General features: G+C 40.8%; 5 protein-coding genes, 4 non-coding genes and 1 pseudogene across 14 annotated transcripts; 5 read left to right on the top strand and 5 right to left on the bottom strand.

Moving 5' to 3' along the window:
- Positions 1-6,812: 6,812 nt before the first annotated feature.
- Positions 6,813-10,440, bottom strand: LOC133225654 (trace amine-associated receptor 2-like). The gene is given in 4 exon segments (XM_061378267.1): positions 6,813-7,125; positions 7,127-8,982; positions 9,550-9,642; positions 10,356-10,440. Coding segments are annotated over 2 exon segments (897 nt in total). The 5' UTR covers positions 7,882-8,982; positions 9,550-9,642; positions 10,356-10,440; the 3' UTR covers positions 6,813-6,983.
- Positions 10,441-22,385: 11,945 nt separating this feature from the next.
- On the bottom strand, positions 22,386-29,382 carry LOC133225611 (pantetheine hydrolase VNN2-like). The gene is made up of 7 exons (XM_061378168.1): positions 28,381-29,382; positions 28,158-28,288; positions 26,865-27,057; positions 25,976-26,267; positions 24,743-25,113; positions 24,405-24,575; positions 22,386-22,763 (listed from the first exon to the last, which is right to left on the bottom strand). The coding sequence occupies exons 1-7, from the start codon at positions 28,621-28,623 to the stop codon at positions 22,614-22,616; spliced, it is 1,551 nt and encodes a 516-aa protein (XP_061234152.1). The 5' UTR covers positions 28,624-29,382; the 3' UTR covers positions 22,386-22,613.
- Positions 29,383-33,416: 4,034 nt separating this feature from the next.
- On the bottom strand, positions 33,417-43,216 carry LOC133225612 (pantetheinase-like). Of its 4 annotated transcripts, none has more exons than XM_061378169.1 (8): positions 43,193-43,216; positions 41,112-41,351; positions 40,889-41,019; positions 38,845-39,037; positions 37,125-37,416; positions 36,072-36,445; positions 34,176-34,346; positions 33,417-33,927 (listed from the first exon to the last, which is right to left on the bottom strand). In XM_061378169.1, exons 2-8 carry the CDS (start codon positions 41,322-41,324, stop codon positions 33,799-33,801), a joined length of 1,503 nt encoding a protein of 500 aa, XP_061234153.1. In that variant the 5' UTR covers positions 41,325-41,351; positions 43,193-43,216; the 3' UTR covers positions 33,417-33,798. The 4 variants fall into 4 exon arrangements, 3 of the variants coding, with proteins under 3 accessions (XP_061234153.1, XP_061234154.1, XP_061234155.1); XM_061378170.1 differs by having other exon boundaries at positions 43,182-43,200; XM_061378171.1 differs by having other exon boundaries at positions 43,189-43,200.
- A 378-nt stretch (positions 43,217-43,594) lies between these two features.
- LOC133225728 (pantetheinase-like) lies at positions 43,595-52,299 on the bottom strand (annotated as a pseudogene).
- Positions 52,300-53,154: 855 nt separating this feature from the next.
- On the bottom strand, positions 53,155-69,550 carry SLC18B1 (solute carrier family 18 member B1). Of its 3 annotated transcripts, none has more exons than XM_061378173.1 (14): positions 69,433-69,550; positions 69,026-69,165; positions 67,760-67,855; positions 66,056-66,129; positions 65,161-65,308; positions 63,095-63,251; positions 61,725-61,861; positions 59,922-60,023; positions 58,870-58,961; positions 57,636-57,731; positions 56,742-56,816; positions 55,212-55,305; positions 55,058-55,104; positions 53,155-53,981 (listed from the first exon to the last, which is right to left on the bottom strand). In XM_061378173.1, exons 1-14 carry the CDS (start codon positions 69,476-69,478, stop codon positions 53,909-53,911), a joined length of 1,377 nt encoding a protein of 458 aa, XP_061234157.1. In that variant the 5' UTR covers positions 69,479-69,550; the 3' UTR covers positions 53,155-53,908. The 3 variants fall into 3 exon arrangements, 2 of the variants coding, with proteins under 2 accessions (XP_061234157.1, XP_061234158.1); XM_061378174.1 differs by having other exon boundaries at positions 69,026-69,162; XR_009729209.1 differs by having other exon boundaries at positions 53,891-53,981; positions 55,212-55,294.
- Positions 69,551-77,894: 8,344 nt separating this feature from the next.
- Positions 77,895-81,741, top strand: RPS12 (ribosomal protein S12). The gene is made up of 5 exons (XM_061378175.1): positions 77,895-78,053; positions 78,460-78,576; positions 80,232-80,334; positions 80,800-80,901; positions 81,654-81,741. Exons 1-5 carry the CDS (start codon positions 78,040-78,042, stop codon positions 81,714-81,716), a joined length of 399 nt encoding a protein of 132 aa, XP_061234159.1. The 5' UTR covers positions 77,895-78,039; the 3' UTR covers positions 81,717-81,741.
- LOC133225739 (small nucleolar RNA SNORD101) lies at positions 79,280-79,354 on the top strand. The gene has a single exon (XR_009729258.1). It is a non-coding gene; the product is annotated as a small nucleolar RNA SNORD101 (small nucleolar RNA).
- Positions 80,650-80,734, top strand: LOC133225741 (small nucleolar RNA SNORD100). The gene has a single exon (XR_009729260.1). It is a non-coding gene; the product is annotated as a small nucleolar RNA SNORD100 (small nucleolar RNA).
- On the top strand, positions 81,211-81,344 carry LOC133225740 (small nucleolar RNA SNORA33). Its single transcript, XR_009729259.1, has one exon. It is a non-coding gene; the product is annotated as a small nucleolar RNA SNORA33 (small nucleolar RNA).
- Positions 81,742-82,060: 319 nt separating the features above from the next.
- On the top strand, positions 82,061-82,145 carry LOC133225742 (small nucleolar RNA SNORD100). The gene has a single exon (XR_009729261.1). It is a non-coding gene; the product is annotated as a small nucleolar RNA SNORD100 (small nucleolar RNA).
- The last annotated feature ends 47,899 nt before the right edge of the window (positions 82,146-130,044 follow it).

The raw sequence follows: 130,044 nt of genomic DNA, 5'->3' as shown, positions 1-130,044 counted from the left end.
ATAGTGCAGCCTTTTTTTTCTCCCTTCTAGTAGTGAACAGTCATCACCTCTGGAGAAGCTGCATTCCGTATGAGTGTTTTATCATTACTGCAGAGTGGCAGAAATGTTTGTAGAATAAATACTCACTCTGCCCTCATTCTGTTAGGTGTAGTGCACCCAACCTCTGTGCAGACAGAGAGTCTCCAAAGGGTGCGGTATATGTATTTTCTTCATATTTCTTACACAAATAGCAACATTTGCCCCAGTTTTGAAACTATCAAAAATTCTTATTCACAGTACTCATAATAAATTGTTCCACCTGCTGCATCCCATTTTTTATGTGCTTTTATGTTTTCCTGCTCTTTGTTAAACTGGTCTGTGTTCTGTCCATTGAAGTGCTTTATAGGACACACCTATTTGAGCAGTTTTAGAAGCAGTACCTCTGTAAGTTAACTGTGGCATCTTAAAAGTGTTAAAAGTGGAAGTGAAGACAGAAAGAGAACTCCTCACTGGTGTTCTCCATATTGGTCCAAATTAGTCAACTCAAGGATTAAAATCAAGGAGATTATGGATTAAAAAAGAGTTTTAAAAAATGATATTTTAGTTCAGGAAGTTAATAAAAAGAATTACTAAATTCAAATATTTTATCTGCTATCTGAAATTAATGACTCACATATTTGTTTCAGTCTAAGATTCTTTCAACCAAACTTAAAATGTTTTTCTTTTGATTTATTGATGTTATTATCAATTTATTGTCTCCTCTTTTTTTTTAAATCATTTATCTGAAATTTGAAATTAGTAATATCATCCTAAAGTGAAATATGTCAATAATTTACCACTTTCAAAACATAATCTTTTTCTGTCCAGACTTTTTTTCTGAATGTGGCCACAGAGTGCATTTTATAGTGAAGTTGGTGTTTAGCGATGCAGCAGAGAAACTGGGAAAGATATGACAAAAGAAGTCAAAATACACACAGAAAAAAGTTTAATGTGACATGATCTGATTCAAGAGTTCTCTGAAGAAGAATTCATTAATAATAGGTGTTGAAGGTCATCCCAAGGCTGCAAAAGAGGTCTGCATGTACAACCTATTTAGCCCTTTGCCAGAGATCCCAATTCTTTTTGCTGTTGTTTGCAGTGAGCAAAACACATCTCAACTGGGACTAACCTAATCAAAACAAGCCATATGTCAATAGTGTCTGTTAATTCACATTAAAAAAAAAAAAAAATTGAAGCTTAAGATATTTTAAGCTGGTAAAAAAGAAAAGGAGGAGGAGAAGTGTTGCTCTGCACAGCACTGGCAGAACAAAATGAATAAAGAGTTAATGATGAAATACCAGCCAGCAAGTAGCCCAGCCTGTGAAAAACATCAAATGGCCTTCAACCATCTGAATGTGGTCCATGCAAAGCTGCCTTTTTTGCACGGGGCAACTTTCTAGTGTCACAAAGTGGACAGCAGTGGCTGAACTCTCCAGGGCAAGGAGCAGGAGAGCACATGGCAGGTATTAGTTTAAAGATCCTTTTGCATGTTAAAATCCAAAGCTGCTTTGAGCACTGTTTTTCTCCATCCTACATTTTGGTGTAAATGTGTAATTAGAATACAAGTGAAAGTACTTCTCCTTTCTTAAGAGGAAAAAAAAAATAATTCTTGGGGTTTAGCTAAAAAGTCATGGGTATCTCTTGAAGTGCTTTACATCCTTTTCTATATCAGTTTTCTCTGCAATGCTTCATTGATGCTTTGTTGCTGCTGCAGCCATGTAGAATGACACACAATTGATCCAGCAGAAAGATTATTTGAATAGGTTACCTACATGGAAGAATAAGTAAATTATTTTAATATATTAGTTACAGTTGTATATGCCTTTTCGTCAGGAGTTTCTTGGAACAGTTACTTTTATTACTTAATTATAACTAAAACTGATTAAAATGTGGGTTTTTTTTGTAAAATAAAACCCCAATCTATACCTGAAAATTTGATGCTGACCAGTTAGCATTAATTTACCTGAACTTATCAGACTTCTTTAGTGCATTTTAATTTTGAATGGAAAAATAATGTCTGTAAATTAAAACCTAAAGATCTAAATTAAAGTTTAGATCTTGAAAAAATTATTTTGGAAATGCTACTGCAGTGTCTCTAGAGAATTACATTTGGATGTTTTATGCTATTGCTTACTTAACCTGCCTGCCTTCAGAACCGTAGTTATATCAAGTGACTTCATGCTAAATATTTGTTACATGCTCTGCAGTATTAAGGTATAAACTAGAAATCAACACAGAGCTTGCAAAAATAAGTGAACCTGTTTCTCAAAAAGTTTTCAGCTGGTGTTTTTGCAACCCAAGGATTTTACTTTCTTTTTTTTTCCTTTTTTTTTTTTTTTTTTTTTTTTTTAACTCCCACCTGTAAAGCCAACTGTATCCTGGGCTGCATCAAGAGAAGTGTGACGAGCAGGTAAAATGAGGTGATCCTGCCCCTCTACTCTGCTCTCATGAGACCTCACTTGGAGTATTGTGTACAGTTCTGGTGTCTTCAACGTAAAAAGGACATGGAGCTGTTGGAACAAGTCCAGAGGAGGGCCACGAGGATGGTCAGGGGACTGGAGCACCTTGGGGGTTGTTGGGGCTGTTCAGCCTGGAGAATTGAAGGCTGCATGGAAACCTCGTAACAGCCTTCCAGTATCTGAAGGTGGCCTACAAGGATGCTGGGGAGCAACTCTTTTATTAGGAAATGTAGTGACAGGACAAGGGGTAATGGGTTCAAACTTAAACAGGGGAAATTCAGACTGGATATAAGGAAGTTCTTTACTGTAAGGGTGGTGAGGCACTGGAATGGGTTGCCCAGGGAAGTTGTGAATGCTCCGTCCCTGGCAGTGTTCAAGGCCAGGCTGGACAGAGCCTGGGGCAACATGGTCTAGGGTGAAGTATCCCTGCCCATGGCAGGGGGCTTGGAACTAGATGATCTTAAGGTCCCCTCCAGCCCTAACCATTCAATGGTTCTATGTCAGTATGGTTCTCCTTAAAGCTGCTTTTGCCTGTAGACTCCACAAGGGGGTAGAAAATCCTTTCCCACAGTTTATGCTGTGACAGAAAAGATCGGGGAAATAAAAAAACCGTGAGTTTAACTATTCTGACTGCAAGCAGGCACTACAGATAATACTGCGAGATGCTGAGCTGCATACCATTTAAAAATAAAAATATAGCACTTTTTTGAATAAAGTTGACTGGCTTTGAGGACAGCTCTAAGTATTATACTTAGAGGCATTGCAAAAGGGAGGCTGTGGGTAGATTACCTGCTGGGATGCTTTTAAGCAGGTCTTGCTGTCCTGCATGTCGAAACTAGGATGTACCAGAGAGGAAAAGGATCATGGGGGTCTTCTCAGACTGAAGAGCCTACCTGGATGTGGGAACTTGAACTCCCTCCTGAATCCAGGACTGGAAATATATTCTTCAAGGGCAATATTAGCTCTTGATGGAATCATTCACAGTAAAAAATGTACAAGAAGTCCTAACACTTCTGACTGCTTCCCTGAGGAGTAGAACATGGTCGAGGTTTAATATAGACCAGAATTCATGCTAAAACAGTCTACCATGCAGGGTGGAAAATAGATTAAATGGTGAGCATGTGTTTCAGAAAAACGAAATAAACCAAAACAAAACAACTTGCCATATTGATATTTAAGCAGAGGAATAAATAAAAATATCTACAGTGCTTGCATCTGAACATAAATAGTACACCCTATTGAACTAGATGTAACAAATGTTGTAGTAAAAACCACAGAAACTCAACTCAGGTTCTCCTGTGCACCAGCAGAAAAAAATCCCTGTTACTCTGCCCCAGGTTTTGTGCAAAGCAGTGCTTTGTTTAGCACCAAGTTTAGCACCAGCATCAAGTTTAACAGCAGGTGAAAAAGCATGGCATGCCAGAAAGTCGTTCAGGGACCGAATCCCACCATCTGACAGATCTGACAGTCCCCTTGGCCAGAAGAACTACCAAAGAAGATCTAGCTGCAAGCTGCAAGTTGGGTGCCAGGACTGACTAAGTAGATACTCCTTTAACATCCAAGGGCATACACTGGACGCACACAAGGACATAACACACTGTAGCCTCACAGATAGCTCAAAAGTGTTCCTTGGAGATTTCTGGGAGAAATGTTGTCTTTGTAAGAGATGTAATGTATTGGGCTGAATCTGAATGATTTATGCTATATATTAAAGAAGTAATTAAATTCTTAAAATGTCTGACTGCATCATATGTCACCAGCTAGACATGTAATACGTAGAATTTTCAGAAATTCCTAAATGTGGACTTAGAGCCTTAATTAGATATCTAACATTAACTTAACAGAATCATAGAATCATAGAATCAATTAGGTTGAAAAAGACCTTTAAGATCATCAAGCCAACTGTTACCCCAGGACTGCCAAGCCCACCATTAAACCATGTCACTAAGGGCAAACGGATGTCCCATCAAGATCTCCCCTTATGGCTGCCCCTCATTATCTCCAGTTGTCGCCACCCCTCATCTGTCTTGTAGCAGCCAAAGATGTACAGCTGCTGTCCCTAACCCCCATGCCAACCCTCACACCCAATGGCTGATGCAGCTATCCTCTCATGACTGCCCCTCACACCTCATGGCCATCCCTCACAACCTATGGCTGCCCTTCTTTCCACTCACAATCATCCCTCATGATCTCCCCTTGGGACTGCCCCTCCATTCCCCTCATGATCTCTCCTTGGGGCTGCCCCTTCATTCCCCTCATGATCTCCACTCAAGACTGTCCCTCATCTACCCTCATGATCTCCCCTCATGGCTGCCCCTCTTCTCCCCTCACATTCTCCCCTAATGGCTATCCCTTCTTTCCCCTCACGATCTCTCCACAAGGCTGTCCCTCCTTTCCCCTCACTATCTTCTCACAAGACTGTCCCTTCTTTCCCCTCACGATCTCCCCTCATGGCTGCCCCTTCTCTCCCCTCATGATCTCCCCTCATGGCTGACCCTACTCTCCCCTCAGTATCTCCCCTCATAGCTGGCCCACCTTTCCCCTCACAATCTTCCCTCATGACAGCCTCATAACCCTCATGGCAGCCCCTTCTTTTCCCTCACAGTCTTTCCTCATGGACACCCCTCCTCTCTCCTCATGATCTCCCCTCATGTCTGCCCCTCCTCTCCCTTCATGATGTCCCTTCATGGCCAGTCCTTCTTCCACCTCACTATCTCCCCTCATGGCTACCCCTCCTTTCTCCTCACAATCTTCCCTCACTGCTGACCCTCCTTTCCCCTCACAATCTTCCCTCATGACCACTCTTCCTCTCCCCTCACAATATCCCCTCGTGACGGCCTCACACCCCTCATGGCCCTCCCTTCTTTCCCCTCATGATTTCCCCTCATGGCTGCCCCTCCTTTCCCCTCGCAATGGCCCCTCATGGCTGACCCTCCACTCCCCTCATGATCTACACTCATCACCACCCCTCTTTTCCCCTCACAATCACCCCTCATGGCTGACACACCTTTCCTCTCACAATCTTCCCTCATGGCAGCCCTACATCCTTCATGGCCACCCCTTCTCTCTCCTCACGATTGCTCCTCATAGCTGCCTCTTCATTCCCCTCATGACCTACCCTCATCGCCACCCCTCTTTTCCCCTCATGATCTCCCATCATGGCTGCCCCTCCTCTCCCTTCATGATGTCCCCTCAAACCACCACTCCTTTTGCCCACAATCCCGCCTCATAGCCAGACCTTCTTTCACCTCACGATCTCCCCTCAAGACTGTCCCTCCTTTTCCTTCACAATCTCCCCTCATGGCAGCCCCTTCTCTCTCCTCATGATCTTCCCTCATGGCCACCCCTTTTTTCCTCTCACAATCTCCCCTCATGGCTGCCCCTTCATAGAATCATAGAATAGTTAGTGTTGGAAAGGACCTTAAGATCATTAAGTTCCATCCCCAAGTTCCAAAGTAGAATGAATGTCTTCATGCTATCACATACCCAGTAAAAAGTTTTCAGAAAGGAAATGACCAGCCATAAGCCAAGAAGAGAATAAACATGTGAGTGGCTTTTTGGTAGTCACACTTAAGTAAGGGTGTACACCGTATGCACACTGTGAATGGTAAGTCAGAGGTACAACTCTGAATCAAAAGACTGCAGCAGCTGCATGACAACTCAGCCAACCTGATTTTAAGCATGTAACTCGTGTGAACTCTGACAGTGACTCTTACTGTCTTAAGAGGAACATCAGCATGGCAAGGACCTCAATTAGAGGCTCCAGTTCAGTATGAAAGTATGGTGGGCTAAATAGGGTGGGCTGTGAGCAAGCAAATTTTATAACATCTTGAGGCTGACATCTAAACAAAGGACAGACAAGCACATACCTGAGTGTAAGCAGTACTCTCATTCCCAAGTATTCCTTCCCAGGTACAAAGCACATAGAGGATAGGGGCTGAAAACCCAGTTTCGCTGTTTTCAGGGAAAAGATCAACTTCAAGCCAAAATTACGTCCAAATCCTATTTGCTTGGGAATAACAGCAGACTCTATACATCTGCTAATGTCCGAGTCACAAAAGGGTAACAGAGTCTCACCATATAAGCCTAGGATGTACTCAGTTTAGGAGATTGATGGTGAACCTCAAGAAAGATTAGATGCATATATACAAGGTGAGGTGAAATACTGAGTTTATGGACTGCATTTTGGTACTTTCTGAAGTTAGAAAACCAAATGTATTAAATATTCTAGAAAGACTTAAACTTCTGAAATGCTCTCAGGGTGTTAAAAAGAAAACACAACTGGTAAACAAATATATCAAACAAGTCTGATTTTATTAAAGAAACAATCAGATGATTTTACAGGACTGAATTAAAATTCATATTGTGTGTTTCAGGATTTTACTAATATGGATAATTCATATTATTGAATTTTGAATATTCAGCAATTTTATATATATACATATAACGAATATTTAGTAACCCACAGTTCTTCATTTCTAGAGCTGCTGTCTGTAGTAGAATCTATTACTGTGACTGATCTTCATCTAGAAGTTCTATTGTACAAAAATATGGGTTAAATATCTTGCTTTTTAAGATATATTTAAATGTTTTCTGAAACCATGGATAGAAAAAGCCATATATTAATGGATTTCTGTATATTAATGGATTTCCTATCTTTATTCCCAGAAAGATCATTTGTCTTATTTTTTGTTTGTCTTTGTGCCTGGCTCAACTCACATATGTGCCTTTGGGATACTGTAAGAATTTTAACATAAATCCCTATCATTATACAAGAAGGAGCAAGTAAACCAACTGTGAATAAAATAGTCCCCCATAGTTTGTTGAACATAACAGGACATGAGCTCGAGCATTTAACCAGCATTTCATAGCTCTTAATTCCAGAAGCGTAAGCTTCTGAGAAAACCACACCAAAAACAAAAGCCACAGGCACTGACCAGCACACTACTAGGACTTGTTTTATGGTGATGACAGTTATGGTGCTGGTGTAATGCAGAAGATGGCAGATTGCATAAAACTGATCCACAGCAATGGAACTAAGATGGAAAATGGAAACTAAGCAGAGCATGAGGTTGAAACTGTAATGAACTTTCCAGAATGTCATCCCAAAATACCAGTAGTTCTCCACAGACCTCACCATGCTATAAGGCATAATGGCAAAGCCCAGCAGGAAATCAGTGACAGCCATGGACAGGATGAGGAAATTGGTCAGAGAATGGAGCTGCTTGAAATATAAGATAGAGAAGACTATGGCCAGATTCCCTAAGATGGTGAGAATGAAGGCTGCTGTTATGTATAGGTACATTACCCCTTGTACTCCAGGTGACCTAAGGGTCTGAGAACAGGATCTATTTCCAAAGTCAGAGCAATGAGTCAAATCACTTGAGTTATTTGAAGAAAGCATAATCAATCCTTTATCAGACTTTTCTATTGGAGATGCTGTTCCATAGGCAGATTTATTTTCACAAGTTTCTGTAAGATTCCAAATCCTAACATGAGAATATAAAGTAAGTCAAGAGCATGAATTCAATTACTAAGTGAAATGCAGTAATTCAAATGCAGGTTTTTTCTTGGCTTAAACAGTGACCAACAGCAACCAATTATTTTTCTGAAATGGTACATAAAATCTGATAACTGAAAACTATTATAAAATTATTGCAAATAATATTTAAAACAAAGCAGATAAAAGTAAACTTAATTGAATCTTAAAATAACTAAATTGTATGATAACATGCATTTTATATTGTGCATTCTATTGTATCTGGAACATTTTGTAAAATATGGTTCTTGTATTTTACATACATCATAACATTAGTAATTTTAAACCATTAGAAGAAAAAGATGCATAAACAAGAAAACTTTCAAGTCACTTCAGTCTGTAAATACTGTATAGGAATTATTTGCCTCTTAAATCTTAGAATATTGATACTTTTTTCTATAGAAAAAAATATTATACAGGCTGACATACCTCAGCTTTCTTGGAGATTTCAGTTAATGAACTATTCAACTAAAATGCTCATCTTAGGAGTCAAAAATCAGTTGACAAAAACTTCCTTTCCCAAATTATCTATGATATTAAACTCACCTACTGTGGATTATGAAGTACTAGTAATGAACGCATCTAATGGAAATTGGTTGTAAAATTGATATGATAAGAAATATTATTTTATTTACCTACATATACACTTGTTTTCTATCATTACAATTCCACTAACTAAAAGGGAATGGAAATAGGATGAGTTTTGTCTCCTGTAGTAGACTGTGGTCCAGCTGCAGCAGTTATAAATGAATAAACTAATGAGTATTTTCAAGGGGCAGTATATTTCCTTCATTTATCTGGGGAGAGCCAGACCCATTTCTTCCACCTCTTTTCCTGATAGCTTGTTTTAGACTAAGAGCAAATTTAGAAACAGAATCAGAAAAAGATACTCCGCAGCAATTTAGCCTACTTAAAAGGAACTTGGGAAGCAGCTTGGTCCACGGAATTTTTCCAATAGGTATCACCCTGGAATTAAGAAAATACAGAAACAGAGCATCGAAAGATTGAAAAGAGTGCTTGGCAGTCAGTTTTATAGGACAATTCTACCTGCATCTCTTTTAATAATACCGTCAATAAATTCTTTAAATAGACATTTTCTTGTTTTGTTGTTCTCCTGTAAAACTGCAATGTCAGTAAAAGGCAGACCATCTCTGTAACTTGGCTCAGATCAATGAAAGGTGGGAATTTATTTTTTTTTTATGACATTACAGTTAATTTCCAGGAGATTTTGAGTTAAAAATATGTATATAATTTAGGGGTTTACATCAACAGGAGATAAACAAAGACAAGTGTCTGATTCCCAAGACCACTGTTTTTGCCTGCTCTACTAACTCATTTACCCAATGTATAGAGGAGCTATATTGATGAATTAAGGTAGATACAAAGTTATACTGAAATGAATGTTTGAAAGGAGAGACTAAAGGTGAAGGAAAGATATTCTGGCTTCTATTTATCTTAGTAGGCATTACATTCTTTCACGTTTTTTGGTAATTACAATTTCTAGTGAAACTTAGAAATGAAATATTTACTAACCTTGAAGATTACCATCTTGTAATTTAACAGGCTGCAATGGCACTTTCTCTCATGCTGACTGCATCTGTAGCTTTCATGTGATGTACGGAAAGTCTTCCCCCTCCGTTGCAGAAACAGATAAAATGAAATGTTAATTCAGGTCAGTCTATTATATGTTATTGGACAATCCATTATTTATAAAGAAATAAAAAATAGTACAGGTAGTATTTATTTGTTACAAGAAAAGACAAAATTAATTCATAGTTAATGTGAATAAATGGAGTCCTCTGAGGTTAGAGGTGGATGTTCAGATTTAATGCTGAGGCTTTTGCAGGTAGATTGAAGATGCATTACAAATCCAAAGGTAAATGACTGCTGTTCAGCACAGACGGGATTTTTATCTGTGATAGATAATGTGTAATGAGAACAGGGCAGAAAATAATAATGTCTTTTAAAATTAATTAAGGGAAAAATAAGAACGCTTAAAGGAGTCTACCTTTATGGTAGCTGCTTTGAAGACAAAAAAGAAAAATTTCGAAATAAAATACAGATCTCTGGGATTATCTACAACAGAATCATTTGCAGACTCCTAAAATAGTAAAATTTTATCAGAGTGTACAGCAGAACTGCTTTATCTTTGAGATCTGACGGTATTTTTGAGACAGGCATGTGTAGTAACTTTATTTTTAAGTAATCAAATGGGAGATATGCAAGTTTTACACAAATGATCCTTTACTGAAAGAAGTAACTAAACCATTAATCTTTGCAGAAAAATAAGAATAAAAAAAATAATCTGTGGAAAGAGGCTATAGTTGGAAAAACATTACCTTCAGAAAGCAGTGTTCCATGTGCCTCACCATTGATCCTTTTTTCAGGATGGGACAGAAGACAATGATGGGAGAACAATTTGACACCTCACCTTTCCAAAATGAAATGTCCAAAACCTGCTAAGAAATGTACAGGAACTGAAACCTTTTCAAAAGAAACTGTTTAACTGGGTTAAAACAAGACCACAGAAAGGTGGTCTTTGAGAACTAGTTATGTGAGGCACTGCTGTACTGTAAAGGCAGCATGGAGGGAAAATTTTTGTAGCCATCATTTTCTCTGGTAAAGCAGTTGAGTTTTATTATGAATGAGTTAAGCCTATGAGCTTCCTGCATGTTGTACCTCATAATTTCCATGCTGTTCTTAATTACTGATTGATTGGTGAGAAATATTTGGTTAGTTACTAACTGCTCTTATTCCTCTGGGCTGCCTTCAGCAAAGCAGAAATCACAGCAATAGAGAACAAAATGCAAGCTCAAATTTTCTCAATAGATGTTTTCTCCTGATGGCAACTGAGAAAGTATGAAGGGGTTAGGATGCACTTTGTTTTCAGTGATCTCTCTTTAACCGACAGGTATCTTCTAGTCAATATGTGGTGAGTACTCAGTGTTAAAGGAGATTGGCTTTTCCTATACCTATGGGAAATGAGAAGTTGAGACATCTAGGAGTGGGTGGTAGAGCTCCCACTGCCTAAGTTACCCGTGGATCTGGTCTCTTGGGAAATGATTTGCTTTACAAAGGCTTTTGCACAGTTATCACACAGAAATATTTTCAATTTCCCATGCAATTGGCTGGATTTAAAATGGCAGCATGAAGGTGAAAAGATCTTATTAAAACCCCTACAAAGTAGGAAATCAAACTTAATTGGAAAAATCTGTTATGCAAAACTATGTAACATTATGCAAGACTCAGCAATTCAATTTCACAGAATCACAGAATCGCAGAGTGGTTGAGGTTGGAAAAGTGCACTCTGCCCCATCATCCAGATCATTAATGAAGATTTTGAACAGGATTGAACCCACTATTAACCCCTGGGGTACACCACTAGCTGCTGGCTTCCAGCTAGTCTTTGTGTTGATGATCGCTATACTCTCGGCTTGCCTGTTCAGCCAGTTTTCAATCCACTTCACTGCTAATGCAGCCTACACTTCATTACCTTTTATATGAGGATCTAATGGGGGCCAGTGTGAAAAGCCCTACTGAAGTTTAGGTAGACAGTATACACTGCTCTTTTCTCATCTACAAGGCCAGTCATTTCATCGTAGGAGTTTATAAAATTAGGCTGCGTTTAACGGAAACAGACTAGTAAAAAAAGTGCTTACATATGCTGTAGGCATAATCTTTTTCTGAATTAGATGCAGTAGTGTGAAAGTAGTGTTATAGATAACTAAGAGGATCAGAAAAACAGAAGTAAAAGACTTGTAGAACACTAAGTATCTTATGTTTGACTGTATTTAATATTTTCTTCCTTGTTGAATGAGTATGAATGCATTGCAGATGACAGAGATGGTACAGTGTGGACAACCAACAGAAGTTAATGATTTAAGGAAAGCCATATACTTCACAGTATTTACAGTTTGACAGCCCATTCTTTTCTGTTTGAACACTGCACTGATGTATTTTTTTTATCGAGCAGTTTAAATCACCCCATTTTAGAGCAAGGGTTTCCTTGTGAGGCATCTAGAAGGGTACTGCTTGGAGGGGTGGTGCTCCTTCTCTTCCCCCATGCTACTGCATCTGAGACCATGAGAGAGACTCAGCTGCAGGTAGGACCACCGTGCATAAGGCCATAGCAGGTGGCAGCCTACAGACTGCAGTACTGTGTTATAATCACAAAAATACAAGCTACAGGCACTGAGGCAGAGGAACAGGCGCCAGACCATGACTCTGAAGTTTACTGTCACTTTTGAGCAAAGTATGAGAGGAAGGTGACATTGCAAATTGTGCTTACCAGTGGCAAAATGAACAGACATAGGTTTACTGGTGAAACAGAGCCTTTCATCATGCTGGAGTAATTGCTTTACACAAGTTTTCAGGGAAGTTAAAACATATGAAATCACCCACTGGAGACTCATTTGTTTTGCAAAAGGTGGCCATCTGGGAAGTGTTTAATAAGGTCACTAATCAAATGTGTTGATAAGGAATTTAACAATACCCTTTGCACTTCATTTCATGATGACAGTTTGAGATTGCACTAAGGTACATCCTGATTCACCAGACCTAACTCAGAGTATGATCAGACAACAGCATGAGGCATGTTTTCTTGTGCTCTCCTAATTTATCAAAGTCTTGGGTTCAAATAGAGTCCCTGCAGCCTCATTAACACATCTCATTTGTACTGTCCCCTCAGCAAAAAATAGCTTTGCCCTGCCTGCACTTACAGCTAATGAGAGAAAGTAACCTGAGACTTCATTAAAGTTGCTCTGCTAGAGAAGGCACTCTCTAAACAGAAGGCAAGGAGGGTGGGGAAGTGCCACTTTTAGTTAATAAGACACTAGAGGAAAAAGTTATGTCTGAAACTTTCTGAGTTGTGCCATGCACGTAGCTGACTTATAATGTAGGTTATTAAGATTAAGGAAAACTGTCTTCTGTGTGTAAATGAAGGTCACCAGCAGTCTGTGTGTGGAAGCCTCTTGTTATTTCTGCAGAGAATAAGTGTTGGTGACATCTTGGCTAGACTTTCCTGGGGGACATTTGTTGGTCTATACACTGAAAATTTCTTCTTCCACAAGAATTTGTCTTGTAGAATTCTACAATTTCTTCTTTTCCTTTACACTACATTGACAAAAAAAATTTCTGCCCTTTTGCTGCCAAGATATAATGGAAGAGCCTGACTAATCTGAAGCTTTACGTGCTGTATAAACAAATTTCTTTTCTAGCTGTGTCTAGATTATTTCAGTGCTAGTAATTTAGCATTGTTATGTGTATTTATTACTGGTTTTAGCCAAAGCACAAACATGGAGAGAAACATTTTCTGAACACTGGTTTAGTCTGCATGCCAGGAAACAAATATTGCTGTCCTCTTGTGTATATAATAGCATGTCCCTTTTGCAAGTCTGTCCTCTTACAAAAGTTTTTAATGAAAGTTATTTCAGCATTTGGCAGCAATATTCATCGTTGAAAATCTGCTTTTCCTTTAATTACAGAAAAGTAGTATTATTGTGAAAAATAAAGAATATTAGCATAGTAATAGTAAAATGATTGTTATGGTTTAAAATGGTTGTTTAAGTCAGAAAAATACTGACACTGCAATTCAGCCAGTACTAATGTATCCTATTTGCTTCAGGTCTTTGTGGCCTCTGATTATTCTGGACAGAACACAACAGCATAATTAATTTTTTGCTATATTGAAACAAATGTTATTACAATCACACCATGCCATTAGAAGCTAAATGGAAGCTGAATGTAGAAGATCAACTGTATCTTGCAAAACCCTGACAACTACCTCTTAATAGCCTGTGATATACAGAGGGATTTTCAAGTAGTGTCAGGCAGTGGAACCTGAGTGCGAGGGACAGGGTTCATCTAGAGGCACTCTCAGGAGTACAGGACACATGGAATCCGAGTATATTTACTTACTGTTCGAGTTGCCTTTTGCTTCCCCTTTTTTTCTGTACACTAATGTTTAACACCATCTCTGCTCTTTTTTACCTCACTTTATCACTTCATATACCTTTTCCTTCACTTTTGGTTAGTCTCTTCATGTTTCTTTTCCTGACTGTCATTCCTTCTTTCAATATGATTAAACAGTCTATGAAGCCAACCAGGAAAAAATTAAGGTGCTATCTCTAGTTTTCTTTTAGATTTAAAATATTAGTAACTTTTTCTCTATTTTTCTTTGACAGAGAAAATGTTTAGCCTAAAGAAATAGTCTCCTATGGAAACTTTTTTATGAAAAAAATCTTGCTTTCAGGGGATATTTTTGTTGTAGAGCACAAAGAAGACTTACCAAAAGACTGAGCAAACTGAGATCAAGTACACAATTTTGCTTGAAATGGAAACAAAATAAATCAAAACTCAAGTGGCAAACCCTTCAAATGAGATGAACACTGAAGAATTTTTCAGCAAAAAACAGAACACTTCCCTTCCATATTTAATTACAAAGTTTAAAATTTAATAAAATGGAAATATGAAGAAGCATATTTTAAAACCTTTTTCTCCTATCTTTCTCCCTTCATGCTGGATAGAAGTTGACATTTGTCACTCATTTGTTTTCAGCTGATTAAGTGGGGTTCCTTCCTTTTAAAAACCTTCTCAAAAGACAGCTTTGCATCTTCACCATCTTAGCAATTCTGGGTAACACAAATTTTGTGAGAACAGGCACATAATCCACAGCTGGAGTGGCTTCCAGAAACCCAAGGCTCATTGCTGGAGGATGCTGGGTGCAATGAATAGTGTTCTTGGCCCCTTGTCTCAGGAGCAGCTGTTAAAGTTGCTCAAACTGTTCATTTTGTTACCTACTTCAGAACAATATCATGGCTGTGATACTCATATTTGTTTATAGGTTTATAGGCCTTGTTTATAGGTAAATTACACTCATTTGAAGTATGTTTACTTTCTTGATTAAATGTTGTGGTCACATTGCGAGCAGCCCAAGTTTATCTAGGTGCAAAACAAAACCTGACATGTAGCCTCCCTTCTAAAGGGAGTCTTCTAAAGTAAGCTTCTAAAATACAGCAAAATATATATGTAGGTTACAGCAGCATATAACACTTCCTTGAAAAGGTATATTGTGTATAGAGTAACATGATGTGTATTTACCAGTCTAGTTCTGATTACTGAGGAAACAGGTTTAATCTAACAGTCTAATCAGTTAACAGCCATTTTCAAGATACAGCTGCTAAAAATGCATTTCAGGCGCATCAATATTTTTGCTCTACAAAGGACCATGCAGTCTTTCAAAACAGTGATACTACTGAACATAAAACGCTAGACTGTTTATATGGTGACCATCAGCTAAAGTCCAGTTATGTGGAGTACAACAGGGACATATGCAACCAAGTAGAGTAAGATACTACTTCTTGCGAATTTGTTTTTTAAACATAAAATAATTAAAATGGAAAACAGCACAAAAGGGAATGGAAATAGCACTTTTGCCAGACACCAAACTCGCTTGAACTATGTGTTAAGTAATGATTCTGTCCTTTGGAAAGTGACAAAATAGGGTTTGGAAATGAAAACTGTTACTATGAAAAAAAAAGAAATGGCAGGACAGCATTGATTTCTACTGTGATCCTTTTGGCTTGCATTTGTAATTGGGTCATTTGTTAGAAAATATCATTTTACAGTGTCCATTAGACAGAGAAAGTTTCTCATTTTGATATGGTTCATTTTAAAAACTGGATCTCTGTGAGTGGAACTGTGGTTTCAAAACTACTGGAGGCTGTAAGGTGGCCTCATGGTTGGAGAGTAATTTTGAAAGCATATAACTCCACTCAACATGATGCAGTCATCAGGAAAAAAAAGCATAGCATTACAACAAGTTAACTTCTCAAGTGTCCATTCATACGTTTGAAATCTGAGGGAAAATGCACGGATTCCAAATGAGGGACTAATTAAAAATAAGTATCGCATTATATGGGTTAAATGAGAAGGTGGAAGGAGAGATTCCAAGAAAATGGTTTTGCAGCAAGCAAAACCCATCCATCCAAAGACAAGAAACAGCCTCTGCATGGGGCAGGGAGGTAGAGTGTATGTGGGGTGAGTTACATATGTGGTAGCCCTTGTAAGTAATGTAGTCCATTACTTCTTCTCAATAGCAAAGGCTGCTCCAGCAGGGAGCTGTGCCAGGGTTCCCTGGAGGGCAGGAGCAGCCCCTTGCATCTTTCCCTGGCAGGGTAAGCAAATCCCCAGCATAGCAGAGGCACCCATTCAGTGAGGCATGTCCCCTGTAAACTCTTCAGTGCTCCTGTGCACTCACTAATCCCACAGGAAGGAATTTAGGACTGTGGCTGGTTTGTAGATATTTGGTGCCCTCCAATCATCACCTCCAATGCAAAGGAGAACATGGAGAAGGGAGGCAGTGAGCAGTAAGCAGATATAATCTCAGCTTGTTATTCTATATCCTCATGGCCCTGAAATAACTTCACAAAAAGTAAAGAGGCTTACTCTGAATTCATAGGTGTGCCTGAAAAGTTTTGTTCCCTAGCTATGTTTCTCTTTCAGCTATCAGGAATGAATGGATTTTTAAATTATCTTCTCAGTGACCAAGACCTCATTGCTGCTGATGCTATTGATGTTCATTACAGAAAGAACACAGTGATATGTGTAGAATAACAACTATTATCTTCAGCACTAACCATAGAAGATTCATCTGTGAAACAAAATAATTTACCAGGTTAGCATGGACTGCATATCATGGAGATGGTGCCTGCTTGGGCGTTATTTCTTCATCATTAAGAGGTGCTGATTGCCTATTTATATATCTTTTACCACACCAGAGGAACTATAAGCAAATATGGCCAAATAACAAATCAGCAGTGGCCAAACTGCAACTTGTTGCCTTTTAAAGCACAGCTCACTCACGAGCATTCACCCCTTCAAACAGTAAGAGGTTTAATGTTGCTGTGGAGCCCAAGAAGGAGAGTCCTTCCAGGAAGAAGTAAGCCCAGCGAGAAGAACTGAACCTCTTTGGATCAGTTTGTGTGCATCAGCTGGTGGGCTGTGCTGGTGGAGAACTGTACCTTCCAGCTCCTCCTCCCATGAGGTTTCTTTGAGCCCTGAGCAAGACCTGTGGAGCTCATGTTACAACTTCTCCCTAGGAATCTGGGATTGGGGTGGGCTTTGGGATGTAAGAAAGTATGGCCTTGGGAAGTTGGCACAAGGGACATGAGGCTGAACAAGAAGGACAACTCTTGCAGAAATTAAGGTCTTGAAATGCTGCATTCTGGTTTGGAAGCCACTGAAACCTAAAATTATCAATGAAGGCTTATGGGTCAACAAGAAAACTTCAAGAGCCTCCATTCTTATAGAGTACTCCTTATTGCATTTCACAAACACTGGATTTGACTACAACAAACACATGCTGTATTCCTAGCAGTATTGAACAAGTCTGTTTCTAATTGTCCATTTGCAAGCCCAACAAACTACAGATGCCAGTGCGGCTGCACTGTGGAACATTTTAAAGGAGGTACCTGCAGGTGCCATCCTTTGCTCCCACAGTTGTTTCCTGCTGCAGAAAGCAGCAACACTGTGCATGAAAACAGCTGGTATCCTGGCACTGAAGGAACAGCAATTTAACTACTGCAGAAACAACAAGTGTTAGAGGTTGTGCTAATTCACACTCACCTTCCGCTGCTCACTCTCAGTAAGGCATGCATGGGCAGCTTGAGTTTTCACCAGAAAAGCTTCATTTATCTCCTCAGTAGCTGGTGTATGTCATCTGAATATTGGACCACTGAAGAAGAGGTAAGGGTTTTATTTCACTTACAACTTTATAGTAATGAACAGCTACAAGAAACATTTTAATACTTTCACAGATGGAGGCTACAAGTGCTTCTGCTAATTCTTATTTTCTAAACTGAAAAATAAATTAACATATTGTTGCCAATATGCTACGTTTCTGTTTCACCAAGACTGGTCATTTCTAGTTGTGTCTGATACACGTCAGAAACCCCTGGTAATGCTGTTATGCTCATCCATACCTTCACTAGGAGGTGCTGAGGTGCTGTTTGTGGTGTTGAGAGGTTAAGTTTTATAAGGTATACTGGAATTATTTCTCTGTTGGTCTCCATGACATCTCATAGACCATCACAAGCCACTGAGAAGCATTTCAATATTAGCTGTGATAAGCCTGACAATAATTGCTGTTGTCTTTATTGACCTGTGCAACTTCTCTTCGCTTTCCTATCCTGGTAGTGGATGGTGACATTGCAAACACTGTTTGCATGAGGTGGCGTTACAATATGGCTCTGAGTTAATTAGAAATGTATTCTAAGTATGAATTCTATTCAAATTCAGGTCATGGTCATTCTGTCTGTCACTTACTATATTTGCACTGATTCTGTGTATCTGTGAGCAGCATCCCATACTGCCAGTAATTAACCTATGATAAAACAAGTTGTTCAGAAACATTTAGTATTGTGTTACTGGGTCTAATAGTTGCACAATCTCTGACTGCACCTCACTGTTCCATGTTATTTAATGGATAACTTGAGGTTATGATGGCTAAAATATATGTACAAAGACATGGCTGTAGTGTTCTGCTCTCTTTAAAGAAGCCCTTCAGATTATTAAGATTCTGTCACTCTAGTTTTGCTCAAGGTCTGCTTGCTTTAATTCAACATGCATAAGAAAGTACATTTGATTTTATTCAGAATTAAAGTTTCCCTGAAGTTGTTACCAATCTTACTTAAGTGGGCCTTAAAATTTGGATTACACTCATTTTAATGCAGTATTTTTCTACTGTTGTCTGAAGCCTTTCATCAATAGAATCTATTAAGCACCTGTTTTTCTCTGTGTCATCAGAAGTACCTGAAACAGGTGGGTCCTGTTTGCTTCCACCAACATCAAGGTATAAGGAAGAAATATTATTGTGTGAAGAACAGGCTTTTCCAGCTCAGAAAAGTATGGAGCTCTCTAGGATGCAATCTTGGAGCAGCTTTAGAGGTGGAGTCACTGACGTAAACAACATAAAATTTAATTTGATTCCTCCTCTCTGGCATACCTTCCCCAGAGTCCGTAAACACTCCTGTTCTTTCAAAAGCTCAAATTCTGTCCCATAAGGAGCATGTAGAGAGGACTTTCATTTTTTTTCCCTGAAGTTGAGCTAACATTCTCTAACTCCCACTTAGCAAGTAGGAATGTAATGGCACATCTGGTTAAATTCCCATGAATTCAACAGAAACTGTTCTAAGTTAATGTGATTTGTGGCATCAGCCATCTGTTATCTCTCTGCTTCTGTACTCTGCAATTTTCATCGTTTGAAATTAGCCTTTATTACAAAATCTCACATTTCCTAAAACAGAACTTCATCTAGTCATTGTGACCACCAGATTCCTCAGATGAAGAACTGGTTGGATTTTGCACCCTTCCAGGGAGCCCCTACCAGCCCCTATCCAAAAGCAGGGTTCATGGTTCTTGTGCATAAAACTGATGGAGCTATTCTGAGACTTCTGTAATGGTCCATATAACTTTATCTTCTGCTTGGTTAAATTCTTGCTTTATCATCAGAAATAAGAAAGGTATTAATAAACTCCTCAGTGTCCATTGTATGGTACCCTTCTTACCCTCTCAGTGAGAGGAAAGTTGTGCAGCAAATATTCAAAACCATTCAACTATTCTTCAGATTTGTTTTTCATGTCATTTTCAAAGAATCCTGGAATGCTGCATCCCTAATGCATGAGGTTCAAGAGTCATTTCCTGATGTTACCTAGCAGTATCAATTGTATTCCCCCCATTTTCGGCTCTAACAACCTAGGACGGTCAGCTCTGGATGTGTCTGGGAAGTAACTCCATACTTAAGAAATGCCAGCAAGCAATATGTGAGAATTTCTTATGTTCAGTTATCATAGCCTCAATAGTAACAAGGAAGAAAAATGTGGTAGAAAATCTACCCTTGAATAAAAGAAAGAATATTTTGTTGAAATGCATTTATCTCCCCAAGCGCCCAATTCCAGTAGCTCTAATACTGACTCCACTGCTACAGATATTTTAGGGAAGTTTTACCTGATAAGACCTAGTAATAGTAAACTGAATGTCTACAGTTCTGCTCAATCCAGGTCTCCCAACTGTATTCCTCTTCAGTTTCAGAAAGATTTTTATAAATTCCACATCCACTTGGAGTACATTAAATACTCAGGATTTAGAGTACCAGCAACCTGCAAAGTATTTGTTTCAAGAGTGCCACTGATGTGTTTGTAAGGCGTTTCTCTCTAAAATGTCTTTTTGTGGATTAGCACATAAAGCTGTTGATGCCGACCAGAGATTTTAATAAAGTGATTTGACGCGACAGAAAAAAAACAACCAGAATTGTGTTCACATGTCACTCCAGTAGTGGCTTCTCTTTTTTCTTCTTTTTTTTTTTCTTTTCCACATGAGCAATTCTATGCCAGGTAATAAAAACATGTTTCACCAGAAGGGCAGCCAAGGGTGAGATTGGAGGCAAGTGGCAGGGGGCATGAGGAGGAGGTGCAGTGCTGGCTCCTCATCTGATTGTGCAGCTCTTGCAGCACCTGCGAGATGAGAGGGGAGGTAGAGACCTTCTCCTCCAGTGGGGCTCCCTCCTTCTTCCATCCCTACCTGACCAGCGCCAAGGCCTGAGCTGTCGCAAGGAGCAACCAAGACTAGAACAGAAAGGTATCAGACATACCTCTACATCTAGGGTAGAGAGGGAAAAAGCAGGGTTCAGAGTCCACAGAGAGAATTATGTGTTCCAGTTAAAAACCTTTTTAGGATCCTTTTCAGCACCAGATTTTGCAAGTCAGGGTAGCTCTTGCCTTTCTCAGAGTGCTTCCTTGAGCTCTCCCAGGGCAGTCAAGTGGGTGAGCAGCACTGAGGATGAATGGGGAAGCACTACCATGGGGACCACCCCTCAGGGCAAAGCTCCTGGGTGCTCTGCTGCAGACACAATTTCCACTGTATGTGCCTGACTGTGTTGATCCCAGTGTAAACCAATGGACCTCCGTGGTCAACAGGATGACACTGCAGACCTTCATAATCAGCACAGAATCATAGAACCATGGAGTGATTTGGGTTGGAAGAAACCTCAAAGATCATCTAGTTCCAACCCCTCTACCATGGGCAGGGATAGTCTCAGCATGCCCTTCCCAAACTGTTGCCTGTTATGAAGGAGACAAAGGGCTCCTGGAGTGTACCCAACTGGCTTGGGGAGCAGGGTCAGCTCCCATCCCATAGTGTAGCCATCTGCACCCTGTATGCACTATGGTGACATGGGATTAGTACTGACAGGTTGGTCATAACTTTCCTTGACCAAAACTTCCTTGTCTGATGAAGGACTTGTCTGGGTTACAACTACAAGTCAGGTGAGAAAAGGGTGAGGTGCTAGAGCACTAGCAAGCACGACCTGGAGGCCCTATCTATCTTGAATAACTGCCCCAAGCACTACAGTCCCTCTCCTGAGTACGATCTCAGTAGTTTTGATTCCAGGATGAAGCAAATCCTGGAAGAAACCAATAAAGTTGTGTGCTGAGAAGGAGCAGCACATGGCAAAACAGAAATCATGTGATTTCAGCAACTTCTGGATAACATACATTGGTGCGTATGGGGTGGGAAGCTACAGAGTGTTTCTTATGTGACACACTTCACGCAGCTCAGTGCTAAGCATGGTGTGGGCTTTTAGTGATGTGAAGGCCAGTAGACGTGAAAGACTATAGGATAAGCATTGAGTCAGGGACCACTCAAAGGTTTATGTGGTGTGAATGAGGCCTGTTTGCTGCAGAACACAATAGAAATCAGGCCCAGGATTATCATATCATTGCTAGAAGTCCCAAATAATGCCTTTTTCTCACACTATATGGTAAAATAAGTTTCAGGTACTAAAACACTGCCTACTTGCCTATGTTTTCACAGTTTTGAAGAATTTTTCCAAATACCCAGGAGAAGGTGTTAGTATACTATGCATATATGGTAAGTCTGATCTGAAATGCACTGGACCCAGTATGCATCTGTCATGCACAAAACAATGCAAGCTCAGAGGAACTGAAGAACTGAGGATGCTTTACAAACCTCAGCCAGACTCAGTGCCTGTGGGAGTTATGGAGGACCACTCTCTCCCTAAGGTTGCACCTAAAACTATTTTGCATGTGTTTTTCTTTCCAGTGTGGTGTCCCCTGGTGAAAATGAGGCAAAGGCCCATTGGGTATTAAGGAGGCCCTATTGACTGGTGTGTAAGGCTGAGAAACACAGACATTTAATGCTTATACAGTGTAAAAAACAGGAAGGGGCAGAAAGTTCTTCTTAGGAAAGATTTGTTCTGTGGCAAACTGACAAACTTCACATTTCACACATTTCAGTATCAGTCTTCTTTCTAATGCTATCCTGGCAATCTACATGATATCTTAAAAAAAAAAATCATCTAATTAAAGATTTAATGTGACAGAGCATTCATACTGGAAATAATCGGAGTGGCTCAAGCGTTATTAACAAGGTGTACACAACAGAGTGATCACATCATTTTCTCCTAAATAAACACAACTAACACAGCTGCTGAGAGGAAGTGCAAGATTGCAGAACAGGAATGATACAGGATAACTGCCATGACTCATGAGAAGGTGGATCAGCGTAAGAAATTCTCCTCCTGTCTATGGTGACTGTGTAACAGCTGAGTTATGGGATGGAGTCATTCGCAGAGGATGGGGCAGGTCCTTTTCATAAAGCCTTCCAAAAAGCGTCGCTGTTATTAGTGGTTTTGATGTGCCATGCTTACTTTTCAAACGTCCATCACGTAGCACCTAGTTGAAAATTGAAAGAATGATACTAATAGTCCACTAACAGAGTAGCAATATTGCACAGTACAAAAAGGATAGGCCTTATATGTTGAATATTTTGATGCAGCACTTTTGAAATATGCTCATAAGAATGAAAGAAACCAGAATTCTCTCTGGCTCTGCAATAGCTATGCCACATTCCTTTGGACCTGAAGATCTTTACAATTTTCTCCAGCCTCATCTTTGGGGAAGAAAAGATCATTTTCTCCACCTCATAAGAAGGTGAGGGTGAGAGTGAGAATAACTGATTTGTTGCATTCTGTTTAGTTATTCATACACGGTGATGAAAGTTATACACACATCTAAGACAGTAATTTGAAATCTTTCTCAATTTGTAGATGCCAAAATAATTTTAAGATGGAAGATGGGTATTTCAAGCTATTGACCATATGTTGCTTTTCTTACTTTTTACGGATCAATTTGAAATCACTGTGATTCATAGATGGTGAACACGTGCAACTTTTTGAGAGGCTCTGTAATAAATAGTAAGCATATATTAATTAAGAAAATATCCTAGAATGGTTTGGTTTGGAAGGGACCTGAAAGGTCATCCAGTTCCAAAGCCCCTGCCATGAGCAGGGACACCTTTCACTAGACCAGGTTGCTCAAAGCCCCATCCAACCTGGCCTTGAACAGTTCCAGGGATGAAGCAGACACAACTTCTCTGGGCAATCTCTGGCAGTGCTTCATCACCCTCATAGTGAAAATCTTTTCCTAATAGATAACCTAAATCTCTCTTTTGTCAGTTTAAAGCCATTTTTCCTTGTCCTGTCACTACATACACTTGTAAAAAGTCTCTCTCCAGATCTCTTTAGGTAGTGGAAGCTGCTCTAAGGTCTCCCCAGAGCCTCACCTTCTCCAGGCTGAACAACCCCAATTCTCTCTATTATTTTAAAATAGTCCATAGCCATATTTTAACATACCAATAAATGTATGCTTTTACATAAATCCCATACAAAACAAATATGCAGGATGACCTACCTTGTAAAAAAATCGTCCTTGTTTCTCCTAAAACTTTTGAAGTCTTTTGCACTGTCTTCATTGTCTCTTATATTCTATTAAATACCTCTTCCAAACCAATTAGGATTTCATCTAGCCACTTATAAAAATGTAATCTAAGGTTTATGAATGAAAACTTATTTTGATGAGAACATAAGATGAAGTTTCAAATAAAAAAAATGCACCTTACAAAACCCTCAAAACCCCCTTTAACATTTTTTAGCTGCATTGGGTCTCTGCTCTTTATGCATGATACTCAGTAATTGTTCTTGCTTGGACAATTTATCAAAGCATTTGATTTCTTTATTTCCTGAAATTTCCATTAGCAGAAACCTGTAGAAAATAGCTCCTTGAAAGCTACTATTTATAGATTTGGGACCTAAAATTGGAAGGCATATTTGCAAAAGAATACACTGAAGAGATTCTCGACATTTATATGTACTCATCAGTGAAGATTAGCTCAATCTATCCTTTTAAATGTTCCCTTGAATTATGATCTGCTGAACCAAAGAAAATGGTTCTTAGATGGGACTTTGCTGCCCTACTGGTTTCCATCATTACAGCTTGGAAAACCTTGTATCAAACAGTTCCAGGGTGTTTCATTACCTCGAACTCCCCGGGGGCCAGCTGCACCCCACTGTACAAGACTTCTGGAAAAACATAGCTGGTGCCAAATGTGCCACTGAGGGAGAACATCTCAAACTTGGTCTGAGCTGTCTCCACTGGCTGCCCACATGTTTCTGGATCTGTGCTCTTGCACTTGAGCAGCGTGCATATCTGTGGGGAGGAAGACACAGAAAGGCAAAATACTGCTAAACTTTCAACAGTCAAAAGCTGGATTTGATAACAAGAAATGTTCTCACAATACAGTAATGAACATGTATTTTAGGGTGGTTGGGATGTAGGCATACACAGCCTACACTCCCCCCTACAAAAATAATTACCTGCCAGTGGTATTTTATGAGAGAACCATGAAGCCCATCAAATGCACCCAGGACATAAACTTCGTCTTTGCTCTTGTTTGACATTTGATAGATCAAATGACAGCAGAGGTCTCCTTGGCAAACTGTATAATTTCCAGCTTTGTGTCTGAGTTCGCTGAAAGTGAATATATCCTTCCGGACAGCTCCCAGAAATGTGTCTTCTTCTGGAAATTTCTTGATGCTTGTGGCATACAAGCTCCAGTTGATGGCTGGGGGGTAGTTGGGGGAAAGACGGGGTTGTGCACTCAGCTCTGCTACCAGGAGACGTCCCTCATCAGTATCACTGTCGTAATGGTAGGCGGCGGGTCCCTCCGGCATGAACAGTCCACTGCCTGTCAAGGATACCAACCAGTCAATCAGCACCCCTAGCATGGCTCATCAGGGGGGACAGCTTTCCCCCATGACACACTGTTGGGCTTGCTCATTGATGCTATTTTCAGTCAACATCTTACAGAGAATTTTGGAAGAATTTTAAAGCACAGAACAGCTAATATATCCACCACTGTGTAAAATGTGACCTAAGCTTCACCGGTTTTGTGGTTTGCTGGATTTTGAAGCTTAGCCTCATATGGCAATTTGACATATGACCATTGCTTTTTTTTAAAGAACTTAGGTTAATTTTAATATAAATCAGAGCTCAAAGAGTGGCATATTTGCTAAAGAAAGAAACCACAAGAGGTAATTACATAGAAGGAAACCCAGGGCAGTGGCTTAAACTAAGCTCAGTCTATTTAGAGCATAAATGTACCTTTATGCCTTTCACTTTGGCTTCAGGGAAGAGTTACAGATGCAGCTACAGCAACATTTTCTTAGTTGACAGTTTTAGTTTTAAGTTATTAAGTTTTGCTTAACACTTTTTTCATTTTTTAATTCATTTAACTGTTTTTTGAATTTTAATCTCAAAATGCTGGTCTAAATGAAAGGCTGATAATTTAAGTAAAATTTTGTCCTATTTTTTAAATAAAATTTCACTTTTAAATAATCAAATTTTCATGCCATGGACTTTCTAATTTAAACCCTTCCAGAACAGCCAACATTTTCTTGCCTGAAGTTGTTTAATACATTCAAAACAATATCAAGAAGATTTTTATTCTGATTGAAAGATTATTTTTCAGAGACTTCATTATTTCATTTCTGCCTAGTTCTGAATCCACTATGCTGAAGACAATTTCCTTTTTCCCAAATGTAACTCACCTGTCATTGCAAAGCTGATGTTGTGAGTATTTGCTGAAAGTAAATTGATACCCATACCCATAGCCCAGGCAGAGTGAAACTCAACCGCAGTCAGAAATGGCAGGACGTTCATCCAAGCTGTTGGGAAGAGCACGGTGTCCACCTGCAACTTGCTCACCAGGACCACAGCAGGCTCACGGAAAAGGATGTCAAAGCAAGTGAAAATGCCAAACTTCCCAAAGGGGGTCTCAAAGGTGATGGCTTCTGGCTCTTTTGGGTAATTAAACTGAGTTTCTCCTCTGAACAGGTTGTACTGCAGGTGAAAAGGATGCCATATTAGAAACTGAAAATAAGGCAAAATTAAGAACAGCTACTTTCATGTCTGAGATAGGCTTTAAGTGAAAGCTGGGGGTTGAGATATCTGAGCTGGCTGGTCACTGGGTTTGCATTCATCCAGTTAACACTCTCCCCCTGCAAAATGGAGTGGCTGTGCCCTGTCTGCCTCCTGGGAGCAAAACCCAGCCAATATAAACTGCTAAACCCTGCCAAGACGTCATCTGCTGAAGCGCTATCTGGCTTGCCTAAAAGTGTACCGAGGACCAGCTAACATTTACTGAGTATGAAAGACTGTTACTGCTCTTTTCCCATTTACTGTCATAAATGTAGTCTTTAGGTGTTTGGTATCTGGCATACACTCTGCTACTGCAGTGCTCCTGGGAATAATGACTGACTGAGCAAGCACTTGCCTGCTTTTCCTTCTGTTCATAAGATTCTTGCACCAGATCATCCTGGATTGGTTGTCATTCAACAATAATGTAAAATTATTGTGTAAACTTGCTGAAATTTGTACTGGAGAGATGAAGAATATACTGATAATCAATGACAGGGTGATGCTGAAGTGCCCCTTTACCTTGTGGTAACGAGCCACCAGTTTTCCCTCTGTGTCATAGACGACATCAGTGTTGTACTGATAGCGACCATCCCTGGGGCAGCTGGGATCACTGGAGTTGCACGGCTTCTTGTCCCCAATGTTTGCAACCACATAGATGGAGTTATTCCTGGCCATGCAGCTGAGTCGTTCCTGTACTGGAGCAGGAGCAAATCTGATGTTTTTTAGGGGTAAAAAAAAAAAAAAAGAAATAAAAAAAAAAAAGAAATAAAAAAAAAAAAAAGGAAAAGGAACAAATTTTATAAGTTTAAGTTAAGATATGGAAGAAATGCATTCAAAATTACTATTCCACTAAGTGCACATCCCCAGGTGCTAAAAAGGGATAGATCAAATCATAGCTTCTGTTCATTTCTTCTGTTCATAGCATCATTTTAACTTGCCAATCACTTTTACCTTTAAAAGATGTTCTCCCTGTGTTCTTCTTTTCTGTTCCCTTAACAGTATTGTTTTCTGTGCAGATATAATTCCCAGCTAACACACATACAAAGATTTGGACAGCTTCAGAAAACAAGTGAGAGAATAAACCAGTATGCGGGCATGAACTTAAAATAACTTCAATAAATTTTCAGGCAGCTCTAAGCCTTGCTTCCAAAAGGTGAGTTTAGCCTTCTTTTAAGACTCTTACTCTGTTTAAGATAGTGGCCCACTAGTAAAAAGTGACCACAGCATTTAGAGCCAAGGGCTCCTAAAATCTGATTTCATAAGGCCTCACAAGAGAAGAATACAAAAGCTTAGCCTGGACACAAACTCAGTCCTCTTGATGTCCGCTGCTGACACCACTCAGAGCAGCCATGCATAATGCAGCAGACTGTGCAGGCAGCTGGATTTCTAAAGGGCACTTCTTTCAGCTCTAGATAAATACTTTGTACAATGTGATTTAGAAATCACCCAGTCACATGTAATGAGGACTGAATCACCTTGTCTTATCCATGCATCTGATAGGATACTTATAGAAGATTTTCACAATTGATCTGAAGAGATAGTTTTGCATGTTTTAATAATTGATTTTGCCTAAAATCCCCTAAATATTCTCCTTTTGCAATTTTTAAAAGTGAAACTGTTTCAATGATTTTTACTTGCATAATCCCATTACCATCTAATTAAGAGTCCTTTTTGAATGCACCTCATTTCTACAGTGTTTTGGATTTTTAATAGAATAAAAGAATTAGCAGTTTTGGGGCATTTACTGGGAGCAGTACCTGACCCCATGAGACACTAGTATAACATCACATAAATCAATGCAGAAGAAATCACCTTGTGGGGTCAGTGCAGGGAATCCAATTCACCGCTGGATCTGGGATATCCTCCAGGTACGGGTAGATGGTTTCTCTTGTGAACTGCCAGCCATAAATGCTATCTTCAGGAGTCACAATGATGTGAGCACCCTGGCACAACAGGTTCCGTTAAGAATTCACCCATCAACAGACAACCAGGAGCAGAAACCACTAATTGACAGCACTCACAATACACCTAGTACCTGCTGGGCAGCTTCCTTGATGGCCCCTTCCAAGACATCCATGTTTCTGTTCATCAGGGCCAAAGCATCGTCAGGAGAGACAGGCTCATCAGCAGGATTTGGCAGGATGATGGCATGCTCATAGACAGCTGCAATGAAGGTGTTGGAGGCAAGGGCCTGAAGGGCTGTGAGTGCCAACAGCACAGCGTGCAGGAGAGGCTGGGACAGGAGCATGGCTGGTGCCTCGCAGCTCCTAGATTGCATTTTTGGAAAATAAACCAGATAGAAAGAGGAGGAGTAAAGACTAATAAGGAAATAATCTTTTATTGAGTAATCTGGGAAGGTTCTGCCAACAATCAGAATATCTATTTACAGTAAAAAGTCTAAGAAACATTTGTAGAAATTGAATCTTGTTTCTAATTTGAAATGCTGTAATAAAAGATGAACAAAAGGCTAAGAGAGCATGTCAGAAGCAATGCTGATCTACAAGGGGCTCTGTGGAAAGAACACACGCACACTCCATTTGTACATCCTTATCCATGCTTCCAAAGCCATCTTGGAGTAAGCCTAGACCCCCTTGATTATGACACATTACCCCAGATAACCTTACTGTATGTGGGTGCTATTGGTTAAAAATTCAGCCCTTGCTGAAGGCAGACCACTTGCCTAAACTACAGCCCTCGTGTTTCAGAGCATAGCTGATTCATCTGCACTTATAAGACACATGGTGCTGCTATGCTTCTTGCCTTTCATCAATCATAGAATAATCATAGAATACTCATGGAATCAGAGAATAGTTTGGGTTGGAAGGGACCTTCAAAGGTCCAGCAGGCAAGAGCCCTACGCAGGTGTTGGCTCACTCTCCCCAGGTGTGATGGGGGAAAGAGAATCAGGAAATTCATCCTTGAGATAGACAGTAAGGCAAAGCAAAACAAGGAATTCATTCACCACTGATAATCATAGAATAGCTTGGGCTGGAAAGGAATTTCAAAGGTCATCTAGTCCAACACCCCTGCAATGAGCAGAGCCCCATCCAACCTGATTTTAAACATTTACGGGGATGGGGCACCATCTCTGGGCAAACTGTTCCAGTGTTTTACCACCCTTATTGTAGCGAATTTCTTCCTCACATCCAGCCTGAATCTCCCCTCTTTTAGTTTAAAACCATTATCCTTCATCCTGTTGCGACAGGCTCTGTTAAAAAGTCTTTCCCCCATATTTCTTATAGGCCCCTTTTAAGAACTGAAAGTCCACAATAAAGTCTCCCTGGAGTTTTCTCTTCTCCAGGCTGAGCAACCCCAGCTCTCTCAGCCTTCCCTCATAGGAAAGGTGTTCCAGCCCTCTGATCATATCTGCAGCCCGACTCTGGACCCTCTCCAACAGGTCCATGTCTTTCCTGTACTGAGGACTCCAGAGGTGAATGCAGTATTCCAGGTAAGGTCTCATGAGAGCAAAGTAGAGAGCCAGAATCACCTCCCTCGACCGGCTGTCCATGCTTCTTTTGATGCAGCCCAAGATACGATTGGCCTGTCATAAGTCAATGGTTTATTACAGTTGTAGGAGGTACCCTGAGTGTTCCTTCCCTCCCAGGCTCAAACTGCAATATAAACTAACCCTTGAACTGTGCTCATCTCTCTGCCTAGAGCTAACATACTAGCTTGTTTCCTGAGAGCGAATTAAACAATACAGGGTGGTTTTTTGCTATTTTTTGTCACAAAAGGCATTTTTTGCACAATAAACAATTTGAAATTGCTCATACAAAGTGGTGTGTCTGAACCAGGACTAATGGAAACAATTATTGCATAGTATTTTAGAAATAAAATACCTATATATATAAGTAAATAAAAAATACCTATATATACCACTAAAATACAAATACCTAAAGGGGCCCACAAGAAATCTGCACAGGGACTTTTTACAAGTGCATGTAGTGACAGAACAAGGGGGAATGGCTTTAAACTGAAAGAAGGTAGAATTAGGTTAGATGTTAGGAAGAAATTCTTTACTATGAGGGTGGTGAGGCAGTGGCACAGGTTGCCCAGAGAAGCTGTGGCTGCCCCATCCCTGGCAGCATTCAAGGCCAGGTTGGATGGGGCTTTGAGCAACCTGGGCTTGTGGAAGGTGACCCTGCCCATGACAGGCGGTTGAAACTGGATTATTGTCATTGTCCCTTCCAATCCAAACTAGTGTATGAGTCTATGAAATAGAATATTACTATTGTAGTTTCAGGTGCTTCATAAAAATACATTTGTTAGAACCTGTGGTATGTGAGGGTAAAGAAACATAAACTGGCTAATCATTTAGCAGTAAGACACCAAGGAAAACATTTTTCACCCTGGCAGTATCTTCCTCTTCACTATGCAGACCAAGAAATCTTATTTTTTGTCCAGCATCACTAAGGCCTCCTCAGGAGAAGCTGGCACTTCAGGGTTTCTATGATTCTAAGACCTGTGATGTAGCTGTCCAGGCAAAGGTCTCCAGAGCAGACAGCACCAAAAGCAGAGCAGAGGCAGGAGCCCCATGAGGGAGCCCCAAGTTGGGAACATGGAAGTCACCCAGGAGCACAGGGACAAGAAAAGCCAGGGGACTTAAAAGGAAATTCTTGCAGAAAACCTGGGAATTCCACAGAGCAGCAGAAAGTCAGCACAAGGAGATGCCTTCCCTCTACCCGAAAAGTCTCACACATCAAAGGCAAGAGAGCCACAGCATTGAGCAATCATGCCTTTCTCCACCAGCAGAGAAGTCACCACTGTGCTGCAGCTGAAGAAACTCATCGCCTGCCAGGTTTACAAACAATTCAGGTGTGGCATTGCTGTAGTAATGCAGTGCAAGGCAAGCCCAGGTCACAATGGGAATATAAGCCAGAGTTTGGGAAATCTCAGTGAAGACCAGCATGGGCACATTCCTGGCCAAACCGGAGGGCGCGGGGGGGGGGGGGGGGGGCAGGCAGGAGTGCAGGAGTCAGGCTCCTGGCCCCGAGCTCAGTGCTGCCGAACTGACGCTACCTGTGTTGCCTTAGCTCACCACAGCACTGGCTGAGGGTTCTGCGGCCTCTGGGGGCAGCTCCACATTGCAGGGGGGCTGCCGGGCAGACCGTCTAAGCAGATTCATAAGCACACTACTCTGAGCTGACTGGTGTGAGCACACCACTCTGAGCTCTGAAAAACTCTGGTCCCAAAGGTCTCTGTTGGAAGAGCATCATGAACGGGAGCTAGTTTCTAAATTTTGCCTATTGCAACCCGCTTTCTTATGTTTATAGATCACTCCAGCAGAAATCTTGAAGCTATACATGCACAAAAATAACTTGTGTCTGGTTGCCAATTTCTTACCTTCTTTGGCTCTGACTCAGCTGTCAGGCAGCAAAATGCTTTTCTGCTGCACTTCCCTCAGTGTTTGTTGCTGTCGGTGGTTACACACAGCCTTGTCTTATACAGACTGTTACGTGGATAATGGGTAGATTTTATTGGATTACTTTCTGTATGCTTGACTCACTTCACACAGTAACACATTTCACAATAATAAATGTTATGCAATCTTTCTAACAAAAAGAACTTAGTGCCAGTCTTCTATAGGAAAATACCTAACATACAAACACACCTAAACCAAACCACAATGGCCATCAACCAAATTCCAAATTCAATATACTCACCAGATTCAGGGTTGGGGTCATACTACTTGCACACACTTTCCTTTAGCAGAGTACTGGTATCAGCAGTGAATGAATCAGAAGAAGCTGCCTCTCATCTGAGCCTGGGCATACACCCCCACCAAATCCTTTCTGCATTGCAAGTTGAGACTTTTTTGGGGTGCTGTATCTTCCTTTAGATCCAGATCCTTCTCCTGGCAGAGAGTTGTGGTATCATGCACTGGCTCCTGGGGGACAAATACACTGAGTTTTTACTCATGGGAAGACGGTCACATTGGATAATCCCTTGCTGGACTGAGATCTGTGGTCACACAGTAACTGACTTGGATGGTGAACAAGGTTTTAAGAGAGCATGGCTCTAACGGTGGTTATTTTAAGCTTCCATGAGTCAGAGTACATTGTCTGGGGTTTTCAATAAACATATAATTATGCTAGATATGACACTATGTTATGCCACATGTAAGCATCTATTACATTTGAAAACATAAAAGGTCATATGGTGCACAGCAGTGATACTCAGTGCTGGACTTTGGACACTATTTGCACTCCAAGTTTCTCACCAGTTCCATAACAGAGGTATATGGGTCTGAGGACCTTGAGAGTGCCATGCTGAGACCAGGAATTGTGCCAGTGTAGGGAAAAAGAGAGAGAAATTAGACTAATAGGGGTCTCTGACCTCTCTTAACAGCCACAGAACATGCACATCTTTAAACACCAATATGCTGAAGGAAGGTCACCAGCGTCCAGCAACAACAACATAGCTGGGGGAGAAGAGGAAGCAAAGATGTGAACAGTGACTTCTCACCAGGATTAGCTGGTCTTAAATGTAAGTCTAAACCCTCTAACCCCTACAGCAAATTTATCTGCAGGGCAACACTACCCAACGTTACCATGAAGAAGCAAAGGACAAGGCTTATTTCACATGTTGCTGTTACATGTCCAGAAATGGAGGAGATGGAGAAGCTGCTATATGATACCAGCTCACTCAGTGACCTCTTCATTGGGTACAAACAGTTCCAGCTCTGAATAGCATCTAGTGCAGACAGCAGCTGTCGGCGAGCTGTGTTCAGAACTGTCAAGTAGAATACTTTGTGGTTTCAATTCCAAGTTTTGGTTAACAGAGGTCTCAAAGAAATGAAAATTCATGTTGGGTTCTGATCATGAAGTGGTGCCAGGCTTTGTTTCAGGGTTGCCTCTTTGACTAGAGTCCTTGCTCAGGCTCCGTGTTGCAGTATTCTATGCTGCCATGTGCCACATGATGTGCACCAACGGCGTAAGTGCAATAAACCCAAAGAAATACAAATAGGAAAAAAGATGTATAAGTGGGGTAGGAGCAGACTTACATAGCTCAGCATAAATGGTTCTATATCAGAGAACATTGTCAAACATTTCTGTATAGACATGTCACAAATCACATCTTTAATTGTTTTATTTACTGGTCTTATAATAATCTGCAATTATAAAAGATGCAATGCTATTTTTAATAAGAATGTATCCTCTGGCCCACAGTACAGGATTTCTGAGGGCTAGAAAAAAAATCCATTCAACAGAGAGAGAAACAAAAAACTGCTGTTTTGCACTATAAAAGACTGATAATTTTATGATATAGAAATAGATACTTCTCAATAAATGGTATCAGGAAAATAATATTGCTGCATTATTACTAAACAAAGGACATAGATAAGAGTTTGTGCAACTGGAAAGAAGAAATATAATTGGGATTGTTATAGTAGAGGATGCTGTATCTTATTTGGACATAGGGTTAATAGCATACAGCTTCAGTTTTGGTAATATCATGAGAAGGCTGGCAGTTGTGGGTCTTGCTTCAGATGATCCTTTTCATACCACCGTCCAAAAAGTGTCACAGTGACGACTGGTTTTGTTGTTCTTGTCTTACTTATCAAGCGCCCATCACTTAATACCTGATTGACAAAGGTAAGAGAAGAACATGGTTAGATATGAACATACTAAGAGCTCAGAAAAATGTGACAAAACAGGAAGAGGTACGTCAGACCATATCTGTTACACAAACTAGTGACTTCATTAAAAGCTATTTAATGGATGTGATGATTCGCTATGAGGAAGTTCATTTTGCCTGCTTTGAGACAGTTTATTCCACTACTATTGCACAGAGAACCTAGCATGACACAGCTCCAGGGTGTCCCATTACCTGGAACTCCCCAGGGGCCAGCTGTACCCCACTGTACAAGACTTCTGGAAAGACATAGTTGGTACCAAACGTGCCACTGAGGGAGAACATCCCAAACTTGGTCTGAGCTGTCTCCACCGGCTGGCCACACGTGTTCAGGTCTGTGCTCTTGCACTTGAGCAGGGTGCATATCTGCAGGGAGGAAGATGTAACAACGTATTTAGCAAGACGGAAACACTCTGGTAGGAAAGCCTTGTGTCATTAAAACCAGTGTGTGTTGGGGCAGGTGACTGTCACAGGATGTCTTTCATAATCTTTAAGCAACTCCTTTTAGTTGTAGCATATTTTTTCACTCTTTGATCTGATTGGGGTTTTTCCAGAGCTTCATTGCCTTAGTAATCAGAAATAACCTGTTTCGGATGTAAGTGCTGTCAGAGTACCTTATTTCATTCCTGAAGCCTAATCCTGCCACTTCCACTGATTTTTCCAATGGCCAGTTCTCTTGTTTGAATGATCCTTTCCTACATGTCTTTTGGAGATGAGTTTGTGAATGGAAATAGTAGACAAATGAAACAAAGTCCTCATCATGAGTACATTGTGCAACTGTACACACAGGTCCTCCTACTGATATTTGTATATGTTGCTAATGAAAATTCATTAGATGGCCTGGCAATCCATGGGAAATCTGAATCTGATGTTCTTCATCTAAACTCTGGTCAGTATACGTCAGGGAGATACAGTTTTGTCTTAGTAGTTGCAGCATACAGAGGGATGTAAGAATGACAGTGTTTTCCTTTTGCCCTTACAGTTAATTATCCAGCTGATAAATGTTTATGGAAATCATGAAGAAATATGAAATAAAGCTAGTACTACTGTGAAGAGTCAAAAGATGTTAGCTGGTTTTGTAGACAGGTGATAAGAGCTTTTCTATTTGTGTCAGATATTGGGAGACAGAAGAAACATTTGCACACATCAGAAGTATTATTCATCAGCAGATATGGTTTGGGGTTAAAATGTAAATAAGCAGCGAAAAAAAAAAGATTAAAATTCTATCAGTATGTTTTGAGGAAATGAAAAAATACTGAGGGGTAAAGGGAAGTGTAGGAATTCCTGTTTTCTCTAGAAAATTCAGTACTGGTAGAGACTATCTGGCAGCTTCCACAATCACTGCAATAGGTTTTCTAAGTGAGCTCATTAAGAAATGAATTCATTCAAGGTACCTTCTTAAATGCATTAGATGAGCTGTTTGCTGGCTAAGACTTCCTCCTATATCCTGGAGTCTGTCCCAGCTGCTATGCAAAGACCATGTGGACAAATAGAAGTAATTAACTAAAAAACGAATAATCTGCTGGCACAGTAACTTAATTATGAAGGCAAAGAAGATTTTCTAACATGGCTTTAAACAAACTCAACCAGGATGAAACTAAGTCTTCCCTAATATTTGATTAAAAGAGGAGTTGACATTTCCAGTAAATGTCATATGCCATTTCAGTAAACTTCATTGCTGTAATTTGAGAAATGACAAAAAATTAACATTTCTGTGACTCTAAATTATCAAATTATCTCATAAAAGGAGATTTTTTTTTTTTAACAGCAACCCTGATGAAGATTACAGAGGAGATTCAGACACTTGCTGCAGACAGTCAAAAAAGAAGACCTAAATTTATCAAATATTGCACACCTAAATAACTGGTGAGTGCACTCTCGGAACCTAAAAGAGGTTTAGAGACCTCTCCACTGCATCTGTTGGATATAAAAGTAATCAGGCTTGGATGTTTTTAACAACTACTTCCTCCTGCTAACAAACAGGACACCAGGACTCAAGAAAGTAATTGTCTTTTCCCCCCACAGAGTTGAAGGTTTCTCCCTGTAAAGATGATTCCTGAAATAAGTAACCCTCTTCCAAAGAATCATTACCTGCAAATAGTACTGTCCTTCAACAACATGAAGCCCATCAAAAGCACCCAGCACATAAACTTCATCTTCTCGTTTCTCTGCCATCCTGTAGCTCAAGTGACAGCAGAGGTCTTTCTGGCAAACGGTGCGATTCCCCTCAGGCTTAGTGAGCTCTGTGAAAGTGAACCAGTCATGAAAGACAAGTCCTCCAAAATCATTGTCATTCGATGAGACTCTTTCAACACTCAAAGCATATGAGCTCCAGTTGACAGCCGGTGGAAAGGCAGCAGAAAGGCGAGGGTGTGAATCTAATTCAGCAACAAGGAGGCGACCATCCTCAGTTTTCATATTGTAGTAGTATGTTCTGGCTCCATCTGGTGCATAAATACCACTCCCTGAGGAAAGCACAAAGGTCGGTACAAAAAGAATTTAAAAAATTCATTTTGTCCTTTTAATTGTCACTACTGTTATTTTATCCACTATTTTATAAATAGTACAGAAATTTTAGTCTCACCAAAGCTGACTGCTAGCAACTCAGTATACACAGTTCATGCTTCAGCAAAGAACAGCATTTATTTCCCTAGGTGCAGACTTCTTAGCAGTGTTACTGCAGTAGGTCTGAAAATTTGTTTTTAACACTTTTCCACCTAACTGTGTTAAATACAACTATAAATAAGTCTTTCATTTGGCCATAATAAATGAAGCCATGTATGCGGTTTACAAGTATACTTGCAGTTTGACATGCAATCAGAGGTGGAGAGGAAAAGAGCCTAAGTTTCAGTAGTATCTACTCATGTGGAAAGGGCAGTAACTAAGTACTTGTTTAGAGGCATTAAAAGAAAGGAAGGAAAATCCTAAGACCCTAAGGCGAAGAAAATAAAATACTCACGTTTGGTTGTGCACTGTATGGCACCAGGATTTTAAACATGACAGGATTTATCAGGTTTAAAATTTGGTGACTAAACTGTTCACCTTCATATAAATACTCTACATTCTTCTGCAAATCACCTTGCAGTGCACGGAATAGAGATTTATGGTTATAAAGATCTTTCAGACAGAGTAAGAATTAATTACCTGTCATAGATATGCTGGTACAGTGTGTATTGGCAGCTAGGAAGTTGACACCCATGCCCATAGCCCAGGCAGAGTGAAACTCAACTGCAGTCAGAAAGGGCAGGACGTTCATCCAAGCTGTTGGGAAAAGCACGGTGTCCACCTGCAACTTGCTTACTAGGACCACAGCAGGTTCATGGAAGAGGATATCAAAGCAAGTGAAAATGCCAAATTTCCCAAAGGGGGTCTCAAAGGTGATGGCTTCTGGCTCTTTTGGGTAATTAAACTGAGTTTCTGGAATAAAGAGATTGTACTGTAGGTGAAGGAAAAAAAGGAGGAATTGGTTAAAGACACTGCAATCCTGGAATCATCCCCTAAATGACCAGAGAAGTTTTTTGAAACAGAAGAGCTTCTGTTTTAAGCCTTCACATGTAGGAAGTCAGGGTAAAGTTACATGATCACCGTAGTGCCCAAAAGGTGAATATGAGGAGACACAAATTGCCCTGGCATCTAGCTAGGAAAGCAACTGCAGGTCTGTCAGTGTCAGCCACCTGCAACTGCCATAAAAGTAATCTTTCCACCCTCCCCAGCTAGTTTGCAATTCTGGTGACCCAAAAGAAACACAGAAGAGAAAGAATAATGGAAGAGGAGCATGTAAGATCTGGTGCCAAGAGACACAATTGGTGACTTTGGTGTGGAGACACAAGAAGGACTGGGAGCACACAGCACCAGCAGAAAGTGTAAGACAGTACTGGAAGACTACAGAGCAGAGAAGAAAATAAAGACTGTGGTGATGGGGAGAGGCAGATGATCTCAACCAACAGAAAAATGCAAGTTTTGACATTCTCAGCTTTCCAACATTTACCTTCTTCCTTCACATTCACGTTTACTAAGACAGTCCTTTAATCTCGAGGTGGCCTGGACAATAAACATGTTCACCGAGCCAGAAGAGAGGTCCAAGTTTACTGAACTTCTAATTCAGTGGCACATGGGGGATCAGACTTGCATTATCAGTGTCCCCTTCACCCAGTCTGCTCACAGAGAAATACCTTGACATTGTCTCTGAAGAACCAGGTGAATACTGTGCCTAAAGTGCATTAAATAAATGACTTCAGTTTAGCCACGTCAGCATGCAATTTGGCACACGGCCTCCAAACAACCCTGATGAACCTTGCAGGTAGGCACATAAAACTGAAAGAAGATACTTTCATTGGGTGCAATGTTTTAATGCCATCATCTCTTTTGCACCTAGCTTAGGTCTACGGCTTTGTCCAGATAGTTCTGTGCTAGAACTGTGCTGAAACATTATGAAAAAATAAATATATAGCAAAGGGCCTCTCTTCTTTAAATCAGACTACTCATGTAAGACAAGATGCAGATGAACTTCTTAAAATCTGGAACATGAAGGGGTAGGCCAGTGGAAACCTGGCACTGAAAACTAAAGCTGCTTAAGGAGCAGGTTTTCCAGTAACAGGGAGTTAATGAACTGAGGAAGTTGACCAAAACCATATGCCACTAAACCAGACCTGAGCAATCATTTTTCATTTGAGTATATTTTGAGAAACATGACAGTAAATGCAAATTTGGAGTCAACAATTCACAGCAAGAGAGATATTCTTTTAAATTACTATTACCAGAAGCAAAAATCTGCCACAGACAATGACTGGCATTTAATTCTGCTAAATTGAGAAATTTTGTAAGTAGTTGAAAAACAGCTCCTGATTTTCCAGGGCCACTTCACCTTCTGATAACGAGCCACCAGTTTTCCCTCTGGGTCAAAGACGACATCAGTGTTGTACTGATAGCGACCATCCTTGGGGCAGCTGGGATCGCTGGAGCTGCACGGCTTCTTGTCCCCAATGTTTGCAACCACATAGATGGAGTTATTCCTGGCCATGCAGCTGAGTCGTTCCTGCACTGGAGCAGGAGCAAATCTGATGTATTTTAGGGAACAGAAATAAAAAAACAAAAAGGCTGACAAAATCTGTGCTATCAGTGGTGTCCATCGCTGGAGTGCTGAGGGCTCACAGGCAGCTCCTCCAACCCAGCAGTCATGGCAGGTCAGGAAGATACTTATGGTTGCTGCAGCACTTCCACAGGTTGTTTCCTGCACCTTGGTGTCAGTTCTGGAGCTCTCCCAGTGGCATCCAGAGGAACATGCCACCCTGGTGTGGCCTGCCAGAACCCCTCAGTACCCAGAACATGCACTGCAGCAAGCAGATAATTCTAGGGCTGGGAACAGGCAGGAGAGGAACCACTGAGCAGAGGAAGATAGTAAGTTGGTATCACACACGAGAATATCTTTGTGCCTGGCAAGGTGGCATCTGAGAACAGTAACTCTGGGCCCTCAACACATGGAGCAGAGTTGAGCTGTGGAATGAAGTGCCCATAACAGGCCAGAAAGAAAGTAGTCATCTGCCTCTGTAAGGTGGCAATGTATATCGCTTTGCAAGGCGTGCATGGGCCACACAGGAGGACCAGAATGTAGGATACATATATAGCACCAAGGAATAGGACATGCCAGACTGTAATGGCAGGCATCACATTCCCATAAGCTGCTAATGAAAACCCTGATTTAGAACAGTGAAGAGACACATAGACCACCTTCACAAAAAATAACTGTGTGAAGAAAAGACTGGCACAGATTGCCCGAAGAAGTCATGGAAGTCCATCCCTGGCAGTGTTCAAGGTTGGACAGGGCTTTGAGAAACCTGATCTCATGGAAGGTGTGCCTGCCCATGGCAGGGGGATTGGAACTGGATGTGCTTTAAGGTCCCTTCCAACCCAAACCATTCCATGATTCTATGAATAACTAGAATAACACCTGGTTAGACACGCTGCCACCCCACATCCACTGAAGACTATGCATATTTTAGCTACTTATGTCTCAGTAAAAAATTGCACATCCTGCATTTCTCCCCATTGCAAATCTTCCTCCTGGGCCACTGAGGAATTACATCCTCAGATGTAATAACATGCTCTAAGTAGTTCACCATTGAGCAGGTGCAGAAAGCCATGGTTAAAAGGCAGACCACAGCTCTAGTTCCATGGCTGCGCAACTATTGCATGCTGTATGGATCTGAAGTTCAGCGCTCAACTATAAGTTAGCTTGTCCCTGCTGAAACTTGATGCTTAAATGACAGATCATATTCTGCAGTACTGAGACTCTAGCAATTCAGACTGTATCTTATCTTAATTGTGAAATAGTAACATTGGAAATGTATGGGTTAGTATTGATCGGAGGTTTGGACTTTGACTACTAACCTCACTAACCTCAGCACCTCTGCTATTAGCTGCTCAAAAACTAGTTCTTGGCTGTCCACAAAAATGGTATGTGTGCTTCTGGCTTAATATGGCATTTGCAAAAAAAACCAAACAAACTAACAAAACAAATAAAAAGTAGCGCTAAGAATTTACAATCATCAGTTCTATTCAAAATAGTGTGAAAAAAAAGAAAGCAAATGAGAAGCAGAATATTTTAGCATCAAAACTTTTCAAAGTGAAAAAAAAAAGACATTTCCTCTACATTCAGTAACCCAAATTCTCTATATTGTTTGAATTTCTCTTTAAAGTTTATAATTAAAAAAATAATAATACGGTTCTTTCATCAATTAGTCATGGACATGTTATATATTTTATCATGTAACTTACCTTCATATGCAACTTTAATAGAAACTTACTATCACGTCAAAAGTGCTAGTTCTTAGGCACTTCCTAGGAGCAGCTCATGTGCAACTCCATAAAACACTAGCATAAAAGCACTAAATCAATGCAGAAGAAATCACCTTGTGGGGTCAGTGCAGGGAATCCAGTTCACCGCTGGATCTGGGATATCCTCCAGGTATGGGTAGATGGTTTCTCTTGTGAACTGCCAGCCGTAAATGCCATCTTCAGGAGTCACAATGATGTGGGCACCCTGGCACAACAGGTTCCATTAAGAATTCACCCATCAACAGACAACCAGGAGCAGAAAACACTAATTGACAGCACTCACAATACACCTGGTACCTGCTGGGCAGCTTCCTTGATGGCCCCTTCCAAGACATTCATGTTTCTGTTCATCAGGGCCAAAGCATCTTCAGGAGAAACAGGCTCATCAGCAGGATTTGGCAGGATGACGGCATGCTCATAGACAGCTGCAATGAAGGTGTTGGAGGCAAGGGCCTGAAGGGCTGTGAGTGCAAACAGCACAGCGTGCAGGAGAGGCTGGGACAGGAGCATGGCTGGTGCCTCGCAGCTCCTAGATTGCTTTGAGTTGTAGACAAACAGTGCAAAAGAGCACGCATAGAAAAGACAAGAGGGACAAAGTTTAACTTCGAAGGAGGGAGGAAGTGCTGGCCTTTCAAAGCATTACTTTGGAATCAGGTATCACTGGTGACATGTGGGAAAGTAGAACAGTACACAGTAATGGTGTTGCAACTGAACCAGACTGAAAAACTGGGCTAAGCCATGACTAATTGTGTCAATATAAAAATAAATCATTAAACACATGGCTAGAAAGAACAGTCCTGGTTTTGCTACACTTTTCTCTGTCATTGATTGCAGTAGACTTCTGCTATCTATGTTGGCTCAATTCTGATATCCAGGTGAAAGGTGGATGTGTCACCCCTGGAGCTAGGCTTCTGTGAAGTTTAAGACAGAAAAGTGAGGGTCTTAAAAAATGCTTTATTCTTAAAGAAGATGTCTTCATATTCCCCAGTTCCTGTGCTATGTGTCAGTATGTGCAGCTTGTTTCCCTGAGTTTCTTTAGACCAAAATCTGCATTAGTATCTCACTGTATTTAGATGTAATACACTTAAGCCAGCAACAGAACTGGTCCTTGCATGCATTCCAGTTGCTCTCACAGTTGCTTCTGTTTAGCTGTACATCACCTTCAATAACTTTCCACCAGAAAATATGCATCTGGAGAGAATGTTTTCCTCTGAAATCAGGCAGGGAAGTACCCATTGCCTGGCTGCCACTAGCCTGAAGCAGAATAGCAGGCTAGTTCGTCAGATGCAGTAGCATGCCTTCTCCTCTGCTCACCTTTCCTGTCCCCAGAAACATGCTATGCATTGAGAAGCCTTCATTTTTAATCTTCAGTTCAGTTCAAATGCATTTTTCACCTATGATATTTTCAATTTTTTTACTTTCTAGTAGTTGAGGTCTTCTGATTTGGAAAAGGTTTCCTGAATACCGGGAAGCAGAACAGGCTGTCTGCCTTCAGCTACAGCAAACTGTCACTGTAGAGCTCCACATTGTACAGCTCTTTTTCTACAGAGCATTATAGAAAAGAAAGATGTGTGGGTGAATTTAAGAGTAGCACTGACTGAGGATTTCAACCATTAGGAACATTGATTCACATCTGGTAATGTTCACCTCTAAGTACTTCTCTACATACATTACTAGACACAGCATACTCATTCAGTAACTTTAAATATGAGCCTTTAAAAGGCTGCAACAGAAATTTCAGTGATAATTGAAGTAATGTGGCTTGAAAAGCCTTTCCTCCCACCCCTGTTTTCCTTACCAAATGAGGTATAGATTGAGTCACATTAACAACAATCAGACAGAAGTCTGAAGGAGGAAGCAGTAAACGCTCCCTCGTTTAGCAACAGCAAGGACAGCAGTCAGTATGTTCTGCCATACAGTGGGAAGTAAGCATCCCTGTCTGCCTCTGTTCCAGCAGGCACCACCACCTCCTGCCTGCACAGCTGGAAGCTCACCCAGGAACAAGGAACTAATGCTAGTTAAAACAACCCACTGAACCCACAGAATAAAAATGAATGAAACTACATCAGTCCTGGCTACACATGGCTGCTGGCAATGTAAGAGGAAACTTACTGTCTGGGTTTAAGCCCAGGTGGCAACCAAGTACCACACAGCTGTTCACACATTCCCCCCTCCCTATCCTGGGTGGGATGGGGAGAAGCAGCAAAAGAATGTAAAACCCATGGTTTGAGGTAAGAACAATTTAATAACTGAAGTACAATATACTACTACTAATAATAACAATAATGATAAGAGAAATAACAAAGGGAGAGAATATAAAACTAGAAGGGTAAATAAGCACAAGTGCTACACAATATAATTGCTCACCACACACCAACAGATATGTAGCCTGGCCAGAGCAGCAACCAGTCCCTCCTAGCTAACTCCCCCCAGTTTATATACTGGCTGTGACGTGCTGTGGTATGGAGTAGCCCTTTGGCTAGCTTGGGTCAGGTGTCCTGTCTCTGCTTCCTCCTGGCTTCCTGTGCCCCTCCTTCCTGGTAGAGCATGAGAGACTGAAAAGTCCTTGGTTGGAGTAAACATTACGTAGGAACAACTAAGAACATCAGTGTGTTATCAGCACTATTCTCAGGCTAAAACTGAAAGAGAGCACTGCACCAGCTACTGGGAAGAAAATTATCCCAGACAAAACCAGGATGCTTATCTAGAGTTCCCTCTACTTTTCACACCTTCACCCCCCCCCAGTCCACTCTCCCCACTCCTGTACTGTATTCTTCCCTCAGCCTCTGTAACTGCCTGAGGATGGCGGTTAGTGAGGACTTACTTTTGTGAAATAGGATGCAATTTGATGCTAAATCAGTTTAGCTGTAGAGGTAGTCTGTCTTCAGACTGTGGTCCTGCCCCTTTTCTTGTGCTAAGAGAGACTGCATGGAAGACAACTCCTTATTCAAAGGGTTAATCTTGCTGTGGAGAAGTCTGTGTGAAGGGTCACACTTTCAGCCATTCAATCATTACAAATAAGTGAGGACGTGTGCAGCAGGGCTGAGGAAACCAAAAGCTACTCATTTTTAGCCAGAGCACAGTTATGTTGCTTAGCTCTAAGAGGACCCCATGTCCTAGGGTGTGGATACAAATATAATGCTACAGTATTTTTCTCCACAAACAAGCAGAGTGTTTTCCATTACTTCTATTATATGAATTGTAGAGAGTTACAATTTAATACATTTACAGACTAAAATCTTGTGTTTACAATGTTGGCTTTGTTCAGAAACACTGTATCTTGCATCCTGCAAGTCCATTTTTCTATGACACTGGTCAAATTAAATTGAACAATGTTTTTATTTCTGAATAAATCTACAGAATAGACAACTGAATTAACTGCACTGAGCAATCGTATTTGTGCCACACAAATTAATCCAGTCCACTTGCTTAGGAAGTACAGTCTGCAGGACCTGCACCCACACATACGTGAGTGAGTTCAACCCATGCAAGCTGCTCTTCAGCCTTTCCCAACACCTTCCTGCAAAGCCTTGACTCTCCCTCACACCATCATGAGCAAACATTTCATGGGAAGACAGATGTGCACCTGTGAAATTTCTCATTTTGAGAATTTCTGACAAGGACCCACCTGGCCACTTGAAAAAGGTGACACAGTTATCGGTAGTTTCATGGAAAGGAAAGGAAATTTTCCACACCCTGAAACTATGGCCAGAAAGATCCAAGAAGAGTCTTCCAACTGTAAGCTGGGGCATGGCATGATGACACATTACACTGTGTGACGGGTTGAATAGCTGCTTTTTTGAAAAACAGGGGTTTTTGTTTTCAAGGCTTCTTGTATTTTTCAGAGTAAATTACAAAAGTTTAACCATCAGCCTTCAAAGGTTCTGTCAGGCTCTGGTTTAGGAAAGCGTCTGTTCAGATGCTCAGAGCTGCGGTGGGACAGTGATGTGGAAATGACCTCTAATACTCCACCAAAAATTCCAAAGAATAAAAAGTTGGGTGCTATTGGGCCACATGCCACTCTCACGTACCTTAACCCTACAGCAGTAAAGTCAGAGGAATTTACTTTCTATTGTCTACAGTGTCAGGGTGAAGCCTACGACAACCTAAACTATTATATAAAAACACATGCAGAACTGTCTGGCAGTAATTAATTTTGGCTGCAAAATCAAGTCAACAAATCAATGTGCAGTGACTACACTGTTAGATACGGCAACTTGATAAACAAAATGTCATATAATTATACGTATTAACGTTAATTAACATCAATTGACATTATGATTTATCATGATTAATTAGTTTTACAGAAACAAGCAGATGAGATCTTAAAGGATCTGCAGTGAAATCATGGAGAAGCTTGCTCTGTGTGTGGAGGGTCCTTTTCATACCACCTCCCAAGGAGTGCTACACTCAAAACTGGCTTTGATGTACTAGTCTGACTTATCAGACATCCATCAGTTAGCACCTAATTGTGGAAAAGTGAAATAAACAGGAACCTTGGCAAACTAGCACTTGTGTGTAACAAACACAAAATAATACATTCATAAATGTTGACCTAGGTGAGAGATGTGGTAGCTCACCTGGAGCTACTATGAAGTCTGAGAAAAACTAGTTCTGTCTTGAGCAATATTTTATTCTAGGGGATTTGAGAGGACAGGGAAGAAGGGAATCAGCAAAATGAACCCCCTGTGTTGACACAACTAAGAAAATCAGGCAGAAGTAAAGCTGCCTTGAACTCCACCCAGTTACTGAAATACAGAACACTGATAACGACCAAGTTGCTCCTGTGTTTTATAGTGGCTTTTTGACCATTGGTGTTACAAGTCAGACAACTCGCAAGGGTGTTCCATTACCTCGAACTCCCCGGGGGCCAGCTGCACCCCACTGTACAAGACTTCTGGAAAAACATAGCTGGTGCCAAACGTGCCACTGAGGGAGAACATCTCAAACTTGGTCTGAGCTGTTTCCACTGGCTGCCTGCATGTTTCTGGATCTGTGCTCTTGCACTTGAGCAGCGTGCATATCTGTGGGGAGGAAGATACAGAAAGGCAAAATACTGCTAAACTTTCAACAGTCAAAAGCTAGATTTGATTATAAGAAAATCTGCCATGATGAACAAATAATCCAATGCGTTTACCCATTTATTTAGAGCAAGAGGTGGAGGGCACTTTAAACTTTGTAAAAAGACAGTTATTTGCCAGCACTTACTTTGCCAGTTATTTACACAGACACAGCAGCAGAGCAATGTCTGTGTATCCACAAGTGTTTATAAGTTCTGTGTGCGCTCATGCATAATGCATAATGCATTTAGTCATAGATGTGGAATAGTTTGTGACCTAGGGGTGTTACTCCAGTTCTGCCTGAGTCTCCTAAAAAACTGAAGGCACACTTTTTTGCCTACTCTAATGGGAATACTCTAAAGATACAGAGAATCATAGAGAAAAGACAAAGAGCACCTCAAAAAAAGCCTAAGAGCAAAATTGAATAGAATCAATACACCGACAAGCCGTATTATTACAAATGTTATGTCCATATTTAGTTTCTTAACTTTGTTAGACAACTACATATTAGAGAATCACATCAGCACAATAGTAAAAATCACTGAGCAGAAAACAGCTTTCTTGTGACAAGAGCATCCCTGTGAAGACAAGGAGAACTCTACAATCTTATCTCCCTTTTGTACACATATATGGAAACCTCCTTAGGATCACAGAACCATAGAATTCTTTAAGTTGGAAAACACCTTTAAGACCATTGAGTACAACTATTAACCTGCACTCCCAAGTCCACCACTAAACCACGTCCCTAAACACCACATCTATACATCTTTTAAATACCTCCAGGGATGGTGACTCCACCATTTCCCTGGGCAGCCTGTTCCAGTGCCTGACTAGACTTTCAGTGAATAAATTTTTTAATACCCAGTCTAAATCTCCTCTGGTGCAACTTGAGGCCATTTCCTCTTGTCCTATCGTTTGTTACTTGGGAGAAGAAACCAACCCCCACCTCACTAAAACCTCCTTTCAAGGTAGAGAGCGAAAAGGTCTCCCCTCAGCAATAGATCCTGCCAAACCTATAACCTGTAAAACCTGAAGACCAACTTATGCAAGACATGTTTTAGAAACTACAGTCAGCACAGAGAAGCGTATCTATCAGGCTGTGCTTGCCAAAACTGCTGGGTGACCTGTCATCCTTGAAGTGTTATAGCATAGGGTCAACTCAGGGCCTTCACTTTCATCATTCATAACACAGACAGAAAAGCAGGGTCAACACCCTTAATGAAGTCAAAATGTATCATGAAAAAACAAATGGTTTCAGAGAGACCTAAAAAATGCCTCCTCTTAACCCCCCTCAATCAAAAATAAGACAAATGCAAATGGTGTGCAAAGAGAATATTGCAGCCTCCCCACTGTCAAAAGAACAAAAAACCCTTTACCTGCAAATAATACTCTCCTTCAACAACATGTAGGACATCAAAGGCACCCAGAACATAAATGTCATCTTTCTGCTTCTCTACTGTCTTGTAACTCAGATGGCAACAGAGATCCTGATGGCAAATAGCACAATTTCCCTCAGGTTCAGGGAGTTCCATGAAAAAGAAGAGATTATGGTAAATGACCCCACTGAAACAGTGCTTGTTTGATGGAAGCTGTTCGTTCCTGCTGGCATACAGTTTCCAGTTAACAGAAGTGGGACAGTCAGGAGAGAGACACGGGCGTGAGGTCAGTTCTGTCACCAAAAGGTGGCCGTTTTCCATTTCTGTGTTGTAAAAAAATGCTTTCAGACCATCTGGGGCATAAATACCACTCCCTGCAAACACAGAACACACGAAAGCTTTTAACCTGAAAGGAAGTGCATGGGACAAGTGAGCATTCCTACCTAATTATACATGTGACAAATTTTATTCTAATGCTTACCAACTGTTTTGAAACTAAATTAAGCTTCACAGACCACAATCCTAACCCAATGCTTTTTCCAACCAGTGAAAAGCAGACCAAACTTTGATGTTTCATATATTGCAAGAGACAAGATTAGCATGTTGATTATATGCCATTGCATATAAGTGGTTGAATCTATACATTCCTTATTGAGTTTAGCTGCATTAGAAATCAGTATTTCTGATTAAAATGAATGGTAACACCATCAAAAAAAAAAAATCAGTAGTAAGGAAAAGATTTTTCTAAAAGTCACATCTTTATGCAACCTCTTTACAAAAATACATAAATCTTTACTCCTGAGAAAAACCTATCCATAAAGGATGTGAGTTGTGTCACACAGGGCCACCAATGACTGAGAACTAAAGGAACAGCCCACATCTACTCCTATTTGGAAAGCAAAGTTTAGGGTTATAGTTTAACACCACCAGTAAGTTTCAGTTCTGCAAGCACATTTCCACATAACTTGTGCTTGACCTTTTTTGCGTCTGCTCAGGAAAATCATACAATGAAAACCGAGCCTGCAACGAAAACTTGAGGCAAGGAATCCAGCCCTGAAGTGCTTTTCAGGACTCACAGGAACATTTCAGAGCTAGGTTTCCACCTAGTGGAGAAAAATGTTTGGGCCTTCACATGTTTATTGATAAACACCAGGGACAGAAGATGAAGAATCCCACGCGTAAACTCATTTAACAAATAACTAACTGTGTTCTAATCAACTTAAGCATTTCTGAGTTCTTATAAATCACATTTTGATTTCCTTTTTATATGTACAGGTTCTTTTGTCCTAATCCTGTTGATATGCATGTATGCCTAAAGTTGACGGGAACTTCTGCTCAGGCAGACTCAATACATGGATATAAATGTTGCCCACATCAACAAGATCAGTTAGAGCAATATCACATTACCTGTCACATCTAAAGTGGAGTTGTGCAAATTTGCTGAAAAAAAAATTGATGCTCATTCCCATGGCCCAGGCTGAGTGAAACTGGACCACCAACAGCAGTGGAAGAGTGTTAACCCAAGCAGTTGGGAACAGAATGGTGTCAACCTGACATCTGCTTGTCAAGACCACAGCTGGGTCGTGTTAGAGTATGTTTGCACAAGTGAAAATGCCAAAGTAGCCAAAGAGATGTATTGAAAGTCACAAATTCTGAATCCTTAGGGTAATTAAACTGTTTCTCTGTCACAAAAAGGTTGTCCTGTTCATAGAAAGGAAGGAATGCAGACAAATATGTTAGAAAAGAAATCAAACCACTGAAATCAGGCTAATACTGAATACAATATTCATTTAAATTCAAGTAACAGAGAATATGTTTGTGAACATGCTATATCTTAATTTCTAAAAGGACACTTCATACAACTGCAAGACAAGTCAAGCACAAATATCCGTGGTTCTGATCTATACCAGTGAAGGGGATTTGTATTTAGTTTGCAAGAGTTTAGGACATTAATGCTTGAATATCTCATGTGTCACTCCCTATTGAGAAGCAGTAAAAAGAGAGGGCTCGTTGAGATTTAATTAATTATTTAATTATTTGCTATTAAATTCAGAATAGCAGGAATGAAAATAACTTAATGCAGTGGCTTTACCTACCCTCTGACACCTACTCTATAATGACTCCGTGTACAATTAACCCTGGGAAGGAGCTTCTGTTTCACACCTTTAACCACTGGAAGATGATGCACTTCCTGAACATTGTAAAATCACCTTACCTTGTGATAATGCGCCACCAGTTTTCCTTTGAGTCAAAGACAACGTTGGTATTGTACCGATAGTGACCATCGTTTGAGCACCTTGCATCACTGGAATTACACGACTTCTTGTCTCCCATATTCGCAACCGCATAGACACAGTTATTTCTTGCCAGGCAGCTCAGTCTTTCTGAAACTGATGTGGCGTATTGTGTACAGGGGGGTTGTACAAGGGGGCTAGACAAAATGTACAGAGGGGGATTGTACAAGGGGGTACTGCTAAAGTTATAGCTGGCTTGACAAGCTTAGCAGATGCCTTATCAGACAGTACCAGGATAGAACCTCCTAATGAGGAGAACAAAGTGGGGGTTGTACAAGGGGGTACTGCTTAAGTTATAGCTTGTTTGACAAGCTCAGCAGATGCCTTATCAGGCAGTACCAGGATAAAACCTCCTAATGAAGAGAATAGCTCATTAAACCAGTTGGACATAGACCAGACCCATCCAGCTCCTAAAGGGCATGCGTGAGGACCAGAGGTAAAAAGTTCAAGCCTGAGGAAGACTCGTTTACTTCATCTTGAAGACCCCTACCCACAAGAGGAAGACTACTTACTTCATCTGAAGACCCCTGCCCAAGACCACCAGGAGGCACTGCGCATGCATGGAGAGCCTTTTAGCTCATTATAATACGAAGCGGGGATAGAATATGAATATGTATAGGCGTATTGTGCAACCTAATACATATGTACAACTTTACAGGATAAATGTAGAAGGAAAACGGCACTGAGGTGCGCATGCCTTTTGGAGGACCAATCCCCCGTGCGCCTTCAGCTGAATAAAGCATACCTACTTTACAACTTTAACGAGTTGTGGAGTCTACTCCACTATCACTTTCCAGCACAAGTGAGGAGCAAACTTAAACAGCAGGGAAGGAAGAAAGGATATAAAACATCAAAATTGGTTAACCGATAAAAATACCAACACTGAAACTCCAGATCACATGAATTATAGGTTTAAGTTAGTCATATCTAATAACAGACTCTCATTTTCTGCTATTCAACAGAAGGCAGTGGTTTTGTGCTTCCAAGCTCAGTGTGTTGAAACTCTAGCTTCACCTAACATTAACTCAGGCGTACCTTCAACTCTCCCTTCTGCTGATGGTGTGCGGCACAGCACTGATGTTACACCAACACAGGGCTAATCTCACCCATTCTACTTCAGCTCTCAATTTGGCTGCTGTGCAGAGGTAGCATAGGATTTGTTTCTTCTGTGGTGCATTTTGTTCTCTTTTACTAAATACTGTAGCTTCAAAAAATGGTGCTGCTTATTAAGGAAAGTGACAGGATAAAAAGCCTACCAAATCACGATTAAAAAATGTTTGAAATTGTGCAGTACATCTTTGCAGTAATAGCCGCTATTTTATTCATAAATAGTCTTAATATTCCTGTATCTTAAACACTTTCTAAATCGTGCATGGAATACATCACCGAAAAGTATATTCTGTGAGTTTTGGGGGTTTTAAGTAAATCTCAACCTTTCCGAGTAACTAAAATAAAAAGAAATATAGTGAGAAAAAAAGACAGATAAAAATGAGGAAGGAAGCCATCTAGTTATTTATGGCAACTACAGGATGCCCAACCTCGATTCATTTCATAGCAGCTCTTCCAAGATACATAAAACTATCAACAACTACTCTAAAAGTAGCTGTCTTTCTCTTTGGACCATTCCCCATACACAGCAGGAACAATACCTTCCAGGATCAGCACAGGGAATCCAGCCCACCTGTGCGTCTGGGATATCCTCAAGATAAGGGTAGATTGTTTCCTTTGTAAAGACCCAGCCATAAATGCCATCTTCAGGTGTCACAATCATGTGGGCATCCTGATACCAACACAGAAGCCCAAAAAAACACCATTAAGAAAATGAATAAACGGTCAGTGTTTACCGAATATCTGTAATGAGTTATAATTACCTGTCTGGTGGCTTCTTTTATGTCCACCTCCAAAATTGCCAGATTTTTGTCCGTCAGCATCAAGGCCTCCTCAGGAGAAAATGGCACTTCAGTGTCCTCTGACAGCACCATACGGTGTTCATAGACAGCTGCAATATAGCTGTCCAGGGTACAGGCTTCCAGAGCAAACAGCACCAAAAGCACAGCAGAGGTATGAGCTTTAGGGAGCCCCGTGTCTGGAGCCTGGAAGTCACCCAGGAGGAGGATGGGGACAAGCAAAGTCGGGGACTTTAAACGAAATTCTTGCAGAAAACCTGGGAATTCCCCGGAGCAGCAGAAAGTCAGCACCAGGAGATGGTTCCCTCTGCTCGAAAAGTCTCACACATCAAAGGCAAGAGAACAAGAAGACAGCAACTCTGCCTTGCTCCACTGGAGAAGTTCCCACTGTGTTGCAGCCAAAGAAATGCATTGCCTGCCAGACCTGTGAATGATGCACGTGTGGCATTGCTGTAGTAATGCAGCTCAAGGCAAGCCCAGGTCACAGCCAGATAACAAGCCAGAGCTTGGGAAATCTCAGTGAAGGGCAGCATGGTCAAATTCCTGGCCAGCGGGGGGGGCACGGGAGGCAGACAGATGGCCCTCAGGTCACTGCTGCTGCACGGACACTACCTGTGCTGCCCCAGCTCCGGATGCTCTGATCTAGCCAAGTGCAGTTTGCTCCTGGCACAGTCCCTACTTATTACAGCTTCACATACGGTAAAAGTAACAGCAGATGGGTATTTAGACCTGCCACTGCATGAGACAAGCACAGCACTAGCCAGGGGGTTGCTGAGCTTCCCACAGGAGAGCCCGTTGCTCTGCTTTAACTGTAATTGCAGGACCCCTGGATAATCATGGCAGAACATGCTCGTGAGTTGGTCTGAGCAACTGGAAACCAGGATTCCTCTTCAATTTTGCATCCATTGTGTACATGAAAGAAAGAAGTGGGGAGATGTGTTGCCAGAAAGCTAGAGGGGTTAGTTAGGCCTTTCTAGTTTCTACTAGAGGTCTGCTCCAGTTCATGCACTGCAGGACAGCTCTAATTTCAATGGCATTTGTGTTCTTTCTGGTAATCCCAGCCAATTCAAGTCCTAACAGCACAAGTCAGGTAAGCGAACATTTCACAAAGAGAGCTAATTAAATCTCCTGTCTACAGATCTGCATCTTGTGCATCTCACACCTACCTCCAGCTCTCTCAGCTCCTTCTTACCTGTCTCACCATTGGAACTGGCAGGCTCAGTGCTTCATCATTAGTTGAGGTTTTAGTAAAGTCTAACACCTGATACAAAAGGAAAGGGGTCTATTGCCAGAGTGCTCACAGGGGAAGCCTGCCCTTTGATACCCTGATGCTTCACAGTTCAGCTGGCTACCAGAGCACTTCTTGCTTGCCCCAGGAAGGGCTCTGGCAGACAAAGAAGTATTTATTATGTAAATCCAGCAGCTACTCACAAGAGAAACCAATTGTAAATTGCTAAGGTAAGACCATTTTGTACTATTTGTAGAAAAACGGGCATCAGAGAGAACCCTAAGACTGAGCTGTGGGCTCAAGAACAAATTAAATGTTTCCCACAGCTGAGGTCAAGTGGTCTACTGTGAATATGCCAGGCATGCCCCTGCTCCCCTTGAACACCTGGAAAAAGTGAGAAGATACTTTTTTTCCCCACTGTTGGAAAATAATAGCTCTAGACTTTTGATAGAACTACTGTTGCAGAGGCAATTAGTACAAACATTCCAGCTGGCATTTATTAGTAAAAGAGGTATCACAAACATCAAGTGGAGTCTTCATACATAATAGAAACATATCTCTTCATGTATGTATACACACGATCACAAATCTTCTCCAGGACTGAAGATCAGTTAGCTCTGTGTAGAGATGCTAACTCTTCATTACCTTTTGCCTTCCATTTTCAGGCACTTTCAGGATAATACAAATGTTGATAGACACAAAGTCTTTCAGACTTGGTTTGAGAAAATTTGCAAAAATTAGGAAAAAAAGTTGCTTTATTGAAAAAAATATTGTGCTTAATGCTTTGTCATTTCAAATTCTGTTTCAATGTTATCAGTTAAAGTACTACAAGATAATGAACATTCTTTAAAAAAATACAGAAAATAAATCATAGTAGCAAAATAGTAGCTTTACCCAAGAATAATGCACAGCAGGCCCAAGTGTAGAAACCAGACATCTGAAAACACACTTCTTTCGCATACAGTGCTGCACTGTACATGGAACACAATAAACATGCTGACATTTGAGGGTTACTCATCACTTCAGCCAACCCACATGAAGACTTTCAAAAGAAAGACAGTCAGTGTTCAGTGTTTCAAAACAGTAATAAAGCTATAACTAAACCACAACTGGTTGTTCACTAAGGGATCATGTATCCCAGCTCCAGAATAATGAAACACTTTTAAGTCCACTCATCTCAGTAACTGGTTAAACCACAATAGTAAACTGAGAATTGAAAGTATGTCTGGCTATGATTCACTGCTCATCAGATGAGCTCTTTCTTCATTAGTACCAGGAGGATTTTGCAGGCTGGAACTGGAACTGTTTGCACAAGCAAAAAAAAACAGAAACAAAGAAACAAGTTTAATATTCTCTAAATAGTTCAGTGCAATACCAACATTACAGCAAAAAGCCACACATTACATGGAAAGAGCTACGTGGATCACTGGATTTGGCTCCCTACTATTGCACAGAAGTAAATACTATTGCTTTCACATTTGTCACTTCACAGAATTGCAGAATGGGTTGGAAGGGGATGTTTAAAGGTCAAGTAGTCCTAACGAGCAGGTACGTCATTAACTAGATCAGGTTGCTCAGAGCCCTGTCCAACCTGACCTTGAATGTTTCCAGGAATGGGGCATCCACCTTTCTTGGCAACCTGTGCCAGTGCCTCACCTCCCTCATTATAAAGACTTTTTTTACTCACATCCAGCCTGAATCTCCCCTCTTTTAGATTAAAACCACTACCCATTGTCCTGTCACAAAAGGCTCTGCTGAAAAGTCTGTCCCTATCTTTCCTGTAAGCCCCCTTTAAGTATTGAAAGAAGCTGGACAATCTAAACTCTAGGCTGGACAACCCAAACTCTCTCAGTCTGTCTTCATACGAGAGGTACTCCAGCCCCCTGATCATCCTCATGGTCCTCCTCTGGACTTGCTCCAACACCTCCATCTGTAAATTTTTTGAGGGCGCACTCAATCCTACAGTCTATGTCATTAGTGAAGATGTTAAACAGCACTGGTCCCAGTATGGACCCCTGTGGGACACTACCCATCACTGACCTCCATCCAGACATTGAGCCATTGGCCACTACTCCCTGAATGCAGCTATCCAGTCAATGCCAGCTCACAGACACCCTTATGGAGGAGCCATCAGTAAGGTTTGCTTGTTAACACCACAGTCCTGTTGCTTGTACAGAACAAGCATTGCCTAGTTTAGGTCTCTGTTTAAGTCAGTATGAATTTAGGAAAGCATAGAGACAAAGTATTTAAGTGATATTTTTACTGCTTGTCTTGTCATTCATTATCAGGTTGGTAGTGAGGAAAAAATGGAAGCACACCTTTCAAAGGTTTGCTTTATTTGGCTGCAAGTAAAATGAAGAATAAATATCTCAGCATACCTTCTCTTTGTTGCCTCAGTGATATAGAATATTCCAGTTGCAAGACCCTTTGAGGAAACAGCCAGTTACAATTGTAATAATAACAACAACCTTATGCAATAGCTCATAATTGCAACAGATACCAAAAAAAGCAAAAAAATGTGTTATTACTTACACTTAACAGTGCCCATCCTCCTTGGATGGCTGAGGCCCATTCAAAACCCAGCTTTTCATTTAGAAATCCTCCCAGAGTGGGACCTGCAAATGCCCTACAGCAAATCAAAATGACGTATTGGCATCCCAAATAGAAAATATAACATACTGCATCCTCAGAGAACTTCTTTATTGCATTTTGTGGACTCCCTCCATTGATTCTCTCTCCTCTGTCAACAAAGAGATTGTCTTCCACAGACCTAACTTTCCTATAATCCACAGTAACTATTAATACTCTGTTTGCTGTATCTCCAATAGACCCATCTAGTTACCTTCTCACCTGGAAATAAGATCCACATCAGAAAGCTGAATGCACTACTTTCCTGTATCTAGACTGGTTTAGAGACCCCATTCAGGACTATGCGCTACCAGGCATCTAACCAATCAATTTTATCATAAAAGAACTTTAAACTCTCATCCCTCAAAATGTAAACCTTCCAAACTGATGGATACAGGCAGGTAGGGAGGCATACTGTGACAGATGCAGTTACTGCAAGGTTGAGCTGTGTGTAACTGTCCTGCACCTTCATGCCTGTCTAAGAATGTCATAAAAGGTTATGCAGCTGCTGTCACTTTATGAAAGGCCTAATGATACGGTCTCTTGCTACAGAAAGGGACAAAACTGTGTAAAACTAGAGAGACTTCCTGGTACCAAGTCATGCAATAAAACCAGGTTTGATAACAGCATAAAACTGGGGTTTGGTAAATTTATTCCACCTGTATCTGTACCGTAATCTATGCCAAATAAACAGGACACCTAGAACTTCAGTTAACCTGGAAAAAATGGTGACATTTTACCTGCAGCCACAAAGACAGGTAAACAGGACAGGTAAAAAAAATCCTGGGCGTGGATACCAAAAGGGGAGAATCTTCCCACTGAGTGACAGCTCTGAAGGGTCACTCAGTCAGTAGTGCCTTTCACTCATTTCTGCAACAGCCACTGAGTACTATTAAACACAGACACACTCAGCTAAGCTATGCAAACACAGACCTTCAATAATGGCTGTGGCTGAAAGAGAAGATTCTACCCTAAGCTATTCCAGACAAAAGGAGGAAACATGGAAAATGAAAAAGGGAGAACAGAATTAGTCAGGAGCAGATACTTTCTAGGTCAGTCCACGTGCATGGACTTAGCTTTCTAAAAAAATTAGGGTCCACCCCTCTTTGTATTATTAAACATTAAATATTTCAGTGACAAGAAAAATGACCACACAGAAGCACAAGTTAACATCCACTTAATCACTGCAGGTTTTTGATATGAAGAACAATACATTTCAAAGGAAGACAAGTTCAGAGTCCATTCCTTTTATTGCATAAAAAGCTTTGTTTTAACATGCCCACCAGGCACCTGTTTAGCAAGAACCTTTTGAATTAAGGTCAATACAATGACTGCAGTGCAAGACTTCTGGTGGTAATGCAGCAGGCTCTTGTGTGGCAATAGTGAAGAACAAGCAAATGCTCACAGCTTACAAAAAGGTGATGGTATACCTACCCAAGGGACCACATGGCGTTGAAGAGCCCAGACACCAGTCCCAGCAAACTCAGACCTTCTTCAAATCCATTTTCACTGCAGAAAGACAGACCAGTTACAGCAATACAATACATTATTGTGTCTCAGTGTATAGCCTTCCCCTATAGATTTTTCCCTCCTTTTAATTTACATACAATAGTTAACAAGCAAAAGTGTACAGTGGAATCATTCCTGTTTACCCAGAACCACCTTCTTTGCTGCCTCTCTGGAGGACTGCATGCTGCTCATCTCTGGTGTCTGCCAAGTAAGAATCCTATCATCACACCACCACTTATTCCCCATGTTTCATGTGGCAAATGAAAAACAGTGATAGGTAGCTTTTACAAAGGAAAGACCTTGTTCCAAGAGAAACATAGTAGTAAGAGTAAATCAAGACCCTTCTACAGGTCATTACTGCCAAGCCACATCACAGACCTTGTACTTTGACTAAGTATGATTCTGGTAAGTGCAGCTATTAAAGCCAATGCAGTCTGAAAATCCAGTGAAAACTGCTTGCTATTAATTGTCCTCAGAAGCTGAAATAATTCCTACGTATACGAAATGCACAGTCTATACCATGCACAGGTCACATCATGCTATGAGATCCAAAGTCTGATGGACCTCAATGTGTTCACAGTACTGAGGTACACATTTACAAATTTAAATTTGGGTATTTGGAGTATAATGACTCAGGTGTTCAGTCAGCAAATGTTAAGACAAAAGAGTAGTGGAAGCATTTAAGTATTATTCACTGCCTTTGTCTCAAAATGGAGGAAAAATGCCACACCAAAACACTACTTCATATTCATCCCTGAAAACTAGTTGCAGTTTCCTACTGTCAGTAACATGAAAGATGTGTTGGACTGAGTTACTTACTATGCACACTGCAGTATCTCTGGAAAAACTGGGATAGCACTCATGCCAAGGGAAAACCCAACCAAAACCAGCACTAGCACAAACATCCACAGCTGACTGAAAAAGAGGCATTTAAAAGAAGTTAGCTGCTGAAGTAAGGACCCCATCTGTCTGAAGGCTGTTACATCAGCTCTCCATGACTGACCAGAAAATAGTTTTCCTGAGCACAAAAAGAAATCTAATTGGACACTAAGACTTGAAAAATACAGTTTTATGCTTAAAAAAGACTGTAAAAGAACTGTAATATCTTGTGCTCAGATTAAGTATTTCCTTATTGAATGCAGCTCATTTTAAGAGGAGCACACAGAGAAGAGGTAGACAGATGAGCTTAACTCATCAATCATATATCCAAGTGCCAGGCTTAGTCTGTTGCACAGACTAAGTGAAGAATTTGCAGCTAAAATTTTATCGCCTAATACGTTATAACCAAATAGACTTAGCTAAACAAAAGAACCTCAAAGATTTTACTGATTTTCTCACCAGCTCAAATGCATTATCTCACCAATTTCAAATGTGTCACCTTTTTTAATTAGAAATCTAGGAGGAAGGAGTTGACTAATTCTGCACATTTGCAAGTCTATCGGCATCTTTAACAGAGTATATAACCTAGGACAAAAGGACTGTACAGTTGCTTTGTAAATGTAGCAGAATGTTTTGCTGTGAAGTAACTTGAGAGATACAGTAATTCAGTGTTCACCTGCAACAGACACTGTCTCTACTTAGGTAGCTGAAAACAAAGCTATAATCTGGTGTTTTCCCTCAGTAAGCTATATACAGAGAGAACAAAAATTACTGCTGCAGAACCATGCAAATAAAACCCCTAGTTAAGAAACACTAATGAAATAGAGAAAGCTGAAAAATAGGACAGAAAATATAACTTTGTTTTGCTGCAGTGGAAATGCATAGAATTGGAAAGGAAAAAAAATAAGCAGCAGCATTCTTCCCACCATACACATGAGCAAACAGTAACAGTAAAAGCAAAGAAAAAGTATCTATTTTATGAAGCTGTAAAATCTCCATTTCCAGATGCTTTCCCTGCTTTATATTCGTAGTTTCATGTTGCTAGTTAAACAAAAACCCTGTTTCATGATCAGAGGTACTAATCATAGACCGTGGACATTCATGGCTATGGTTACGACATCTATCACAAAAACATCACAAAAGGGGATAGGCTGAAGAAGTTGCAGTTCCATACCTTTCAATGTGTAGTACAGGAGCAGGTCCTAACATGAAAAAACACAGTGCCGTCATTAAGCCTCCAGATACCAGCAACCACTTCCTGAGGTACTGTGAAAGGAAGAGGTATGTATTTTAAAGATGTGAATTTGTAATGTAACTATTTTGTTTCTCCTAATACCCCTCTTCTAAATCTCCATCTCCTGAAAAGTACGGATCCTGCAGAGACCATTACACACAAACTGGGTATTCGCAGTTTCTCTGCCAGTTCTGAATACCACCAAGAAACAAAATTCATGTTTCCTCATCAATGTTGTCACTGGCAGCAGCTGCCTAACACCAAGATTTTTCAGGATACTGAGTAATGGTGCTTCTCTGTTAGCAAAGTATTTTAGGCCTTACTCTTCCTTAATATAACAAATATCATGCAGAACTGCATGTAATTCTCATATACAAAGGCCACTACTGAAACAGTAAGTGTCAGAAAACTGATGCCATCCTTCATGCACAGCATTCAAATTGTAGGTTTCCTTGATCAGTGAGCAGTAGCTGTCAACCAGGCACTTTAAGGTATACCACTGTCAAAGTGTCCTTCTATGGTGCACTTAAGAACTAGAAAACCATAGCCAGTTGGTGTGCTGATCTAATTAGGATATTACACTTTTTAAGAGATAAAGTCAATACAGCTAAGCAAAACATCGTTACTCCTCTTTACTAAAGCTGATAAAATTAGATCTGGTCAAAAGCATGGATAAGTGGGATATAATCTCCTACTTCCCATTTCACACTGGCTGGAAATAGATTACGCTTAGTCCACTGGAAAAGCTCAACACATTTCAACTACAGAATTATTGTCCAACATTTTTTACTATTTTGTACATTCTCGTATTATGTGGACCTTGTAAAAGAGACATTCAAGTGAGCAGTATTCAGTGCTCATGCAAGGTCCTAAGACATCCCTTTATAGGACCAGGCACCCATCCATTGCTCCAAAATGGGAAATGATCCAGTTTTAACAAAATGCACAGAGCGCTTTACTACCCCTCCACAAACAGCAAGGTAAGTACTCACTGGCAGTTTGTCACTTAGAAGTCCAAGGAGGGGAGAAGACAGGGAGTATGAGAGTGCCAAACCTAGGAACACCAAGCCTACATAACCAGCTGGGAGTTTGAACTGTGGAAAGGAAGACAAATAAAACAAACCCCAAAACATCAAACCATATATGCTACATTCCTTAAAAGACAATCTAAGAATTATATTTTTTAGGTCAAAATACTGAAATGCATGATTGTAAGTATTTTACTGATACTGCACAGAGGTTTTTTCAGGTAATTGAAGTTATCAGCAGAAGTCATTTCCTTCCACTTCTAACCACGGAGTGAAAAATACGTGACACACATAAAGTCTAAACAAATTCAGAAGGAAACACTATGCTACGTCCCTACACCAGCACATTGGATTCTAGCATTACCTGGCACGTTTGAAACAGACACTTCAGACAGTGAAATTTAGACGGATTTAGTCTTTACCCTTACAATCTTCAGTTTTATTTCCACTTAGAAAAGCATAATTGTAATCATCTAACACTGATCAGTGCGTCTTAAAAGCAAGCAGTGGTGTAAGACACAACTGTGGCTTTTCAACCAAAGGAGGATTTTTATTTGAATAAGTAACAGGTTTTTTGCACACACCCTGAGGTCTACATTTTCCTAATGCAGAACCACATTTCTGTATTGAGACAAAATGTGTAATGAAACAAAAGCATACTAATCTCTCAAATGAGTTCTTTAACTACCAGTTAGAAGGTATTTGAAGGTGTTTCATGTGGCATGGACTACATAAATATTCACTTTTTCCTTGCCATGTGCAAGCACATAATAATAACCCTAATTTAGTGGTTAGAACACCTGCCAAGAAGGCTACAGCCCTTTAACAGCAAGTGTGTGTTAGCACAGAGCATAGGGAAAGCAGAAGAGCCACGCAATTGCACAATCAATATTCTACAGTGGCAAAATTACAGATCTCTCTTGGGTGATGGAAGACGTATATTCACATATCCACTGATGGAAGAGGCTAGCACCAAGTCTCCTCCACCCTGGATGAGTGCTCTAAGTGCTGGACTAGACAGACAAAAAGAAGGATCACAACCACTTGTGAAATGCTATACCCTGAAAAAACAAATAACAAATAAACCGCTCAAAAAGCATTGGTTAGTTTCACACAGGAACAGAATCTTAAACTGTTTACTTTAAATTTAGTATCTCAAACACCACTGGGAAAATAAATAAAATGAAGTAGGAAGCAAGTAGATAAATAGTAAAATAAATTAAAAATAAATAAATACAATGGCATTTGCCTTTTTAATAAGTGAGTGAAGAAGTCAGCTGGCAGGCTACATAGTAGCAATCGATTTAATTTTAGCATACCTGCCAGACAAGCAGAGCTGTGACATCATGTCCCCAAAGGAAAATGTCCGTACCAAGGGACAGAACACTGTCAGTGACTGTTGCAGTTTTACAGAATTTGATTTCAGAAAGGAGGAAAAAAGTCCCTCATTTGCAAAACCAGCTGCTATTCCCCGTTCAGAGAAGGTTCTCTGCACTCAAAAGCCAATTAAGTCGAAAAAGCACATTTTTGAAGGCCTTACATTCCCTCATTCTCACAGTTACCAAGACCCAGTGGCAACAGATGGTGTCAATGGAATTGTGATTTGTCAGTACTGTGGAAATCACGTTATTTGGAAATCACGTTCTTAACAGTTAATTAAAGAAGTGTAATTGCATATGGCTTAATTTTGTTTAGGATATTTAAACCATATTTATAACCAGTTATTTACTATTTAGCAAGACTCCGCTGCATATTAACAGGACTTACCTTCTTTAGGATAAATAGAGACATTGTGGGATCCAAAAAGCCCAAGCATGCACTTAGAGAAAATACAGTAAGACAGAGTAGTAAGACTTTTGGCAGAAGAATAAGCTTCCAAAAGGAGTCCTTGCTAGGGACTGAATCTGTTTCAAGAAAAATAGGAAATTGTATTATTTTAAGCAGCATAAGCTTATGATTTATCTTCTTGCTTTAGAAAATAAATCAGTATTTCTCTGTTTTATTACTCATTACATAATAAATAAAAGTCAAGAGTAGACTATTATGCATTATACTACTTTTCATATTGAAACCCCAAATTGGATAGGTAACTAAAATAAGTACAGTTTAGATTCCAACACTGCAAATCCCCAAAGAACAAAAAGCATGTACTATTTCAACTACATGAAAATACGATTACTTCTCCGCTAGTCCTTATATAACGAAAATCTCATGGATATGTCTCAACCTAACACAATGTGCGCACATGCGTGAAACATTCATGTCCAATCGGAAACATGCTTTGAAAGGAAAATAAAAAGATTGCCATTTATCAGTTGAAATCTGTCTAGTCATTTGGGTCTCTTACATGTTCAATCTGTGCTACAGACAGGAAGTTTCTTTCAGATGTCATGGTTAGATGCCATTTCTAAGTCAGGCCCCCTTCCTGATGTGGTTGGTGCTTTAATAGTTGAATGTGGTCTCAGAGTACAGACAAAACTAAAAGTTCACTCATTAGCATCCACCATCTCAGAGCTAACATTTATTTAACATAGTTTCAAATTGGCTAGTAATATCATATGACTGATATGATACATCATACCACACTTAGGATACAGTTTGTATGACCTCCAGCACTTCAGTTAAACCCCTCATGTATTAACTTTAACATTCTTTCATGTTACTGAGATCCTGCATCAGTGAGCACAAATAACCCCCTTTTGATCTTTCAGTAATTATGTTTTTCCCCGCACTCTTAACCGCTCAAACACGTTGAGCTTTCATTTTAGGCAAAACCTATCTCCAGCTTTTCTTCAACTATCTGCAATGACCAGCTGATACTAAGCAGACAGAACTGATTCTTTACAAGCTCTGAAGGTAAGGAGACAAAAGAAAACAAAAGTATATCTCGGTTCACTTCCACACAGATTCCTTAGTGTTTGCAGGGATGGGCATGAGGTCTCGGATTCATTCCAGGCCATCTGCACATATTAATTTAGCTTAGCATTAGAACATGGGCTTGGTCAAGATCACAAGTTAATTCAGCTGGAGCTTTGCCCTCCGAGTTGGATCAGACTTCAGAAGTGATTTTTTTTAAAGGACTGTTAAGAACATGAGAAATAAAGGTGAGTGAAGGAGGCAGAAAGAAGGATGCTTACCGTATTTTGATAATACACACATATTCACAGGCACCAAGACCAACACTACGCATCCCACCGTAATGAAAGGGACTTCATAACCAAATGATTGATATAAAAAGCCACCTAAAGGTGGGCCCAGTACCAGTCCGAGTCCTGTAAAAATTTCAAGGCTGCCCTAAAGGATGAAAAAGAAAGCAATAAAAATTCCGTATGCTGAGAAACTGAGGTAACAATGAAAAGCAAGCCATTTTTCTGAAGAGCAGCACAACACAATCAGGCTAGAGAAAAGAAAAAAGCACTGCATGACTGGGGAGGAGAACAGCTAATAACTGACCTTCACAAAGTGAGATAGACAACATTGTGTCCCAACAAAGTGAGACAGACAGTCCCTCTTTGCCTCACTACAGGGAACCACCTGTACTGCAGCATTACCCACTCTGTTGCCACCTAACAGATCCCAGTCCTGAGGCAAGAAAAACGCTTTAGTGACAGAAAGCATCTGTAGGACAACTCAGGCTGAAGCGATGATCTCTCCAACCTGCTGTTACACTCCAGCCTGAGGGAGAGGACCCAGAGAAGGCTTTCTGGATAGTCCATTATCTCATGGAATAATGAGATACACAAGGGTACATGTGGCAAGTTAAAGCTTTATTTCCATAACCCACTGTTTGGTTTCACTGACTAGGGGTAGGAAATAACAGTGAAATTGCAATAGGGTAACTCAGGTTATTTTAGCCATAATTTAATAATCTGGCATCTTTTACAAGATACTGAGTTTTAAAAGTCCAATAATACAGTTACACTTAAATCTTGTGCTACACCATCATAGTCACCACTGTCAGCATCTGCCTCAACATATGATTAATGAATGCTTAAACCACTAGTAAGAGCTGGTGGTAGAAACTGCTTACAATTAAAGTTTTGCAAACTTCTGGGACCCAGAAACATAGTATAGGGATTAACCCTCATCTTTACTGATACAAGTCAGAGTGGTGAAATGGCCTGAGAACAAGCACAGTCAGCAACAGCCAAGTGTTTATCCTAGGTCAGCCTCAGGTACCAGCCTTTTCCTTTCCTACCAAAGGAAATAACTAGTAACAACATACGACTAGCAAGTCTTTGAAATTTCTGGATTTTGAGACATTTCGGTAAACTTCAACACATAAAATGCCCATAAGTTAACATAACTGCATCCAAATAATGCTTTTATTTCTGTTGTTCACCAACCATAAAAAAAATTATTATTAGTGAGACAGCATTTCAAAATAGGCTGCACATCATTTAGCCCTTTTATGTTAATGAATTATTGGGATGCAGGGGAACTGAGGCATTGCATTATTACAGAGCAGGGAAAAGTAAACCTGACACTGTAAGAAAAGTGGTATTGTTTATGTTCTGTAGATCATACCTCCTGCAACAGAGTGATCATGTTGACAGATGCTGAACTTCTCACTTCAGGACCGACATATCTACATTTAGTAACTTCCCCATACATTCTCTAGGGTACCCAATGGGTAAAAGATGGTCTGAAAACTGGTACCAAAAGGATAAGAAGATGAAAAGTGCTTTTTAGTATCTAGCACTATCAAGAAAGGCAATGGAAAGCAAGGCTAAAAACCCCTCATCCATTCCTTTAGGCTTTATGATTTTACCCTAGGATGCACTTTGCTTGATCTAATCTAACAACTAAGAAAATCAGGGCTGTTCAGCCTGGAGAAGAGAAGGCTGCGTGGACACCTCACAGCAGCCTTTCAGTATCTAAAGGGGGCTAACTAGGATACCAGAGAGGGAGTTCTCATCAGGGACTGTAGCAACAGAACAAGGGGTAATGGGTTTAAACTTGTTTAAGTTTAGGTTAGATATGAGGAAGAAATTATTTACTGTGAAAGTGGGGAGGCACTGGAACAGGTTGCCCAAAGAAATTGTGGATGCCCCATCCTCAATTTTCGATTAAAAACATTATGTTACAATTTCAAATATGCCTGCACATAAGACAGCAGATTTTCTCCTCCTGGTTTTAGGCTTCCTACTGGCAATTTATCATATTGTGGGTACTCGGCTCTAGCACTGTTTTTTGCACTTACCAAGACAGTAGCTATGTTATTGGGAAATGCCTTTGCAACGATTGAAAATGATGCTGTCATTGCTGCTGCAAAACCTATTGCATCCATTGCTCTTACTAAAAAGCACAAACCAATGAACACTGGTCCACTTGGCACCTTGTCCAGCATTCTGAAAAAAAGAAAAAAACCCAAAACAATAAATGCAGATCTCTCAGTATGCAACAAGCCATCTCCTAAAGGCCCTGAAGCATCATTTCTTACTCATTAAAGGACACATCTATTGCCACATCTTTTCGAATCACATCAGTGAAGTAATTCAAACTCTACCAAACTATTTCTGGCAACTTTGTCCTTCCCCCTTTCTTTGGTGGTGAAAATACCACAAAAAACCTAAGCTGTGAAAAACTCAAATGCCAGCTTCTGCTGTACATCACAGCTCTTCCAAGCAACTGTGCAAGGAGTCTGAAGCAATGACATTCAACTACCTAAAAAGAGCTTCCTCATTGTTAATAAAACTTTCATTTTGCTAAAATGAGTGGCTTAGCCTCTCTGCCTGCCAGGTAAAGCTTCTCATTTGCACTCAATATTTTTAAGAAAAGAGTAATTACAACATTATGCATAAGTAGTTCCCTTATTGCTGCACTTTGACGGACTTCTTACTGTTTATGAACTGTATTAGTTACTTAAACACATAGAACCTTCCTCCTTTTCTTTCAAATTAGTAAACAGGCTTTGAAACCTACAGAAATTTTGCTTGATAAGGGGTAGGGAAAAAGTAAAGATGCAAAAAGTTAGGTGACCTAATCATCCAAAAGATGCACAAGAGTTTCCAGTTTTGTTTTGTGTCCATCTTTTCATATGGATGAGAATTACTAGAAGACAAATACAACAAAAACAACCAACAAAAATTACTCACCCAAACAGAATTGTCACACATCCTGAGACAAACATCCCTGCCAAAAACATGAATTTTGCTCCAATATGCGTAATCTGTAAATTAAATGCCATTTTTACTTGTTATTATTTCAAGCCTAGATCAACATTCTTCCAAAGTAAGTTACTGTTAAGAAATCAAAACATTATGGGCACTTTATAGCATGCGCAACTAAAAGATCTAGAGATCCTGCTCCTGCCACCGTGCCTTTATGCAATACTGAACCTAAAAACACTCTGAAGGGTTAAGTGACTTAACCCAGTTTTCAGAATAGTGAGACAATGGTGCAGTTAACTGTTTCACAGCAAGGTGCTGCAGCTTCTGCAGAGCAGCAGGTTACAGCAGCATTACTCACTGTAAATAAAAAAGAAAGTAACACATCCCTCTCTGTAATGCCAAGTTAGCAATACATTTCATGTATATAGCTTAGGAGAGTCAATGGAAGCCAATTTTAAAGCAAATTTATCATAACCTTTAATAGCATAAAGCGTTGACAGAGGAAGGCCAGTAGCTTCAGGTTTCCCATTCATTACCATGGAAAGGACCTCACACCTTCCTTCATTTCAGACTCCATTGCCAGAGTGAAGGGTAACAAAAGGCATGCTGCAAAACTAACTCAATCCCAAAACAAAAGTATATCTGAGCTTCTAATTCCCTGCTGCAACTTCCCCTAAGGACAGTAGGTATTTCAGACTCTTCTTGTTCAGGCCTGGACAAAGTCCCTGTGTTTCAGCCATTATTACTAAAGCCCATATTTTGCCAAGTTTCACTGAAACCCTAAGGGTTTCTGATTGCTAGACTGTCCACCTCTATTGCTGCTCACTTCACCTGTCTGCAATAAGGATGTCATGCTCGCACTCTCTCTCCCCTGCAAAGAATTTAGTGAGAGTTGTGCCATACTTGAATGCCATTAGAGGCACAGAGGCTGGACTTACCAATGGCACCTGTGTGACACCTTGATAAGCCATCTCATCAGCGAAGAAAAACATTCATCATTGGATTAGCAAAGAAATAGAAGACTGTGATACCACAGCAGCCACAACTTAGGGTACAATCCTAGCCAAAAATGCACAGAAAGCAGTGCTCCAGCATACAAACAAACAAGCTGTTACATAATTTATTTGTAAGTTCTCCATCATGAGAAACATTCTGAATTGGTGGGAAAACTAAAGTTGCAAGAACTGGAGACATGTAGCTCTTATTGCTGTATAATGGAGTAGAAAGGAAAACTCAGTTAAGCAGCAGAGTCATAATAGGAGGAAATGTTAAGAAAAAGACAACATACCAAAAGAAAAAGAAGAAAACAAAAAAACCCAAACTAAACACAAAACCCAACAATATAATAATAGAAAAGGAGAACTGATCAGCAGATTACTCTGAAGCAAACAGAACAGTTAAGCAGAGAAACAGAAGTGCTACATGTCCACCACCCCATGTCTCTCTGAGAACTGTAGAAGAGTAATTTTTAAGTTGTGCTGACAAGATTTAGCCCAAATTCAGACTGACTGGCCAGGCTCCAGTCACAGCAGGCATAAGCCTGCAGGACTGCTACTGAAGACATCTCTTTTCTCAGCCTTAAGAGAAGTGTCTTCATGTACCAACCTGTGCCATCACAGAAATAAGGTACAGCCTCAATTATACAACCTGTGCCATCAGAAATAAAGTTACAGCTTCAATTATACTTACATAATTTCCTAAGATTAAAGAAGACAAGAAATTGACCAAAGCAAAACATCCAAAAATCAGGCCAACAATGGTGTTACTGGCACCTTTTTTTTCTGCCTGGAAAAAAGATCACAACAGTGTAAAGATGGAGGCAAGCTCTTGAGGTGAATAACACTCATGCCTTGTACATTCAATTTTTTTTTACTTCTCTGTTAGGAAATTACTTTGTAATTGCACTTTCTCAAAAGCAGCAGGAACTCACAAGGTAACAACACAACAATTTAAAGACATCTTGCACTTCTATTTAAGCTACATGTAATCAAGGGAAAAGCAATGCTCATTCCTTAAAGTGGAACACTCTGCTGTTTGCTGAGCTACTGAACAGGTAACCACGTATTTTACAGGTGGCTTCAGCTGGTGCAAGGGAGCTAGCTATAAAGCCTTGATCCCTCACATGGTGAGAGGGCAGTGAACAGAGGCCCCTGTTATCTTCACTGTACCATGCCTATCCATAAGAAGCACCAGGCAAATTTTTACTTATCCAACTGGCAAAAAACACTTACTTGGATAGGATAGTATATAGTATAGTATAGTATATAGGAGGATATAGGAGGATTTGAAGTAAAAATAAACTTATTATTTCTTTGTTAACACTTGGGAACAACTTGATCATGACAGAAATGGCCTTCTGCTGTGAAGGCACTGTGACCTTATTTTTCAGCCTACATTTAAATATTGTATTCACTCAACGTAAGCAGAAATTATTCCCCCTCCTGTCCTCCACGCACCCCCCCACCCCCACCCCCCCCCAGTTACTAGGTCAGGAATTTAACACAGTGAATGATGTCCCACCATGAGTTAATAGAGAGGTAGCTATAAATAAAAGGTCACTGAGTGGCTAGAGCACTGAAATCCAAGTCAGGTCACGGGCAGAGTTTTAATCTTAGCTCTACCACCAAACCGCTCTCCAGCGCTGGGCAAAAAACTATTTCACTTATCCAAGCATCCATTTCAACTTCTATTTCATATCATCAGTTTACTGTTTTCTTTGCAGCCATAGAAAGGTGAAATTAGTCCATGGACAAGATCCAGATCATTGTTACATACATTCAAATCTATTTTAGCCAGCATTAGGCCAGGTTACGAATTCCCACAACCAAAAAGCCTAACCTGGACTCACAGACTGCCATCAAGGTCCCAAGGTGATAAGGAACCTTTCAAAAGCTCCAGTATGCAACAAAAATGCATTAAAAAAATATCTAAAGAGCAGCTGGCTAAATCATTTACCTCCGAAGGGAAGAAGGGTCCCAGGATTGAATAGCATATCATTGAGCTGAAGTTTATAGAAGCTGTTGCAGCCATTGTAAATAGCTGCTCCCTGGTAAGCCCTCTTGATTCCCCACCAAGTGCTCCTGGCGTGCCATCTTCTACCAAGGAAAATGAAAACAGAAAGGTGTTACAAGCTGACAGAAGGAAACACAATTTGCTAATCAGGTTTGAAAGCTAATACCCGAGCCGAAGTTCTGCCCCGCGGCCGTACCTACATGCCCCCGTCAAGCCGTACCTACATGCCGCTCCCCGCACGCAGGAGCGCAGCCCCGGCCGCACCGGCGGACCCTACCCCACGCGGTGACAGCGGCACTGCGGGGCTCAGCGGCACCCATCCCCTTCAGCAGCCCCTCTCCGCCCCACACCTGCGGCCTGCTCGCTGTCCGCGCCCTCCGCCTCCCGGCTGCCCATGGGGAAGAAGAGCCGTGCCCGCAATGGCCTGCGCGGAGCGGCACCTCCTTGCCTCCCAGTCTGGCAGTGTACAGGGACCGCGGCCAGCGCCAAGCCTCGGCGCTCCGGCCGCCGCCACTGAGCATGCCCGGGCCGCCCCACGCACCGACGGCCCCGCCGGGAGCCGCCGGGGGTGTGCCTTGAGGGGGCTGCGGCCAGCGCGGGTTCCCGGCTCAGGCGGGGCGTGCACTCGGGGGTGTAGCATGCGATGGGCTCGAGGTGGTAGTGACCTGCTGGCTGGCAGGTACACTGCGCGTCTGCTGAGGGGGTTCATGGTGGCTTCTTCCACAACGTAAAATGAACGTGGACCTGTGGGAGCAAGTCCAGAGGAGGCCAAGAAGATGATAAGGGCTGGAGCACCTCTCCTATGAAGACAGGCTGAGAGAACAGGGCTTGTGCAGCCTGGAGAAGGCTCAGGGGAGACCTTAAGAGAAGTTTCCAGTGCCTAAAGGGGGGGCTAAAGAAATCGGGAGAGGAACTTTTTACAAGGGCATATAGGACTAGGACAAGGGGAAATGGCTTTGAACTGAAATAGGGGAGATTTAGAATAAGTTCTTTACTGTGAGGGCGGTGAGGCACTGGCACGGGTTGGCCAGAAGCTGTGGCTGCCCCATCCCTGGCAGTGCTCAAGGCCAGGTTGGACGGGGCTTGAAGCAACCTGGTCTAGTGGAAGGTGTGCCTGCCCATGGCGGGAGGGGCTTGGAACTGGATGATCTTGGAGGTCTCTTCCATCCCAAACCATTCTATGGTTCTTAGGAGTGGCAGACCAAGCAAGATCACTGATCATCCACACAGTCTAGCAAGTTACAGGTTCCATAAAACAGTAACAGAGGACCTGAATGACAAAGCTGTCATATAGAATTACTAGCTATAAACTGTCCAGGAGTAAATTCAGGCTAGAGATGAGGAAAAAGTGATACAATCAATGCATTTAGCATGAGTTTCTACTGGGAGGGTAGGAAAGTGAGGAAGGAGATGAGAAATGAGCTGGGGACCTCTTTGAAATGTAGTAAAATGCAGACCACCTGTTGCTTGAAGAAAAAAACAGTAATTACTTCTTAAAAGCACTATTTTAACTAGGCCATCCTTATTCCATCTTGTCACCAGTTACAGTGTTAATATGCACAATAAGAACGTCTCAGAGCAAATGTTGCCATGTACCTAACTTTAGAATCCTACACTCCATGTGACAGGAAAAAGCGGAATAACTTTCTTATCACAAGATTAGGAAATGAAAAAAATTTAGTAGCCACAAAGAAAACAGCCACACTTTCCTTTGCTGAAGCCTATTTTGACAATATATTGTGTATGGCATATCTTGTAGCTGTGAAGTTGAAAAACCCCTAACAACAATGTTAATCTTTTCCTGTCTGCCTCCAGAAAAGAAGACATAAACGTAAATCCATTTGAACAGCTGTATATCTCCCCCCCACAAAAAAAAAATATATATAAAAAAAGAGGAAGAGCATTTGTAAGTCATCCTGAGTTCACAAAAGGATAATGAGAAAAAAGTATCTAGGTAAAGCATGACAGGTAAATAGACTGAATAAGAGAAACTTGTACAGAAGGATTAAAACTGGCAACAGAATAAAGCTTTCACTACTGTGGCTAGAATGGTCAATTATGTTCAGTAGGTGAAATAGTTTTCACTCCAACTACTTGCTCTTTTCAGTCTAGACTCTCACTCAACAGATTCCAACCACTTTCAAAACCTAGTCATCTTCTCATTAATAATTACCTGTGAGTAATGAGTAATCCAGTAAAGCCTATGGAGTTAGATTTCCACGAAGTCAGTGCGTGTAGCAGAAGGCTGAAATGTGGGATGTACTAGTGATGCACTATGATCAGAATGAGCTATGGCTCTAGTAATGAAAAGGGCTATGAACTCCCTGTGAGTGTGTGATAAACACATAAATGTATTGGCTTTTGCAAATCATTAGGTGTTGCTATGTGGATATAACTGTATGAGTTCGCAGAGCTCGCTAAAGACACAAGATTAGACAATAAGTTGAAAACGGCCAGAACTCTTGAGCAAAATGGAGTCACATAGCAAAAGAATTTGTAAAGGTAAAAGAAAAGGGGAGGGGGCTTTATATAACAAAAGCTAGTGCCTGGAAAACATAGGGTTGAAGTACTTTTAGACTAACTTAGGTCGAAGATAAAGAATAATGTTTGTGTTGTAAGTCTGTGGAATTTAGTGGCCCCACTAAACATGAATGAATTACTTCACACCATCCTTCTACTTATCAGTTAGTTTAGAGACAGTGCCTCCCAAACATCTGCTACCTTGGGATACTCCTTGTCTGCCCATCCTGCAATAAATTTTGCAGGAAGGTCACACTGTTTTAAATCTTTGGCAGCTATCAGAAGAATTACAGATATGGCTGGTTTCAGCTAGTTTTGTGGCTACTGGGGCATCCAAAGGTGAAAAGTACACCGCGAGGAAGACTGCTTGCTTCATCTTGAGCACCCCTACTCACATGAGGAAGACTGCTCATTATTGCTAGAAGAAACTGGTTGATGTGACATGTCTGTTAATTCTTCATATGTTCTCCACAAGTTATTGTTGTGGTTTAACTTCAGCAGGCAAGAGCCCTATGCAGGTGCTTGCTCACTCTCCCCAGGTGAGATGGGGGAAGAGAATCAGAAAACTCATGCTTGAGATAGTAAAGCAAAGCGAAATGAGAAATTCATTCACCACTGTAGCTTGGGACCTACAAAGGTCATCTAGTCCAACACCCCTGCAGCTAACAGAGACATCTTCATCTAGATCAGGTTGCTCAGAGCCCCATCCAACCTGACCTTGAATGTTTCCAGGGATGGGGCACCATCCACCTTTCTTGGCAACCTGTTCCAGTGTTTTACCACCCACATTGTAAAGAATATTTTCTTCATAGCCAGCCTGAATCTCCCCTCTTTTAGTTTAAAGCTAACCCCTTCTCGTATTGCTGGAGGCCCTGCTAAAAAGTCTCTTCCCATCTTTTAAGTAGGCCCCTTTTAAGAACTGAAAAGCTGCAATAAGGTCTTCCCAGAGTCTTCTCTTCTCTAGGCTGAACAATTCCACAGCCTTTCCTCATAGGAGAGGTCCTCCATTCCTCTGATCATTTCTGTGGCCTTTCCCATGGTCAGGCAGGTAGGTGTTCAGCCATGCCTAGGACAGCAGGGCTCCATCACAAGTAAGAGTTACTTGGGAAGACAAACACCGTCACTCTGACACATCCCCCTTTTCTTCTTCTTCCCCCATCTTTATATGCTGAGCTGGAACACCATATGGTATGGAATATCCCTGTGGTTATTTGGGATCAGCTGTCTCAGCTGTGTCTCCTCCTCCCCCCATCTCCTTGCGTACCCCCAGCTTACTCACTGGTGGGGTGGGGTGAGAGGCAGAAAAGGTCTTGACATCCTGTAAGTACTGCTCAGCAGTAATGAAAACATCCCTGAGTTATCAGCACTGTTTCCATCACAAATCCAAAACACAGCCTCATATGAGCTACTATGAATAAAATTAACCCTACCCCAGCCAAAGCCAGCAGAGCTATAAATACTTCTTAGCATTTCAACATGGACTTGTTACCAGCCTGTCATGGTAAGTTTTACAACTGTACCAAAAATGTATTTTTTTTTTTTTTTAAAGCATACAAGCTTTTCTTGCTGATGTCATGTCTGCAGCAACTTTAAAAAGTAACTTTCCTTTCAGAACCAAATCATATGTAGAATTCAGGCCTTGGAACACTAGCCCTCCACAGACTATCAACAGTCTACATCCATTGCTTATGTCCACAAGATAAAAAAACATTAACAACAATTGTGTTAAGAGCAGCTTCCTTCCTGGTCATCCAGGACATTCTGAAATGCTCCATACAAGTGGGAGTACATACCTCATGTTATTGTTCTGTGTATTTGTAGAGATCTTTTGCATTACAATCCAGATATCACTTAGCTGGTGCTTAGTTGCATCATATTACTATTTATTTTACCAGAAGTCATAGTGGCTTCACACAGGTATTTGGAAAGTGTTTAAAATGGATCTAATTTAACCACATGGTAACCACATGGTAACCACATCCTTTGAGGATCTAGTGCAGAATCTGTGGAAGGCAACAAAAACCTGAAAACTTTTGTTCAGTTACCATGACATAAAAGCCTTTCTTATTTTCAAACTGAAATGCCATAATAGCTTGTCCTTTTTCTGAGACCCTAGAATGGTCTCACCATAATTTCTCCAGGCACTTGAAGCTCAACACAAACATCTCTTGTGCTCCTGAGTAACAGCATGCAGTTGGTAGTTCTGAGCCATTACCTGGAGGCACTTGGAAATACACATCTTACCTCCCAGGGCCAATGAGCAGGGCTTCTGAGGATACAGAAATTGGTAAAAATATTCTGGTCTTACATCTTTATGATGCAGAATCTTGTTTTGGACTGTGTGACCAGGAAATTAACAAGGTAATTGTTTAGGAAGAGTAGGGTGAAATTGTGCACTGGTGTTATTTGCAAGAGGGCTTCCAACTCAGTGTTACATAAGACTGAGCAATTGTCTCTTTTGGAAAGAAATGATATCTTGTGACACTGGAAATGCAATCATAGCACATGCCTATGCTTTGTTTTCTAGAAGCGGATGTCAGAGGAAAAGAAGTTTTGCAAGCATTGTTCAGAACTGAAATTCGGAGCTGGTTGTTCAGAGTTTAGCACTGTTGTGGACTTCTCTTGGGAGTTTGTAATACCTGACAATTTTGCCTGCCTACCTGGCTACCTCACTGTACTGTGCTCATCTGAACTACTTAGTTCCTGACTGAATCTCCACAGTTTACAACATGGCACTAAAGCTGGATTTTGGCATTTTGAAGAAAAGATGGAGTTTCGCTGCCAGGGTAAAGGTGAAGGTTACCAGAGCAAGAGACAAGGAGTGAAACAGCAAAAAAGAAACAGGAAGAGAGTGGCTGAGACACAGTGAACCATTATATCCTCACTGCAGCACCACTGTTCTGAAAAAGCCCCCAAGTTCAGTTGCCATTTTGATCATAAAGGGAAAAAAGAGGAAGGCTGCCACCCTGGAAAGGGAAGACAGTCAGGGGGAGTGAAGGAAATGAACGGAGAGAACAGAGGGTTGTAGCTATAACCAAAGGATTTTTAAATATATGCCTCAAAATGGTGAGTCAGAATGGATCACCCAGAACATCAGGCTGGTCCCTAATTTAGAGACTCACATGCTTCATGTAGCATCTTGGATCAACACAACATTGCAAATCAGGGAATCGATACAGTTTCATGATGAAAAAAGTCTGTAAGATGAAGCATCCAAATTCTTGAATCATAGAATCATAGAATAGTTAGGGTTGGAAAGGACCTTAAGATCATCAAGTTCCAACCCCCCTGCCATGGGCAGGGACACCTCGCTCTAAAACATACCACCCAAGGCCTCGTCCAGCCTGGCCTTGAACACTGCCAGGGATGGAGCATTCACAACCTCCTTGGGCAACCCATTCCAGTGCCTCACCACCCTAACAGGAAAAAATTTCCTCTTTATATCCACTCTGAACTTCCCCTGTTTAAGTTTTAACCCGTTACCCCTTCTCCTATCACTACAGTCCCCAATGAAGAGGCCCTCCCCAGCATCCCTATAGCCCCCCTTCAGATACTGGAAGGCTGCTATGAGGTCTCCACGCAGCCTTCTCTTCTCCAGGCTGAACAGCCCCAACTTTCTCAGCCTATCTTCATACGGGAGGTGCTCCAGTCCCCTGATCATTCTCGTGGCCCTCCTCTGGACTTGTTCCAACAGATCCATGTCCTTTTTATGTTGAGGACACCAGAACTGCGCACAATACTCCAAGTGAGGTCTCACGAGAGCAGAGCAGAGCAGAGGGGCAGGATCACCTCCTTCGACCTGCTGGTCACACTCCTTTTGATGCAGCCCAGGATACGGTTGGCTTTCTGGGCTGCAAGCGCACACTGAAGCCGGCTCATGTTCATTTTCTCATTGAAGAGAATCCCCAAGTCCTTCTCTGTGGGGCTGCTCTGAATCTCTTCTCTGCCCAGCCTGTAGCTGTGCCTGGGATTGCTCTGACCCAGGTGTAGGACCTTGCACTTGACATGGTTAAACTTCATGAGGTTGGCATCAGCCCACCTCACAAGCGTGTCAAGGTCCCTCTGGATGGCATTCCTTCCCTCCAGCGTATCAACTGAACCACACAGCTTGGTGTCATCATCAAACTCGCTGAAAGCGCACTCAATCCCACTGTCCATGTCAGCGACAAAGGTGTTGAACAAGACCGGTCCCAACACCAATCCCTGAGGGACACCATTCATTACTGGTCTCCAGCTGGACATTGAGCCGTTGACCAAAACTTTGTGTTCCGCCATCCAGCCAGTTCTTTATCCACAGAGTGGTCCATCCATCAGATTGACGTCTCTCCAATTTAGAGACAAGGATGTCGTGTGGGACAGTGTCGAACACTTTACACAAGTCCAGGTAGATGACATCAACTGCTCTACCCCTGTCCATCAGTTCTGTAGCCCCATCATAGAAGGCCACCAAATTGGTCAGGCAGGATTTCCCCTTAGTGAAGCCATGCTGGCTGTCACCCAGCACCTTGTTGATTTTCATGTGCCTTAGCATGCCTTCCAGGAGAATCTGCTCCAAGATTTAGCCAGGCACAGAGGTGAGACTGACTGGTCTGTAATTCCCCGGGTCATCCATTTTCCCCTTCTTGAAAATGGGGGTTATATTTCCCTTTTTCCAGTTGTCAGGAACTTCACCTGACTGCCATGATCTTTCAAATATGATGGCCAGCGGCTTAGCAACTTCATTTGCCAGCTCCTTCAGGACCCGCGGATGGATTTCATCAGGTCCCATGGACTTGTGTAGTTTCAAGCAATATATGGCAGTAGTTGGAGGTGGCTGTGTGCACCTCAGAGGCTACCGTTGTAACCAGCAGCATGATTCCTAAGGGCTTTGCCCTTGGTAGCTCACAGAGAGAGAGAGTAGTGCCCTCTTTTGTCTCCACTTCTGTCTCCAGGACTTTTTCGGAGGGCTGTGGGTAGCTTCTTCCCCTTCTAGATCTCTGTAATATAAAGGGTGGGTACCTGACTGCTTCGGAGTTGATATTAGCAGGAAAAGAGGCAGCTGAAGCCTGGAAGTGCAGCCACAGTGCCCCCAGCCAGGCCCTTCCCCTTCCAGGGTCAGGAAGGTTGTGCTGCCTGAGGTCTAGGCCTGTGGCACAGCTCTGAGCCAGCTGAGTGGTTTCCCTTTCTCTCTCTGGCCTTCCCTGCACTCCTCAGCACTGATGGGTGGCTCACATGGGAGACAAGGGGTAGTGTGCAAGTTACTGCTGAGGAGATCCCAACTGGACACAAGAGGAAAGTTTTTCACAATGAGAACAATCCACCACTGGAATAATCTCCCCCGGGGAAGTGTTGGATTCCCCAGCATTAGACACTTTTAAGATTCATCTGGACAGGGTGCTGGGACATCTAGTCTAGGTCATGCTTTGCCTCGAAAGGTTGGGCCAGATGAACTTTGAGGTCTCTTCAATCTGGTGTTGTGATTCTGCACTCTGTCTCCTCATTACCTGGATTTAGCCCTCAGCCTGCCACTTGACCATAGCGTCAAGGAAGGGCATACTGTGGAAAAGGTGACTCACAGCGTTGGCAAGAAACGTGTTTGCATTAGCCACTAACCTGGCTATCAATATTTGTTACCTGGCTTTGTTGTATTTTGACACTACATGTTTTGTTACAAAGATGGCAGTAGGTAGACCACCCAATGACCACATTCTGCAGTCTGAAGCAGACAGGATGGACAAAGTCCCGTGTCAGACTGACAGCGCCCAGGCAAGCACCATGTTGTAAATGTGGTGGCTGTGCTGTGCATGCCATCGGTGAGATCACCAGTGTGTGAGTGTCTGACAGGGGCGGGAACCTGCAGGTGCGTTTTCTGATTTGACTTACAGCCAAGGTCTGTAACCCCACGGAAAGACGGCAAGGATTTATAGTTTGCTCCCCATCTTCCTTAGGCTGCAAGCCATGGAGGAACGGGGGGCACTAGAAGTCAGACCACTTTAGTAGCAACTGGTGTGCTTACTGCCCCAGGAAAGATGATGTGACCCAGTCCCGGCTGGTCCTTAGCCCCGGGAGGTCGCTAGCCAGCTACTGCAGTTGGCTTGCTCCAGGAGGGTTCTCTGGCTTCGGGGGAAGTTCCTCCGTGGCTAAGGCCGGAGACTGAAGTGACGGATCAGGCAGCGCCGCGGACAGCCCACCGCCGGCGCGGACTGGGGTCCTTACATACTATAAGACTGTAAGGCGGAAGTCCCGCCTCCTTTTCCGCTGGTGCCTGGCGGTGGTGCGGGGGTGAGTAGAGGAGATGGCGTCGGGGCCTGCCGAGCGGAATCCCCGCGGTCGCCGGGGCATCGTGGCGGGAGCGGGCCGGGCGGGGGCCTCGGGGCGGCTGGCGCCGCTCACCGCGGCGGCCTGTGTCTGTATTTCCAGCAGGAAGCCGGGCGGGAACAGCACCCACCGTGAGCACCATGGCCGAGGAAGGGTGAGCGGGGCCGGGGCCATTGGGGGGCGGTGGGCGGAGGGGCCGCGTCTCGCCTGGCCGTTTCGCGCCCCTCTATGCTGGGCCTTGCAGCTCTGGGCGTTCGGGGCCTACGTAGGCCCCGCCGTGGTGCTGCCGCATGCTTCCTGCAGGTTGGATGCTCGGCTGGTGTGCGGGGCTTCCTTTTCTTTTTAAGGGAGCGTGGAGGCAGCAGAGCTGGCTGGCTCGGTAGGAGAATTTAATATCAGTTCCTTTCAGATTAATCTTTTCCCCAGTTTCTCCTTCGCCTTAGTTTCTTTGCTTGCTTCGCTTCTGTGTAATTTTAATTACTGGATGCTTGGTGGTAAAGGGGAAACTTGCCTGTCGTTTTAAGATGTCATGATGAGAGCACTATCTGTGTTCTCTTTAGCATTACTGCTGGAGGTGTAATGGATGTTAACACCGCCCTGCAAGAAGTGCTGAAGACTGCACTTATCCATGATGGCCTAGCTCGTGGTATCCGTGAAGCAGCCAAAGCCTTGGACAAGTAAGTCTGGCTTTCCCATTTTGCCTAAGGTAAATCGCAGAACGGCACAAGGTATGTTGAACACATGCAGTGGTCACTTTGCTCATGAGTTTAGTTGAAACTTTTTGCAAGACCCTGTTTTTCTGGCAACGAGCTCTGTCTTTATCTCTTTTTCAAGGTCTTTAACGGTGATCTTAAAATACAGATGTTAAACTTTATGATTCAAGAATAACAGCATCTAGTGTATTTTTTATCTTTTTGTGACCTCAGTGCCATCGAGTTTTCATGTGGACTTGTTTTGTGAAGTAAATGGAATGGCACTTGCAGTATGTAGCTATGAAAATCTGGGGCTCAAGGACCTTGTGTTTTAAGAATGATAAAACTCTTCTCAAAATTAAGATTTTAACTGGGAGAGTTTATATATGTCAGACTTAACCTAGAAGAGTTGGTTTAGTTTTATGAAGTAAACCTGAAATTCATAGCTTGCCTTCACTGCTTTTTCAGCTTCATTTTTTTGCCTTTGTTTTGTTTTCAGCTGTAAATATTTGGTTTGGTACAATATCAAAACAAAATTAAAATTGTCATAAATGTGCCAACCACGGTAATCAGTTATGGCTTCTTGGTAGGATGAAGTACTGTTTCTTGTGTATGTTTCTGTATATATATATATAGAGAGAGGCACATACTTCTAAGACTAGATAGTGTTTAAGTGAAATGCTGCAGTGTTTGGGTGATGACTTTACAACTTGTCGGATACCCCTTCACTCGTCTAATGAGTGAGACCATCAGTCTGACAAACCTGTATGCGAAAAGCTCTAAGACAAGGTACCAAATAATGGGAGAGAAATACTACTTAATAGGCTGACAACTAGTTTGTAAGAGTTGTTTTGACTTCAGATAAAATTTCATATGCTGTGTGTTAAAGAGGATCATGTGCAAAGTTTATATGCATATGAGTGTGATGGTTTTCACTTGGAAACATGGTTTCTGAAACTGTGTGGTAAAAGTCATGATGAAGGAGGCCATAGAGAAAACTGATTTTGATTGCAGTGGTCAAATTATATTAGGTTAAGCATGGAAGACCTATACAGCTCTCTTTGTTGTCAGGTATCCCTTTGGTATTAACATTGTACCACAGTATACAAAGATCCTAATTAGAAATGAGGCCCTGTCATAACAGCTTCTTTCAATGTAAGTAGAAAGATTGTTCTGAAGAGCTTATAACAAATTGATATGGAAATGCAAACTTTTAATAATTGCGGTCTTAATGTTCAGTTGCTATCTGTGGTAAACAAGAAAAAGCAACTTGTAACTCAGGTGCTTTTTAATAGTGACATCAATTTTGCATGGGACTGGTGTATATCCAGTAATTACCCCTTTTCTGAATGGCTGAGAATTTATTTTGTGGAATTTTTAGACGCTTCTGGAATAGAGTAATCTGATAATAAAGCTAACAACATATGAGTAGTCTGTTACATATATGAAAAGCTTAACTTGTAGTAGGTCATCTCAAAAGTATGTTAGTATTTCAAAAGCCTGTGTAGTCTTGAACCCAAAAGTTAAACTTGGGAAGTGGTTGTCTAGAAATGCAGTAGCTGAATTTTGTTCTTCACAGTTTTGATTATCAAGGACGTTAGTCTGTGTCCTAAATTAAAATTTTTTTTTTTTCTTTTAAGACGCCAAGCCCATCTTTGTGTTCTGGCTTCAAATTGTGACGAACCCACATATGTAAAATTAGTTGAAGCACTTTGTGCAGAACATCAGATCAACTTAATAAAGGTGAGTGTCACTTCAGGCACAGGTTTTACCCTGATTGCAATATAAGCTGCTTGTTTCAGCATGCAGAGAGCTGAATCTTTGAGACATTATGCTATAATTCTGTATAAGGCTTATCTAAGCAAAGTTTCTCTTCGTAGCAAAGGTTGTTTTAGTTCTGAGTGACTGTCATGGAAACAGTACAAAATCTGCATGTAAATGGAAAAGGATGTGTATCAGATATTTAACAAAGTTAAAATGATTTCTTGTTTTCTGACAAATAGATTAATGCTGCAAGTAGCTGTAGAACATAGATGTCTAAACATTCCTTTCTTCAAAGCTGTACAGTGATGATACTTTGGCTCCCTCTACTGATAGTTGTGAGGAAAGCAGCCATCCGTTACCCAGTACTTCTGAGTACAGCAGTTTTTGCTGAACCCAGTTATGTTGCAAGTTGCTAGTTCTAATGTGATGCAATGTTTTACACAGGTTGATGACAACAAGAAACTGGGTGAATGGGTAGGTCTCTGCAAGATTGACAGAGAAGGAAAACCTCGCAAAGTAGTGGGCTGCAGTTGTGTGGTTGTCAAAGTAAGATGATCCTGTAATTATAGCTTGCTTCTTGAGTTTTGAAAATAAGCAGTAAAGATAAGGTGGCTTTAGATAATGGACTGTTAAATAGATCTTAGATTCTTATTTTTAAACAGTTGCTTTGCATTGTTATAATGAAGATAAACTGCTTCCCTGTTTTATATTCCCTTTCATGTGTTTTTAAAATACTTGTATAAATTTTGTAAGTTAATGCCTGTTTCCTTAAAGTATCTATGCCTACTTGCCAGTAAGCATTAAAGGACAGATCTTTTAACTAGAAGAGATGAAGTTTTATTTCAGAAAAGAAAAATGCCAGTTCAATGTGTCTGCTCAACTTGAAAATGTTCTGCAGAGCATATTTTAAAATGAGCTGGTAAAGTAAAGCCACAGTACGAGCCTTGAAGACTTTGTTGTCTTTGAGGTCCCAAGAGATGGCTACATCTTCACAGTAAAGACTAATCCCTTCTTTATATGTTGTCATACTTTTGCTACTGTTTCACATAGTTTACTTAGCTTTCTTTAAACAGAAATGAAGAATTACACTTGAATGAAATAGTTTTTTATTAGAGGAGTTTTTTATTAAGAGAATGAAAGGAAAACAGCTGGCAGATTGTTTGATGTTACTTGTATGGAATTGTGGGAATACTTGGGATGCCTTGAGAAAAAGCATAAACCTCAATTTTCCTTTTTAAAATAGCTGACAAATTTTTGAATGAGTCAGCGTGTTATTAATGAGTTGCCTTGTGTTACAGGACTATGGCAAGGAATCTCAGGCCAAGGATGTCATCGAAGAGTATTTCAAGTGCAAGAAATGAACCAGAAAATAAATTTTGAACCTGACTAGTGTGCATGTGATTAATGGGTGGGAATCTGTGGAAGAGTTCTTTGAGTTGCAGCAGGTACCATCAGAAGATAAAGGACTTTTCAGATTTTGGTTTAGCTATTACTGTGTTAACTGTCAGCTTGCTAAAAAGACGATGGTGATCCCTGCCTTTCCTACCCTTGGGTGCTTCTGTTTCCTGTTCCATCCCAGAGGGTACCAACTTGGGGAACTTGGCACAGCTCACCTGCAGAAATGCTGTCAGTTACTACCTTTGCTTGGGCCTGTACTTCTGCAGGGATTCTGAATATGTTTTTAGGGGAAAGTCCAAAGTACTGCTGCATCTGTGATGAAAATTTGGCTCCCTCTGCTGAAACAGATGAGGAGAATGGCCTTAACCGTTACCCAAGTCTTCTGAGATGTTGCAGGAAATTTTTTAATATTATCCCAATATATTAGGGACATTAGTTGACACAAGTTGTGTGTTGTTTGGTTTCCCCTTCCCCCAGTTCTGAGGCAAACTGTTGGTGGAATGAGCTTCCAGGAAGTATTGTCACCTCCTTCTAGGTATTCTGTAGGAGTCTGTTGTGGTTTAAACCCAGCCAGACAGCTGGTTCACTCACTCCCCTCCTTCTTTCCCTCCCCCTACTCCCGGAGGGACAGAGAGGAGAATCGAATGCAACTTCCATGGGTTGAGAGAACAGTTTAGTAACTAAGGCATAACATAAATCACTACTGCTACCACCAATAATAATAATGATAAAGGAAATAACAAGGGAAGAGAATACAACACCTCAGCACCAGCCAACCGATAACTCGCCCCTCTGATCTGAGCCTGACCAAGCACCGACCAATACCTCCTCCAACCCTGCAGTCTACTGGCCCTTCCAGGTAACTCCCAGTTACCTCCTGGGCATGACGTGCTGTGGTATGGAATACCTCTATGGTCAGTTTGGGTCAGGTGTCCTGTCTCTGCTTCTTCCCAGCTTTCCTTCCTCCCTGGCAGAGCATGAGGCTCAGAAAGTCCTTGGCCAAACGAAAACATTGTTACCAGCTCTCTTCCCAGGCCTAAAGTCAAAACACAGCACTGCACCAGCCACCAAGAAGGAGAAAAATGACTGCTACTGCTGAAACCAGGACACAGAGTTAGTAGTCAGGTAGCTAAGTAGCTGAGATCACTGCTTGCAACAGCACATTGTTGAACTCTGGCTTGCCCGGTGTCTTTTAATTTCTGCAGTAGTTGATGTACAGAACTTAGCAATTTTTTGCTTTTATCTCCTGCAAGTTATGTCTTCCACTTCCTGTGGAGCAGTTCTTAAATGGAGTTACAAGGAATTGCTGCATTATGCTGATGAGTAAGACATGAATATGTGGGGCTGGGCACCTGTAGCCTGAGGAGATTGGAATGCGTCTTCTCAGTCTCTTGAGCTTGAATTTTCATTGTGGTTTATAACTGATTTTGATAACCCACATCATGCGCGTAGTGTATAGACAGGCATCCTCTTCAGATGCTGGGCTCATACACACTGTACAGCTCTCATTAAAGCTCTTTTGAAGTGTCTCTCTTTTGGCCTTGTCACAAATTTGTAGCTGTGTAGCTGCTAGTAGCTAAATCTGGGTGATTTGATTTTTGAGAAGTTCCTGTAGTAACATTTTCAGATGTACTTAATGACAGTCTCACCTTTTCCAAGTCTGCCCAAATATAGGAAATGTAACCTTGTGGTGATACATGTTCAGTTTTGTCTGAGAAGTTCTCAGTGAAGTGAGTTAAAAGTAGCTGTTAATGTCATGCTAGTCTTGTAAATGGAGGGAAGTTAGCAAATGTACAGAGGCTACCACTTTCCCTTTGGATGCTGAAATGACAGATTTGTTCCTGTAGATACGAGCCTTAGTTGGAGAGCTTATTTCATTAAGTTACTGGAGGTTTCTAAACACTAAGAAAAGGCAGTTCATAAAAATATTCCTTTAACTATGTAAGTTAAGAGACTAGTAGAAAACTTTTTGTCAGTTGTGTTTGGCTAATAATCTTGATTATCTATGACAGAAGCACAACAAAGTACATTTCAGCCTCGTCCTATTTACACTTCAGTCTGTTGTCCTGTTCTAAGAAGCTGCAACTCCTTGAAGTTTGGGATAAAATAATAATGCTGTTTGTTCTTCAGGCTTTTTTGCAGCTACATTCTAAGAGAATTGTCTGAAATGGTAGTGATATTGGCAGTGTAATAGCATTTATGTTTTTGCTTTTCTTTGGCTGGCTTTTTTTATCAGAGTTATTATACAAAGGGAATTGGGATCCAAAACGAGCGTGTGGGTCCCATGGCCTGTGTACTGCTGAGACTGAAAATTGTTTCTTAATTGAACATGTTTCACTACCAGCACATTTTTTACCTGCTAGGAATAGTAAATTCCTCTTAACTCCTTGGATCTCTGGATGCGGGGTAACAAACATGCAATTCAGTAAGCCCCTCCAGGGTAATGGATAAAGGTGTTTAGAAAATACTAAATCCATAGCCTTATATTCTCAAATTCGAGGAAGCTTTTGCTAAGCCTGTGCAAGCAAACCAAGGTTTTCCAGATGTTTGACTTTTTGGCTAAAATAGAGCTTTTCATTTTATTGTTACTTTTAAACAAAAAATGACTGGAGAATGGAGGAGAGCATGGGCCAGAGTTCAGATATGCTTAACTGATCACACAGAGAGTAAGTCCTGTATAGATACTTCCTAGATGTAGGATTATGTGAAGTTAAGCTGCGTTTTTTTGTTTTTTTTTTTTTTTTTTTAACTGAATTTGCCCTTCTGATGAAACTCAGTTTAGCTTGAGGCCAGCTCAGCATGGAAAGTTTTTGCTATTGTAACTTAATTTCCCACAAGTCTACTAAGTTCTTAATTTACTTTTTGGGGAGGGAAATAGGAAGGATATTGGTGGAAGAAGGAAGAAATGTTTTGTGTCCAGGTTAACTGAAGTGGTCTTTTTAAGGAAAAGGATCCATCACTGAAAAGGATTAATAAAGTTGATAACGTTGCTTTAATAAAATTCTGAAGTTGTTTGGCTGTTACTACGTTACGTCTATAGAAGATGTGGAAACCTGTTCACCATTTGTATTTAATACCTGATGTTCATCTTAGCACTTTCCTCAATATTTATGGAGAAAGCTGATACAAAATAACATGCTACATTGTGGTACTACTGTCACTGGATTTCCCACCCAGCTGTAATGCTACAGAAATAGGATTTGCTTGGTAAAGAAAAATACGTTCTCTGAGTATTCACAGCTTACAAGAATGCTGCAGAAATACTACATTTGTTTGACTAGGCTGGAATAGTACAATAGCACCAATTTCAGTTTTGCATGAAAGGTAGGTGAGATGTCCATTCTTGCAGATTCTGGAGCTAGTATACTGCTTTACCTTACAGGATTAGTGAAATTCCTTGCAACAAGTTTTTTAGCTGGGTTTTTTAAAGCCATCTATGGGGAACATGCATGCTGAATCTACCATTGAATTAGACTTAGGAATTGTTAGCACATTGTGAATTTATATATTTAGTAAGGAGCTTTATATATTTTAAAGTTGCAAGCAATTTGATAAGAGTCCAGCAAACCACAGTTACTCAACTTTACAGCATATTCTACTTTAACATATTTTAGCTGCAGTGTAAGAAAAATAACATGATCTCCATCTATCAAAATGATTGTTTCATTTCTACCATGGGATATTGGAATTGCTACTTCAGCAGTAGCTGGATTATACATTTCATCTTGAATACTATGAATCAGTTAACTCTTGGGAAAAGGAATTCCAAGTAAAGAGCTGTAGTCCATGAGCAAGTTTAAGCAGTGTTTTGCAATAATTGAATATCTCAATGGAAGTTCAGGGCTATGTGTTTTGTTTTTGTTTTGTTTTAAATGTCTTATTTTACATGGTAATGAATATTAATACTAGGGAGTGACATATCTTTGTGCCAAGTTGGTTTTCACTGAAACGGAACTAACAGTTCCTAAGTATTTTTGCCAGTTGGGCTAAGGTATTAATTTTTTGATCAAAATGCTTAGGTGTAAGGTTAGGTGTTTCCTGTAATGTTTTATTTCTTGGAAGTGACCTTAGAACCTATGCAGGGTCAGTGTTGGGGAACTGGTTAAGACTATCCCTAGTGCTTGATTTATTTTCAAAAATTTCTTGAGGGTTAAATTCCACCCAAACTTCCTGGTTAATCTTTTGTAAAAATCATTTTGGTTACTCGGATTGGCCAAGGAAGACAAGTGATTGCTAGTCCTTCATACTGGGAGACTTGGCATATGCTTCCGAGATGTCTGCTTTGTAGACAAAATAGACCCAGTTTCTTCACATTTTCTTGATAGATGGTATTTTTGTTTTGCTGTAGAAGACATTGATATTGATGTGCCCTGAAGGATTTCAGAGGAGTAGGCTTTGAAATACTTAAAGTATAGCCATCTGTAGTTAGAATCATAGAATAGTTAGGGTTGGAAAGGACCTTATGACCATCTACTTCCAACCCCCCTGCCATGGGCAGAGACACCTCACACTAAACCATCTCGCCCAAGGCTTCGTCCAACCTGGCCTTGAACACTGCCAGTTAATGGAGCATTCACAATCTCCCTGGGCAACCCATTCTATTCTAATTATCACCTGAAAGGATGTGATTAGCATTAAACATGGATTGGGAGTTTAAGTTCCACTCAATGAGGAACTGACCCTTGTTTTTCCTATGTTGTTAGTTATATTTGATGTTCCTTTCAGGTTTTCCTTGTGAAACAGGGATAATGCAGAATGGCTTGCTCAATGATAGGTGCTTTGTGGCTTTTGGTTGGCAGAAGCAGCAGAAAGAGATTCTTGTTCTGGACTAAAATACCAGGTTTCAGTGGGTTTTGCATGGGTTGGTAGTTCTTTCCAGGCCTAAATTCTTACATTTCCATGTGAAGCAGAAAGCTAATGAAGTGCTTTGAAGAAATGCTGCTAAGTCATTGTGAAGGTGCTAAGTACAGATGCTTAGACTGTGTTGGAAGAGCATCCCATGTGGGATTTCAAATAAAAATAATCTTGGGAACAGTTAAGCTCACTTTATTTTGGAACCTGTATGTCACCCTGGCCAGTACTGCTTTTCTGCATCTTGTGAATTTTGCTTTGCATCGTAAAAGCTTGAGCATCTGGACAGCACCATCACTGTATTTGCAGAGATCCTGCTCTGATGGAGTTGTGGTTGTGACTGGCTTCTGTAGGGGAGCTGGTTATGCCTGACCTCCACTCTTTCCCCTGATAGTGCCCTTTACTGTTTCAATTCCTTAAAGTCTGGGAGAAAGGCAGTGCTACTCAATGCTAATTCTGGTTGAGAAGGAAGTATGTGTGCTTGTAATGTGTAGTGGGAGCCCGAGTGTTCACTTGAAGGTAATTTCCTATCAGGACAACTCATTCATATCAGGATCTCCCACTAATATGCTGATGTGTTTTGCAGTAGTGCATATGTCAGGGGACCAGGGCTTGTCAGCAGCAAATTGCCATGCTGCACAAGCACTTCTTAGGGCTCCAGCCATTCCTCTGAAGAGCATTGTTTATTCTGTCTCCTTTGGCAAGAAAAGGTTTATCTTCCAGTCTTGCGTAACACAAAGTATTTTACGGAGGGTGAACACTAATCCCACATGAATCAAAAAATATATTTAGTATGAAAACACACAATGTCCTTAACATTTTCTGTAATAAATAAGCATGATCCTGAGTATTTTCTGACTAATATTCTTGATTTAGAATTGCCTCTACCTGTCCAGTTTTATTCCCTCTATTACAGAAGTTAGATACCCCAGCTGCAAGCCAGTGCCCCTCTTGTGTTTATGTTACTGAAGTTGGTGTACACATGTCCCTGAAACATGCTCCCTTTCCTGGAGACCTCACAAAGGTCTCTCATCCAGTGATGTAAAGTAATGCTGCACATACATCCATTTGTCAGCCTTGACTAACTGTTTTAAGATGAAGTGTTTGGATTTTTAATTTGTGCCTGGCCATTGAACCAGATACTGGGTGTTGTGTGAACGCAGATGTGGCTTGATTTATGTAGGCTGAAGAGAAACAGAAGTAATGGCAAATTATTTTCTCAATGGTTTTAAGCAGTTAAGTACACAAGATTTTTTTCAGCGCTTGGTCAGCAAGCAAATGTTTAGTTTTAACAAACTAAGCAGTTGAAGTATTTAGTATGCTGTCCTATATAACGATCCTACACACACTCATAATTTTCTCATGTACTAGCATCACATTTGAATGAAAGTCCATCTACAAAAAGCCCTAAATCCACATTAACTTCTTCATGTAGCTGACCTGTTCTAACTGACTACAGTTTTTTGTGGAAGTAAGCCACTATACAGATATCTGAACTTTCAGCCAGTGGTAACTGTGCTTCTTCCATTTAGTTCCAAAAGTGTCCGAGTCATGCTGTATTATATCAAATAAGGGAAACTAATTTGAAAATCACTTTGGCTTATGTGAGCTTCTCCACTCCTCTTCCAATTCAAAAGCAATCTGGGCGGGGGTGGGGGGTGGGGCTTTTCATGGTACTGAACAAAAGTATTTACAAAATTCTCACTGAGACCTGTGTGAGCAGTGCAGTATTATGGAAACTTGGGATACTTTTGATAAGTAACAACCATCACACTTTCAAAGGTTTACAAACTGATGTAATATTTTTGTTTATACATCACTGGGTTTTTTTTAATCCTTTCAGTGATCAACTGATATTTCATACTGCTGCAAGATTATTAGTCACAAAGCAGAGTTATATAAAATATCTATATATAAGGGGAAAAATGTTCAAATGAACATAGCTGTTGTTTTTCTTGTCTGATTCGAAGTTTGCTACTTTCAAGCAGTCCTCTATCTCAGTCAGTGTCAGGTGACTGTTCGTCTTTGCTGTAGCCTGACTGAGGCTTGTGTCTGTAATGTTAAGTTTTACTCTTTGAAGCACAGTGGTAGAGTTTGTGGGTCAATACTCTACAAAAATACCAGCACATAAATGGTCAGATATCCTTTTCTAAAAGGAATGTCATAGAATGTATTTAGGTCAGTGTCTGGCATGCCAGCTTCCTGCCCTGTAAAATTTTACAATCAAGTTATGAAACTGAAAAAATATATTTTGTGCTGGTGTGCAGAAAAATGTCTATTAAAGCAAATTTCCTGTTTTCAGACTCCAAAAAAATTGTAATTTCTCTATGCTTCCCTTTTTCCATTTTTTTTTTGGTGTGTTTTATTTTTTTGGTTTGTTTCTCTCTTTTTTTTTTTTTTTTCCCTTTCCTAAATGATCCTGAGACATTTTCCACAGTGAAAGAGTTCAAACCCATGTTAAAATAAGGTTTATATTTTGAGGACAGAAAAAAAGCCATGCCCCCTAAGTAACCTTTTATATTGATTGTATTGTTAGCAGCCAGTGTGTTGGATAACATAATACAGATGCTTAGGTCAGGTTTAGGAAGGCAAATAGGGGGGAAACCCAAAATGTTTCTATTTTTAGGAGTATGTGTTTAAGGGAATGGAGGTCATGTTTTGTTAGAACCCCTCCACAAAAAAATGAAACACCCTCAGATATCCATATATATAAAAGTGTTTGTATGTCAATACAAGCTATGGTATATATTCTCTTTTTCGTCCATTTATTTGAATGGACAAAATTCAAGTAACACCATTCAGTTTTGCTTTTTTCAGGGCAGCAAAATGCAATGTTTGTCAGCACATGTACAAGAAATACCATTATATGCATGGAATTAAGCAAGCTACTGTAATTTTAAAAGCATATAAATTCAATTCCTGTTTTTGCAGAGACTGACTTTCACCCTTCTATTCCTTCCAGGGATACATTTTATTTCCAAATCAAAATCTCAGCTGGTTCTGATTGTTCCCTCATGGCTATCTAACCATCTGCTTTAAACTCAGTATGACAGCTTTTAACACTTCCTTTTAAGACCTGCATGTCTCAATCCTCTTCTGATCATCAGATCAGAGCAGCAGCATCATTCCATCTGAGCCTCAAGCCTATTTACATGTCTTCAAATGAAAGTTAGTTGGAATAGATGTGTCTCTTTTACTTGCAGTTGTGTGAAAACACCCCTAAAAATGCTGTGTGGACATGAGCTATGAGTGATTCTGCATATATTCAGAAGAGAAGAAAAACTCTTGGCCAAAGTGGCCTACAGCCAAGAAACAGGGCTGGAATTGCAGTTCCCTTTGTATGGCTGGCTCCATTATCTTATGATAAAATCTATCATATTGTTACTGACCGAGGTAGTATGGTTGAGCATACAGACAGTGCTAGCTAGCCCTTCTCATAAAATCCTAATTATGTTGTTGAGAACTTTGCTAAGCTTGTTTTCCATGGCCTGAAACTGTTAACTTGTAGAGGGTCCCCTTTGGGAGGACGGTGAAGACTAGTCTCTTTCTGCTTGTCAAGTGCTTCACCGGGGACCTCATCTGGGGTTCGGCCGGTGTGTCCGTGCAGTGCACCATATCCTCGGGACTGCAGCGGGAAGCGGTGGCCTGGCCTGGCAGGGGGGAGCTGGGGGAGCCGCCGGGCCCCGGCCCCTCGGCCCGTCGCTGCGGCCGCGCTTCCCTCGCGGGGCAGGAGGTGGCACCCGTGCTACAGCTAAAGGGCCAAGGCCGCAAAGAGGAGCGCCTGCCGGCCGGGGCAAGAGCTGTAGGAGCAGGTGCTGCGGTGATCCCGGCAAGCTGGCAACATAGGAAACAAATGTGAAATGAAAGTCTTTAATGCCTTTGAATGTTGTCGATTTCTATGCGTATTTTCCAGCATTGTAGCCTTGTAAAATCCAAGTGAGTCAGATGTTCAGATTTTATAGTGTGTAGAAATGTGTTTGCATAAACCAAAGCACTTTGTTGTACAGCTGCGGCTCTTTAATCTGTTTTTCTCTGAGTGGTACCACACAGGGCATGCACGTCCACTGCTTTCTTTCACAGAGATATTTAATGAACAAGGAACAATTTAGAGAAGTTTGTGGGATGCATTTAAGTCGGGAGTTGTTTGAAAGTTCATTTTGTACACTGTAAGTAGCACTGTCTAGGAGATTAGGGAACACCAGTGTCAAATTAAGCGTTTAAAGGACAGCATGGACTTAGGTGAAGCGGGTTTGATTTTTCGTTTCCCCCGCTGCCTCAAGTGTCTGATGCATTACAGTGTTCAAAGCATTTCAGTATGCTTATATTGTATTCACACATATGCAATGTATTTGAAACATTCCTACCAAGGAGATTGTGGTAAAAACTGTAACGTGCAGCTTGCTGGGTTTCATTGTAAAGTAATATAATCTCCACATGTGCGAAGGCCAATGCAGTATTTTATTTTTTGCTTACCCCAGGGAATGTGATATTAAATTTATCAGCTGAAGTATTTGAATGAGAACTCATAAATATTTTTTGAGGTGCATCAGTGGCATACATGGGGAGGGAGAAGACGCGCAGCACTGGTTGAAGAGGAAGTGGTTCATACTTTTCATTCTCCTCTGTCACATAACAGCTATGCATTGCCCTTCAGATGGGGTACTGGTAAATTTTCTCAGTGGCTAAAAAGAAGTTTTAAATTAAGGAGAATTTGTTATTCACTGATTTTTAGTGATAATTGTTAATTCTATCCTGCATGGACTTCAGATCTTGTTCACATTGGATACAGAACTCTGGATGCGCTGGGGAGAAAGGAGAGTGCTCCCCAAAAGAGAGGTATCATTCTGAAGACATTCAAAACACACAAAAGGAACTGTTGGTCTACCCATTTTACCCAACATGCTGTGACTGTAGGCACCCTAGCTGGGCAAGGTTCTCCCAAACCTAGAAGGAGTCTGCACACTGCCTTGATATAGTTACAGATCTTCCAGGGCTTAAGCAAGTATCTTAATGCAGGCATTATTCTGTGGTGTTGTGTGACCTAATCTCTTGTCTGGAGTTAACTTCAGTATCTCCAAAACAACTCTGTGGTGCTTTAGAATAATCCAAGCCATGCTGAGTTAGAAGTTTTTTTGTCATTATTGGGTCAGCGTGCAGCTACAGCTGAAATTGCCCCTATCGGAAGGGCACTGAGAACATAACCAAAGATGACATTTTGCTGCTGTAGAAAATCTTCATGCCTCTACATTTTGAGTATTGCATACAATTGGTATCTACATCTCAAGAAGAATGTAGTTTTTTCTTAAGAAAAAAGTTATGAAAAGGACATCTAAAGTTGTTACAAAGAAGTAACAGCAGGCTTGTGGTCTCACTTCAGTTTGGAGAGAAGGCTGAGGAGGGATGAAGCTGATTTATGGCACCAAGAAGGCAGTGCAGAAGAAGGGTGCTAAACTTGTTTACCAAATCCTACAATACTAGATGAGAGAACAAGCATTAAAACTGGTAGGATGTAATTTAAAACAGGCTTTTCAAAGTGCCTTTCTTCAAAGCCTGTGATAAACTGCTACAACTTGCTGTTGTAAGAAAGTGTGAAGTCAGAACACATCAAGAAGTTCAAAATGGATTAGAGAAATTAATGGATAAAAGGTGCAAACCAGATACTGTTGGGAATAGGCAACGATACTCTCTCTGACATCTGAAATCTAATAGCAGGATGTTGAAGGAGCATGAGAATTGGAGCTAGGGTAGTGGTTGGTTTCACATGCTTTCGGTAAGCAGCTTCTGCAACAGCCACTGTGGGAGACAGGAAACTGGGCAATGGACATTGGTCTCACCCTGTGGGGCATTTCTGATAGGAAAAGATAAGATGGGCATGCTCCCAAACGTGCTAAAAGAGCCCAAATGGTTGCCTAAAGCCTCTTGTTTAATGGTTAAAGACTTAAAAAAGTACAAAAGGAATCATTAGCACTTGCAGAGAGAGCAAGCCAAGAGGAGTTGTCTGCTTCAACCCCAACCCTTTTGAAGTAAAGAAGCTAGACTTTTTTAGGAATCTGCTCTGTTAGCTGCTGACCCAAAACTGAGGGCTAACAGAGACTGAAGGTGGCTCAGTGATAGGTTACAGAAGTGAAAGAAGCAATAAGCCTTTTGCTATTGTATAAATTGGAAATATTAGAACTGTGAACAGGCCTAATCCAGTTAGCTTTCTAGACACTTTTCTCCTTCAGAGGTTGCTCCAGTTTTGCAGTGGACATACCTTCTGTGTCTTTGTCATCTTGGGAATTACACTGATGTGATGCACTGCACTTGGAGCTACTTTTCGAGCCAGCTCAGAAATGGAAGTCAGTTCTGGGCTGAATTTGGCACACGGTGTCTGCTGCCCTGCGAGTACATTGCCTTTGTGCACCAAGATGGGCTATTTCCAAAAGGACTTGAAAGTTGTTTTTTCCACTCCATAGAGTCTTTCATGACCCAGGCCTGCCTATATTAGACACCAGTTCTTCACTTGCCGTGATATTTCATCAAGCAGAAAAGGTGAACTGGCACTAATTTGGTGTAATAGCAAGGGAGCTCTTGGCACTTTGGAAGGTATTTCTCCCTTTGATCTAAAATAGCCTATGTGCACCAGCTTCTCTGGCACACTGAAAAGTTCACGATTTTTTTTAAGTTTTTCTGAGAGGAACAGAATCCTGAAGGTGGTGAAAGGGTGAGTGGGGGCAAGGATTTATTTGTTTCTTCCTTTCTTTTAGCTGTTGTTGGCCTGAGATCTGAGGAGTGAAGCTAAACTTGTGATTTGTAAGGATTGTATTTTTAAAGATTTGCCAGTTGCTCCAGATAATAAAATAGGGATTTTTGTCCAGAGGAGAAGAAATGAAAATAAATAAACATGGATCTTTTTCACTTAATTTATGATCTGCAAATATGGTTCCTCCTCAACCTGCATGATTAACTGTCTTCAGTCAAGAGTGACCATTTTAGTTACATCTTCTATCAATAAAAAGCCATGATTTTTTTTTTTTTTCATATGAGAAAAGAAATCCAATAGTATCAGATGACCGCAGTGTAGATTGTTTTGCCATTTGTACTGGGGTTTTAACCATATTACAGACAATATATAAATTACAGTACCTCACCTTTAACTTCACTGTCAGATTTAGTTTAATGGAAATTCCCTTTACTTTAACCCAGTACTTTAACCCAGTAGAGCTGGAAAGCTTTATTGTATAGGCATGATACTACTTGTTCCAACAGATGCTGGTTATGTATAGCTTTGTTTTTTCTGACCATGTGGAAGTACCAAGAGGGGTTAGAAAGATTTGTTTAAAATGTTGCAGTTGATTAACATTTTTGAAGCCCCGTTTTCTTCTTACAGAAAACTTTGTGGCTTAAGTACTTATAGAAGATAGTTGATTCCCAAAGGAAAAGAGGCAGCAGTTCTGTGTTAGTGTCTCTGTTCAAACTTACTATCCCAGCTTCAGAAATGTGTTTTCACTAACCTAAGAGGAGTGTGCTAAACTGAAGGAGAAGGTATGCAGCTTAGGCATTTGGCAGTGCTTCCACTGGAGCTGCTGTGCTGGGGTAATGGTGGAGGTTCATGAAGTGAGGTGTTCTTTTGAGCCTATCATATCTCAGCTACTTTACAACCTCTGGAGGGTCCCAAGGCAGAGTTTCTGCAAGCTGTGCCCTGGTGTTCACCAGATAGTACATGTGCTGCAGATGTTTTAGGCTGATCACCTGAAGTTTGTGATAACTACAACACGTGCTATGTTTTGGATGATCTCAATAGTACATCTAGTATCTTATTTCTGAGGCATTTTTTCTGCATGAAGCAGTAAATTCAATTCTGTCATCATTAGGCAGGTGTTTATATGTACTGCAAGACTTTAATCTCTCTCTAGGGAATGAAATACTTTAGGGGCCCATTCTACAACTTGGTGTTTGCTTTGCATCTCTGGCATGTTCCTGTTTCTCTCAATGCCAGGAGAGCAAGCATGGTTTTATGGTTAGGACATAGGTCTGGAATAATTTCCCAGCTTTCCAGTGACTGCTTTGAAACTTAGACCAAATCTGTCCCTCAGCTCACCAACTACAAAGAGTAAGGGTAGTGTGGCTTTTTATTTCTGCCATGTGATTCATCTACTTAGCTTGTAAACCCTTTAGGAGACAGACTGCGTTGTGCTAGGTGTATCCATCCTAGATGTATCCTAATCCTTGTACACAAAGTCACAGTCTATTAGTAGTGAGAGAATAGAAGTTTATTCTAGAGAATATTTAAGAAAGAGTCCCCCAGAATAGAAATGACAAAATGACTTGCCGTCATCCTATACTTTAATAGTCATGTGATCTGCAAACAAGAGATTCATGGTTGTGACATGACTACTGTAATGTTTGGGTTTGGGAGAGTGTCAGTATGAACGAACTCTAATTTCTGAGGTCTGAAGGCAGTTTGCAGCATCTGAATGGCCTGGAAAACCTGGAGTCTGCTCACTGGTAGTTGTTGAGCAGTCATTAGTGAAACTTTCTGATGAACCCCGGTGAAAATGACCTGAAGCAAGACAAAATTCATAAAGCAAAGAACAGGGAGGAAGGAAACGCCTTGAAGATGCTTTGAGCAGAGGGCTTGGAAACCAACTAGCTCTTATCGTCAGAAAATGACCTCAGGGAAGAATATAATTTTTATAGTCGTGTATCCTGGGAGAAAACTCATGAAGAAATTCAGTGTGTTCTTGCAAGATAATTTTAGTATGCTACATAGACTTGAAATAGCCTAGCCGTAAAGGCAATGCTAAAACAATCATCTCAAGGAATTGTGGTCAACTGGAAAAAAATAAATAAGCGTTTCCAAGTAAACTTCCCGTACTTAGAAGATAGTATGCTAGGATAACATTAAGGCAAACAGAAGGATTATGAGAAGCCTAAACAAATCCTTACAGCTTTAAACATGAATAAATTGTTGTATGCATAAAGTCAAGACAGCAGCTACCATTCACATCAAGCAGCTAATGTTTTATTTTAGCTATACTTCTGAAAAATTATTCCATTAGATTAAGATAAAAGCTTTGTTTTACTCTTGAAAACATTTACAAATTCATCATGTTATGAAATGTATTGTAGTCTAGTACTTCAGAAATCTGTACTGATACAAAGGAGTTTTTTTCACATTCTTATTTTGTGACTTTTAATTTGCTTACATAAGGAAAAATACATCATAATCCAAATTTCTTTTTCCTGGGGAGTCTAGGAAAATAAAATTGTTTCCTTACCTTACTCCTTGACGGCATGTGTTCATACACATGCAAATGCACATGTGCATACATTTTTCCCTCCTTGAAGAAGGTAATGTACATTCAGATGTTCAGGTTATCTCTACCCATTTCTTTCTTGATTTTATTAATAATGGCGTCACAGTTTCATGCTTGTTTTTGCTTAAAAATCTGAAGTCCTTAAGATTCTTTAAATGTGCAATGCTTTTATTTTGTTATTATTTGTTCTGGCAAACAAATGTTCAGTTTATTAGTCATTTCCTGTGTTGAGAAGTTCCTGTAGTTGTGATTTTTACTGATTTCTCTTCTTAAATAAGCCAGCCCTTTCAGTCTCTCTACATAGGCAGTGTCCACCCTGCCTTGCTGAAGGTGGACCTGTGCAGCCAGGAATGCTAAAGTCCTGGAAAAAGAAGGAGAGCAAGCTGGAGGAATCCCGGTCTGTAGTTCAGTGGATACAATCCTGGATTGGGAATGGAGAGAAAGAAGTTTGGTCCTTTATGTCCTGTTAAATTTATTGGAATTTTGTTTGCTTTTTTGCCTCAATGATTCTCTTAAGTAAAATGCAGAATCAGTCCATGGGACAAAATACCAGGAATGCTATGGACTTTTTTCCAGTGAGGTCACTCATCTCTCCCTTGGTCTCTATGTTTATGACTTCAAGGCTGGTTTGTCAAACCTATGTATCTACAAGGTACAGTTATCACCCTGGACTATCCTTATTGCCAACGGAAAATAAAAATGGGGTCATTTAATCTCATTTTAAAGTATATATTTAAAATGGTGAGTGAAATGAAGCACCTACTCCTTCGGAACTGCTAAGAGAGCCTTTACAAGTGACCCAGATGTCTGCATACCTCTGGTGTGTGGGCACCCACGGTGCTGTGAACAAAGCTAGCTCAGGCCAGCTCTGGGTCAGAGTCCCCCATTGAAGTAGCCCTGACTTAGTGCATTGCAGAAAAAGCTGGAGTTGAACAATCTTTAGCTTTCTTATTCTATGTTTTTCCTGCTGGAATCTGACCAGCAGCCACTAATATTTGCCCGTTCTCCAAATCTGGTAAGAATGGGGAGAATCTCTCTCTTTAACAAAAAAAAAACAACAAATCAATCCAAACCAAACAAAACCCCCAAACAACCAAAACCCCACAAAACAAAAAAAAAGGCAGAAACTGCTGCAGAGAAAGAAGTGAATTGTGCTCTGTTGGTGAGCTGTAAGGGAGAGAAGACATTGGAAGGAGATCAAAGACGGGGTCAGTGCTTAAAAATAGTGTATACACAGTACAAATTGCCGCTTTACCCTGACCACAACCACCTAAAAACTGTTCAAAGTTGCAGTTTTGCTCTCAGCATGCAAGCTGGATATACACCAGAGCTCAAATTGCAATCTATGAGACTGCAGACACACATGGTCAGTCAGGTATGCTGCAAGTCAGTTAAATTAAAACTCAGTTAATGCAAGCACGCTGTAACTGCCCCTGCTTTTAAAGGAAGAACTGGTGAGTAAATGTACACATCTACGCAGCCGTTCATCATTGTTGGCTTTGGTGGAAGGTGATATGAAAACTCTTAAATGAGATTTAGTCTTAGAAGTAAAATTATTTGGAATGAAAATACCTAATACAACAGAAGATCCTTGCCACCTCTTCCACTGCATGCTTATTCAGGACGGTACATTTTAAAAAGTAATGGTTAGGGTATTTCCTCCCCTCTGAAAAACTCTGAAAGACACAGAGAGCACCTAGTTTCTCCCCCCATTCATGATAATGAATCAGAACTGCATGCCCACCTTTTGTGTAAACCAGCTGCTAGGACTTGGGAGTTATATGTAGCTGTAGCAATATATAATATGGGCAAAACCACAAATGTGTTTAACCCTAGGAAAGATGCATGCTTTTGCTTTCACTGAACATAGGAAACAAAGTGACCTTATGAGATGTGGAACAGGTATGGTCCAAAATCTTTTCACTCCAGATCAGTGCTAAGATTAATGTAGTACAGGGAAGATCTCTTTCATGGATACCCACGTGTCATGGGGAAAGAGCTTGTGTGCCCTTGTGAGGTTGGGTGCTATGCTGGTGGTGCCATATGCCTCCGGTAGGGTCTCCCGTACCAGACAGGTCTCAACTGAAGGGTCAGACAAAGTGTGCCCATGGCAGGACAGGCTCACTAGCCTTCGGGGAACCATCCTAGGAGAAGGACAACTCTAACTTCAAACCCGAGCAGATGGAGCTCATTTAGCTCTGTAAGGTCTTCCATCTAAGAGAAGGACACTCTAATTAAAAACCTAGGACCTGAGGACTTTTCTCGCTAGGCCCTGGCAGATAAACCTCAGGTGTAAAGGGTGGGGCCAGTTCCGTGCACGCTGTGCCTCCCCTGAAAAATCCACTGCGCAGGTCCGAAGGGTTTACCCACACTTGCAAAGCCCTGTAGCAACAGGCGAGGGATGGAACAGCAGGTGGTAAGGTGCACTGGAAGTCACAGACCCAACCCTGCACACAGATGGTTCAGGACATTGGTCACTTCATAACGCCATTGTCTCCTTTGAGAACTCATGCAGAATTAGTCTTGAGGAGAAAAGACAATGTAGAAAGAATCACACCCAGCCTATACCACCCAAGGAGACCTTTCTCTGTGCTTTTTGCAACCAGATTTGCCTATCTCACATTGGCTTTTGTAGTCATCAGTGCGCTTGTAGTAAGCGTGGGTAAAGCCCTTCCCAAATCTTCGTTTGCGAAGTCAAGCCATGATGACAGGGAGGATGCAGCTCTGATTTAACAGTGAGCCACATGAAGAGAAAAAGGAGGTAAGATCTAAAGGGGATTTGCTGCATGGCTGTACAACTTTCAGGTGACACCACCTTCTAGTTGTGCTTGGCAATGCCAACTGCAAAGTGCCAAACAGTTCTGGTAGATGTACAATGCCTGCCTTTGCATCTGAGTTGCCAGTCCTAATTTCATGTTTCCTGATTCATTTCTTCTGAATTCCTTAATTTGTCAATCTGAGGTAAATAAATTAGTAGTAGCTGTATTACAGTAGTGACGCTGTTAATAAAGCTTGGAGCGTTCCTGGTTCTGCTCTGAAGAGATGCTTAAGCTCCCTCATCTTAGGATAAAACTGAAGCTTCAAAACCAAATACCAAAAATCTTCTCTATGGCCTTTTCTCTTGCCTGCCTGCAGTACCAAAACTATCTCATGTTTCTGAGTTTTGGCAGAGCAAAGGATAGGTTCTGCACTCCCTTTTATGTCATTACAAACAAGGTAACTACTATGAGCACGTGTATGCGTAGGAGCAGTCCCTGAGGGCAACGTGGTGAAATTAACTGCAGGGCTGAGTTTTCCCTTAGAGCAGGAAATCACTCATCTGACAGTATTATAAAACATTACATAGTTATTAAGTGGTTTTCCAGTAATTTTTCAGTACTCAGCAGAAAACATTATCATAACTGATATACACTAATTTTCTTATGTTTATGTGTGTATATAGTGTAAGTTCCATTAAAGTGCCATTACAGTTACAAAAGGGATTCTGTAAAAATGACCTGGTGGTCTTCTAAATTATTCTTTCAATGGCTCTGGATCAGATTTGCCTACTTTAAACAATATGTTAAAAAATCGACAGTGCTGAGTATCCCACCTGCAATCAAGTTGTATTTTTCTGTGTTGCATTTATAATGAGGATGACTTAGTAATTTGGCTGATAATGTTACTAATGATGTGCAAGACAAAATAGAGTCTGTCCCCCTCAGAGCCTTTCTCCCTTTCCATCTCTCCCTCCCAGAAGTCATTGTAATTGTAGGGTGTTAACAGAGGAAGAATCTGTTGGTTAGTTGAGTGAGAAGGTATATCTGAATAACAAAGCATTTGGTGGGAAGGTGCCATACGGAAGGTTTTCTGATCACTGTGGTATTTTAAGGCTAATGGGGATTTAGTACCAGTGTTGAATGAAAGGGCTTTGACATCTCAAATCACTGAGAAACTAGATTCATTGGTGGTTGTCTTCTGTTGCTGTCCACCTTGGCTCCAGAGAACTTCTGTAAGAGCAACCTGAAGCCCTAAATCCCACCCAAGATCTGTGTGTGTTACTGTTGGACATTACCCAGGATCCATGAGAAGGCTGCCTCACCACACATCATGGCTGTATTGCTTCAGTCTCCTTCACTCCCCCATCAGTGTTTGGAATCATTTGCTGGCCATTGCACAACTTCCCCCAGAAGTAATAGGTCTGTCTGCATTCAAACGTTTTGCATATACAGCTTTGTCAGCTAAGAGCATGGGAAGAGAAGAAACATACCACTAATTAAATCATCAGTTCTGGTAAATGTTCTTACACCAGCAGAAAGCTCTATTGAGAGGTATAACTTATGTCATTTGGGTAGCTGGTATAAACACTGCTAGCAAAAGTCTCTTGCCAGTGTATACCACATCTCCACTCGGAGAGTTTGTTGTAAAAGCTATGTCTGCAAAGATCTTGTACTACAGAGAAGGCCCTAGCCACAGGGTGGAAGTGCCATTATGCTGGAAGTGAAGTTTCAATTTTTCTGGTCTAGAGTGGAGTCTGAAACTTCACGAAATTGGAATAAATGGCCAAATGCACCCCAGTATCTCCTAACACTTTAAACTTGGCCTTTAGAGCAGACACTATAGGCCAGTCTCTGCCTGGAAGCTTCTCATCACCTGCTGAGCCTGCAGACAATGATCCACTCAGGAACTCAGGCTTCAGCAGAATTTGCTTCCACCAACTTTTTGGGTAGTCTTGCCCTCTAGTTTCTTCCCCTAATTTTGCTGACTGGAGATGGAGTGAGTACCTCTGGTCTCTCCTGGTATACAAGAACTCCTGTAGCTGAATAGAACAAATACCTGGGAACAAGAGAACTAAACAAGGTTAGTGTGCAGGTGCTGGGTGAGCAGTAGCTCAGTAAAACCACCAGTGGGAAGGGAAGAAGCGTAGCTGCACTCTGTCCCATGTGCCTTGTGCCTGTGGGCTGCCATGACCCATCCCAGCGATTTTCCTGCTGGTGCTGGAAATGTTTACTTGGTGCAAAAAATGAAATTTATAAATTCAGTACAGAGGGTATTACAGATAATAACCTTCCCACAGAGCGCAAGGGGCAGAGGCAAACAGCAGCACATCAGACTTACTGCCCCCAGTCTTCTCTTAGGCAGCAGTGGCCATTTATAGGGGTTTGTATAAGTAGAAAACTTCAGATCAGAAATATTTCCCTTCTGTCTGACCTAGAACATCTGGACTTTGCTGAAGTCATTACTGCAGTTATTTCACTGTGAACTAAATGGCAATTAGCAGAGTGAGGCCATGCTAGAAACAGGATGCATGACTGAAATTTTTAAAACCCATGGTGATCCAGACAACCTGGGAGTAAAATGCAGAAGAATGAAAGCTCCTGTTCACACAGGATTCATAGCTTTACTTGCAGACAGAGGGAAATGTGTCTCAACATAAGCTTTATTTTGAGGGAAATGCACACATAGATTGGTTGATATATTAATTGTAATCAAATTAAAGGAAAATGTTACTTTATATTTTAAACAATACCTAGCAGTGCCACAGCTATCACTGTTAGTGTCTGGAAATTAAAGGAAAAAAAAGTGAACCCACAGTTTTCACTGTTTGTCTGCTTTTTTGTGTATCTGTTTGACTTGGTTTAGACTATGAAATTACTAGACTTGTCTGGTTCATTTTCCTTTATGGGCAGCGTAATGTTCTGGTTTTCATATCCTATAAAAGTAGTGATGCCACAAAATTACAAGGGAAATGCTTTGGTCCCTCAGTATAGATATAATTAAATCCAACTCAAGAATTTTCATTGCCTGAGATGAGGAATCTTAAATAAAACAGGCAAGCTACTCAAGTAATAATGCAAAAGTAATTTTTAACGCTGTATTATCAGACCGTTGATGAAAATTTTCAATTACATATTTAATTTTTTTTTTTTTTTTTTACAAAACACACAGGCATTATCATTTGGTAAAGTGCCTATAAGCAGCTATACCTAACAGGACTGTAATCCTGTTGAGCCGCTCTAATGGCACGTACCACAAAAGCAAAACCCGAGTGGTTTATCAATGTCAACAAACTCCCAGATGGAATTACAGTCTTACATGCACCGTTTAGCTGTATGCTATTCATTATAACATATGACAAAAATTATGCTTCTATTAGAAATGCACAGATGAGAATACGTGTTGTTGAAGGGGACTTGTTTAAAGAGCAGAAGGCATCTCTCACTGCAAAGCAGAGTTATTTTCAGTGCAATACCTTTTCAGGCGTATTTGCAGGATGGTGGAGACTTGGATTCAAGATCTGAAAGAAATACAGCGCTTCAGGCTCAGTAGAATATTTCTGGGTTTGCCTCTTCAGCTGCAATTTTCTTCTGTTGTCAGCCTTCACGGAAATCTGGCCACCTCTGGAGAAAGTGTGAGCTGGAGCACAGCACTGAGAATCTTTGGGAAATAAACCATGAGCTGCTGGCCAAGGAAGTCCTTTGGGACCCACTGGGACTTTGCAGCAGAGCAGGGTCACTTCCTGAATATTTTAATGATCATTATTTTGTAAAATTTCAAAACAAGTCAAGCAGCACAGACTCCAAGGTTTGACGCGCTGCCTGGGCAGTCCCGATTGTCATCTTCTCAGAAAAGCCCCAGTGTAATAATTGATTTTCCCAGCTTAAAAAGAAATTGCAACTGGAAAGAAATGAGACAAACATGAAGCTAAAGTGTATCAAATAAGTGTTTTCTAAGTTGGAACCAACTTTGGAACCCCCAAAGTATTTCAGGGGATCTTCAGTGTTTCAGTTGCCACAAGGTTGACCTGTCTATAAGTGAAATAGAGGGGCATTACACTAGTTACAGGCATAATGCCTGCACAGGCAGAGAGGAGAGCTAAAAGGAGAAAAGGCTGAACCTGGGGAAGTGGTTTGGCATCCCTCAGGGCAATCAGGAGAGCTGTTACCTCTCTGGATGACCAACCTGTAAGAGAGAAGTCAGCTCTGGGGATGACCAGAAGAGTTCAGGAGTTTGCTCTAGGGAAACAGGCTCTACAGTGAAAACTGTGTGCTAGTGTGGATTTAATTCCCCAGTCCAGTATCAGAAATAGGTGACAGCACTGTAGGATGGTGCTTTCTGTAGCTTTCAGAGTTATTTAATTCCTCCATTCTAGAGAGTTGAAAGGCTTACGCCTGCATGGAGCCAGCTTCTCTGTGCTTTATGCAGGATCAGCAATGGTGGAAACAGATGGGATGTCTGTGCAGGCTAAAGAAGGAAATTCCACTCCCTAGTGAGTAGATGCTTGGTGCAGATTTCTGCAGTATGTGCTTCAAGTCTCAGTGTAAAAGTTGTGTGTCTGGGGACATAAAACCTGTCCTCACAGCCCTCAGGATACATGCATGTCATGGTTTAACCCCAGCTGGCAACTAAGCCCCACATAGCTGTTCACTCACTCCTCCCAGCTCTAGTGTGTTATCAACATTATTCTCATCCTAAATCCAAACCACAGCACTGCATCCACTACAAGGAAGAAAATTAACTCTATCCCAACTAAAACCCCTCTCCAGCTTTCCACTAATGTGTGACCACAAACATGAGCAGCTGCCACTGTCAGCAAGGGCAGTTTCTTTGAAGTGCTGCATCACACACATCAGTCTTGTCATACGCTTTTCTTCTGAGTTGGACACGCACGGAGCCGTCTTTCAAACATACTGAATCTGGCTTCGCAGAAGGAAAGCAGGGCATGCCTTGGGTTGAATGATGGCAGTAGCTGGGCAGTATCAACTGCAAATGGAGGACAAGCTCCAGTTTCTTCTAAACGGGCAGTGTTGAAATAATGTTCATCCGCAAGACAGCAAGAGATTTGAAGGGCAAAGACTAGGAAATCAGCTTGAGCTGGGTAGAACTATTTTCATCAGGTTAATCTTTGGGTCATTTTGTTTTAGTAAAGCAGATTTCATCCTAGTGTGTCCTCAACCTACCTAGCCCCCTACATTTTTTTATAAGCTTTCCTCATGTACAAATACAAATTTAAAGCTTTGTTTTCAGAAAATTAATGAGAAAGTTTTCTTCTAACATTTATATTCTGTATTTTTTGTTCTACATTGTATTTTATAATTCCATGAAATATCAGTAGGAACATGTTTCAGGATAGTAGAAATACCACCATAAGATGTAATAGTTGCAATATTTCACATTATGGTTTTAAAACTGAAAGAGCCTGCTTTATACTGACCCAAGTATCAAATCTGCTTTCCCACAGCAAAATGTCTTTTCTTCATCTTCTAATGAAACCACTTGATACCTTTCCGTAACAGGCACACTTATTGCTAGTGGAAACAAGCTTAAAAATATAAAGCCACAAATTAAATTTGAAGTGAAATCTCAATTTGCAGAACAACATTATCTGTTTTCCAAGACAAATGCCAGAAAAGCAGAACATGTGTAGAGAATTCTTGTTATTATAATTCAAAATTCAATCAGGGGGAAAAAGAGAGCTTTAAAAGATGTCTGAAAATAGGACTTCGTCCTTTCTGAAAAAGGACAATTCTCACAGGAGGACTAAAACCAAGAATAAAACCAGGCATGGCACAACTCTCTTCCCCCACTCCTTGACCTCTTCCCAAATCTCTTGGTGCAGCTCCCGTCTGCCTGCAGTTGGGTGGTGGGTAATTCATGAGCGAGCTAGAAGTAGCAGGTGAGAGGGTTAAATAAGCTTCTTAAACAATTTCCATCCTGCCACTGCCCTGCTTTAAAATCCTTGAATTACTCACCAGCAGAACTGTTTATTTCATTATTAAAATGAGGCTGAAGGGCTCTCCCTTCTCCCCCCCACACATGATGTTCACGGAAGGAGAACTACTCCCACATGATTACAAGGTCTGCTATTAAGTGTGAACTTCATATTTAATTGTAATTGCTAGCAAAATATAATTTAACAGCAAAGTATGCTGAATTTATAACAAAGTACCCCTTTTATTTGAGCAGGAATATGGATGCTGCCCAAATGTGTCCGCATGGTTCCAATTAGGTGGAGGAATGTTTAATGTAAAACTCAACTTGATGAAAATAACCAAAGTTTCTGACAAACCAATAAATTGGAGTCTAGAAAGCTCTGCATATACAGTATAGCCAGGGAGGGGCAACACCCGCTGGGTCATCAATTTTGGTGTAGTCTTCCTGTTCGTTTATGCTAAAATAATACTATGTAGGTAATTCAATTTCTCCCCAGCTGTAAACATAGACAGGAATGCTGGATGCAGAGCTGGCTGAGGACGGAGGGGGGCCTGGGCTGACTGCTTAGCCCTTGTGCAATTTCGAGGTTGACATTTTGAGAAACTTTAAACCCAGGGTTGCTTTTCTTCTCCTTCTCCTTCTCCTTCTCCTTCTCCTTCTCCTTCTCCTTCTCCTTCTCCTTCTCCTTCTCCTTCTCCTTCTCCTTCTCCTTCTCCTTCTCCTTCTCCTTCTCCTTCTCCTTCTCCTTCTTCTCCATCTTTCTCCTTCTCCATCTTTCTCCTTCTCCTTCTTCTTCTTCTCCTTCTTCTTCTCCTTCTTCTGATTCTCCTTCTTCTCCTTCTCCTCCTTCTCTCTTTCTCTTTCTCTTTCTCTTTCTCTTTCTCTTTCTCTTTCTCTTTCTCTTTCTCTTTCTCTTTCTCTTTCTCTTTCTCTTTCTCTTCTCTTTCTCTTTCTCCTTCCTTCCTTCCTTCCTTCCTTCCTTCCTTCCTTCCTTCCTTCCTTCCTTCCTTCCTTCCTTCCTTCCTTCCTTCCTTCCTTCCTTCCTTTCCTTCTCCTTCTCCTTCTCCTTCTCCTTCTCCTTCTCCTTCTCCTTCTCCTTCTCCTTCTCCTTCTCCTTCTCCTTCTCCTTCTCTCCTTCTCCTTCTCCTTCTCCTTCTCCTTCTCCTTCTCCTTCTCCTTCTCCTTCTCCTTCTCCTTCTCCTTCTCCTTCTCCTTCTCCTTCTCCTTCTCCTTCTCCTTCTCCTCCTTCCACTTTACCTATCTTTGTTTTCTTCTTTGACAATATCAACAGTTGTCAAAAGTTCCCACAAAATACCCACTCAGAAGATTTGAGTGTTTGTGGAGATCTGAACATAGGGTTCCACACAGGAGCTATCAAGGATGCTGGGTATGCTGTAGAGGGACTTTCAACTAGCAAGGTCTGCTCCTCTCAGTCCGCATTGTTACTGGCAGGTACTATATCAAAGTTTTGTTTAAGCTCAATGCAATGCTGGAATCAAATTCTGATCTTGGGTACAGGTATATGAAACTGGATGTGCTCTACCAGCTGAGTTCAGAGCATGGCCCTCTACCTAATGCCAGTTTTGGATTGGTTCATTTTCAGTAGAATTGCTGAGTTACAAATGTAAAGTTGTGGTGGTTTATGAGCTACACACATTAAGGATGAAATCTGGCAGACTTTTTTAGCAACCTTGATGCTGTGCACAGGAACACAAAATCAGCAGAAATCCCTGAAGAACTGGGGCTGAGGGAGACTGGTTGTATCCTTGCACAGAACTGCTGTGTGTGGTAAACAAAATAATCATCAGCTCCTTTAGTGATTGCAAATAAATCTTGAAGAAGCAGGGACTACAGGCGAGGTGGGGTGAGTTCAAAACAAAGGCAGTGAATTTTTTACCTTTTCACTGCTGCTGTTACCAGGCTATGCCTCACTCTAATCCACAGCCACATCTGTAGGCATTACAGGTTTAGGCTTCTAGAGGCGGTTACATGCCCAGAGGTTTTCACCAGTAACTAGACCAGGGTCTGTAAAAGGGACTAACTCTGGGGTACTTCAGCTGAACTCATTGCACCCAAACAGCGTGAGAAAAGAGTGTTCTGGAAAATCACCTGTGCCAGTGTGTGTCCCCTTGTCCTCCTCTGAATCGCCCATCTGTGGTCTATCTAACCCTATCTTTTTGTTTGGGTTTTTTTTTTACTGCAGATTTCAACTTATACACTCATTTTCCTCCACTCTTGCTCTGTCTTGCCTACTTAAGAGGTGAAATCCTCAGCAGTGTTTGCTGTACCTACGAGGATAGTGCCTAAGCCAGGCCATAACATGCTCCTTTGATATGCATAAAAATTTATCTCACTTAACATGTATTGTGCTGTAATTCTGCTTAGGGTTTGTGTGCAGGCTATCTTTCTGAATTCAGCTTGCATCTTTTCTCACTCAGGTGTATTGCTAAAGGCTCTTATGCAATGGCTGTTTTGTTTCTCAGCTTCTCTCCGCTCTCCTTCCCATTTCAACAAACAGCTTTGTAAGACAAAATAAAAGCTGGCAAATTAATTTACCCTTCCTCTCTACCTATGGAGAGATCTGTTTCCAATTTAAAAGGGGTGGGCCAGGTCACTCTTGTCCTCCCAAGGCCAGCAGAAGAGCACGCTTTAAAATGGGACTTTGTAAGTACCTATGTTTGCTAGAAACATTTAGCTTCTTAGTCCTGTGACCAAAGCAAATTGTTCACTTGAGCAGAACGTGATGGGCTTTTATTTCCCATTATAGGAAATACAATCTGTGCAATCCTGAGAGCATCATTTGGTAGCTGACATTGGAGGGTCAGCTCAAAGTTATTGTTAGCTGTCTCCTGCTCTTGCCTTCCATTTTCTGGCTGTTTTTCTTCATAAGAGTCAGCATTTAAGTGTCCTTTTTAAGGGTAAGGAAGTTATTTTTGCCAGTTTTTGTTGGAACTTTATAGATTCCGAATGCTCTTTTGCAGGTAATTTTGAAATACGGTGACAGAAATATGGGCTAAATAATCAGTGGTGACTCAGATGACCTAATATGTATTTAAAACTATCAGGATATATTGTTCTATTTTCCCAGAAGCCTAATAATGTATAACCATAAACCTGGCATGCTTATATTAATCTCTGTAGGATATTACAGTTTGCTCTCAAGACCTGAAGTATTTTTTCAGCAACAGCACCAGTTGGTATGTACTTTTCCCATTTCTTCTGTGCTCAGCAGGTCAGTATATAAACCATGTGCATTTCTCATTGCAGAGACAACAGCAAAAAGACAATGCAGGGAGAAAACAGACCTCTCTTATCTTTTCTGCTACTGAAATGCTATCAACAAGTTCTGTTTCATAAGATATTTCCGCACTCTGGAATACACTTTTTGCTGATATGCCAGAACTTTAAATAGGTAACTAAGGAATAGTTAGACATTTTTGTGTGCTACCTTTATCTCAGAGTTTAAACTTACTCATGAAATTGGTCAAAAAGTAATTTGACAACCAGGAACAAGTTAAAACTTCATCATTTAGGCTTAGACACTTCAATAAAAATACTGGAGGGGAATGGTTGTGTTTGGGACTTGTATTTAGCTCCTTGTGGGTGTTTTCCATCATGGGCACCTGATCCAGCAGAGCCGGTAGGAGCTGTCCACTGTCTATGGGAAGGTGCAAGGGCAGAAGCTAATCCAAGATCCGATAGCCCTTTCCCAGCAGCAGTTAATAAGTTAGGGCACTTGGGAACTTTTGTCCTGATAAAGCCAACAGCATCATCAACCATATCTTTCCATCCAGTAAGGTAGTACTGATACAAAAATAAGTTCTGCTTCACAAGTGTTTGCTTGCTTTAGAGGAGCTTCGTAGCAGCTGCAGCTGCATCACTTCTCTAGCTAGTACCTTGGTAATGCAGCCATGCAGCTTGTTCTGCAGCAGACTGTGTATTTGAATGTCCTCTTGACTTCCTCATATTGAAAATTAAACACCTCTTTTGTGCTTTTCTAAAGGCTTTACCCAACTCTTTCATGCCAGTGCACACACAAAAGCAAATCTGACTCTGCTCTGCAGTCTGTGTGGCTGCTCCCCAGCACAGCTCTGGTCCTGAAGGTATGTGTGGTATTTGTGGCCCTGGCGTGGCCATAGGCCTGCTGAGGACTGATAGCTGAAGTGAATCTGGTGCCTAAAATGTCAGTAGGTTTTGTGCTCTTAAAAGTGATGGACTAATATTCTCTGGCTTGCAGCTGGAATTATGTAAGTTTCCCCACGTAGTTTTGCCAAGCTTGCTCAGTCTTGGCCTATATTCCTTCTGCTACAGAGGCTGTAAACCAGACTAGACAAAGTACTGAAGAATATCTTGTAGGGAATTTTCTTGCACTGGGATGATAGTGACCAAAACGATCTCATAAAGCTCCCTTGCCTTTAGTTCTTATTCCCTTTTCTCTAAAGCAAGTACCTGCTGGACAGGTAGGGAATTCTGTGATGTGCAGACCAGAACGACAACATCAGACCTGTGGCTTTGGTTTGTCAGGGATGAAAAGCCAGGGCAGCTCCAAGACAGGCTCACAGGGGACAGTTTATGTTGTAATTTAAATGGCCTTCAGTGTACAGATGTTCTGCCAGGCATTTTCATCACTGTGACAAGCAGGCAGCATCTTGTTCTCACCAGGATTTCCAAATGCTTGGAATATTGGAGCAGGAGGAACTGTATTTTTCTAGAGCTTATTTTTATGGAATGTATTATGAAAGCGGTCCTTGGGAAATAGCAAGTCACCAGAATGCTTATTAAAATGACCTTAAGGTCACATTCTGCCACTGTTAATCACAACAGTTGTACCTTACTCTGTAAGTTTTTCCATTGGATTCAATGAGATTACTTCAGGAATTCAGGTACTACCTGATGGGACCAAAGTGGGAGAGAGGCTGGCCCTTAGCAACATAACTTCATTTTTACCTTCTATTATAGCTGGGTTAAAATACTTCATACTCAAGATGTTTTCTTTTGAAGATTCCTTACTTACAAAAAAAGATAGTAATTCATGTAGCAATTGCAAATACATTCTGTTATTTTAATCAATGCTTAAATGATATTTTAAAATAATAAATAATGTGAAGTCATCTTTGCTTAGAATGTCCTTCTAGATTAGAAGCTCCAGGTTTTTTATTTTACAAAATCCTGCAGTAGGAGAAAGAAGATAAATTTATTCTGGATTTTTCTTGAAATTCTTCAAGTTTCACAAAGGCATTTTCTAGGGTAGTTTTTTTTTTTATTATTTATTTTATTTTATTTTATGCCAGTTCTACCCAGTGCCTTATTTAGAAGAACTGAGGAATGCAACTTCATACTCTTTCTCAAATGATAAATAGTGAACAATGACTTGCTTTAGTATTGTTACAGCTGCATGAACTCGAATGTGGCTGATATACAATTCTGAATATAGATGGGAATCTCAGCTACGAGGAATTGTTTATACTTCTGCAAAAGTTTTACGCAGTTGTAAGAACTTATTCACAGACCTCTATGGGCTAGGAAGAAGGGATGCAAGAATTAACTTTTTCTTCTCCTTTCTGGAGAAAAAACCAAATCTGGCTTCAGTTTCACTCTCCTTACTAGGTTATTTTCAACCTGAGGCACAAGCCACTTCTCTGGGTGTTTGCAAGAACATTCTTAGCTTTGAGCATTGGTTCAGGTTGTTGAACTCAAGGGCTTGAGCCCTGCATGAAGGTATTTTACTAATAAAAGGTTTTATTTTTCAAAGTAATAAAGAGTTGCCCTTTGTTTTGTTTTAAACCGGCAAATCTAAAAATACTCAAACACAATTCTGTGATACACAGGTTCCAGTGCAGAAGTGTAGCCTTTCCAGAGGATCTGGCAACAGGCTTAATCTCTGTGCTAGTCCTGTGCTCACAGACAAGCTTAACACTGTCTAATCTAATGGTGAAATTGTTCACATCGAACATCAAACCCAGATTATTTTTTAAAAGACCTTAATAATGATTTAGCTTCAATCAAGTATGCAGTATTCTGATTTAACCTAGAAGAATCAAACATCAGTATTCAAATCAGAAAATAAATAGTTTAATACTCTTTTCCTCTGTCCTGCTTATGTGACTGCAGTTATTGAGATGTTTCTTTTTAAATTCTCTGTCATGGAAAAAAAATCATTATTATAGAAAATAAAAATTAGAATTTAAAATACATTTAAGTCTGAATGATGTCACATGGAAAGACAGGATTTGTTTGCTTCTTTCCTTGAGCCAACCTATGCCTTAGAAAAATGTATGTAAACTTCAGTGATTCTTGCAAGTTTCATGGATATAAGGATAAAAAAATCTGGTGGAGTGTTTAGCTAACTAAAAGTAATTATTTCTTATTTGTTACTTTTCTAAGTGTAAATGTTTTCCTCAAATAGAAGCAGAGCCAAAGAAATTCTTTGTTGTTTTAAAACATATATTAGTCAATGTGAACAATTAACAGGCAATTTTTATGCTGAAAGTACATTTGGACAATGTTTCTGAAGAATTAGTACATTCAAAGGAGAGTGAGATTCCGATTATATTATATGTAAAAGGTAGATAGCTTTTACATCTATGAACTCCAGAGGAGGAAACTTCTGTGTCATCTCTTCATTTTTTTTACAATGCAAGGTAATTCGTTATTACAAATCTATAAATGATCTTGCCCAATACACTACTTACCAGCCTGAGCTGAAGGCAATATTATTTCCCTAGGAAATTCTTTTGCACACTAGTATCTCAGCCTCTTGGGAAGTATTTTTTCCCCAATTTCAGCTCTAGTGTTCTCCTTTCTTCCCCACTGGCATCATGTGTCTCTTTCTGTATAATTTATCTCTACTGGAGACATCTTTTAAATATTTGCAATTTATGTTTGCCTCTGAAATAGCTAGTATCAAAATTATATTCATTTTGTTCTTTACATTTCTCACCTGCATGTGGTGGTAGCAGTACTATACCTGCAGACTTTCCTCGCTGGTCTTGTGGTAGCATCTGGAGAGCATGGTCACAGGTCATGGTCCTGTGGCACTAAGTGCGATGCCAACATAAACCAAGGCACCATAGCTGTTGTGGAGAGTTTCCAGGCAGAGCACAAGATGGGGAGACAGACACTAATGTGGGGAATACAAGAAGAGCAGGAGACATGGGGTTCAACCCTCAGTGATAATACACTTAAGCTTAGGAAAGACAATTCTTTGGCCAAGCATTGTGCGGTGGTTTGCTGGGTTGTCTGAGGATGTGCTTTCTTTTAGTCAAGTCATCTGTGAAGGGCTGATGAATAAGGGTCCTAAGGAAGATTGCTTTAAACCAACAGCAAAAAAAATTTCTTGGTGTATGGGGTTAAGTCTCAAGACATTTCCCAGGATGGAGAAATCCCGTGGTTTCCATGTGTATATAAGTATATTTAGTCTCTTTTTCCACAGGCAGACAAGCCCTGAGTTTCTCATTTCATAATTTCCATTGGCTGGAAGCAAGAGGAGTTTATTATATTTAAATTTATTTATGTTATACTTATAACTATTATATTTCTTAATATTTTAAAATGTCATAAACATTTCAAGTGCTGAGGGCTGAATCATTGCAAATCACAATAAATTCCAGTGTTCAGAAAGTAAATCAAAGGGATCTGTCCTCTCAGCCAAAAAGGCACTGGACCAGAGGACCGTCTTTCAGAGGAAGCAGCAGAAACCTGCGAGCAGAGGACAGGGCTCAGGTGCTGAGGGATCCGTCTTAGGTACAAGTGGATTTATAGGCTCTAGAAATGCAAAAAGATGACTAGCTGGTAAGCATCAGGACACCATCTATCTGAATCGTGACCTTTATAGGACAGGCAACATGTCTTTGTTGCAGACTGGTACAGCACCTAGCAGGGGACTCCTGGCTCCAGTTTCGTACATCCCCCTGTGAGAATAGGTTGCTCGTGACGGCCCGCACTTTGGCTCACTAATGGGGCATGTTCACCTTTAGAGAGAGTTTGGGATTCTCTGCTCCTACTCTCCATCACCTTCATACCTCCTTCTTTGGTGGTTTCCCACTCTCCTTTGACACTTTTATTTACCCTATTATACTGAATGTACTCTCATATTCACCCCTTTTGCTAGAAAATCAGGCTGAGGGCTACACAGGGTCAGCCATGCCAAGTTCTTGGGTTCCATGAGCATCAGCTCCTTCCAGGACTGTGACTCCCATGTTGCTGTCTGCGACCTGTTTCTAGAGGTACTCATATATGTGAGGCCATTTATAATGTCTGCTTTAAGTGAATGAGTACAGTCCGTACAATCCATCTAGGGGTAAAATGCTCCTCTGTAGGAGATATTCTAAGTTATGAATGCACTGGAAAATGCTACATCTTTCTGGGTCTTTAAAATACAGAAGAAAGTGATTTATTTTGGTTTTTTTTTTTTTTTTTTTTAGGCACTTCCAGTACATATTCTAACCTTTGCCATCGGATTCTGCATTGCTTGCTTTTGCTTTTATTGTCAGATTTATTACTTTTTTTCCTGATCAGGTAAACATCTCTGGCTTTCTCTATCAATTTTCCACACTTTGTGAGTATTGCTTACTGTATCTTTGTCTTAGATTTGTTATTTATGACTTCTGTTTTCTCCTTCCTCCTTGCCACTGAGTCAAAAATGCATTTGTAGCCAAAGCAGCAACCTTGGTTATGCAGTAGTGTTCTTGGGCCCCTTTCTCATAATGTAACAGTTTGTTTTTGAGAAGCACTTTCAGGTTTTACCATCTAGTCTTCTCCTCTCAGTTTAGCTTATAGCGTTCCTTTTGAAACATATTTTTTTCTAATGGATCAAAAAAGAAGGCTCGGGGAAGAATTTAGAGCAGCCTTCCCATTACTTAAAAAGGGCCTACAAAAAATCTGGAGACGGAGTTTTTATAAGGGTATGTATTTATATAAGGCCAGGTTGGACAGGGCTTTGAGCAACCTGGTCTAGTGGAAGGTATCCCTGTGTCAGGGGACTGGAACTGGATGAGCTTTAAGTTTGTTTCCAACCCAAACCACTCTCTGATGCTATGATATGATTTCATTTGTAAAATATAATCTGATTCTGAGACAACTTCTCATTTTTACTCCACTAAACAATTTACCTTTATTCAGCAAAAACAAAACTCAAAATGGAGGTTTACAGCATCCCTGAACTTTCAGCCTGTAGAGAATCATTAAAATAACCTTATTGCATCACAGAAAACTTTGCTTACATGGGAAAGAAAGAAAACTTTTGCACTTAGAAAGCTTGGGGATTTTGAAACAATTCATATAGGCAATAATTTTCCTTTAATTTTGCTTACTTGGGTAGCACTGACTGCTAGCATATACAATGCTAATTTCTCCTCACCAACTGGGAGAGTGTTGCTTCTGAAGAGGAAATTGACATAAAACTGGCTTCAGTGGCATTTGGATGAGTCTGTATTTCAAGGAGTATGTATGAATTTTGATGTGCTGAACACCCATCTACCACTGAAATATGGTTTTTTGTTCATGTTTCTTCTACCCATAGCTAGAATAATGAAGACAAGGGTGATGTTATGATGAAGTAGAATTTCAACTGCAGATAGTCTGCCTTTTACTCACCTAATTTTTGATATTAACATAATGATGTGATTTTTTTATAAAGTATTAGACATACAGCACTGTGGTGATTATAACTGTAATAAACTAGAAGCAGAAAAGATTATGAATCTGGTTTTCTGTCTGGTAAGTGGGTGCTTAAGCTCAAATTCAGGAAAGCATTTCTATAGAAAAGCAAGCTTTCAGCATGGTTAATGTCAATCACAGGTCTGCACTACATTAAGGCACATTTCAACCAGAGAGAAACGCATGGGCATAGGTGTTTTTAGAGATGGAGACTTCAAGCGTGAATGTGAGATGGGGATTTTTCAAGAAATCGGGACAAGGTGTGTGTGCTGGTGTAGGAACGTACTCAGGGACAGGTCTTTGGTGAGGGGCAGTTCCTCTGTTTTCCTAGGATTTTCACTGCACAGTCCCACAGATCCCACTCAGGCCAGCACTGTTGTGAGAAACTCAGCTAGCAGCAAGGCAAGCAAAAGGGAAGAAAAATAAAGCAAAAGTTTTTCTTGCCAGTCAGCCGAGATACGTTTGGCAGAAAGTAGCACAATTGCTCAGATAACCGGGCAGGCAAGCTGGAGATGTAGTCTGTAATGACTTATTTTCCAACAAATGTTTCCACTTTTTTTTTTTCAGTTGAGCTGCCATTGAGAAGATTTTGATTAGTAATTCATCAAACTTATTTACAAAATTCTATGTCTGTAGTTAATTTATGAGTAGTTCTTGGCACACTTCAAACAGCTGTAATGGCTGTACAGTGTATATGGTGTATTTCTGTTTCCTGACTGGATGAAGGGAATGAGATTTCCACTGCAAATATTTTTTTGCAGACTTCAAAATTTGCTTTTCCTGAGTATTTAAAAATATTTTCAATACTGTTTCCATGAGTATTCCTTTTTTTGTGAACACAAAGTCAACATGGTTGAAATGAAGAGTTTAAAATTTTAAAGGAAAAAGAAAGCATTTCTTTTTTAGTGCAATCGTTCAGCTTGACCTGAAAGTCACTTTAATCCTAGTTATAAGGTTTCATAGGGAAGTACACAGCCACAGGCACGTTCACACATTACTTGTGTTCATAGAAGCATTAATTGAATTTCCAAAGTCCTGTCTCAGCACATGCTACATGCAGTGGGAAGGATTCTGTAAAAGTCTCTCACTGTTGGGTCCCAGGTCCTTGTGGCAGATGGCTTCATGCAGGAGAAGGTGAAAGGGAATACCTAAAGTTCAGGTGGATATGCAGTTTTGGCAATGACACTATAGTGCAAGAGGTGTTTCATTGGATGAAGGGAAACAGTGTTGGGGCTGATTACAAAATTGCAGCTCTCCAGGCTGTGGGAAAAAGAGTCATGTAGTGGTGTTCAAAAGTGTTTTTACTTAGAATTCCTGAAAGACTAAACACTTCTCTGTATCATAAGTAATGCTACCAGAAAGATATAGCCCCTGAGCATTCTTGAGAGACGTGCAAACAGAATCTGCAACTTCACCTTTGGCACAGAAGTTTCAGTAAGACATGTAGGAAAACACCACCCTACAGCTTTTTCATTAAAGGTAGCTTTTCTGAAATGCCTCCAATGCAGATATCCCAGCTAAAGCCAGACTGCCCCTGTGGCGGAGTGGGATGGATGTGCTGGACAGAGATCAGATTAGATCCAGTCTCTGTCATGCTCCTGTCAGTCACCATGCATCCCGACACCAAGGGAATCCTGGCACTGCGGCAGGGGAGCCCAGCCTGCCCTCTTGCTGCTTGCTAGCATTGATCAAGATTGCCTTTCTGACCATTTTATTTGGGTCTTGGCATCTATCTGGCTCTGTAAGCACTGCACCAAAGGATCTAAAGCTCAGGCTCAGCTTGGCTAGGTTTCTAGGGATTTTATAATTGAATTTTTTCTTTCAGTTGTGCAACATTTCCAAGAAATACTTTACAATATATATTTTTTTAGTGGAGCTGTCTGTCAATTTTCATGGCAAAAAAAGTATTTGGAAACTGGAGAATAGTAATAGTAGAGTTGTTTTTAAAGGAATCACCCTACACCATTCTAGGCCAAAACCTTTTATTAAAGTTTTATGAAAATCCTCCCTGTTTTTACATTCCAGTTGAGTCTATTGGCTTTGCAGGTTTTGATGATCTAGCAGGTATAAGCACTTCTCACATTAAATGCAGTGTTGACAAAGGAAATTCATTAGCAAAGGTTTCATTAACTGGGGATTATACTGAAACCTTTTCCCAGAATTGCCAATAAATGGAGCCCTAATCCAAAATTTGGCTTTAAATTCAAGTGCAACTAATATAATTTTGTGTTTGGTTTAAAATTACGTGTGGTTATTTTCTCAGTTTTGCAATATTCAGCATTATGTCATCTGGATTCTCAAACAGCATTGTTCCTATGATGAAAAAGCAAACTTAAATCCCATACATGAATGAAACTTCAGTGTAACTTATGCTTCCAATGAGTCCTGTGGAAAAAGAGCCCTCTCGTGCAAAGATGGGGAATTAACTAGTTCTCTTAAATGATGCCGTAGGTAATGGATGCATTGCTCAGCCACGCCTTGGTCCTGAGCTGAAGGTCCTGAGGTGAGACATCTACAAAGGGCTAGCACTGCTCGGAGCTGACTCTCTGAGCCCTCCCTGTGTTGGTCTGAAGGGTATATAGGGTAAGAAGATGCAGAGATGGGCCTGAGCCATAAGGGAGCATGTGATGCCTGGGAGTTTGCAATTCCCCCAGCATTCAGATGCTCTGACTAGGGGAAATTCCGCACCACTGCAGGCAGTGTGAATTCTTCTGTAGACATGAGCTGTTTGATAGTTTTGCCAACCTTAGTATAAAATAATGTAATATCCTCCACCAGGTCTTTCTCCCAGCATTGATGTTATCCGACAAGATCGCCTGGTTTGCTCTCTCCAGACACAAGAAGAGGGAACAGCAGCTGCTGGCTTCCACAACCAAGAAAGTCTGCAGGTATATAGATGCTTTAGGTGGGTGCTGGAGTCATATGCAGTCTAAGTTTGTGTACTACACAAACTTAAACAAGTTGTTTAACAAGTTAAACTTAAGTTGTTTGTATACTACTGTGGCCTTTCCCCATTCTGTTGCTAGGGGAAAAAAAGACACAATGACAGATTAGAGAATTGCAATCAGGAAGGTACTTGAGGCCCTGCTGCTATGCTGCTGACCCTGGTGCCCAAGAAGGAGATCCCTGGCCTGGAAAGGTGATGAAAGCCTGATCCAATTCTTCTAAACTCAGTAAGAATCTCTCCAAGGATCTAATAGGTTTAGGGGTTATAGCACAGTCTGTTATGATGAAGGTTTTGAAACTACCTGAGGGATCTGAGCATAGCTTTCTATTAAAATTAATAAGGATTTAAGGATTAAATTCCTTAGGCATCTTTGAAAACCTTACCTCTAAGTAACATATAAAGATCTAATGTAACTTCCATTGCACCTAATTTACAGTTTATAGTTAAGATGATGTAAACTCTGGGGTTTGTTTCAAAATGCAGTTCATTTGTTTACAACTCCCAAAGCTAAGCCACTCTTTGGTCTTCTATGAGAAGAAACCAAATATTTTGTAGTAGCAGGCACTGTGGTCACAACTGGTGTTTAGGCTTGCATTTAATCTGAGTCAAGAGGATTTCAATATCTCATGAGGAGAACTGAGACCAAATTGTAAATCTGAAGACTTTATGGTTGTCTTTTTAAAAAAGAGTTTGAACTCAAATAACCCTTGGCTTCCTTAATGGTTTTACACAAACAATGAAGTGCCTCAGGAAAATCACCAACAGCTCTTCTGTCAACAGATAGCTTCATTTTCTCTCCCAGATTGGGGTGGTCTGAAGCTATCAACATCTGATCTGACAGAGTAAATCTGAAACAAATTGCTGTTGTTTTAATCCTTCCTTGGCATGAGGTGCTGCAGAGGAGAGAAACCAGGTATTGTTATATAACTAGATTGGTTTGGCTGGTGGTTCATTAATGTACTGAAAAGCATTAGGTTCCCTGCAATTCCTATCTATCTATCTATCTATCTATCTATCTATCTATCTATCTATCATCTATGTAAATTTGGTTGGGATATATTTCTTCACACTCAGAACAATGTAGAAGAAGCCATCTTCCAGCACCTCCTAAGGTTGATCCACAGGTGTAAAATGAAGTTCTGATGTTCACCATCTGAAGACATTATAATTACAGGTTTTTTAGGTTTGAGAAATGTGTTAAACTTTTTGGGTTTTTATATTTTTTCTGACACTACTGCTTTGATTGAGTTTAAAATACTATTGGAAAAAGCTGTTAGTCATGACAGCAGCTTAATAGCATGGCAAAGGTGATGCCCAGATGCTCGAAGTCCTGGAAAGGCTGTAGCAGAGGTGACCAGCAGGGTATTGCCAACTTCTCTGGCACTGGTGGAGACACTCATTTTGGTATGCAAGTAGCTGCTTTACACTGCTGCTGGAGTTTACTGGGGAGCTGTAGTTCAGATGCCATAACTGTATTTATTGCCATTTCAGGGACTGGTTAGTGAAGATAGATTGGCTCCATCCCAGGAAATCTCCAGATGCGGTTGGGTTTCATTTTTCTGGGCAGGTCTTAAGGAAAGTGGTTGCTGCAGGGAAGTTCACCATTTCTGTCAGTTTGAAGAAGGCATCACATTGTTCTAAGTTAAGCTGCTGAAGGCAGCACCATCAAGGTAGGTCCTAGCACCCCAAACCGGCACCATGCTCTGGCTGGGGGCAGAAGAGGAAGCAGTGGGAGAGGCTGGGGATTTCTGCTCTCCTTAGAAGAATACACTGCAGACGGCATCACCCCTGAGGGCGCTTGTCTTCTCACCTCAGTACCTGCCCTCTTCCCTTTCCCCTTTGGTGTTTGTGTGCACTCTTGTCTACACGGCTAACAAGCTAGATGAGTTGGTTTGGGATGTTTTCTTCCTACTGGAGTTAATGCCACCAATGGAAGAGAGGCCTCCCCTCTTACATCTTCATGAAATATCAAAATGAGCTGTATGAACTAAAATGGTTTTTCTTTCCTAGCAAAACAAAAGATCTGAAAGATTTTAAAACCTAATTGCATCAAAAGAAGGAAATTAAAATATCCTTACAGGAATTCAGGTTGCTGAAAACCCAGGTCCAGCCCAGACACAAGTATGTTTTATATTAAAACTTAAACAACCAGCCAGTATATTATTTCCTGAAGTTTCATCCATCACGCTACTGGTTTCTGCAGAGAGAGAAACATAACCTTCCCTTGATATGTCTCAGGAAAAGTAAATAATATTGTTAAGAAGATTGTCATATCACAAGTGCCTAATTGGGGAGGCTTGGAGAGCTGTCAAGTTTGCAGAATTCATTAAACATGCTGCAATAACCCAAGGAAGAAAAACGCTGGGGGATATCTACAAATTATAGAGGTGTGGGCTGACCTGTGTCCTTGTACCACTCACTATAGAATGGTTTCTCCAGAGGGGCAGATAAAGTAGCACAGGGCTGAATAGGCTGAGGCACAGAGCTGACAGGAGTGTGGTCAAACCAGATGCTGCAAGGCACCCAGTTACTCACCTGCCTGCAGAACACTGTGGAAAAGCAGAAGGACTTGGCAGTAGACAACCATAGACCTGCTGTATCTGGGAAACACCTGAGTGTTGGTGTGTGGTGAGTGCAGCCTTGCCACACAGTGACTGGGATGGGGCTTCACTGGGAAAGAGCACAATCTCTTCTAAAAAGACTTCACATCTCAAGGGCTTGGTTCTCTCTGCTGTGTGCAGAGCATAGGTGTGGCTCTGGTCCTGGCTGAGAGTAAGAGCTCCTGACAGCCACTGGGAGGTAGAGGAGGACAGCCCCCTGCATCCCGGCCCTCTGTTGGCTCGGAGAGCATGAAAGCCAGATTTCCCCCAAAATTCTCCAAAAGACACACCCCAATGGCATTCTGATGGGTATTTCTTAGTTTCTCCCATTGAAGTTGTTGTGATTTTAATGCAATAACAAGGGAACCTAATGGTGGTATCAGTAAAGTCATCATAGGCCCTTCCTCTCCCACGTGTTTGGCCCAACCACCAATCTTGAAGGAAGGGCTTTGCCCTTTGCCTTTTCAATGACCAGTTAATTACTCAATGAAATTGAGTACATATATAGTATATATAGACTGGGCGGACCATACCCCTGGATATGGTAAATTCTGGGAGAAACAGAGCTGGAGCAACTTTCCTACACCACAGTTAAGTGAGGTTTTTAACCAGAAGCGATAAGAAGTGAGGTAGCAGCTGTACCAGGTTCTCTGTGCTATGCAGCGACCAATGTGAGGTGTGCTCTGAGACCATCTATTTGGCCAGTTCTTGCAGGGCAATCTCAGCAGTTGTCTTGATATCACTGACACAGGTGCCAAGCCATTCAGCACTGCGGAGGTTAACCTATTCTAGGCCCATTCAGAATAATGCATATAGAAGTTTTATGGGGGGTGGGAGGCATAGCCACTTCAGGCATTTCATTATAAGGCAACTTCACTTTATTTGCTAGTATGGGAGGAAATCCTCTTTTTTCCTCCTTATCACTAAAAATCTAAGGATATTTTCAAATGTTAAAAGCATGATTTTTAAGTATTTATTTACTTATTTTCTGGTGAAAAGTTGAAATGCCTTTAGGAGAAGAAACAGTCTAAGAACACCATGCTTTGCTATTTATTTAAAAGTTAAGTTTTCTATTAAGGAAAGAAATAAATAAAAAAATCCTCCCTATATATTTGATATATTTGCATGATTAAAAACTGGAAGTCACGGGGAAAATTAATATTAAATTTTTTAATAAACATCTAATTAAAAATAGAGTGAAAAGTAAACAGATAATCCTTCAAAACTGATTTTCATGTCCTATACTTTAACTTCTGTAACTTTATAACAACTGTATTTGCTACTAATGAGCCATCAAAACGTTAGGGCTGTATGAAAGAATTGCAACAAGTCATGACTTCCTGGGATAAGCCCAGAAAAACCTTCAATCAGTCAAGCCCGCATTAGGATTAGGCATATAGAGAAGCTTTATTAGGCATTAGCAAGGCCCTTAATGGAGCTACTGTGAAGGACACCTGCTGGGGATCTATCGGACATCTCTTTTAAACATATTTATACGCAGCCTGTTGGCTGTGGAGTTGACATTTAGAGCCTGCTTTGCTGGTCAGCCTGTGCTTGCAATTGTTTACAAGCTGTTGGGCAGGGGCACTAAATAAATAACACATGATCAAGCTGTTTTCTTGTCCAATAATAGTTCCTTCCTGACCCATGATCAAGGAAAGATAAAGGCCTAAAGACAAAACAGTTCATTCTTTTGCCATTTTTATTTATTTATTTTTTCTTTTTGTAACTGGTGGCTTAAAAAATTCTACTACTGTTGTGAAAGAAACTTCCACACCTGTATCCCTATTAGTTAGAACCTATTAGAACCAATATGAGCTATAATACAGCCTGGGACCCTACCTATACAGGACCCGTGTAAGGGACCATGAATTCCTAGGCAGCCAGAGTTGAATATATCTTTACACACTGCAGTCTAACAACTTTGGTAGGACCAAGGTTTCTACAGGATTAAGACTTCTACTATTAGCTACCTCTCTGCATGTGAACTAGGTGTCTGAATTCCAGTGTGGTCAGTGGAGAACTTACTGGTACAGAGGGATTGGTTAACCAGTCACCAAATTTGTCTGTCCATGCAGAAGTGTCATTTAACTAACCATGGAGATGCTCCAGGATGTCCTGCCTGACCTCTTCGCTGCCAGTCTAGGAAATTACAGGTCTCCTGTGGGGCATGTGTCACATTTACCTCCCCTGTGGGTGTGTTTCACATACCCTAGAGAATCTCAAATAGCATGGGACATCTAAACGCAATCAACAATGCCCAATGTGTCTAGTTTGGATTGAGGTGAATTGCCATCTAGATGTTGATGGCATTGAGTAGATCTCCATTAGCTATAATAACAGTTTCAATATCTACATGGACATATCTGAAGTTACTTGTCTTTATGTAAAGTAGAATCTCATCCTGTAAATGACAACTCGATTGAAGACAGCAGTATTGATAGGTGCTAGGTCAAAGAACTTCAGCAGTTTAGCCACCATCCACATAAGGATTTCAAAAGAGAGTACAGACGCAGCCAAGCTGTCTAGCCAGGGATTGGTTGTGTTCAGGTATGGAAATGCCCAGACATTGATTCAGAGCAGGGTGTCATTTTGGATATAACAAGAGAAATCATAAGTTTGGCTATTAGTTAGACAAACTATTGATTTATATTAATTTTATTTAATTAAACTACTAGAAACAATATTTTCATCTGAAAGACATGACCTGAAACTGGGCTATTCCAGTTAACACCTACTTCACAGAAATGCCACCCACCAAGAATTTTTCTGAACAAGATCAATTTATCAGTCCTTAATGGCAGATCCTTAGCAACTTTACTCTCGTGCAGTGACTACCTAACTTTGATCACATACTGAATGCGCTGAAAAACTCAGATGTGGCTTAACCATCTGGCATTATATTATACATTTTAAAAGGTGTATTTAAGACCTTCTGTGGCTGAAATAACACTTGTGTGGAGCTAGTGCTCTGATCTGTGTTCCAAATCCATCACATTATTTTCTTATGAGGCCAGAGCTACCATCACTAATTAGGCCTTTTATTTTGTTTTACTAGATTATCTGGTTTTTAACTTTAAGATCTCCTTGCTGAACCAACAGAACTTGGATGAATTTGTCTGACTAAATCCATGCCTACTCTCACACAAAACTAGCAGAGTTGATTTAAGATTACCACTTTTCAAAAATGTCAAAAGCATTTTTCAAGATCCATAAATACCAGTTTAAATGTTGCAAACTAGACCTCATCATAGCTGTGTTTTGCTGCTTCACCAGTTTTTTTGTCTTACTGTGAGACTGTTATATTATGAATGTTTGATTATATGCCATTTCCAGACTTTGCTATTGCGTTATGTCAATGTTAAGTGACAGGGAATACCAGAGGAGCCTGATACTCCGTTTCCTCCTTTGGTATATGAGTGAAAAGATAGATAATAATCTGATTAAAAGCCTTTGCATTCTCATCTTCTTCACATTTTAAAGAAATATATATATTACTTGGTGTACTCTGGAAGTAGGCTAGTGAAGATACAGAGTTAGGAAAGCACACAGAGCAGAGAAAGAGGACAGGGTGAAAACATGTTGCTGTAGCTAATGGGTTCAAAAGACTTTTCAGCAGGTGAAGTTCAGCAGGTTTGAGAGTTGCATTTGGGTCATCTTGTTAAGACTCCCCTGCAGTCTCCCTAAAGCAGATTCTTTAAGTATAAGTTTCTTGTAGAATTACTTCATTACTATCTGCCTTGGACTGAATTGGTGTTCACCCCAGCTTCCCTCCAGGATTTAAAATTGCTACACCAGAATTTCATTTCACAATTTCACACCAGAGGGTACAAAAGTTTCTTTGAAGAGACAATCTCTAATGATAAAAAATAATCATTAGCAATTTATATGTCACAGCTTCATATTTGCTGATATTTTGACCATTGGAGGCTCCTTCTGAGGCTCACTTTCATCCTTTCATGGGAGGGAGTGAGATGTGACTAAATTTCCCCTACGCACCTCATATGGGAGACAGGGCAACCCCTGAGCTTGCCTGTTGTTCTGTCCTGGATCCTGGATACAGGTAAGACTGAGTTGAGACATCACCGTGCACAAATTCAAGCAGTGATGTTGCTTGCACAGAATATAAGCTTTCTATGTGGTCCATTGGAAAGTGCTTTTGTTCATGTCTGGGTGCTTAAACACAGCCACCAGGATGTTCCAAAACAAGGTGCATCTACTGAGTGTATGTATCACCAGTCTTGGAGGGCTTTTGGAGCTGGTTCCATCATTCCCTTGGATTTTGGAAGGACTAAAGCTTTTTGGTCCTGATTCTCATGCTGTAGGAAACAATTTGAATTGCATTCTTCACCTTTCCCTCATACTCTACTTTGTGAATTTACAACTCTGTGTGTGGCAGAGAAATACAACTAATCTCTGAAAGTTTTTTTCCGTGCCCTGTAGCTGAACAGTATCACCATCTCAATCACCACATCAGCAAGACAATGGTATAGTTCAAATTCATTTCCATCAGTGGTTTGGCCTTCAAATTGTACATAAACTTTGAGATACTATTTGAAATCTCCCATTTGCTACTATTGAAGCAAACAGGAGAAGAGGCAGGTCTGTGAATACCACTAGCTCTGTGCTGAGATAAAATTGCTACTCTGGCAATATGCAGGCTGCATTTTTTCCTTCATCAGATGTATGATATTGGTTTTGTTTTGATTTAAGCAGCATGGTTTGTTACAGTTTTATAGAGAGCAAATTCACTTTTCTGTGCAGAATAGGGTACCTCTTAGTAAATCATACATTTGCCATTCCAGCTTTGTATTAAAAGAATTATCCTATTAGATAAAAACTGTCTTTGATCAAACTTGTGAATATCCTTAAAAAATAAAATAAAATTTCTTTTAGGAATTATATTTGCTTCAGCATCCAAATGTACCCTAGGGAAAGATCACTGTCCTTCCAAAAAAGAAAAAAAGCAAACCTCTGCCAAATACTTCTCTATTATGCAAAAAGCCTCCAAAAGAAAGAAAGAGAGAGGTCAGGATGGTGCACTTGCCAGTAAGAAAGCTGAAAAAACCAAACAAACCACAATTATGGCACAGATTTCAGCAACAAAGATCCCTTGTATGAAGTATGGGCAAGACTTCTTTTCCATATAAACCTGTCCAGGCCTGAAGTAGCTCTATTGATTTCAGTATTTTCCACAGACCTGTACCAGTTTATGCTGCAAGGAAGGTCTGCATACATGTCTCAATTGAACTGAATTTAACCTATTAAATAATTTTGATTTTTTTAGTTCTTGCTTTTAAGGTCTTTAGACCCCAACAGATGATACCTGTAAAGCCTTAGATGAAGTGTGTCAGAAAGACCCCTCTCTTGCAGGGCCTTTGAGCTCCCTTCCACATATGGAGGGTGAGCTACCCAGGAGCTGAGGACATGAGGGTCGAGCTGGGCCTGCTCCTCAGATGAGGGCATGTCCTGCAAGAACTGCTAACAGAAAGGAGTGATCATGCTGTAAGGTACCACTCCAAACTCCCACTAAAGGCAGTGGACTCTCTGGATGCAAATCTCAAGGAAAATTCATTTGGTACTGTATGGACAGATTTGTGTTTTTATGCCATAAGTAATTTCTGTGTTGTCTTTAACATTTGTGCAATGTGCTTTTAATTTTCTAACCTAAAAATCTGACAAGCATTTTAAACAAGTCTTTAAAACTTCCCTAATTTTTGTTTTGTTTCCAGGTTCTATCAGAAATCAATAAAAATTAAACAAAAACCATACCCATACATGAAGTACTATAAAAACCAGAATCAAAACCGCATAACGAATTGTAAACATAAAGCCATGTCGAATGCAAAGTAAAAATCCCTCTAAAAATACCTATGTCACAGAAGACTGAAGTATTTTAAACAAGGACCTTTTCCTGACAATTTTTGTAATGGTAATATTCTTAAGGGTTTATGTTAAGGTTCATTTAATTCTATTTCTTTAATTAGCCAAAAGACATCTACCAAAGATATGCATGCAACAACTTTCAATTGGGAAATTTAAATTTAATTTAATCACCGTATCTTGCTGCTTACAGTTTTTGTTATTTAATATACAGTTAAGAAAACATAGCAAGTCTTTGTTTCTAGAGAATATTATATTACAGTTGCATACAGCAGACATAATCTCCCCTATCTAGGGAGTAAAATGGCCAGGAATATATTTGATCTCCAAGCAAAGCCTACCAAATAGTCTTTCTTTATCCTCTTAAGCATGTATGCCTGTACATATGGGCTCCTACTGACCATTTTAGGAGGAACACCATCACCTGCTTTGAGTTGCCGTAATTCCCTGAGGTATTTTTGTCAAAAGAAATTAATTTATTTCACTGAAAATGCTTAATCCAAACTTACAAAAAGTGTCAGCAAAGGGCACATGGCAGCCAGGTTACCTTTCTGCTCCTCCTTTAGTTCCAGATTTCTTAAGGAGCTAGGAGGAAGGAAGGAGGAGTTACATGAGGACTGAACTAGTAGTGGCACTGATGGACTGAATACAAGAATTTCCTTAGCTTTTTGTGTTGTGTTGCCCCAGCACCTGACACTATTGGAGCTGATGGATGTCTTTCCACTGGATCTTACCTTAGAGGAGACAAATCTACTTACAAGAGAAATTCATGGAAGACACTTGAAGCGTGGTCAGGCATATCCTGATTTGTGTTACAGTCTCAACTTCATAATTCTTGATTTCTAATGGAGCTTTCAACAATAAAAGGGAGAAAACACCTGATGTGTTTGGGAATGCCAGTTAATTTGGAATTTATGGGAATGGCATCCACTGACTGCAGGAAGTTTGAAAAGCAGAACAAGATTGTCGTAGATTATTACATTCAGTGACCTTTGCCTTCTATCCTTTCCTTTTCCCTCCTTTTTCTTGCTCAGATGAGGAAATGCAATGGGGAAGAGGATTTATTGCCTGACCAGCATGGAAATGGGTAGCTTCAATGACTAAAAAACCTTTAAGAGTTTAAAATAGGGTTGCCATGCACTAAGGCAGAGATTTAGCCCCTGGATATTCTGACTTCAGTCTTCACCAACATTTCATGCTCATGGAAGAGCAATTTGGAGGTTTGCTTCAGCAAAGAGAGACCTGAACTCATAGCTGTCTTTGCAACTAAAAATAGGGAAGTCAGTGTGCTGCCACATGACATTTTTTGGCAGGGAGCTGGAACGTTTTCATTTTGCAAGGCAAGCTAGTGGCACCGGGTTTGCACAGCTCATGACTTCTCTGCAGAGACCACCCTCTGTTTTTCCACAGACCCCTTTCCCATGACAGCCTTTGCCAAGGGCCCTGGATTTCTTCCCCTGAGAGTCTCTGAACAGAGATTTCTCCAAGTGCCACCACTGGCCTTTCACATCAGGATAAGCTGGCAGAAATTTTCCTCAGAGAGTGTCTTCCAGTGGAGGAAGCCTTTCCAAGAACAGTAAACACAACAAGTGCTTGCCCACTGCATCAGGGCAAGAGTCCTGTTTCAGAAAGTGATGTGTTGGTAAGGCTGATTTCAGCATGTCGTATGCAATTGCAGAACATAACGCAGTGCAATGACGTGAGACAACTAAATGACAAAATGCTGGCTCTCAATCAAACATGTAAAGCACCTATTTTCAGCTCTACCATCTGCTATCAGTTTGCACAGTGTCTTTCCCAGCTGAAAACACAAGGCACACTGGCACAAACGGAGCATTCCTCTGGCTGGTCACAGACTGCAAGATACAAGATTTTTCTCCTCCTGTAACCAGCCCATCTCTCTTTTATTTATTTCCTATTTACATGATGAGATCGGCTGTTTTGTGCAAGTTAAATCATGATAAGCTAAAAAAACAGTTCTCTAGAAAAATGTTCTCTAGCATCCTAACAAGCAAATTAATGTTATGTCACTTCCTCCTTCAAAATAAGCATGCTGAAATTAACAACTGAAATTAATATCAAGATGAACCTTTTCTGCTAAAAGGTTTCCAGTGAGGATTCTTTTTCAGTTTGCTTGATACTCCACAATATCATTAACTGTCCTGTCATCTACTGATAAACAGGCAGAGTAAGAGGCTTTTTTAGTTGGTAAATACGTAGAAAAAATAGATAATATGGGGTATTTAGTATGGAAAACAGCAAAGCAAAACAAACAAACCCAATAACCTCTAAGCTTCTCTACAGAGGCAACCTCACCCCCACCAATCATTTGCTGGTTAGGGTGGTTGATCACTCTTTCAGAATAAATTCATTACTCTTTTAAAGCCCTGAGTTGGGGGGAGGGATCTAATTTGAGATTCTTTCCTTTATAATGAAGATCAAAACCACTAGTACATTTGCTGCTTTTTTTCCCTGAATAAATAAGATGTTTCTGATTGAGGCCCTGGCTCTGTTGACTTCACTGGGGCCATGATTTCACCCCAGGAATTACTCTAAAAGCATTACTCATTTAATAAGCATACCTCACTAATTCTCTACTGTTTCCGTATGAGCACCTCCCAATGCCAATGTAAACCCACTGCACAAAGCTACATTAAAGCAATATTTACAGTTGAGATCTTAACACAAAAGTCAGGAAACTCAGAGTTATGGCTCCCCCAGCCAACCATAACCAGGGGTAGCTTTTAGTGTTTTGCATTACTGTGTCTATACTCCACAATGTATGTCCAAATACCAATGGCTGAGTTATAGCTGCTGTGGGAACTATAGCTTTGGATTTCAGTATATTTTGCCATTTAAATTCTCAACCTGGGTCATGAGCAACTGTGAAAATTATGACTGCAGGAGAGGTTAGTATCTCATTTGCTGTTCTTGGTTACTGCTGAGGGTGACTTCCAAGAATGGTGTTGTCCCTCTGGTGCTGTCATTGTTTAACCCCAGCTGGCAACCAACTACCATGCAGCTGCTTGTTCACCCACCCCCTCCATGGATGATGGAAAGGCTGAGGGTCTTTTTTACCTTGACAAACAAAATACTGCGCTCATAAGGTATATAAGGATTAACTCTTCTACAAGCTTTGTATCATTCAGCTGATACTCTGGAAGTCAGCAAGAGAGCTAATAGGATTTGACAGAGATTACTTAACATGATTCTAGTTCTAATATCCAATTAACTTGCTCAGAGACAAGGAATAATAAGCTGCTTTTCTGTATGATTTATACTGTGTTAGGAAAATGCTGTATCTTCACTTCCAGGGGAATAGTACTGTTTTTATCAAGAGTCCTCAGGAACTAACTGCATGGGTGGAAGACAGTTTGCACAGTGGGCAGGGCTAACCAAAATGACTCACAGTGGTATGAAATACTGTGCCCTCTACAGCAATGCCTCTCTAGCTCAGATCTGGGGCTGTTGCAGGACAATTTTACCTGGAAACTAATGGGTAGTTAGGATGCAGTTTGTTAAAATTATTCTTTTAGACATGGATACTCTGCAGTAGGGATTAAAAATAGATTGAATATGTTGACAATAACTGGAATTTGATGTAGAAGTTTACAGTAAAATGCAGAGAATTTTTTGTAATGTTTCTTAAGGACCATGACATTGATCTCTGACTTTACGAAGGTAGCTGGCTCAGGAGTGAGTAATGGCTGGAATGCCAGAGAGGAACAAGACAGGCTAGAAGCCTTCTCTCCTCAGCTTATGTAAGTGGTGAGCTGTAACTGGTCCAGCCACAGAGAGAACTAAATAGCTGAAGGTTGCTGGCATTTGTCTACCATAAACACTGGTGGAAATGAAATTACTTAGGCATGTATTTCCTTAGGTAAGAAGTTCACAAACAGAATCAAGATTGTATAGCCACATTAATTTAGTTGGGCTGTATTTCTTTTGGTGCTGTAGCCTCATCTACATTTGGAGTGTGATCCCAATTTGTAATCATTAGTGAACATGGGCACTTTTCTAAGGCAAGTTATAATCTTGTCTGTAGGGGAAGTGATCCAACCAAAGCAGTGCATGATAAGTGGAAAGAGAACTGTGAGTGCCTACTAGCAGCCACTCCAAATCATCACCTTTGTTTGCTTTCAGATGTTATCAACATCCCACCACATGGATGAATGAAGTGATACATCTGGCTCATGGACCAAGACATGAAGAGTGTTTTCCCCTGCTCTTAACAGATGCCAGCAGCAGCACACAGCTGAACTGGCCCTTCCAAAAGCTAATCCCTTTTGAACATGGCTGCTGATATATTCATACCTCATGCTTATATGTCTTGGCTTTTAGTTTTACATATTGAATTGCT

Source organism: Neopsephotus bourkii, unplaced genomic scaffold, assembly GCF_033783945.1.
Source record: "Neopsephotus bourkii isolate Nb327-2 ecotype Australia unplaced genomic scaffold, CSIRO-AGI_Nbou_v1 NB_1765, whole genome shotgun sequence".
NCBI classification, from domain to species: Eukaryota; Metazoa; Chordata; class Aves; order Psittaciformes; family Psittacidae; genus Neopsephotus; species Neopsephotus bourkii.
The sequence above is the reverse complement of the archived record's forward strand: the minus strand, read 5'-3'. Positions and strand labels throughout refer to the sequence as shown.

Bases quoted from the DNA above. Each gene is read 5' to 3' on its own strand.
- LOC133225611 (XM_061378168.1), bottom strand. From the start codon at position 28,623: ATGCAATCTAGGAGCTGCGAGGCACCAGCCATGCTCCTGTCCCAGCCT. The intron at 28,289-28,380 runs GTACTAGGTGTA...CTGTTGTGCCAG, and splicing joins TCAAGGAAGCTGCCCAGCAG to GGTGCTCACATCATTGTGAC. The intron at 22,764-24,404 runs GTAATGAAACAC...ATTTTCAACTAG, and splicing joins TGGCCCCCGGGGAGTTCGAG to GTGCTACGTGATGGACGTTT.
- LOC133225612 (XM_061378169.1), bottom strand. From the start codon at position 41,324: ATGCTCCTGTCCCAGCCTCTCCTGCACGCTGTGCTGTTTGCACTCACA. The intron at 37,417-38,844 runs GTGAAGTGGCCC...CTTCACCTACAG, and splicing joins TGGTGGCTCGTTATCAGAAG to TACAATCTCTTTATTCCAGA. The intron at 34,347-36,071 runs GTAATGATTCTT...TCCTCCCTGCAG, and splicing joins AAGGACAGTACTATTTGCAG to ATATGCACCCTGCTCAAGTG.
- SLC18B1 (XM_061378173.1), bottom strand. From the start codon at position 69,478: ATGGGCAGCCGGGAGGCGGAGGGCGCGGACAGCGAGCAGGCCGCAG. The intron at 69,166-69,432 runs GTGTGGGGCGGA...TTTCCTTGGTAG, and splicing joins GGACAGCGAGCAGGCCGCAG to AAGATGGCACGCCAGGAGCA. The intron at 56,817-57,635 runs GTAAGTAACTCA...GTCTTTCTGCAG, and splicing joins GAGATACTGCAGTGTGCATA to TGAAAATGGATTTGAAGAAG.
- RPS12 (XM_061378175.1), top strand. The intron at 78,577-80,231 runs GTAAGTCTGGCT...TTTTCTTTTAAG, and splicing joins GCAGCCAAAGCCTTGGACAA to ACGCCAAGCCCATCTTTGTG. The intron at 80,335-80,799 runs GTGAGTGTCACT...TGTTTTACACAG, and splicing joins ATCAGATCAACTTAATAAAG to GTTGATGACAACAAGAAACT.